This window comes from Centroberyx gerrardi, chromosome 8, assembly GCF_048128805.1.
Source record: "Centroberyx gerrardi isolate f3 chromosome 8, fCenGer3.hap1.cur.20231027, whole genome shotgun sequence".
Lineage (NCBI taxonomy): Eukaryota > Metazoa > Chordata > Actinopteri > Beryciformes > Berycidae > Centroberyx > Centroberyx gerrardi.
In genome coordinates this window covers 28,820,255-28,927,128 of record NC_136004.1, presented here as the reverse complement: position 1 = coordinate 28,927,128, position 106,874 = coordinate 28,820,255, and the positions used below count along the sequence as shown (strand labels likewise).

The window sequence follows — 106,874 nt, the reverse complement described above, 5'->3', positions numbered from 1 at the left end:
AATGGCTCCATGCAGCTTGTGCAGCATAACCCAAGTCTCCTGAAGCCAAACGATCCCAAAGTGACTTGAAAAGCCAGACATTTACACCATTATTTAGCTGAAATCGCCACTCTAGCTGTTATTTCAAAATACGTCACGTTTGCGCGCACCCCGGCCTCTATAGGTAAGACTAGTTCGAATTAGCAGAAACAAGACTTCAGGTTTGGCTGTTTATCCTTCAGAATAAAAGCGTGAGATTTGAAAATAGGTAGAAATACTGTTTTAAACCAATTACATTGTATTTAATCGTCTCTCTCTGTATTCTGCACAGTGTAATAGCCTACATGTAGTTAAATATGGCACATTTTATGGCATTTTTCATTATTACTTTGACATCAAACATTAATATGGGTGCTCACGTATTGGATTTGACAATTAAATACAACATAATTGGTTTAAAACAGTATTTCTACCTATTTTCAAATCTTGCACTTTTATTTTGAAGCTTAAACGGCCAAACCGGAAGTCTTGTTTCTGGTAATTTGAGGAAGAGTTACGCATGTAGTTTTTCAACAGCTAGAGTAGTGATTTCAGCTAAATAATGGTGTAAATGTCTGGCTTTTCAAGTCAGCTAACTTGCCTTGTGCTGGACGAGCTGCATGGAGCCATTTTATGGTTATTTTCCGTTATTTTTTTCACCGTGAAGTCAAGTCAAGTCGGGTCCCCAGCAACTTCAGTTGTTTTGGAGAAGCTTCTACGCCGTTCCGCTGTGGAGCTCAGGGCGCTGTATGGACTAACAAACTTCACCCAAGTTTCAGCTGGCATGGGGGCGAGTAGATAATGACTGAATTTTCATTTTTGGGTGAACTATTCCTTTAAGTCTAAGGTGTCTATCTTATGCCTGTTTTACACAAAAAAATTATGTTTATCCATTTCAAATTCAGTTGCATAAACTCAAAGACAGACTTCAGCACGAGCCAAATGAGCTAGAGACTGATGGAAGAGGAGAAAGACTGGAGGACTCCAGTCAGACAGCAGAAGACTGCATGGATGAATGCTGGATGGACAGGATTCAGCATCAGGAGGAGAGAGAAAGAGAGGAGAGGGAACGAGAGGAGAGAGAAAGGAAGGAGAGAGAACGAGAGGAGAGAGAAAGAGAGGAAAGAGAAAGGGAGGCAAGGGAGGAGAGAGAAAAAGAGAGGGAGGAGCAGAGAGAACAAGAGGAGAGACGCAACAGAGGACGGATGGAAAGCTGCAAGAGAGAGGAGGAGAAGAAGAAGAGGAAGATCAGCAGCCAGTCCGATCCAGAGGGCGGGGGAGGACGTCAGAAGGCCGGTCCTCAGCAGAAGACTGAGGAGGAGGAGAAGGCCCTGAGCCCCGGACCCGAGGAGAAGGTGGAGATGCTGCAAGTCCAGCAAAAAAGAATAAAAGAGAAGTTGGAGAGACAGAGGAAGGTGGGGATCGAGACTCCTCCTCATATCAAGAAGGCCCTGGAGGAGAGGATGAAGGAACAGCAGCAGAGGGAGGAACAGGAGAAGCTGCAGCTGGAGAGGAAACGGAAGGAAGATGAGATGCAAAGACAGCAGGAGGAGAGAGAAAGGGCAAGGGAGCAGCAAAACAGAGAGTTTGCTGAGGACGAAAGAAGAGCGAGAGAGGCCTTGCTGGCGGCGAGGGAGGTGGAACGGAAGGAAATGGAGGGGAGAGAAAGAGAGGAGAGAGAGAGGGAGGAGAAGGAAAGACGGCAGAGAGAAGAAGAGGAGAGGAAGAGGGAGGAGAAGGAAAGACAGCAGAGAGAAGAAGAGGAGAGGAAGAGGGAGGAGAGGGAGAAGGAACAACAATTGCGAAAGCTCGAAAAGAAAGGCTTCTTCACAAAGATCAAGAGGTGGAAATTTAACAAGCAGAAAGAATCAAACCTGCTTGACATCATACAGACTAAGACGGACATACTGCACAGCACCTGCGGTTGTAAAGGTAAGGAAACCGTTTACTTACTTTTATATTTCATAAAAGTACACTATGTCAGCACTGTCTGCTGTAGATACATGGTTTCTTTTTTTAATTTGTATTTAAAGCCTCATAGGTATGTTTTATTAGTTGCAAAAAGGGTAGTGGAGGTGTGCACATCCAACCTACATTAAGGCCAGATGCTGGATAAAATAGTCATGAAAAGTGGTTCAACAAAGAATTATCCGCACACTGGATTAGAGCTCCATTCTTAATGCCTTATTTAGTGCAGCAAAGCAACTTTTTCGACACTATGGTCTTCCTAATATCCAAATGAAGCATTAAGAATGGAGCTGAATGTGCTACTGAGACAGACAGACAACATGTATTATTTACAGCCTACAACATACATAACTTTGACTTTGGGACAAAGATGTGACTTAACCTCTTGTACCGTTTTTTGTTTTTTTTAGACGCACTTTGCGAACATAAGAAAAAGCTGTTCCTGAAGAGGCAGATAAAGATAAATGACATGGTGAAAAAAGAAGAGAGAAGGCAGAAGAAGGAGGATGAATGGAAAGCAAAGCTGAGGGAGAAGGCGGTGAAGAAACTTGAGGAGAAAAACAAAGGAAAGGGGATGAAATAATAAACCCCACCCCTTTCATTGAGAAACCAGCCCTGTGTTTGGAACCACATACACATGTAGTACATACTACATGGTACAGTGTGTACTGCATACTCAGTCAGTGAACTAGTACCAGCAGTCTGTTCTGTGACCTCCGCGTGCATTACGCTCTCCCAGAAAAACGCGGCTGTGTTTTGGGGGAGACACGTGGTCATTTCCTCCCTTCCCGGCTGGGGGGGGGGGAGTCGCACAACGATAGGGACTGTAGGCAGGAACTGGCAACACCAAAAGAGCCCTCGTTCAACTGCTGTGTTTGCAGTGGGACGCCCTCGACCCTTGTGGACTTGGCGGGAGTCTGAGGGTGGACACTGAGACTGGGCCATTCTCACCACTATAGCATACATCTGGGCACATACTATGCAGTGGAAACAATATATATACTCATTTAACATCACACTGAGTATATTAAATATGAGTATTATGCGGTTTCAAACACTGGGCAGGTTCTTGCCACGGCGCCATCCCTTTTGCAACCCTCAACCATTTTGCTCTGCCAACATCTTTCCTGCTATGGACAGACACGATCAACAGCGACCTCCTTCTTCAGCAACATCAGGACTGGATTTCCTCAGCCAAATATCCCATACAATTTACTCTCTTGCTGTGATTGATTGATAATCGATTAATAAAAACATTAATCGGAGAATGTGGGTCTAATATTTCCATATTTCTGTCCATTTGCCCTACTCTGTAGGCCAACAGTTTGCACAATTCTGATCTGTGTGCTTGCACATGAATATGCTACTTCATCTGTATATGATCTGGTGATGAGAACAGAGCTACAGTTGCACATCTGGAAACATTTCTGTATACAGGCTACCTCCATCTGTAAATGTGATAAGGTGAATATCTAACAATGCACATCGTAACATATCTTAGTTAACCTGTGTTTGAGGAATATTTCATTTTTCCTAGCCAAGATCAAAAAACGAATGTAGGTTACAGATAACAGCTATTAAAGAAAGCAGACAGTGCAGATAGAAAGAAATCATAAAATGTAACACACGCTAAAACAGGACATTTCTGCAAGTTTGAAAATGAAAAGATCCCAAAAACTTACCTTCTTTTCTTTATTGTGGCTTTGTTAAAGCGACACTAATCGATTTTTTCTGACCACTAGAGGGTGACAGAAACTGCAACACATTTTGTAAACACACACAGCAAAGCTACTGGACGGAAGCAACTTAGGACAAACCAGGCATGAAGGCTAAAGGCTAAAATAATGTGTACCTATATCGCAGGTTACCAGTCTCGCTTTGCCATATTTTTCTCCCACTGAATGCTACATCTCCCACAATGACAAGTGAAGAGGCAGGTAGCAAGTTTACTAGTTGAAAACGTTTACTCGCTCACTTTATCTATTTGCCATTACTCGGGCCGAATTTGACAAGTTTTAGGAAAGAGGTGAAAACAACAACACAGCTGGTCCATGTGTGTGGCTATTTGTTTATATCATTATTTCTCACGGAAATCTCCACGTAGCACACATTAGTTTCGGGATTGGTTACAGGGTTTGGAATGCTTATTGCAGGTTTAAAGGTTTATTGGAAAAGTAACTGCTCCCTTTCTGGCGCCAAAGTGGTTGTGATTGGCTGTCTTTTAGAACCATCACGACACAACGTGCCCTATAACTTAAAGTCACATGAGCCTGTGGAGGAGGGGAAGTGAAAACGGAATTTCCCTATGGGGTTCAAGTAATTCAAGTATCTATTATTATTACAATAATAATATATTAGTATTAATATTATCTTCTTCAGCTCACCAGCATTAAAAAGTTATTCAGAAGTAATCAGATTTCTATCTGGCTAGGAGATGCATGAAATGACAAGTGTAAATGGGGCCTCATACTCCCAATCCTTCATCTCCACCTATTGTCCATGCACGGCTATGAATCACATGTTTATGTTAAATGTAATTAATTGATTGCACTAGACTCTACTGATTAAGCATAGAGGAAGACTGGTAAAAAATTAATCAGAGAGCTTTAGAGGAAAGAGGTCCGAGCAAGGAGATTTTCATTTGCCGTACTGCCGTTAATCGCAATGAATCATGGGAGAGTTGCGTGGTTCAGCCTGGTCACGGCTAAAAATGAAGGTGTTTTAATGGGTCAGTTGTACGATAAGGTTAAAAAATGTTACTAATGTGCAGCAATTACGGAGAAAATGTGACATTTATAAGCTAACGTGGCGATTTTCGGACAGAACTGGATGGCGCCTTGTCATCATGCTAGCGTTAGCCTATGGCGTTACGCTGCCGTCAGTTCATTTCCCACTGGTTACACATCTCCCTCTATTTGAATCTCTGGTTGTGTGTAGAGGATTGCTGGAACCTCTGACACAACGCGCAAACTCTCGCGAAATTAGCCACAGAGTTGACAAAAGTGCTTATGCCTCCTGTTTCTTGTCGATTTCCGGGTCACATAGGGAAGGGGGAGGCTGTGGAGGAAAGGACGAAAGGAATACTGGCGTGATTTTGGAGTAAACCGGGGGGACGGGCGATCGATGTTTTGCTAACCACGTCTGTGTATGGCCGCAGTACCTATCTAGCTAAAAGCTGACAACCCACTCGCTGGTCACATGAAGTGAATTTGACCTGAGGATGGCGGAGGGGGATATACCAGCACCAGACCTGCATCTGCAATCCTCGGAGGTTTCAGAAAGTTTGGACGCCTCTGGAAGACAATATTCCCAAGATGAAAATGGACACGTTGACAGTCCAGATGAGACTTTCTCTCCAACTTCGGTGATATACTTTAAAGAGGCTTTAAACTCTTCAAACTTAAGATTCACCAAGACGGGGTCATTATCTTCCAGTCCTGTCCGACATTATGAATTCCAGATTGAAAGAACGAAGTCAAAGGGCAAAAGTAAGTGCTAGTAGTTAACGTTAACTGAGTTAACTTTTTACAGTGTAACTCTAGCTAGCAACCTGTCCAGTTAGTCGAAGTAACTTATTTAGTTAGAAGCACCTATTTATTGATAAACTATGGCTAGCTAGCTAGCTTTCTAACAACGCTCTAACTACCCTGTTAACTTAAACAAACTGTTTCCTACCTTGTGACCGAAGGAAGCTGCCATATAGCTAGTAGCTAACTAGCTAGCAAAGTAACAAATAACATTAGCAGGTTTGTCAATGCACTTGCTTCTCAGGTTCAAATTAATTTGCAAAATTGGCGAAGGAGCCGGTTACGTTATTAACTCAACTGACTTTCAGTTACTAATGTCAACAAGATATGTGGATTAACGTCAACAGTAGCTTTCAGAGCATATCTGTGTTGGACCTGCTGAGTGTGTCGTGTTGTTTTGACAGCTTGAGTCAGCTAGGCAACGCTATTGTGTGATTAACGTTACTATCTGCTGTCATAAATTCAGCCTAGTTTGCTCAACTTTTACTTTAGATCAAGACTGCCTATGAACTAATGAACTAACGATAACTGATAATGTTAACGTCAACTTGGCTGCCAGTGCCAACATTTAATGTTACCAAATATCAGTAGTTTTAAAACAAACGTAGAATTAGCCAGTGTCTTATTTAGACAGTCTTTAGATACAATAGTCAATAGCAGATTTATTTATACACAGTTTACTCTTGGATAAATTACTGGTGGTTAACATTACTTTCACATCTTCACTGCATTGCCCTTAACAAGGCCTATTGACTGTTTATCTGTAATGTCGGAGGTAACGGGCGTGCAATCACAGTCACTATGTTAAATGACTTAATGTGTATTAAGGTGTCAGTGATGTGTGTAACTCGACTGTTGGCGACAATGATTGTCAATGTAAAGTCAAAACATTGGAATCTTTCCACATATTAAACTATAGGGTTTTGACTTTATTCTCTGTTTTAATAGGAGGTAGTTTCCTGTAAACACAAACTATACTTGGCTAATTTTGTTTTCCTCAATGAAAAATCAGAATAATTGCTCCGTTTACATTCTGGACCCCGGCCATGTCACACTGCTCACTTCTATTTGTGTTTGCGATTTAAAAACCCTGAAATCACTGAAGTGTTGCAGCCAGGTCAATAATTGCATTGTTATAGTATAGTTAAAGAGTAATAGGCTTCTCTCTCAGGTCAGGGGCTGTTGTTGATGCCTGAGAGATGGATGAGTCCTCTGCTGCATCATTAGCATTAGATGGGTACTCTGGGGACCCCCTCCTTCCTTTTTACGCATGCACCATCTGCTCACGTGACATGTGTTCCTGTACCCAGCATATTTGTCAGCCATCTTGGTCAACACCCACCCAGTGCATTCACTGCGGTGCAGAAGCAGTCCAATCAGAGTGAACCGGCATTAAGCTGACCGGAGGAGGGTTGTGATTTTCAACACAGTGCTCTCTTGCATTTTAAATCCCCAGGCTGCACAAAAGGGATAACAGAAGGTTGGAGAGGAGGAGGAGGAGAGGGCAGGGCAGCCTTTCTCAAGACCGCAGCGTTTTCTCTTGACTCACTTGTAAAAGGGCAGAGAGGAGGATGCAGGCATAAAGAGAAGGAGAAACAGCACCCTTTCAAACACCTGCTGAAAGCCGCTGTTGGCCTTTCCCGTCTCGGCGTTTTCCCTTTGTTTTGATGCTCTTTTCATTCTCTCTGAATTATTTTTCTCTCTGACCTGCTATTTTGGGCCTTCTTTGCGTTTGGCTTTTGGAATAAAAGCTACGCATTTTCCCTCGGTGGTGTTAGTTTTGCCTCGCATCAGCTGAGTCATCATGTCTGATCTGACGCCTCAGAGCGATGCCCCGACCCCCACCACCGACAAGATCACCCAGGCAGCCCGGGAGACCATTTATCTCTGCAACTTTCGCGTGTCTGTTGATGGCGAATGGCTTTGCCTGCGCGAGCTCAACGATATCTCCCTTACCCCGGACCCAGAGCCAGCCCATGAAGGTAATGTGTGAGATTAGCCCGGTGTCCGAGGAGATTTGTGGCACAGTGTGATTTCTGTTAGGGCGTGGTGATAGAGCAGGTCCCCCTCTGGTAATGTATCTGGGGAATGTATCCTGTTTAGGCTGTGTCATGTTGGATTTCATGTTGGAAAGGGATGATGTCCCTTGGTTAGGGTTAGCACAGGAAGACTGTTTGGAGCTGTTGGTAGGATGACGCTGCTTGTAAATAAGGTAGGGCCGGGTGATAAAACAACCAGGAAGTGCTGGGTGCTAAAGCGGTCTCTATCATGAGAGAATTTACTCAGACAACAACAATAAACGTATGTTGTTTCGATAAATAATTTTTGGTGTCTGTTTTCGTCAACCTAGCCAAAAGCAACACAATCAGCCAAGCACACAGCAGAAACAAGCTTGCACATTCATGTACACATCACTCCCAATGGTACTAACTAAGACAGGATGTAACCAAATGTAGGTTATTATTATTTGGCAGTGATCAGGTCCATGTTCTACCCTCAGTTGGGCCACAGTATGTAGTTGTGTGGTTGGTAATTGTAAAAGAAAGAATGCATTAGATGCGGTTGTTGTGCACCAACAGACTTTTGTCTTCCTCATCTCTCGCCACTCCCTCTCCTAACCTGTACAGAGCACGCAGAATGGCAAATCCAGCGTTTTACAGAGAAAGTCAGCCAGTTCAGATTTTTCTCCGGCCAGTTGGCCAAGACCACGCTACAACACTTCAGCCTATGTCTCTTAAAAGGGATTAATGGTCTACTGTAATGACATTAGAGGCAGTGACAATAACAATGACAGAATTGTTTTATTGAGCTACTGTAATATAAAATACTTTACCATCATTCCTTAATTTTATTAATGAATCAACTTGTGTTTATTTTAGCAGTTGTTGTGTTTGTTTTTTAGGCCAAAGCATCTTTGAATTTGAACTGAGACTAGCAGTAGTGTAGAATTACAAAATTTTCACTTTCCTTTTGCATGTAGAACGAAGAGAAGCAGACTGAGGATGAGGCAAAGTAAACACAATGTGGATGTAACTCTTTGGACTATTTATTTTTAACAAATAGCATGGATAAAACAGTAGCATTTGTAGCTCAAACACTATTTGTACATAATGCCAAGTGACTGTGATTAAGGTAGAGATTTTTAATGCTCTGAAAGCCCACTCCACCAAGAAATCATGTTGGTTTTGTGTAAATTATTGGTTCTGATAGCAAATTATTGTGGTCCATAATTTAAAAAGAACATTCAGCAGTAGAAAGCACCTGCTGACCCCTCTGGGGCCGCGGGATTACATCCAAATATTATATCACATCCTAAGGAGAATACTCTTCAAACGTAAAAATATATGCACATACAATATATTGTAATCACTGAAACTGATCAGTCTACAAAAAAACCCACTTTGCTAACATTTTTGCTTATATTGCTCAACCCTAGTGCTGTGAATGAAAAACCTACACTGTCTGCAGTTGCTGTTTTGTTTATTTGTTTTTTTCAGCATCCTCGGCATGTTTTGTCATTTTTTTGGATCACTTCCTACTAGTTGCAGTTAGGCTAGACATTTAATTTACTGGAAACCACTCACACTTTCTCATCTATAGCTTGTTTGATTTGGTCTGAATCAGAAGTGAAGCCGTTATGTTGTTGCATTTTGGCATTAATGCTAATTAACAAAGCTACATTTGGATGTGTTAGTCAGCTGTGTAATCTTGAATCCTATCTGAGAGTTGAACAAAAAAAATTCACATCCCAACCATCCAATTTTATCCTCACTAATTAATTGTAGGTATGTAAGTTCTGCAGTGCTATTATGTAAGTAATGAGGTAAGTTATTGTATCAAAATGAGAGCAGAAAAGCAGATGTTCATGGTGCACATCTGGAGAACTGAAGATAAGAGAAAATGTAAATGGAACATTTGCCAGTCACATGTCAAAGGTGTGTGTTGATGATTACCTTATGATTGCAGAGATTTTGTTTTGGAAGTGGCGATTTTCATATTCTGTGTAGGGCTGGGCGATAATTCAATATTATTGTTGTATTATTATTTATCGTCTTTCAGTCGAATCATATTGTGATGAAATGGTGATTTTGTGATATTGTGACACACAATTCTGCTGTCTAAACTGATGATAAGCAAATGTTATTTAAAAACTCTGACAAAATTCAACATTTTAAAGAACATTATTTGAAAAATTCTGTTTTGTTTGACACCACACTTATCATTACCATTCGGTTCAGTGGGATAAACATTAATTTTATTTATTTATCATGTGATTTTTCATACGTGAGCGAGCCATATCACCATGTATATGGATATCGAAAAAAAATCCTTATGATTATCGTGATATTGAGTTCAACCGTATCGCCCAGCCCTAATTCCACAATCAGAGACCATGGAAATTCATAGAAACAAATTCATGCTTCCCTCAAAGTTGAATGATTGTTACAGTGTCCCTGACTGTCTGCATGTCTGCAAGTGACTGATGACAGATACTGAAAGCCTGACTAGACCTCATGAGGAGGAACTGTAACAGGCTGCACAGTGGAAACTGTAGACCTGTATGTGTTTCTGTGAACTAGGGATGGAACAATAACCGGTATTACTGTAATAATGACACCGCCACTAATTTGTATTATCATGACCACCGCCATAACCGTGGCTCTCGTCTGTCATCATTGATGTTTTAGCCCTCTAATAAATGTTTTATTCATGTTGCTGACTTAGTTAAAGTGGATGCAGGCCAGTAGCACTTTGTTTGAGACTCATTTGACTTTATTTATAGAAGCTGTTATTTGGACAACTAAGACACCATTGTGCTAATAACCTATCAGTGTCTATAATACCTAAATAAATCATGGTTTAGGCATATGCACATATGCATATTGGCAAGAATTAAATACTAACTGTATTAACTCTGTAACTGTTGATTTAAACAATTGTTTTTCCCCTAGGAACATTTCCACTGGAGTTGAACACTATATTTTCTAAGCTATCCCTTGCTGTATTGTGCTGTATTAATTAATTCCTAAGGCCAATGTCAAGTTGTGTATTTCCAGATAAAACATTTGTTTTTCCACTGTAAATTGGGGTCTACAGACAGTAAGACATGGAAAGTTTTACAAATCCTTTTGAAGTGGCTCACAGGACTCATTACCAGACTTTGATATTCTCCAATTTATTTATTAAGAATTTTAAGGATACAGAAAAATAAAAAAATATGTAAAAAGTTTTCATTTTGACATGTACAGCCCAATGATCTTGAGTTGTTTAGTGCCGCAAAATGCCACATCTGTAATGTTTTTAGAGAAAATGTTTTGGCTTTAGTGTGTGGTTTTGAATCAAGCGCTGAACTGTTTGGTTCAGTGAGGATTTACCGTTCAGACTTGGACGCACACCAAGCAGCCACTACATCTGAGGGGTGACCTTGGGCTTCCTCCAAGACCTCCAAAACTTTCAACCTCTTCTGACTGTGGCTAAGAAAATTGAACTATAGCCTGCTGTATATCTATTATGGTTTCAACCTGAATGTTGCTTGATGAAATAGAAGGCAACTACTATTTATTCATCCTGAGAGTGTTTCATTGAGACAGAGACTTGGGCAAAGAAATGTCCTGCTCTACTTTCCTACACTAAAACGACCCACACTGCAGGGCCACCGCAAACGTTTTTCTCTAATTGGGGCAAAGCCAAACCAAACACCAGCACAGAATTTTAGGATTGTATATTTCCTCCCGCAGCTCTCGATAAGTTGAGCTCTTGAGTCGATGCTGCTGCAAGACCATGGCCAGTGTCATTACTATTGTAGGACTATACTTGCCAGGTGACACACTTGTTGATTCCCTTTGCTGTTTTTCTTTCTCTAGATCCCAAGGACCCTATCGCAATCGAAAGGCTTAACTTGATGAACATGGCCAAATTGAGCATCAAGGGCCTGATTGAGTCTGCTCTCAACCTTGGACGCACACTAGACTCTGACTATGCACCGCTCCAGCAGTTCTTTGTCGTGATGGAGCACTGTCTGAAACATGGGTTGAAAAGTATGTATAACACACTTCAGGCCACCATCGTTCTTTCATAACTGCTTTATCTGTGCTTCTTACACAGGTCTGTAATATTAGAAAAGTTATGGGAAATGAGTTCAATAAATTACAGATCTTGGTCTAGTTTGGTAATTGCACAAAAAGGCCTGAAAATGTATGAAAAGTCAACTGTTGTTCAGCCCCAAATATAAATGCACATTTTATGCAGTTGCAGTGTTGAAGAATAAACTTAAGCTATAGTGACATGGCCAGTCATATTACCCAGCCACTAACGGCATACATCATATTCAGTACTGACCAAAATAATAAAAAAAAAAAAAAAGAAAAATCTGCTGGCACCATGCCGATTGAAGCCAGTGTATTTAATCAGATTTAGTCTGTTATGAACACTATATTGCAGGAAAGTAGCTGGTTTGTTCCCCAAGTCGCCCATTATTATATACAGTATGATGATTCACTGGCCCAAGTTCCTCAAAAGGAAATATTTTAACAAAACGCTTTCTGTCAATCATCAGCCAAGAAGACCTTCCTGGGGCAGAACAAGTCGTTTTGGGGAGCGTTGGAGCTGGTGGAGAAGCTGACCCCCGAGGCAGGAGAGATCACTGCGAGTGTAAAAGACCTGCCTGGCCTCAGGTAAGTCACAATGAAACTGCATTTTGAGAGCACCTTGCTTCCTCAATGTGACGTATTTCCTGTTGAAACTGCATATTGGGGCGAGACATAACGCAGGGAGGGATCATTCAAAAGTGTAAATTAGTAATATAAGATTTATTGGTTGGAATTTTTATGTATGCCTCCTGGTACACGATGAAGTCAGCAGTTTTTTAGTAACAGTAATGAGATTTTGATATAAAAACACAAGATAATATATATTTTTTTGTCCTTTTTTTGCATGTATGGTGATGATAGTTTGAATGAGCTAAAAAGGTGAAAAATTCTGATTTTCAGTGTGACTTTTAAGTCCCTAGAGAAGGCATGTTAGATTTCAACATTTTCGATATTGTTATCAATACTTTCTTCCATAATTTTGTACAAAATGTTATGAAAAGAATAAACCTACTTGGGTTACTCCCTTTGGCAACTATATTTTAGACAATATATAGTTAATGTATAAATACAATATATAAATAGTCAAATATATAGTAAAATCTAATGAATAACTTTAAATGACAAATTGACATTTTGTTCTTTTGGCTAAAAATAATTTTGTATCATAGTGAATATATCAACTTTGCATGTTAGTGTCTCCAAATGGCAGTGGTAGGTAACTATTTAAAAACTTCAATACCCAGAAATCCTGTAACGTGATATCAGTAAACTGCACGGAAAACACTTATGTTTACTAACCTGGACGGTTTAATTTTAATAAGTTAAACTTCCTGATGTAACATGGCAAAATTGAGGGAGCTAACGTTTTTCTAACTTCAACATGACTAATCAGAAAAATGCTGATTTGGGTTTTGCTATACTTGACATTAGAAAGCCAAACTTTTGGATAATTCTGACATTGTTTGTCAGCAGTGCAAACCCATTCAGCCACCAGCTGCATCTGAGTTTGAATTGCTGAAGGAGCTAAATGGCGAGGTCTGACTAAAGTGTTTGTCCTCTGCTCTTTCTGGCTCAGTGTGGATGTTAAGACCTGAATAGAGGTTTGTTACACAACGTTTGGAGAGTGGTTATCGATGGTTACGAGGCATAGGCCACCATATTGGAAGAGTGGCAACAAAATTAGATGTTGTAATGTTATCGCCTCTTCCTCCATAATCTTTTCCTCCCTTCTACAGTGTAATTTGAACATCGTACTATACATAAATTTGGCATTTTGTCTCTTTTGTTAGGAAGGAAGAGACGATAACGTTACAGTCTTGCATGCCCCTTGAAATTTTTTTAACCACTATTGCCTCTACTGCTTTGCATTGAACGTTTTGATGTCACCATTCATATACTGACTGTAAATAATCTGGTACTGTGAACTGTCTTTATATGAATATACTGTAGTTGTGTGCCCAAACTAAAAATAAACATGCTTCGTTGTGAGGAGTTTGTATGAAATTCAAGACCCTCGATTACCTTTTTTTTGACATCTGACGTGACCTATTGTCTAGAACGTAGCTGATTCCTCACAACTTAAATAGTTATGTTATTAAAATACACCTGTCTTATCAGTCTAATTCACAAAGTGGGGCTGCAACAGAGAAGAATGTCCCATACCCCCATAGACACTGTAGATTTGTCCTTTTTGCACAAACAAAATTCTGGTGTCAGGTTTGGTCACTTCTCCACCCACACAAAGTGACAAATCTAAACTTTAGAGTGAAATCCAAACGAGAGAAAGCTGGACTCACCAACATTAGATCTGTTCCTCTCTCGTCTCTTTGGTTTCCTTTGGTATAAAGCATTACAGACCGGCCGGGTTGGCGGACATGAGCGTACTGTGTGCAGTTTACTGACGTCATGTTCCAGGTTTTCTGGGTAGTTAGTCTGGATAGTTTTCAAACTGTTACCGCTTGTTGCCATCTGGAGCTGCCGTGCGAAGTTGCCTGTTGCAGCTGTAAAGTGATCAAAGTAAAGGCAGTAACAGTAAAGATTCTGTCTGATTAGCACACAAAGTATTAGATATATATTTGTACAAGTAGGCCTCTCTGGTGTTAAATTGGCAGGTGTATTCTTATCAAAGTTCCTGTATTTTGTCACAGAACACCTCTAGGTAGAGGACGTGCCTGGTTACGACTGGCCTTGATGCAGAAGAAGCTCTCTGATTACATGAAGACCATCATCAATCGAAAGGACCTGCTCAGGTGTGTTTGTATCACACTGCTAATGTCCAATAGCATCTAGAATTACACCTTTTAGCTTTAGTTTGGGATTGGTGTTTTAAGATTATATATTTTTTTGTCCCTAGAAGTGTTAAGTATGAGCACGCAATGCAAGAGAGAATAGATAAGACCAGAAATACTTAGTAAGCTAAAAAGACGATTTCCTGGACTCAGTGTTTTCACTCCCGTCTCCCTCTGTAGTGAATTCTACGAGCCAAATGCGTTGATGATGGAGGAGGAGGGAGCTGTGATTGCCGGGCTGCTCGTTGGACTGAACGTCATTGACGCCAACCTCTGTATGAAGGGAGAAGACTTGGATTCACAGGTTATTCTGCTTTCACTGTGCACTTTTGTTTCAGAAGACCACCTGCAGAGCTGCCATAGCACTAGAAAGGCCAAAGGCTTGAGCCACTGGGCATTGGGATTTCAAGATTACATTTCAAAAGGCCATCTAATTGTTCAGTAGTGGAGAAGAGGAAGAGACATTAACGCTTTTGGGTGCTAATGTCCTGTAGCCCACCGTTGTGGTGCTGCTAGACAAATTATAGATGTCTGGGGTTTTTTTCAAGAATTTTAAAGGTAGCATATTTACACATTACATTTACAGTGTTGGAGAAAATGTGGTTTTGACTCTCAATGTCCAGTGGCACAGACTCCAGGCATTTCTAGTGTTAATCCATGTTCCTATACATAAACATGCTTTAAATTGCAGTTCAAAAACTATATAGATGTTTTTTTTAAATTGAATGTGTTTTTGTGTTCTTGAGACCTCACATATTCTAATATCTCGTACTTAACTATACTGACAGCAATTAATCATTTTGCCCTCAAAAACACCCCTCTAGTAATTCTATGAACAGTTAATAGCCAGTCACAGGCTGCTCCATGCCATATTAACTGTCAGATTGGAAATTAGGCCAGGAGGGTTGGGAGGATTGGGAGGAATGGGCAGGGTGCCATTTTTTTTTCTTGCCATATGAAAAACCACATGATGGCGCTGTCACCAGCTAAGTGACCCTGCAGTGTAAGTACATTGCAGTAAAACTTCTCCAATTAAAACCCTTTGTTAATGGAGGCTGTGCAAACTATTGAAATATTTAGACGACCTAAATGCATTTAAATACAGACCAGAACATTGTCATATGAAAATTCAAGTGTATTAAAACCTCTCTGCACGTCCTAAATTGTGTCATTGCACACATATCAACTAGGATCTTCCTAGTTGATATTATTTTTATTTTTGCATCATGGCACCTTTTGTTCTACTGTATGTTAATTTTGACCATAATGCTGCAGTGTGGTTTCATTTGTCACTGATTTAATCTTTTCCCTTTTAAATTGCCTCTGCAGGTTGGGGTGATCGATTTTTCAATGTACCTCAAAGATGGCGGACACAGTAGCAAGAGTGCAGAGGGGTGAGTAGCACTTGGTTGTGGTCGTTTCAGTGCAGAGAGCCTCACAGCCACAAACTACTGTTGGTGATTGAATACTACTACTGTTTCCATAGAATCAGGAAATTATTTGAGAATTCACCTGACTGTCTTTGGACGACCATCCGATGCATCCCTGAATTTTCTTTTATTGAATCACTTTTAGCATAAATTTTACACCCAAGTTTTGCTGGCTAACTTTTCTTCAGAAGATGCAAACCTGACACAGCAGGACCTTTCAGTGATGTAAAGGTCCTGCTGCAGGACCCAGGCTGCTAGCACTTCATTCCCGATTGTCTGTGCCATTTTCTTTTTTTGTAATTCTCTTTTTATTAATTTTGAAATACAAAGTTATTTCATAAGACACTTGTAGTACAAAAGTATTGCATCAAGAAGACATTATAAAATAACTTAAAGTAAAATAAAAACCACTAAAGAGGGAGGTCCATAATTGCAATAGAAGGTACTTTCTTCATACAAATATTTGTTTATACAAAGTCTGGTCATAAAGGTGTAACATAAGTAACCCATTTTTCCCAATTTTCATCAAATTTGTGTGTCTGAGTTTGCAGGAGATGTTTTTGAATGGTGCAAGCAGACAACAAAAATAAGAATTTTTGGAAACTCGTTTGCTCTCACACTACAATTTAACACTATCCTTCTATTTTTTTGTCATTAAATGGGTGACCAAAAAATGTAGGAATACCTCCAAGCCAAGGTGTCTTAACTGCAACTAATGTTTTTTTTTTTTTAGAAATGAATCATAGTTGTGATGATCACCTCTTCCATCTCCCTGTGGTTTTATACCTCTCTCTCTTTTTCTCGTACTTCAGTGATGGCCAGATCACAGCAATTCTTGATCAGAAGAATTATGTGGAGGAGCTGAACAGACATTTAAGGTATGCCGAAACAACGGACTCTCCTCTCCTCGCTCTACTCTGTTGTTGAGCTTGATGACAAATGTGAGATTTTTTTGTCTATTCCTAGTGCGTCCGTAAATAACCTGCAGGCCAAGGTGGATGCTCTGGAAAAGTCCAATACAAAGCTAACAGAGGAGGTGAGTCTTGTTCCCCCCCGGGGATCGACGACAGCATTTCATTTCATCAGAAATACTTTCCTCTAAAAATGTCGGCCCCTCTTGAGTCTCTGCACAGCCACTGATATTCTCTGTTTAAACAAGTCTTGTTGAATTTTGTCTCCACAGCTTGCCGTGGCAAATAACCGGATCATCACCTTACAAGAAGACGTGGAGAGAGTAAAGGAGGAGAGCTCTTACCAGCTGGAGTCCAACAGGAAGGTTCATCAAGTTAATTTTACCTCTGCTTTTTTGTCTTCATAATATAGAACATAAATTATCACATGAGTGTCCCTTTTCCTCACAAATGGCATGCAGAATTCAGAAACTCCACAGTTATGTTATGTGACAGATGATGAGTAAACTGATGTTTTCAAATAATTGCGTGCCAAGCCAGGCCATAATCTTCTGTCAGATATTCTGAACATGGCCCAGGCTCATTTCCACAACAATTGAGTGTCCTAGATTATGGGGCATACCACTGAATACCAACATTCAAATGTTATTCCTGTGCCTTAGGACAGTTCAGTCTGTATTATTAAACATGAAGTACTGACTCTCATAGCCAGAAACTAGAACTAAATATGAGTTTGTCCCGCATCTTACAGCTCAGAGAAGGATTTGGAAATGTTGATCCCAACAGTAGTACATAGGGTAGTTTTGTGGGGATTTGGATACATACAGGTTGGCAACCTATGTAACCATTATAAAACAGCTCATTTAATTATTACGGTTCAGAAAAACAGTTTGCGTTACTCCAAATTTGTTAGTAGCTTCAGACTGTACGTTGGTATGACGTTGCTTTATTTGGTTTTGTGCATTTGTTCAGCAGTCTGACAAGTATTTTCAGGGCAGTGTGCTATTGAACATACATTTGAGGCAGCAAAATATATTTTCCACCACATATAAGCCATTTTTCGGTTTTCTCAAGTCCCCACATAGCAATTCAATTCAATTCAATAAATCTTTATTGTCCCCGGAGGGCAATTCTGGTGCAGCATAAAAAACATGGGAGAAACACACTGTACATACGACAACAACAAAAACACTATAAACAGCAAGTAATAGCAAACATGAAGTTAGCAAAGTGCAATGAGTATAAAATAAAAAATGTCATCAGCAATCTTTACTTTGAAGAGTAAAATGGTGGTAAAATGATTCCTACTAATTGAAAAAGGCTCTTGCTCCCCTGATCCTTCTGCTGCACACCTGAACCACCTCATTTTGGCTGGGATTGTGATTGGTGGCGATAATAATAATGCCACTTTTTCAGAATCACTATTTTCAGATGAGCTTATTATTCAGTGGTTTGTGGAGATGACTTGGGGTTGAGCTTTAAAGTGAGATGACTATACAATTTACATTCTTAAAGAAAGCAAAAATGTTGTTCTTTTGTTGTTGTTTTTTTTCAGTCGTATAATGTGGGCTCCTGTTCTCAGGCATTAAGAAGTGATTCAGCAGCAGACGGACAGGCGCTGGGTGAAACACGCAAGCAGCTCAAAGAGGAAACTCTGCTTCGATTGGTGAGTTTCAGGCTTTTGCAAATTGTTGCGTACCCTAATGTAACTCCTTTTACATCTCCATACTGTAGTGACTTTTTAGGGCTAGTTACATAGGTCATCAATTCAGTCTGTGGAAAGAGTATTTGGACAAATGTGTGAAATTCTTTGTGCTGTATTTACTATCACAAGTTGAATTTGATCCAAAAATAGACACTTGACACCCATGTCATTTGTGAACTTTACCTTACTTTGATCACATTTCTGTTGTGCCACTAAATAGTGGCTGTTTTGTGGCATTTACACACAATATTTTATCAAAGAGAAAAGTCTACAAAGTTTATGTGACAGTATTGAAATCAAAGAAATATCTAATGTGCAAAATTGTACACACGCTTGTTTAATTTGGGGTTAAATTATGTCACTGGAAAATATTTGTTTCATACATTTCACTTTTCCCAGACTTTGTGTTTAGGCTGTAGTTATGGGTCTTGAACAGTATTTTCCATTGAAATTGTATCTAATTCAGCCTTTCTTGTCAACAATGCCAGTAGTAGGTCAGCAAGGATATCTTGGACATTTATTATTTTATGTGAACAATTTAACCATGGATGGCCTGCAATTAAGACCAAGGCCTCTATTAGTGTGAGCATGAAACAAGTTTGTGAGCTTTCAGGATCCTCTGATGTGAAACGGCTGTTTTCAAGTCGGTGCTGTCTCTGTTCAGGATGTGGAGAAGGAGCTGGAGGTGCAGATCGGGATGAAGCAGGAGATGGAGCTGTCCATGAAGATGCTGGAGAAGGACGTCTGTGAGAAGCAGGACGCCCTGGTTGAGCTCAGACAGCAGCTGGATGACCTTCGCTCGCTCAACCAGCAGCTTACCCACAAGTCACAGGTGATGCTCCATATCTGCTCCTTTAACCTTATCACATACTGACCCACCTGGTTTGACATTATTATTATACGTGCATAGCATCCGCTTTTCACATTTAAAGTCTGTGAGATCATCTTTTTTTTTTTTTACATATAATTTTGGCAACATCTGCTAAGCGCTCATTGCTGTGGTGTTTTTGCACTGCACTTCCCAGACATCACTTGGTAATTTATTCCCAACAAACCGTTGATGCTAGTGCCAGAAACATAAAATGCATCACTTCCTGGGCGCCAGAGGTTTTTCCCAGGAAAAACTTACCAGACACCGGATGTTCAGAACAGCAAATGGAAATGTTTTTATGAACCTGGTATAGATTGAATCACTGTTGTGTTATATCAATCGGTGATAGAGAGTAGCAGAACAGACATTTATTTGCATGAATGTTGCAGATTATTGTTTTAAGAGGGAGAGGAACAGGTAGGGTGAACACTGGGATGATCAATCGGTTAAAATTACTATTAATACTTATCTTTGGATTGGGAAGGTTTGCGCTGTATTAAGGCAGAGGGTGCTGTGATAAACGTTATTTTACCTAATCTGATCTATGGGTTCCCTCAGTCAAAAACGTGTTTCACTTTAGAGCTCCTGGCATCAAAATAACCTCGAAACTTTTCTCTACAGCTGCTGTAGGTTGCTTGAATAAGCTGAGCTCCATCTGATGTAGAAATTCAGATTAAACAAGTCATACAGTTAATGAATGAAAGGAGACGGTGGTGCCGTTGCTCATTGACTCCGAGTGATTGAAGAAGTTTTGAGGCTCTCACTGTCCCAGTTATTGTTCCCAGTTTGTGCCTGGAAGAGTAAGGGAAATCCCTGAAACAGAACTCTTAAAAATTGAACACTGCAAATGTATACATTTCTAAAAAAGGAAAGAAATATCAATAATAATAATAATAATAATGATCCACAACTCCTCCAGTCAAGTCTCTGTCATGTGACCAACACATGGATCAAGACTGCAGTCCAGTTGAGGAAGGGGAAACCAGTTAATTAACGTTGGGGTTTCTTCCTCAGAGCTCGGAGTCCAGCTCCAAACAGAAGAGCGAAGTCATCGTTCGCCTGGAGGAGAAAATAAACCAGATGGCAGGGACGGTAAAACAGCTGGAGAGCAGGTGAGGACCGCACCGCTTTCCACACGCAGAGAAACCCCACAAGAGTTTACGCACAACTTTCTGCATTTTCATCAGGCTATTCCCAATTTTATCTTTATTCTGCATCAAAATGAAAGAAACTCCAAGGTAAATGGTCAACAGTAAAAATGGAAAAATGAAGCCAAAAAATTCCTTGTGACATACCACACAATAATTGGTGTAACAAGTCTTTCAGATAGTCTTAACTTCTAGTATTTAAAGAGAAAATTGCTCATATATTAAACAAGGTTATTAACGACAATAATGTCTCTTTGTGTCCTGTTTGTCTTTTTTTCCTCTCTCCATTGTCATTATTATTTTTTTTATCATCGTTTGATCATCTTTTTTTTTTTTTTTTAATTATTCAAACAGTGAGAAACATTTGGTGAAGCAGGCCAGAAACCTGAACTCAGCTGCAGGGAAGCTGCTTCAGATGCAGCCGTAGTGGCAGAGGGGCGTCCCCGCTCCCTTTATTATAGTTTCATAAATCGGGATGTCTGAGTAAAACCATACAACCCTGCCTAATATAGAAATAACCAAACTAGGACGTTTTCTGGTATGATGCTCCTTTGTTGTTGAAAATAAACCATCTTCCCACAACCTCCTGCAATGGCTCTCCAGCATCAGCTTTGAGTAGTGTGGACTGCATCGATCCTTTTAGCAGCCCTTATCCTTGTATTCTTTGACAGATGTGTTTGCCACATCCGATTCACACTTACTTTGTTAGGCATTTCTTAAAATGACCCCATTAAAGCTGTTTGACAGAGGTAAGAGAAGTAGATCGCATGGTGTCTGTCGGTTTGTCCGCAGTGGACAGTGTTTGGAGAGTAATAATTGTTTGCTGATGGACTGATTGATGTGAATGAACGCACATTTGCCAGAGAGTAGACGGGCATCCTGGATATTTGGAAGGTAGTGGAATTTAGTTACCGCCTGTCAAAATAAACCTGATTACTGTAACATTATTCCAAAGAATTTGAGTATTTCTTTTGTCAGACAAAGACTGAGAATGAAGAAGGCTTGATCTCAACTAATTAGAGGCCAATATCCAAGGATTTTGTTGTCATTCAGTAATTCACATCAAAGTGTAGAAGGCCAGGACAGGAACAAGACAAACTTAAGAACAAATAGGACAAAGTTAATTTATTAATTTCAAATTGTATGTGAACATAACATTGGTGTAAACTGTAGTAATCACTGGGCTAATAAAATAAATAAACCAAAACGGCTTGCATCATCTTCTTTGGTTTAAGTTTTGTTTTCCTGTTGCCGTCTTTGAGTTTCGATCCTCACATACTTGGAGATCTTTCATTTTATTTTATTTTTTTTTTTAGTTAACATGACATCTCTTTCCAGCCATGTTTGTTTTTCATTAAGTTTTCATTTTACCATAAGTTTATGTGACCCCAACCCAGATCCAAACAGGCTGAGCGAGAGAGGGATCTGGCTGTCGAGGCCAACCGGCTCTTCAAACAAGAGTTTGGGGACAAAATCGAGAGTCTGCAGACGGAGGTGGAGCAGCTGAGGAAACAGAGGTAAAGTTAGAGGAAACAGTACACAAAAGGAAACAGATAATGCTAGGTATACAGTATGTGAAGCATTTTTAAACATCAATATATCATTGTCAAATTAATTATAGTAAGATGTACAATGGCCGTTAACAAATGGTCCAGACGACTCGTACCCTCTGTCTCATGCCAGTGGTATTGTTAGTGCTAGTGTTTCCCAAAATGAAGACTACATTTCCCATAAACCCCATTCAAAGAGGATGTACTTCGGTGCAAGGTTTTCTCTGTGGCTTTACTGAAGAGGATAAGGATGTTGGAAGTAGTTTTTCTGTCGGCTTTTCACTCTTCCATCATCTGCAATTGCCAGAAACTTTGACAGCTTTACTTCCATTTGGGATGGAAGAACAGCAGCCGCCTCCTGCTTTGTGCTGTAAAGCAATGCATCAGATTTCCCGACAAACCTGATGGCACACAATGTAAAATGCAGTGTGGAGGCCGGTAGAGGCTGACACTCTTCTTACTGATGGTCTCATTTGTTTATGACAGTTATACTCATGTCTCAAAATGAATGTGGTAAGGATTTATTGATGTTAAAATGCTTCACCTAGCACCTGGTACTCGTCTTAGTTGTTTTTACAGTAATGCTGAGAAGAAATGATTATGACAAAACAAGGTATCAACACTATGAACACCTTAAATATAAATGAGAGGCTCTTAACACTCGTGCTCCCTGCTTTGTGTTTGTGTTTCAGGTATAATGTGGAGCTGGAGCTGAGGAAGGAGAGAGAGCGAAGGAGTGAGCCGCATGTGGACGCTGCGTCCAGACAGTCCAGCACGCCGCAGAGGGAGAGGAAACTCCTGGACGACATACGAAAAGTAGATGCTTGCCAGCAAATGTGTTAAATTAAAAATCAAGTCTAAAGTGGAGTTACTGGTGTGTACTTTGTCCTTGTACACCTTGTGTATACTTTTGCAACATTGTCCCTAGGAATCCCAGGCAGTCAGAAAGGAGAATGATCAGTTACACATGGGGTTGGACGACAAAACAAGTCTTAGCTCCAGCATGTAAGTAGATTAGAGCCTACAACTCTCTAAAAAATGATTGCATGTCAGTTATCTAAACTGTACAGTTGCAGTATATAATATATAATATATTTTGGGGAAATATTTATTTATTTTTCCCCCCTCCCCTTCTTAAGGTCCTTGTCGCAACATGAAGATGAACAGGTGAGGTCCGAGACGCATGAAATCAAATCACTTTTACCTTAATACAGATCTATTGTATGATTGATTGCATGCGATTATGATTGGTTTATATGTGAAACGCTATAAAAATAAAAACAGCTGTTTAATGGGAGTGTTAAAACTTTCATCAAATCTATATTTAGACATTCCTTCAGTTGACACAAATGAGCTAATAACAAATCACCTGAAGTCAAATTTAAACAAAACAATTGCTCCTATCATTTCCTGTTCTGATCAAATCAAATGCCATGTTTATACTTAAAACTATACTACAAGATGCGATCATAGACTTAAAGCAGTCACTAGCACAAAGTATTGACCTGTGCCTTCACATGCAAGCCAAGCCAGGACCAAATATATCCAGTGATTTGATACAGTTAATTCAGTGTTATTCTTTTATTTTATCCAGGACGAGTCATTCCTGGAAATCAGTCAGCCTTCCATCTGCACCATGTGTGAACAGGAGGACTCCGTTCAAAAGATCAAGGTACAAGAATGGAAGATGATTCAAGACTGTCCTCACTAACAGTTGACAAAGTTTAGTGCCGCTACAAACCGCCGGAGGATGTCTATTCCAGTCTTAAAGGAACCGTCACATGTTATGTGGCAAAGGAAAGAAAAATCAAGCCAGAAAACATCTAAGATTGAATCATGTTCTTATTTTTTCCAGTCAGAAAGTTTGGAAGCAAAGTGTTTGAAACCCACTTTGCCAAGGGGGGGAAACACAAAAGATGTTGGATTGTTTTACACTTAATCTGATACATATCCCAAAACTGAACTGTCTGCACAAATTCATTTAGTTTGAGAGTTATTGAGCGTTAATGAGCGTGAATCCGCCTCCTTAAGTGATATTATCCAGTCACATGCACAGTGATAAATGCAGCTGAAAAGATCACAAGGCCTGTAGCCTCCTGGAGAGATACTATTAGGAAGATATAGTTTTCAAATCAGTTGTTTTATGTATATAGCAGGATAGGAATTCAAGTCAAAACAAAAATGACATCCAAATATGTAATGAAGTTTCGCAAGGTTGGAACAAGATGCTGTATCACCTTGTTTGACATCCCAAAACACAAAAATGGAATAGCAAATCAGTTTATTTTTTTTTTTTTTTGAGATCTGCAAGATATTTGGTCAAAGAAATCCCATTTTGAATCACATTAAAGATAAACTGATTTCTGCACTTTGTAGTTGAAACCGTTTCCCCGACCCTGGGGTGTCTTCCAGTCTGATTAACAGAGAACACTTTCAAATATTCTAATTAATACTGATTCTCAGAAGCGTTGACTGAAATTGGTTTTGCTACGACATAGTAGAGTGACTTCTCAAGAAAAGAGTGACACTAAACACTAAAGAGACCCAAATGTCTTTCAAAATAATATTGCAAATTTTCCCCAAATTGATTTCATGGACAAATTTAATTTGGTTTTTCCACAAACATTATTCAGTGTACTTTGAGTTTCTGTTTCATCAGTATAGCTGCCAAATATCACAATAGATATTATTAGTAGTAGATAGATATTAGATATTAATAGTATTATAAAATGTCAGATGGTCCACTGAAGCTTCTGAGTTAGGAAAACAACACGAACAACCAAAGAATTAAACCCACAATTTTTTACTTAAATCCTTCCTGAATCTGTAGGACTTTGTAGATGACTTGGTTTACTTACGAGTCTTGTGGACACGAAATTAACGTCACAACATCCTCGGCTTAGTCAAGATAAAGCTAAACAACCCTGCTTTTCCTTTTACAGAGAATGTTACAACACTCCTTTTCCTTTTTATAGAAACAATGCAAGAACTGCAGCGGCGTTTTCTGCGAAAGCTGCCTGGCCAACGAGCTGCCGCTGCCCTCCTCCATCCTCCCAGAGAACGTGTGCGACGCCTGCTACTCTCAGCTGCTGCAGCAGTACGCCTCAACCCCAACTTGAAGAAAGAAAAAAGACTATTTACTGCACAGTATGATGAGCAGATATAGGGAAATTCTCAGTAATTACACCAAAGGCATTGATTTCAAAATTGTTTAATTTACTCGCACTGCAAAAATGCACTTTTTGACTTCATGACTCGAGATGTCAGAAAAGAAACGATCTTTGCCGCAAGTTTTTGATCTGATAGATCCCCGAGAGTCCGGGACTCGAAGGGATATTTTTATTTATTTTAAGTAAGTGGTCAACATGTGAGAGCCGTGTGTGTGTGTGTGCAGGTTTTCATTCCAACCAAATACTAACGCAGCTGTTTTCAACGATTCGTTCCTCCTTTCTGATTGAAAGTGTGTTTAATTAGTGAAATCAGCTGCTGTAGTGTTTGGTTGTCATGGAAAAAATGCTTACACATCACAAAGGCACATGACTGACTTGAATAGACAGCTTTCATCGCCTCGCATTCAAAACTGACTTTCCACAATGTCCACTGAGTGGATTATTGATTGGTGTATTAAAATGTCAACTGACAATATTTTTAACCACAATTTTAAAGCATACAAAAAAATTGAAAAACTGGAATAGTTGTGGTGACTTAGTACTTCGAGTCACAGTTTTACTCCCATCGTGACACGGCGACCAATGATGTACAGAGATCAATGAAATGATCAATGAAACGTTTCATCGTCGTTTCTTTTAGATAGGTGAAGCGTGAATTTTCATATCTGGTTCAAGATGTCGGCGCTGGCATTCAGACTGTAGAGGAGAGTCGATCCTACACACACACAGTTACTCTTAAATCTTGAATACAGAAGGTGTGCTGTTACGAAATGTTTACAAAGTTGATATTCTGGATAGATGATTTCTGTACTGCTAATTTAACCGAGTCATAGTTCTGCTTGCTATTGTGTTCTGTATTAATTATAACTGGCATAAGCAAAATGGTTTCAAAAAATCCTCTCCGATTGACAAAATGCAGAATGTTTTGTGTCTTCACATCACTGTCTGGTATGGCATAACCTTCAGTTGTGGTGAACAATATGTCCTGTGATTTATTCTGCTTACTGCAATTGAAACCAATATCCAAATTTAGTGGACCTGTTGTTCACCTATTTACTCTCTTCAGTCTAACTCAATCTAACACTGTTTCTGGGCATATAACAGGATATTGCACTTTTTTTAAATAACTGGGCATAACAATTAATGTATAAACACATCATTCTAACTTTGCTGTTTTAATAGGAGATTATGAGGAATGATTAGGAGTCTTTAATGAGGAAAATTAACACTTGTGAGATGTAAATGCTTCTTTGATCAACAATAAACTTTTATCAAATTTTATTGGGAGTCGATGCCGCAATATTTTCACCGGTACTTCACTGTTGACCCCCGTGTGTCCTGATGAACCAGGACTGCAACCAAAAACATTTTCTCAAAGTATCTCAAGCAGGACATGTAGCGGTGTGCGGGATCTGATGCATCTCTCCCTCGTGCTACTTTGGGTTAGCATCTATGGAGAAACTTGGCTTGGATGTTGGGGGGAAACGGGCTGTGAGAGAGGGAGCGTCTGTAGTATTCAGTGTCTGAAATCAACTTTTGGTTCACCTGCCAATGGCTGGTCAACAAAAAAATAAAAGTACCTGCCAAGAATGATTTTTACTAGCCAAAATACTCATTTTCAGTGCTAGTTAGTGTATAGAATCAGGTACTGTGAGTCGATTTAATACTCGCTCACTAATGTCCAGTGCTGTGAAAAAGTCTTAGGCACCCTAGATTTTTTTTATATAGCTTTTCTCTTACATGTTTATGTTTTCTGCATTAGTGTCAGTAGACTGCTCTTCATAGTACATTTTTTGATATTTAGAAACTTTTCATTATTTTTGAAAGCATCTTCGCTTTATTGATTTATTTCATTTTTTTACATGTGTGTAAGACTTTTGCACAGTACTGTATGCAGCGGATCAAGTTTGTAATTCATCATGAAGTGCAACAGAATTCAAAATTACAAGAGCATCTTGAAGATTTGATTGTCAGAGAGAGTGTACGGTGGCCAGCAGGGACAAAGTTTGGGAACAAGCAAAAACCAAACACTGTAACCGAGGAATTCAAATGTTATCGTGTCAAAATGTTACCGGCCAGCGCAGCGGTGAGCCTTACCGATTTATCCACCAGAGGCAGATTTCACCGGCACTTGGTGGGTTTTTAATTTTGGACCCTGGTGGTACACATTTGAGACTGCTTTGCCTCTTAGAGCTAAAATCCTTTTGGTGACAATTAGATGGCTCTCTAACCTGAGAGTACTTGAAGAACTAGGTGAAACTAAAGTGCAATCAATCAGTCATTACTATTGCTCAATGAATGGGAGTCATGGCACCCATGAATTGAAATCCCAGAAATGTGGTGTTTATTTAAAAGATAAACCCTCGCAGTGCGGTAGTGTCCATGTTGTACAGCCTGTTAGCTGCTTTCTGCTGGAATATTTCATCATTTTCCCTCTCAGCTGCTTTTTGTGCCTTGTTTGTCTCATTTTGGAAACTCCACCAAATGAAAGCATGAAACAGGTTTTTCTCCAGGCATCAGTGTGTGTCATCACAACTGATTTCAGAGCATGGTGACCCATCTGAATATCACATGGATAGACAGCAATATTGCCCTTTTAAGTCGCAATGCAGCACTTAAGGTAGTACTGCACTGTGTAGTTCAGTTTTTGACAAGGACATTCAATTTTAAAACAAAGCTCACACCTGTTTATTTACTGGGCAGATTTTCCTTAAAACAAGTTGGTTTGAAGGAGGAAGATGCTCATCAACCCTCTGGGAAAAAATCTCTAAATGTTGTCATGTTGCATCTTAACGTTATCTGCTGATTTTCAAAGAGTTTTCCTCTGTGGACGAACGCTCTGTGGATGTTGGATGGCTGATAAACAACACAGTAACCATAAGGAAGTCTATGAAGTGAACATTGCACATGGAGTGAGATTTACATCCCGACTTCTGAGGAGATGAACTGCTAACTAACCCCTCCACCTCCAGTATCACATCATTCATATATTCGATATTTCCATCCAAGTAACCGTTAGTGAAATCACTTTCAAACTCCGTCCTCACAGATGGAGACGACTCAGGCCGTTTCTTTTGACACCAGGAATGTTTATTGTTTGATATCCAATTCTTGTCGGTCCACGGGAAATAAATGTACTATACTCCTGCGCATGTGTTTGGGATCCGTCTTTTAGGTATTTCACCTGTAGGAGGAAATAAAAGAAATGATTAAATTCCACCTGGAGAGCAGTTCATCTACTGACGAGCATTACAAGCAGCCTGAGGAAAGGTCAACTTCTAACAGGCAGGTAAAAGCAGTAAATCCACAAAAAGCGCTAGAAAGAGCTACACTTTGATATCAAACACCGTCCTTACAAAGACAAAGCTGCACTGAAATTCACAAAAAAACCTGCCAACCTATTGTAGTATTATGCATTATGCTGCGTTCCATTTAAAGTCATTTAAATTCCCAGCTGGTAAATTACAACCTCTGTGTGTTCCAGTGATCCGGCAAAGAAAAAAAGCCAGGGGAGAAACACGGACGGACGCAAGATTTTCTTTGCCAAGTGTAAAAAATGTGTTCCCCATTGACAGCTGATGTCATGTCAGTGATATGTTTAGCAACCAGCAAATGTAAATGCAACTTTACATTTGAAATCTACAGTATATGTTTGACCATTTACCACACAGGTGTATCGATGGATTTAAGGTCATGCAGCGCTGAAAATCAAACTCAGGTGTAGTTTGAGGGTGGGGGACTCGAGTCACATGATTTGGACTCAAGTCAGACTCGAGTCACAATTTTAATTACTTGAGACTTGACTTGACTTGGGTTCTGGTGACTTGGGACTTGACTCTGACTTGTACTTTGATGACTTGAAAAGGTTTCTTAAGTCTTGACTTGAGATCTTGTGTTTGTGTAAATGACTCAGATTGAAAGTGATGAGATTTGTTCCAGCAGACGACTGAATTTAAATTCTGTTTTCTCAATTTGTATGGAATGATTGAATTTATTGAAGTTGAAACTGATTATAGAAATCAAACTCATGATGCTCTTACCAAGTTTTTATTCTATTAAAACCATATTGCATTGAAAAGTCCTAGATATTTAGTTTTCTTTAAGATATTAAATTGATACTGGACTCTTGCTTTGTTCTGACTTGACGGTCTTGAGACTTGACATTAATGACATGGACTTGACTTGGACCTGACTTGGTAATCTACACTGAGACTTGGGACATGACTTGAGATTGACTTGGGACTCAAGCAAAGTTGACTTGGTCACACCTCTGTTTGAAGGTTATAAATATTTTGAAAGTAATGCCGTTTAGCATTTATATTATATATATATATATATTATTTATGTGTCGTCTGATAACTATCTTGGGAACTTTTGGGGTTGAGAAATTCAATTCCATGGCATTTCTCCCGGTAGAAAGTTGGATTTTCCGACATTGTGACGTCCCTGGAACGCAGCATAAGGCTCAGGCCCACATTTTGCTGAACTTTATTTTTAATTCAATATTTCTCACCCTTCGTTAGTCTCTGGTACAGAGTTCAGGAACAACTCGATGTATCTCTCTCCTAAAAAGAAGAAAGGGTTAAAACGTTAAGTGGAAACATCACAGTGACTCAGTTCTTACAGCGAACAACATTTTAACATTTGTAACAGAAGAAAGACCAGGAAGCATCTTCAGCCTCTAACAGCAGACAGAGCGACTTGCACAGTGACACCGAGTCTCCTGACGACTGACAAGGAAAAGGAAAGAATCCATCCGGCACTGTAATCCATTAACAGTGTGTTAACGGGCATACTGGATTCTACTGCATTACTACATTAAATAATATATAATAGATTCATAAAAATTCATATTTTGTAAGATCCACAGATGAATCCAAGAAACATTGAAGTTTATTTCAAATTACTTATAAATGATCATAATGATGATGTCAGACTGAAAATTTGAGGACAAATTATGAGGAAAAAAACCAAAACGCAGCTACATACATACTTGAGTTGCTCAGACTTCATATAATGAAACTATTTTTTGACAAATAACTGGGAAGAATTTATTTCCTCACTTTTTGGTCTGTCCATATGTCATCTACAGCTTTAGATGAGAGTGCAATCCACAACATGTTCAGTACGATGAAAACTGAGAAGCACTTTTGAATGTTATTACTATAATTAATATTATAAACCCGGGGGATATCAAACACAGAGACGGGATGATAAGCGTCAGATGAATAACTGACATCGTTTCAAAATCTGTTGTGACGCCCAGATTCCTGGTAAATTCGACCAAGGACTTTTTAACAGGGTTCATACAGACAATATTAAATCAGATTCAAGGACCTTCCAGCACTATTTTTCTGTTCATAAGGACTCCACACAAAAGCAAGAAACATTTCCATAAACCTCACTGTGTTTTAACAACCATCAGTGCTTTAAATCATCGGTTCATACTGCATGTTCGCGTGCTTTTGAGTCATCTTTTTCCAGAATATGTCGGTCTGCATTTCTGTTTTGACACCGCAAACATTTTACTTCTTTATTTAATTATTTGTTTATTTATTTCAAGGTCTTTTTATAAGCACTTCCTCACATAAAAGGCTTATTTTCCAGGTTTTTCCAGTACTTCAATTTTGAAAAGTTAAATTCAAGGACTTTAAAGCACTTTAAGGACCTTGTGCGAACTCTTTTTTTAAAAAGCAGACTGACCCAGGTGAAGCTTGTCTCTGGACATGGCGTCGACTGCATCCTGGTGGCAGGTGAAGAACACGTCGGCCTCTCCGCTGGGCGTCCCATCAGGCCCGCATTCAATAAGGATCTTAGACAGAGCTAAAGGAGAGAAGAACTGAAAAATACAGATATTAAAATCACATCAAAGTGTCTTCCTGAGCCCAGTATTTGGGCGTAACGTCTCGCTATGTGGATGTTGTTTTACCTGGACGACGTCTTGTCCCGTCACTTGGAAGGGAAGGCCTCTCACGTGAACGTAATGCACAGGCGGGACGGAGCTCTGATGGGAAGCTGCTGGAACAGATATTGATTGGCGTTGTCTTTTTAGATCTGGCTGCACATTATTAAATACAGCTGAAACAACAAATGTGTTCGTTGAGAGCAAACGTTTCAGTTATCGGGAAAAGTCTCCCGCTATCCGCCTCTCTCACTGTTTTCCCGCTGTCTGAATAAAAAGTACTTAAAGTGAGAGGGCCGCCCTCTTCAAAGAGAAAAAAAAAAAGGAGTAGGAAACATTTTGACCAACGGCTTTTTATCTGAGGCCATTTTGATTGACAGCTGCCTATGAATCCAACTGTAGCGGACCACAACAGCATCAAATACACATAATAAAACTGACTTTGACTAAAACTCAACCCGTATGAATTAGAGCTGAACAATTAATCGAAAAAAAAATCGAAATTGCAATATGAACTTCTGCAATTTCCAAATCTCAGAGGCTAAAATGAATTGCTTAAGAGAGAGGAGCGTCCAAAATGGATTTCTGAACAAGGTGTTTTAGAGCTGCAGGTAATCTTTGGTCCATGAATCAAAACCTTTCATCATATTCAACTCAGTAAATCCGGCATACTGACATCTATTTTTGTTTTAACAAAATCACTTTTCTTTAAACAACTTAAAAGTTCTAAAAAAAAATGTATTACAAGAAAAACTTGTGATATGAATCGCAGTTTAAATCACAACTGCAATATTCTGTCAAATAATCGCAATTCGATTTTTTGTCATTGTCGTTCAGTCCTAATATGACTGGATCGACTATGAGACTTGTGAGATATTTTGATTATTACCGATTTGATCATGATTATTTACAGCTATGCAGTGGTTAAAAAAAAAAAAAAAAAAAAAAAAAAAAAGGTGGGTAAACTGGCCTCCAGGTGATCAACCTAAAGTATCACCTCAACCAATATAAACAAAATCAATACAATTTTCAAAAAAGCATTAAATTGTGTTTTTACTTCCTCAAAAACACCCTATCCTCATATACAGTAACTCACATTGGTTTGATACTACTTCCCATGATTTATAGCAGTGGTTCTCAACGTGGGGTCCGGGGACCACCAGGGGTCCTTGGGGGGGTTCCAGGGGGTCCCCAGCAAGTTGATGAATTGTTAAACTTCACCATTATTTAATTTACAAGAAGTTAACACAATTAGAGAATGTAGAAGACTGACTATTTAGCTTCACTTCTATCTCTCTACCTACAATACAGATAGTCATGAAATTCTGGACAAAATCATATCTGACAATAAAAATATTCTCAGATTTGGGTCCGAAAGACAAAATCTCATCAAATGGGGGTCCGTGGCCCTAATGTGGACTAAATTAGGGTCCTTGATATGAAAAAGGTTGAGAATCACTGATTTATAGCATGAATTTACATTATAAAACTTTTTTCAGTTTTTGTTCTTTTTTCTCTCCCTTTTGCACCTTATGCAATAAATTTAAGTTCTTTTTTAAATCTGTTGGCCTCTTTTGGATTTCCTCCTCTTCTTATCAGTGTGTGAGTTCTTGTAGGATTCTTTCTATGATTTTTTTAAACACACACGCCTGAGTAACAGATACAACAAAAGCCTCACCGGTTTTGGGGGCCGGCTGTGTGGCGGGGACGCTCTTCCTCGCTGCTGAGAGCGGAGCGGACTGAGGAGCCGACTCCGCCCTCCTCCAGCTGGAGTGGATCTCAGTGCTTCTGCTGGGAAACACCTCGATGTATCTGGAGATGTTGGAGACATCGTGGTGTGTGTTGCAAACAGACGGATAAAAAGAACAGAAGGGTTTCATAACAAAGTGCTGGATATTGGGGGAAAAAGTCTGCAACCTGGAATTCATCAGGCAATATTTGAAAAAACACAAATGATTCTGTGTTTGAAAAATGAAATATTTTATAAAGTCTTAAGATGACTCCTAACTTCAATACTAACCTATAATGTGCTTTAACTTTCATACCAGCAGGCAATATGGGAGAGTGGGAGTCATTTTTTTTTTTTTTTGGATATCTAATTTTGAAATGAATCTCTTCACAGCACATGTGTTTGTTCTGAATTTAAAACAAATCTGTTACTTTTGTTCCTCAAAAAAGTTTAGTTTGTATTTGAATGTCCACCAGGTACTTTCATGGGGTTTTTAAAGGAATAGTTCACCCAAAAATAAAAAATTCTGTCATCATCTACTCACCCTCATGCCAGTTGAAACACAGGTGAAGTTTGTCCATATAACACACAGGGAGGCTGCAGCACAACTCCATAGCAGCCTTCTCCAAAACAACTGAAGTCAGTGGGGACCAGTTCTTCAGAGTTCCAAAAAGACCTACAGTATATTTACACCATAATTTAGTGCAAATCTTAACTACAGCTGACTGATTTGCAACAAATAATGGTGTCTTTCTATTCACAGTGTGATTGTTTGGCTGTTTTTGTTTTGGAGCTCTAAAGAACCGGTCCCCATTGACTTCAGTTGTTTTGGAGAAGGCTGCTACCAAGTTGTCCTGGCAGCCTCCCTGTGTGTTATATGGACTAACAAATTTCAACTGTGTTTCATTTGGCATGAGGGTGAGTAGATGATGACAGAATTTTCATTTTTGGGTGAACTATTCCTTTAACTGATTCTGACTTGCTTATTTACAGTATAGATGAGTTACTAAGGCCCTTCTATCTGGCTCAGTCAAAATAATATTTGATTTGTTTTGTCCCCTCTAATCTGATTATGAATCTAATCATAAGCCACAAAGCCAAATCCCACTACAGCATGATGGACACAGCCTTAATTAACAGGTATAACAGACAAAACAGAGGGAACCGATATCTGGAATGATGTGTAATAGCTGTCATGTAATGTAGAATTTGTTGTCCAGTTCTTGGCTCACACAGTAGAGGTGAAACAGCTTCTTGCAGCTTCCTACCTGTTGCCTATGACCTCCCTGTCTTTCTGCAGCGCCTCGTCAGCCACTTCCTGGGAGGAGAACTGCACATAGGCCTCGCCCGAGTTCCTCCCCCTGTGGTCCAGGACGATGGTGACTCCGTCCTCCACGATCTCCAAACCTGGAAAACGCAGCAACACTTTGGTTTTTACCTTTCTTGGTGGGATATATTAAACGTTTTTTTTTTTTTTAAAGGGGGCATTAAAGGGGCGACGAGTAGGAATTGCAACAACATCGAACTTATCTCCTCCTACGGTGGCCTGTAACTGACACAAACAATAAAGTCACGTTTTCACAACAGAGAGGAGTAAACTAGCTGATTAGTGCAGAAATCCAACAGAATCATCTGGTGAAGAGGGGAAATCCCTCTGCTAAATACTGGAATAATAATACTGCTTTGGCATTCGCTTTGAGTAGCTGAAAATGTGAATCGGTGGGGGTGGGGGGTGGGGGGGGGTTGAGGGTCTGGGATTAATCGTTGAGTCACTGGTATTGATCAACAGCCCTATCGACCCCCCCACAGATGTGCTATGGGACGGTACAAATCCTACTTATTGCCCCTTTAACACACTTTCTCAAGCATTATTGTAATGTGGAAGACGATCATTTATTACTAGGGATGGGATTCACGATTGGATATAACCATGACACGATGTAATAAATAAAAGTTCAATGACAATAAAGTCTTACTGTGCAGAATTATGTTTATTTCTGAGCCACAAATCTTTCTAGAACTAGCTTGCTTAAATGTAAACAATTAAAAAAATGTTATTACAAAGTGCAAATAAATTGAAATGAAATCAAATTGTGATGTCATTTGTGATTACTACAGCAGAAGAAAATGGAGCTAATATCGCGATTCATTTTTCTGCCCCACGATACGTATTGTCACATTTTTGTATTGTGATATATTGAATTCCGATATATCGTCCCATCCCTATTTATTACCACGCAACGTGCAAGTCAGTGAGTTTCCCGTCACAGTCCAGCGGCGTGAGGGTGCGTGTCCAGTGTGTGTGCATCAGGTCTGGGGATGGGAGGGGCGAGGCGGTCCTACCTGAAAAGAAGAGCGTGATGTCGTCCTCGGTGCAGCTGAAGGGAAGCCCTCTGAGCCGCACCACGCCGTCACTGGCCGGGACCTGGACCGACTCCTGGACCGACTCCTTCAGCATGGCCTCCGCATCGCTGTTGGTCACCTCATAGACTGAGAAAACACCAAGAACACGGCATGAGCGGATGCTGCAGCGGGACAGAACTGCTACACGTCTAACAACATTAAAGCAATATTCCACTTAGTTTTAACATGGGGGTTATTCGACACCTGACCGCCATGAAAACCAGAATATAAACTACTCACCAAGATCGGATGCAGCTGGACGAGTTTGAATGAGGCCATGAAAATATCCTGAAAACTTGCATTACTATACTTAACAAGTTTGTGAACAAATTCAACAACAGATCCCGCTTTTAAGACAACAAAGCAGTAATTGGTCCATAGTCATTTTGCATTTCTATTATTGGTTTACACTGAAATTAGTATTTAAAAATAAAAGTAGATCCGGTCTCTCGCAATATTCTGTCAAATAATCGCACAAGCGCATTTTTGTCAATATCGTTCAGCCCTAATATGACTGGATCGACTATGAGACTTGTGAGAAATTGTGATTATTATTGATTTGATCATGATTATTTACAGCTATGCAGTGGTAAATAAAAAGGTGGGTAAACTGGCCTCCAGGTGATCAACCTATGGTATCACCTCAACCAATATAAACAAAATCAAATCAATCAATTAAGTTTTCAAAAAAGCATTAAATTGTGTTTTTACTTCCTTAAAGAGACCCTATCCTCATATAACTCACATTGGTTTGATACTACTTCCCATGATTTATAGCATGAATTTGCATTATAAAATTCCAGTTTTTGTACTTTTTTTCTCTCCCTTTTGCACCTTATGCAATAAATTTAAATTATTTTTTAAATCTGTTGGCCTCTTTTGGATTTCCTCCTCTTCTTATCAGTGTGTGACTTCTTGTAGGATTCTTTCTATGATTTTTTTAAACACACACACGCACGCCTGAGTAACAGATACAACAAAAGCCTCACCGGTATTGGGGGCCGGCTGTGTGGCGGGGACGCTCTTCCTCGCTGCTGAGAGCGGAGCGGACTGAGGAGCCGACTCCGCCCTCCTCCAGCTGGAGTGGATCTCAGTGCTTCTGCTGGGAAACACCTCGATGTATCTGGAGATGTTGGAGACATCGTGGTGTGTGTTGCAAACAGACGGATAAAAAGAACAGAAGGGTTTCATAACAAAGTGCTGGATATTGGGGAAAAAAAGTCTGCAACCTGGAATTCATCAGGCAATATTTGAAAAAACTAATTATTCTGTTTGAAAAATGAAATATTTTATAAAGTCTTAAGAGGACTCCTAACTTCAATACTAACCAATAATGTGCTTAATTTTCATACCAGCAGGCAATATGGGAGAGTGGGAGTCTTTTTTTTTGGATATCTAATTTTGAAATGAATCTCTTCACAGCACATGTGTTCGTTCTGAATTTGAAACAAATCTGTTGCTTTTGTTCCTCAAAACAGTTTAGTTTGCATTTGAATGTCCACCAGGTACTTTGTCTTTGCCAGAAACAAGAGAAACGTTTGTCTTGGTGAATAGGTGTGTACACGAAGTCCAGCAACATCGGCAAAAAGGTAAAAAAAATAAAAGAAGGTATTTTTCATTTCATGGAGTCTTTAACTGATTCTGACTTGCTTATTTACAGTATAGATGAGTTACTAAGGCCCTTCTATCTGGCTCAGTCAAAATAATATTTGATTTGTTTTGTCCCCTCAAATCTGATTATGAATCTAATCATAAGCCACAAAGCCAAATCCCACTACGGCATGATGGTCACAGCTTTAATTAACAGGTATAACAGAGAAAACAGAGGGAACCGATATCTGGAATGATGTGTAATAGCTGTCATGTAATGTAGAATTTGTTGTCCAGTTCTTGGCTCATACAGTAGAGATGAAACAGCTTCTTGCAGCTTCCTACCTGTTGCCTATGACCTCCCTGTTTCTCTGCAGCGCCTCGTCAGCCACTTCCTGGGAGGAGAACTGCACATAGGCCTCGCCCGAGTTCCTCCCCCTGTGGTCCAGGACGATGGTGACTCCGTCCTCCACGATCTCCAAACCTGAAAAACGCAGCAACACTTTGGTTTTTACCTTTCTTGGTGGGATATATTAAACATTTTTTTTTTTTTTTTAAAGGGGGCATTAAAGGGGCGACAAGTAGGAATTGCAACAACATCGAACTTATCTCCTCCTACGGTGGCCTGTAACTGACACAAACAAATAAAGTCACGTTTTTTTTTGGCTCCAGAACGCGGCTTTGTAGCCTTCGTAGCTCGTAGCGCCGTCCTCCATCTTTGAGTAGCTGACAATGCGAATGGGTGGGGGGGGGGGGGGGGGGGGGGGGGGGTTGAGGGTCTGGGATTAATTGTTGAGTCACTGGTATTGATCAACAACCCTATCAACCCCCCCACAGATGTGCTATGGGACAGTAAAAATCGTACTTATTGCCCCTTTAACACACTTGTCCTGTCTCAAGCATTATTGTAATGTGGAGGACAATCATTTATTACTAGGGATGGGATTCACGATTCGATGCAACCACGACACGATGTAATAAACAAAGTCTGACTGTGCAGAATTAGATTTAAAACATGTCATTACAAAGTGCAAATAAATTGAAATGAAATCAAATTGTGATGGTCAACCCGTCTCATGCGTGATTACTACAGTAGCATAAAATGGAGCTAATATCGCGATTCATTTTTCTGCCCCACGATACGTATTGTCACATTTTTGTATTGTGATATATTGAATTCCGATATATCGTCCCATCCCTATTTATTACCACGCAATGTGCAAGTCAGTGAGTTTCCCGTCACAGTCCAGCAGCGTGAGGGTGCGTGTCCAATGTGTGTGCATCAGGTCTGGGGATGGGAGGGGCGAGGCGGTCCTACCTGAAAAGAAGAGCGTGATGTCGTCCTCGGTGCAGCTGAAGGGAAGCCCTCTGAGCCGCACCACGCCGTCACTGGCCGGGACCTGGACCGTCTCCTTCAGCATGGCCTCCGCATCGCTGTTGGTCACCTCATAGACTGAGAAAACACCAAGAACACGGCATGAGCTGATGCTGCAGCGGGACAGAACTGCTACACGTCTAACAGCATGGGGGTTATTCGGCACTTGACCGCCATGAAAACCAGAACATAAACTACTCACCAAGATCGGATGCAGCTGGACGAGTTTGTAGCATTTGAATGAACCATGAAAATAGCCTGAAAACTGACATTTAACACGTTTTGTGAACAGATTCAGCAACAGATCCCGCTTTTAAGACAATAAAGCAGTAATTGGTCCATCGTCATTTTGCATTTCTATTCTTGGTTTACACTAAAATTAGTATTTAAAAATAAAAGTAGATCCAGTCTCCCAAACAGGAACTATCTCTCCTAAATGGTATCCCTCCGCTATGTTCTCTTCTATCAATAACAATGCTGTTCAGTGAAATTATGTTCTAAAACGTTGGACCCACAGTCAGTTGAAAATCACAGCAGCAGGATCTGTTGATGAATCTGTCAGTTTTCAGGATATTTTCGTGGCCTCATTCAAATGAATGGGAAGTAAAAATCTGAACGTTACAAACTCATCTAGATGCATCTGATCTTCTGGGCTTATTGCTCAGCCTGCCCACAAAATTTAACAATTACAACACAAATAGTCCATATATTATGCTGTAAATATCCAAATAACAGCCAGTGTTAGGTTGGACAGTTTATATTATTGCATTTTTGTATTTCGTTTGTTTAGGGCAGTTCTCAAAGCCCAATTTCAAGTAAACCAGGGTCTGTAAACAAGTCACATGACTCACAAGTAGCTTGTTTACTGGACAGAGTTTTGGTCACCTGTCATCCTGCCAGGTTAGAGATTTTGGCAGCGGGAGTCTAAACAAATCTGACTCCTGTAACTTTAGCTAAACATGATGGACTTGTCTGTCTCTTCTTCTCTGGTGTTCATACCGGTTAAGAACACATGAAGAAATAGCTGAATATGAGCATCAGTCCAGTCGCTTCATTTTGTTATGCTAGGCTTTCCAAGCATGAGTAACTGCTGGCTGCTGTCTCCTTCTACCCATAATCCCTGGTGTTTTGGGGTGGTTTCCTGTAGTTGGTTGGATACAGTTCTCGCACTGCCGTTCTCTTGTTGACTGAGACTCACATTTTCGGGCGTCTCGGTGCCATTCTTCAGAGTTCAACTGTCATCATTCTCACCCGCCCAAACGAACCAAACTACAGGAGTAAATGCTCCAGAATTCAAATAAACTGCTCCAAACTTGGTGTGAACGCACCCTTACACCGCCAACACATACTGCAACTAATTCTGGAGTGAACCCAGAAGCAAACCTGGGTCTCATAAACAAAACTACCCCCGACCCTCACATCTACAAAAAGAATCTACTGTCAGAACATCTGAACATCCAGAACTGAGTCAAGAGTGTGGTGCGCAGAGTACTTCAGGGTCTTTAAATCAGATTCGAGTTATGAGAACGGAGCAAAAACGGGCGCCTCCGATACTCATCGAGCAACCTGGGCTGCGTGGCGAACCTTCGACGTAGCGCGGGCCGAGGTACTGCCTGTGCTTCTCCAGCGCCTTGCTGACGTCCTCCTCGTGCTCCATCTCGATGAAGGCCCGTCCCGTCGGCTTCCCCTGCCGGTTCACAGTCATATGGATCCCCTTCACCCCGTCCCGGATCCTGCACTCTGAACACAGCACATCGCATCACAAGTAGATATTACACAGCTGTTTGAGCAGGGTTATTCAATGTAAATCTGCTGCAACACTCAGTGACCACGTTTACATGGACAGCGATAATCTACTTATTCTGAATAAGACAATATTCTAATTAAGCTGTTTTCATGGGTTGCTTATAGAACTATTCCATTCATATTCCTGTTTACGGCCATAGTTGGATTAAGGTGTTTACAGTCTAAAATGCCCTTCAATAATGCGACTAAAATCTGAATACTCCACATGTCTGACCTTATTCGGGTTAAGTAAGGTAATCAGAAAATGCAGTTTACACATCAATTTCTTATTCAGACTATTGTCTTAGTCGGGTTAATATCGGATTACTGCTGTCCATGTAAGCGTAGTTGGTCTCTGGCCGTGTCAGCGACCTTTCAGCTGGGATGAAAGCCAGGCGCTCACCAGAGAAGAAGTGCAGCAGGTCCTCGGCTGTGCAGGACCACGGCAGACCTTTCGCCTGGACGATGTACACCTCCTTCTTCTCTGGTTCAGGGTCCAAGTGATAGGCTGGCAGCGGCGGGTATTCATCTTCATAAGGGGCTCCTGCCTGGACGATAAAAACAATAAGAAACTTTATTTATATAGCAATATAGCATCTTTCTTTAACAGAGAGATTACAAGGTGAAGAGACAGAGAGAGAGAGAAGCAAAGGCAACAACGGATGAATTAAAAATATAGGCAATAGGGACGATATATCGAAATTCAATATATCACAATACAAAAATGTGACAATACTATCGTGGGGCATAAAAATTATATTATTTGCGCTTTGTAATGACATTTTTACATTGTTGTTTACATTCTAGTGAGCCATTGCCACAGTCAGACTTGTTGTCATTGACTTTTTATGTATTAAATCGTATCGGTTGAATCATGAACCCCATATCGCATATCGAGTCGTATGGTGAGATATGCATATCGCCCCATCCCTACATTAGGCAAAGCAAAATAAAATAAGAAGTAATACAATTGTACAATAGGCTAATCATAAAAAGGCTAGTCTAAAAATATACGTTTTTAAAAGAGACTTAAAAGATGACCGGACAGGATAGGATATAGGATAGGATATGAAATGTGACAATAGCAATTTTATATGGAAATTCCAAAACAGACATGGGGTGCTTGCAGGATGACACAAGGGATCTGCAGGGCCTGGACAGGTGATGATGGCAGTAGGGTGAACTTTTAACCTACAGCTGTGACACTAACCTTAGTACAGAGGCTGTGTTGGCTGATTTTCAGTGCAGACTGAAGTCGGGAGAGGCTCTGTAGGGACAGCGTCCTTGTTGATGTCCACTTCTGATGCTGATGGGACTGGAGAAACCCACACCTGCCTGCCAGCACGCGTCCCCGTGTTTTGATCCCTGTCGATAACGTGACATGCCTTGCTGCGACACACCGATGCAATAAAAACAACAGGGATTTACAGTTGCCAGACATTGTAGCGATCCGCGTTTGGCATCAAATCAGAACATAACACAGCGGTTAACGCCTCACTGTAAGATAATTAGATATCCAAGCAGGTTGAAATTAGTTAGCTAACCAGCCGGCTAAAGTAAGAGGCAAGGAAGCCGTAAGCTAAGAAAACCGGATCACGTGGGTCAGTCAAGGGCAGCAGCGTTCGAGATTTGTCTTGGCAGAATCAAGCCAGCAGCAGAATATTAGAACTTCCGGTCTGGGTTTTTCAAAATAAAAGTTTCAACATTAAACCATTTTCGACTGTATACGTGCAACACAAGTATGTCATGGTTTTAAACACTGGTGAATGTAGGAAATTGTGTTGAATTTATATTGTATCTATAAATAAAGAAAATTACCAACAATACTAAATTATGTTTTCAAGCTGCTTTTTCTTTTACCGTTTTCTGACTTTTTACACCGGGGATAGCTACCGTCAACTGTGTGATTTTCAAAGCTGTGTAAAATGTTAAAATACTCCAGTTTTAGCACAAAAATCACATCAACTTATCCAGGACAACTTGACTTTCCACTATTACCAGATCTATACCCGTGTCATAGCAACCGGAAGTAATTTTCTGCCAAATCTTGTGAACTTGACGAAGATGGTTGTCTTCCTCAAACACACTTCCTCCTCCTCGCTGCTCTTGCTCGACTGGAGAAGCCTTGCTGATGAAAATCTCCCGTACACCGCCATCTAGAGGTTTGGATGGATGATTACGTGCAAAGTTTGCCCTAGAAGATAACTTGTAGACGTCCTGATAGAGCAGCTATGCAATGATTTTCAATAATCCAATCCGTCCAATCACACTCTAAATCAGCTTTGGAGGCAGATGTCTGTCAGGCAAAACTAATTTGGATACCGCTAAGCCTTGTGACTCTGAATGTTGAATGTTGTCTCCCACCATGCATGCAAATCTGCACACAGCTCTTCCTTGGAGACAAAAACCCTCAAATTTAGAGTTAGTTTTGGATGCAGCTGCAGCACAAAGTTACCTGGGAGGCAGTTTAATTACTTCTGATTCTGGATTTAGCCTATAACACAAAATGAAACTTGAATAATGCCAGTGGTGATTACAGCAGCATAGAATGGGATATTCTGTAGATAAGAGTATAACATTTATTTGCATAATATTTGCAATGCTCCTACTGTGGAAATGAGGGTCTGTAGTCTGATTGTTTGGCTGTGAAACTGTTGCATGTTATTACATCGGGTGTGTTGGGCCAAACAGTCTACAGCTCACTGTTTAGAGCAAACTTTGTCTGCAGACACGTTATCTTCTCTGATATATTTGGCTGATTACAAAGACATGTGTCCTAGAGTTGGGCCCATTCATGAATTGAATTGAGAATGCATGGTAAATTTCAATTCACTTCCTGGAGTTGGACTGTGAATGTCACCCAGCTGTAAGGAAACAGAATGTGAACGGAATTGGAATGTCAGGAAACAGAACTGAATTCCATTAAATTGCATGAAATCTCACTTCTAAGAGAGTTTGTCTCGACTCGCTAAACATTATAAATCAGAACACTATGAATCAGATAAACGACAGTTCAACAAATCAAAAACATTCAATCATAATGTATGGATTACAATTACAGGTTATGCATCAAATACCACCTGAAAGGTCCCTTTAACATGTTATGATATTCAGTAGGATATTTGATATGATATTCAGATAATGTTTAACACTGTGTGTAATCACAGGTATGTGGTAAGAAAAAACAAAAAAACATGGAATTTCACTGAATTAAATTAAACTTCCTGAAATTCCAGTTCTAATTCCATTCCATTTCCACTTCTGTTTCCTGCAGGTTTTTTCAAATTCCTATTCCACAGTTGAATTGGAATTGATGTGTTCATTCATGAATTGACACCTGAACCCTGCTGCTTATTAGACAACAAAATGTATGTGCATGTTTACATGCATACATACATATATACATACATACACACATCCATCCACACACACACACACACACACACACACACACACACACACACACACACACATACATACATACAGTATACAGGCTTTACAACCTGTAGTTTCAGCAACTGAAACATTTTCCTTCCACACGCAACACTTTGTGCTGCCTTCAAGTTCTCCCCGTAAGCTCGTAGTTCCGATTTATGGGGCCGTTATTAGCCTTTTATTAAATAGGCTGCTGGATCTCTGCAGCCATGTGTCCACCTCCAAAATGATTAAGGTTCCTCCCTGATCACACACACAGCTACATGAAAACAGTCTCCAAAACCCCAAATGACATTTTTATTTTCATCTCACATTTTATTTATTCGTTTAATTGTTCAGTATTGTTTTCTGTAAATTCATTAAAAGGCAGTAATCTATCCTAGAGTCCTAGAGTCCTTCCCTGTTGGCTTGCACCCTAGAACTAATATGACCGTTATGTTTTGTTTTTTGTTTTTTTTAACTTTTGTTGCTTTTACTGTATGGCGATGTTCTGATTTATTTATTTTTTTTAATGATTTTTTTAACCATTGTGCCTGCCTGTAACAATAATTGTACAAAAAGTATTCCGACATTCCCAGTCATATTTCCCACTTTTTGGTGTTTTAAAGTCGAAAATCCCGATGTTTTCCCCACGGCACTTGAAGGCATCACTGTGTCACGTGACCATCTCCGTTATTTCCTGCAGCAGCAAACTCTCCGCTCGCGCTCGCTCCTGCCTGCGACAACACACAGTTATTTTCACTGCTGGTGTGGTCGCCCTGCTCTGAACGCACATTTACGGAAAACAAAAAGATATCACTCCATATACCTACTGAAGCCATACTGTAAACTCTGGTCCGGTCAGAACGACGACGGATACAAATACATATATATTTTTTCTAGTCTGTGTTTTTTGATAGAGTGGAAAGCCAGTTTTCATAATGGCGACAGCTGCGGTATCTGCCCCTGCTGGCTGCGGCCCCAACCCCGGGTCGGGAGCCGAGCTGGTCCGCGGGCAGGCCTTCGACGTCGGGCCTCGGTACAGCAACCTCTCCTACATCGGCGAGGGAGCCTACGGGATGGTGTGGTAAGCAAAACTCAATTTATCCAACTTTTTTATCCGCGGGTATGTGGATAGACTTCACCCAGATTCTTCTTTTTTGCCTGACATACAGTGAGTGTTTACGATGTAAATAGCTAGCTAGCTTACGTCTCAGCAACTAGTGTCAAACTGATGTCAGTTAGACGAAGACGGGGTCCGTTAAGGAGAATAAAAGGTTAAATGAATGCTTTTACGTTGTTTTTTGATTATATTTGGTGGAGTTTTTGCATTGTAATGACCACCGAGTGGAAATCATAGTTTACTCACCTCTTTTTTTTTTTTTTTTTTTAATTTACCACTAGCTAACTTGCATCATTGGTGATCAGATTTCTGCCTACAAACCATTTGCATCACTGTTATTGGGATTATTATTAGCAGCATTGCACCTTTTTACTCCCCAACAAAACTACTTCTGCTTTTGCAAATCTCATTTCCCCCCTTTTTTCTCCTTAATTTAGGTTTTAATGTTGCTGTTATTCATCCCAAAATATAAAATAACACTTTAGTATACCTACCATAGGGGCAGTGTGTCTGCAGTACTCAACGTTATATTCACAGTTGCCTTTAGGCTACATAATATTCCTATAGGGACTTAATAGCGTGTCTGTGGTACGCAATAGAGACCGTATCCTACTTAATCTTGTTGGGGTTTTTTTTTATCTCTTATTGTATCACTATATGATTTTCATGTTCTTTGACCCGTGGTAGTTGCACAATATTTAAAAGTTGTGTTGTGATATTTGTATATCTTTCTAAAATGTATTCTAGGATTACTGTCGTTCTTTTTCATAAGAGTTTTGACATTTGCATCAGTAGCCACTGGCTACTTATTGATGTGAAGGAATTTTTTACACTACCTCAAAATACAAATCATCATAGTAACCATCCCAAATGAACATAAACTCAATTTCATTTTCACTTTATCCTGATCACATTACAAATTCTGGCCTTTTTTATACCACTGAATCTTCTTGTTTCTTCAGCCAGTGGTAATGGAGATGACCTTAATTGTGCACATTGTATTATGTAATATATTTTATTTGTTTAAAACAACAGCAGTGTAGGTTTTTGTGGTGAGTACAGCATGTTTGCTGAGAATAGTGTTTTGGCACAGAGCCAGGCTACAGAGAAGTTGTTTAGCATCACAGATGTTTCTCCTATGATCTTTGACAGTTGCTCAAGATAATTCCTTGTATATTCATGAACAAGATTAAGTCTCTCCCAAAGACCAAAAACACAAAAATCAAAGACTAAAAATCAACAAGGGAACCAGAACACGAGGCCTGACAGTGATTTTAGGGGCAAATTACCGATTGATATTGTTGTTCAAAGCAGCCAGAAGAGATTAAATACAGTTTACTATTAAGGTTCCAGTGTGGTGAGGCCAAGAGTGAGGTTGCTGTAGCTTTAAGAGACAACTTGATGCTTCAGAGTCAATGCTGCAAGCTGCAAGCTGTAAACTGGTCAAAACTTGAAACTATGAAGCACAAGGTCAACAAAGAAATTGAACTACTTTAATGAACACCAGGCATGTAATTATCCTTATAACCACCACTTAATGTTGATATGTTACAAGTGGTAACCTGCAGGATACTCATATTTTTATTTTGTCTCCATCTTTGTTGCTCAGCGCTCATCGCTGTGGTATTTCTGCACTGCACTTCCCAGAGATCACCTGTCAATCAAACAGTGTGGGCGGAGCTTGGATTTTCTGTTGATGCAGTTTGAGTTTCTGTAGGTGGCGCTCTTTTCTTTGTCTGTTCAACCATGGTGGCTATCGCTGCTCATGCTAACTACCCAGTTCTTCTTCTGTTTATTCCAAACAAACCGCTGTTGCTGCTTCCGGTAATCTAAAACACATCACTTCCTGTGCGCCAGAAGATTTTTACCCAGGAGAGATCTACCTATTATGTTAGCTGTAAAGTTACTATTTTATGCTGGCCTGCTATAATTTGCTCTGAGTTCAGGCAACTTTTATTGATGATCCTCTCATCTCACTTTAGACCAAAGGATGGTGGTGAGGTGGTAGATATGGACAAGTGAGGTGTCTGGTGCAAAAACAGTCATCAATGGCACTTCAACAGGTTAAAGCAGAATACTAATTTTAATGGCGCATTCACACCAAGCATGTGTGAATGCGCTTGAAGCGCTGGTGCTGAGCGCTTTGGCCGCATCAGGTGAGCGCTGGAGTGGGGAGCGCTGAGAACACGTCTCCTGGTGTTGTTGCTATGCTAAACGTTAGCCTAGCTAACGTTAGCTATTAAACGGCAGGATGCCGGCTCTTGGTCCCGCCCCTGCTTCATCCTCATTGGTTGGTAGAACTCTGAAGTGACATTGACAAGCGGTGCGCTTACGAAAAGTTGAAATTGTTTCAACTCGAGAACAGGTTCAGCGCTTACAGCACTCAGCGCTAAAAAGAGGTGAGGCACCTGTTTTGGGTTGTAGGCGCTGAACGCGCAGCTTTTCCATTGGAATTAATGACAGAACAGCGCCAGCGTTTTTTTCACAGGTCTTTGGTGGACACGGGGCCATACTCCTTTAGTTTGGTTCATTTGGGCAGGTGAGAACAAGGCCATTCGAAACTCGGGTGGCACCAAATAACAGCACCGAAATGCCTGAAAATGTGAGTCTTTGTCGTCTTTCAAGCGAACTGCAGTGCATTTCGTTAGGAGTGCAAACATAATCCGAACCAATTACAGAACATTTATGGCTATAAGGAGATGCCCTTACTCAGCTATTTCTTCATGTGTTCTTAACCGGTATGGAACCAGGAAGGAAAATTACGGCAAAGAGTGCACACAAGTCCATCATGCTTAGCTAAAGTTACAGGGACTGGAATCAGATTTGCTTTGACTCTCCTTCGCTGCCAAAATCTCTAACCTGGCAGGATGACAGGTTACCAAAACTCTGTCCAATAAATAAGCTGCCAAACCAAATACACGAACCAAACGAATGAACCAAATAGAAAAATGCAATAAAGTAAACTTTTCCACTTGGGTTTGGACCCAAAGAAAATGAACTGTAGGTGTAATCACAGCACGAAATTTCATTTCCTAAGAGATGATTTTGAGAACAAATTCTCTTGCCTCTGTAATCAACAAATTACATTCATCTTTTTCGTTTGGTCCTTCTAAATCAGTGCAGTATTAACGCCTCGTAGCAGCAGCAAGAGCTAGATCAACATCCCTTACTGTGTTTTTTACTCTGCATGTTCACATAACAGCCCGGTACTTCACCTTGATGTTGCTGCTGTGATTTCACTGCACCTATGGGAGACTGATGGATTGGATGGCGAGCTGTACAATGTTCCCATTACAGGCATTTGGAGCGGGCGATGCAGCAGCCTTGGGCTCCTTGCACTCGTCGTACTTGAGTTTGTCTTGATTTTGAATCAGTTATTGTGCTACTTTGAGGTGCAGCAGCAGCTCCAGTGACAATACTGCACAGTTTGTACTTAATGGTTGTCATTTGGCTTGTAACTGAAATATGTTTTTAAATGACATCTGTTTTCCGCTACTACAACAGTGTTTGGCTAGGGATTTTCCTCTCTCATAATATTGTGAAAATGACTATGAAAATACATACTAGTTTAAAAGCGTTTGTGAACTCAAGTCAGCAGATCACAAGCTTTTTGACACTTTTTCCCCCATTTATCCTTTATTTAATCAGGTAGTCTTGCTGAGATTGAGTTGTCTTTTTTTTCGAGAGAGAGAAGAGATCAAAAATATTTATAAAATTGACAGAAAGAAAATGCTCAATGCAATTCAGCCACACACGTTCCAGCAGTCAAACAATCAGCAACATACAAGGGCATGCATTATATAAAGCATTTACAAATATGATGAGCCCCAACATTATATAACATAGACACACGTGCACACACAGCATTATCGAGAAATTATTCAGAAGCATCACACTAGGCAAAAGGGATCAATCATTAGACATGCAGAATATTAATGCAGCAGCAGTATGTCTCTGCGAGCTGTTTCTTAACGTGTTTTTGGAAACAGAGGGAGCATAAGAGGGAGGTAAGCCTGCAGTAGAGCAGACAGTGACATCAGTGTCTAAACCCAATCAGTGACATTGATTGGGTTTAGACTTTTCATGGGCAATAATGGCGATTGGGGGGGGGGGGGGGCTGAAATTACACCGACGTTATCCTTTACTTTCATGTTTCCCGGCAAGTTTGTAGTTTGGGGAACGTTCTTCTCTATGCAAGGCTTTGTGGCCTAAATACTGATTTGACACGTGAAAGTGGGTTGAAACAGGACTAGGGCTGCATGATATTGACAAATAATCATATTGCAATCATTTGGCCAAATATTACAATTGCGCTAGAAATTGCAGTACAGTATACAGACATACATTTTTCAGATTTTTTAGATTTTTCAACAAACGAGGAACATTTTTATGTATGTATGTTATTGTTGGTTAATATTTGCGGTGTTTGAATACAATGAAAGTTTTTTTTTTATGATGTGCAGTTTAATTTATAGGCTAGAAATTCAGCTCGGCACCACAATATCATCTTTAGGATCCATTTTGAGCACCCACCAGCCACCACCCTGGTAAAATAATTGCAGCCTCTTGCAATTTGGAAATTGAAGTAGTTCGTATTGCAATTTTAGATTTTTGTTTTCCATTAATTGTGCAGCCCTAAGGTGAACTAAGACCTCCATTGGAAAAAATCAAGTTTTGGTCTCTTTTCAGCTGCTGAAAGGTACAAGGTGGTCTGGTATCAAGTTAGCTGAGAGGCTCTAGAGTTTTATGTTATAATATACAAATTTAGTTTACTGTTTAACATTATAGAAAGAAGAACTGTCTCCTGTAAGGCATGTCCATGTCATTTTCAGGCCTATTTTTGTTTTCAACAGCCACTTTTTGACGGTGAGTTTGTTGCATGTCAAGGGCTTTCCAGCAGCTATGGGATGTGTAGAGCGTGGTGCACTGAGTCTTTTAACACAAGCCTCGGTTTGTGCACACTATCACTTACACAATCACAAGATACTGAATCACCCTCTCTGATGATATTCAGAAGCTGTCACGGCATTCTCCGCCTTTTTATCCCACCCACACTGAAAGGTAGATCAGTGGGAAATGCCAATACAGCTCCATGTGTTTAGAATGTTTTTATATACCGTATATAAAGGCATAAACGGGTAATAGTCATACAAATGTATGGCTTATTAGGGCTGGGCAATATGGTTGAAATCAATGTCACAATAATCATAACCATAATCATTTTTTGCGATATCGATATATATAATTATGTATGCAAAATTGCATATTAAATAATCAAATTAATGTTCATCCCATTGAACTGAATGGTAATGTTGGGTGTGATGTCAAACAAAACTTGTTATCATCAATTTTAACAGCAGAATTGTGCATCATGATATCCCAAAATTATCATATTATCATCATATGATTCCACTGAAAGACGATAAAAGATAATATTGAATTAGCCCTGTGTCTTATGCTGCGTTCACGCCAATTGGAAGAAGTGGAAGAACGAGATGACGTCTCGTTTCTACAGCTTGGAAACGTTAACTTGTTTAACGTGTTGGAACGCCCGTATAAAAGATGACAATCGGATGGTCAATTGTGGTCGTTAACAGGTTAATTTAAAATGAACCATAAACAGACTAAAGCAGGTATTGCTCCTAAGTATAATTGATAGTATTAGTGTGAATAAAACTGATCATTTTGACTTAAATTACTTTTATTACTTACTACACACTTCATAATGCCAAGTGGCAGATATTGGAGCCCTCAAAAAATTCCCGCTCGTCCTGCTTGTAATTACCTCTAGGACGCTAAGATTAACGGTTTTTCCCAGTCAGCAGCTTGTAGTTTTGGTAAATCCTTATCATTGAGGTTTTATATGGTTTTGGTTGTCTTACTGTTTTTGTTGTATGTTATTCTGTGAAGCACTTTATAACCCTATTTTTGAAAAGTACGATAAATAAAGTTATCATTAAAATTATTAAATCTGACATGACATGAACGTATCATTAGACTACCAACCAAACATCCTTTTAGTTTGAAACCTTTTTACCTAAGAGGTAAAAAGCAGATGGAGACCCAAGGTATGAGGACTATCAAAGCCCAAGATAAACCCAAGTGAAGCCTGGACTTGCCCCTGAGCAAATGATAAGAATTGGCTCCTCTCCATCACACCCGCCTTGAGCGTGACTGTGGACAACAGTCTGTTTAGTTTTCTTTAGCAAAAAAACATTATCCAGATCATGTTGTTACATAAGTCTATGCTTTAATATACTTACAAATGCTCTGGCAAGGCTAGAATCTTAATAAATCTAACCTGGATGTGTTATCTGGAAAAAAAATGATGTTGTGATTTGTTTTGAGAAATAACCAGTCACCTAGAAATATATTATTTTGCAAGGTACCTTTTACCAAATATTTGTATTTGCTACCAGTGATACCCACTGCTTATATGGAAAATGGGTGTGAAGCCAACAGTCTGCCTTATCGCTACACCCCCCAATATAATACCTGGTGAGCATTTAACCACTTCAGTCTGACTGTTTCTCCCACAAATCTTGGATCTCGCCTCCTTGACCCGTCTGGTTCTGAACTGCTGCTGATATGTCGCTTCATTCTGCCGTGAGCCATCCTCTTGAAATGCCACCGTGGCGCCCATCTCCACGGCAACCTCTCTGCCTCTGACATCAGTACCACCACTCCACAGCCAATAGGAGAGGCAGGGAGAGAATGAGAGCCTTGACACTCTGAAATCCTGTTGTGCAATTCAGGACTCTGTAATTTGTGTAATTTCTGTGATTACGCCTGCCAAGACGGGCGCGATGACTTGTAGTTCAACAGCACGTAAAACATTCACACACACTGTTGCTGCGGTTTGGAGTTAATATTGCTATTCATTAGGGCCTGACAGATGCATTTTACTTGCCTGGGTCCAGACCTTTGAATCCGCCCACTCCACCGAGTTGACTGCTTCCGGTCTGGCATCGTGACATGAAACAGCGGTTTCTCTCGGTTGAAAAATGATCGGTCCAATGAGCGCCGGGGGGGGACTAACGATTAGCCAATCAGCGCCACGGGCGGGATTAACGCCGTTGTCAAGCTGTTGTCAAGCGTTGTCAAGCTGTGCGCCGGGAACCGAGGAGTAATAACAACAATGGCGACCGCTGTAGACAAGGTAGACACTGCTATTGAGGCTGTTCTAAATCAATTAAAAGTACCAATTACTTTGAGATCCGAACAGCACTCTGCTTTGAAGGCATTTATTCAAAGGGGAGATGTTTTTTTCGCATCAGTGTCGACTTAAAATGACGTTAGATTCAGGCGGATACGTTGGTCTCTAGTGATTGGTTAGGGAAAATCGAATCCCCCTCCCCCACAGAAATCGGTTAGAGTGGAGGCAATAATGTCAGACTGAAGATGGAAATGGAGTGTAACGAGTTGACAATTCTGTCTGATATCAGGCAAGCATTTTACTGGTGCATAGATATTGTTGCGTGTTGGCCTTTCAAAGATTTGTTGTATCGGTGTATTTATTTCTCAGTAAATGCACCGATTTAAATTCATGCAAACCCTTTTGGTACTGTTACTCAGAATTACAGACGATAACTATTACTAGATAGGGATGGGACGATATGCTTATCTCACGATACAATTCGATACAACCATGATACGATGTAATAAATAAAAGTTTAGCGCCGACAACAAAGTCTGATTATGCAGAATTATGTTTATTTCCGAGACAGAAATCTTTTTAGCGATGGTAGAATGTAAACAACAATTTAAAAATGTCATTACAAAGTGTAAATAATGTAATTTGGATGGAGAGCTTGTGAAAACTGTGATGGTCAATCCATCTCATTTGTGATTACTACAGCAGAATAAAATGGAGCTAATATCAAGATTCATTTTTCTGCCCCACGATACGTATTGTCACATTCTTGTATTCCGATGTATTTAATTTCGATATATTGTCCCATCTCTATTACTAGACTATTAAATTGCTACCTTTGATTAAAAAAACAACTCTATGCCAAAATCCAGTACTAACAGTTTAAGTATGTTTTAGGATCCTTTTGTTGTCTTATGAGATCTGTGATGATGATGATTTTATGGCAGGCAACACTTTTAGTGGTCAGTCAGCTTTCATTGTATCTCTTGGTCACATTTTGAGATTAAAGTGAGTGGCAAGGAGTTGAATTTACTCTAAATATTGCAGTTTTTGACTCAACTGCTTTTAAATAGAAGTGGAGCAGTGCTAATCTAGGCACAAAGCAGGGATGACTGACAAATTTACAACACTAACCAGCTCGGGGAAGACCTTCCTCCCTCCTCCAGCTCAAACGCCCCCCTAGTTTGTGCACAGTTTTTTCTCCAGCAGCCTCGCCTGTTGTACCATGGTAAAACAGAGAAAGGAAAGTCAAAAGATAACACGTATTTGCATGTGAAATAAATCGTTTTACGCTGTTGTTGTTTGTCACCATTTCCTTATCTCAGAAAGCAGTACCATGCTGGCATTAGTTGATAATAATGATCCTTACTTAAAATAAATGGCAAGTGCATCAAGATGAACAGAGACAACACTCTTGTCCGAATCTGTAATGGTATAGTTGAAAAATGTGAAGTTTAGGCTGTGATATTGATTAGATACACTAACGACAAGAGGCAGACATCAGGAAAGCTGAATACAGGTGAAGGTGATGACGGTTTGGCTAATCTGGTGACAAACTCTCTCACTGGTCAGGTTGAATCCTTGGGTGATGATGTATAGAGAAACATTACAGATTATTATTATTATTTGCATTTTATTATCTTATACTTATTAGGTATGAAAGGTTATCTTAATTGATTATCCTCATACATCATCACCCCCACATTTAGCCAGGACAAATGGAAGAATAGGTGCTTTATTTAATTAGCAGTATTTTGCTTTATACAAAATGATAACAACTGCGACTGGTTGAATGTAGAGACTCCGCTGGTTGTGGAATCCATGACTTTGTTGATAACGATCTCAAAACGGAGATACTGTGGTTTAAGTGTTGGGTTGAAGTGGAAGTTATGCAGCGGTTACGTAAGGGAGTGGCAGTGTTCTTAAAGGTAGAGAAATAAACAAGATGATGATGAATGCTTTTTAAAGGAGGCTTACTGTATTGTACTGTAGTTTAGTGGTTGACGATTTGCAGAATGTTTCTCATCCCAGTTGTTGCTGTCTCTGTCTCTGTCTCAACTATATTGTGGAATATAATAGTTAAATCTGAAATTTTCAAAATGAAAAGAAATATGACTAAGAGATTTTTTTTTTAGGTCAGATATTAATGTGTGTTGTGTCCACACTTTAAGGTTGAAAGCACAGACTGTAAAAAAAGATGGACGTAGTGAGTGTGACGTCACCCATAGGTTTCTGAAGGGCCGTTTTGAAGCCAAAAGTTTGGGTTCACGAGCGCCGCCATGTTGACATTTTTTGGAGCCGGAGCAGCCAGAACAAAGGCTCCTAGCGGACGTTAGAGGAATTGCAGCTTTCAGCCACTTCCTTATTGGCTTCAAAATTCACCTGTGGTTTTGGCCGCTTGGTTGAAAGCCAAACTCTTACTTCTAAATTTCAGGTGAACAATGTATTGATCCTGACGTTATGGCAGTGGCTGTGCTGTGATAAAGGAGGAATAAACCTGCAAAAATGCTGAAACCAATGAAGATATTGACAACATATAAATGTACTGTATATGAAGTTCTGACAAATTTCCAGTAACATGGCTTGACGGTTGATTCTATAACAAATAGAAGCACATCTGTATTTGGCCTTCTTGTGATCTCTAGTAAGCCTGTTGTGTAATTCAGTCGCTGTAGGCCTACTCCCACAACAGACTTCGTAGCCAAGGCTATTTGAAGAAATGGGAATGGTTAAATGGCTTCAGCTTCAATCGAAAGTGATTGATACTGACTGAAATCAATAAGGCATACAATAAGTGTCCATTTGAAAAAGCCTGGCTTAAAGAATGGGGTTGATGAATTACAGATAGTATACCAGCCTGTAAGTTGAGTGTAAAAAATAAGGCAGGATAGGATTGGATAGAGAAAGGAAAGGCAATCACATAGAATCACATTGTCACAAAACATCATGCATAGCACTGTGATTTTATGTCATTTTCATATTAGAATTATAAATCTGGTTACCTTACATAGCAAAGACAAATGTGCCCTTGGATGGGATGCTGTTGCATTGTTTGGTATCAAAAAACGGTGATGTTCAATGCTTACCAGGAGTTATTTTATGATGACGTGTTGTAAGCTTTTTTGCTTTTATGGTGTACACACTTTCCTTCGGCCTGCCTCGTTTACTTCAGTTAGTGATTTCCTACGTTTCCCAGAATGACTTTCAACAACCCCCAGAAAATGGGCCTGAACTTGTTGCATTCAGTACGTGTAGGTGGAGAGAGCGATAATAATCTAGCAATAGTAATCTGGTTTTACCAGATGAGAAAAAGTGAGTCGCATCTCTGACTCAAAACACAACACGTCTTGTGGCTGCATTGCATTCTGGTCTATTGAGGCTGCTGTCAGTGGAGAAATTGGTCTCTCTCCTCTTCGACGATGGATTTCTCCCTGTATGAGTGTTGAATGTTGGTGGAAAATGGTGGCTCTAGAAAGAAGCCCTCGCTCTTTGATTCTGACTCCAAAACCTGACGTTTACCGTTGATGTTTTAGATTGAAATTCTTGATCTCTGCCGGGTTGTTGCAGCAGCAAAAGTAATAAGATTCAGTAGGAAACTAGAGAAAATAGAATATAAGCACAATAAAATAAGCACTAAAGCAATAAAAAAAAGAATGTAAACAGTTGTGGGGTTATATAAATGTTTGCTGGTGACAATTTAAACACGTTAAGTAGACTGTTGGTAGTGAAATATGGGGAAGCAATAAGGATTACTAAACGTATGGAATAAGTTAGTTAATGCAGTTACTCACAGTTTTAACATACAGATGTTGGCAGCAACGATTGCCTACTTAAATGTGGTTTACTAAATTAGAAATATGAGCTATATACATCTATAAACAATATAATATTAAAGTCTGTATAGAATATGATATAGTGGAACCACTATCAAAATATCATTCATATTTTGCAGAATATAACAATGAAGGAAAGATGTGACAACAGAAGCAATTATGTGACTTTACAGCAATAGATTCAGTACACAATATGTGAATATGCATCATATTCACATTGTCGGATTGGATGAGCAGCGCACTTGCTGTTAGGTTGACTAATAAATGGTGTAATGCAAAGACCCTCTCCTCCTACAGTATCTAAGGCAAATAAAGTCAACCTTCCTGCACACTAGCCTCAGCTTGCTTTATCAGCGTTCCCTTAAAGCCTTCACAAAGCATCGGACTCGGCGATGCCTGTCTTGTTGGTGCGTGAACGTACATATCTGGGCTTTCTTGTGTGCTCAGTACACAATGCCCATTGGCATAGTGAGCTTTTCCCCTTCTTCCCTCAACCCAACCCCTTGAACATCGTCATGGTAACAGCCTATTGCATAACACAGTGGCTGCAGTGTAAAGCCTTGTATTCCCATCTCCTTGGAAACAGAGCCCCCTGCCCCCCTCCTCGTCCTCCTTCCTGGGCACTGAGCATGCTCATAAAACAATAGCAAAGCAGAGGAAACAGGAAAGGCAGCTCAGAGCAGATTCTGTTCAAAATGCACTCTGCGGCATACAAGAGCCCCCAGTGCAGCTCTTACTGGCATCAGAGCATCTTTATTAAGCTGAGTGCAGGGGTGAATGGCAGACTCCTCACCAAGAGGCTCTCTGACACTTAATCCAGAGTGTGTGACGCAACCTTCAGTGTCATCAGTTTAGTACAGTTTAGTATATGTTCAGGAGACCTTGTTTTACTGAACATTGTCAACGATTACAATAAAAGGTCCAATAATTACATTTTTCCATATTCACCAAGTAAATGGTGTAAGTCAAAGCTCATGTTCATGATAGTTATTACCACAGCACCAATTCTATGAACATAGGCAAAGTCCTGTAATCGTTTTGCTTTCAACTATAGGGCTACAACTAGGGATACTGACAAAAAATCTAATTGCGATTTATTTGACAGAATATTGCAATTGCAATTTAAACTGCAATTCACATCATCATTTTTCTTGTCATAAATATTTGAGAACCTTAAAATTGTTTAAAGAAAAGTGATTTTGTTAAAAAAAAAAATAGATGTCATTGTGCAGGATTTAATGAGTATGATCATGGGTCTGAGAAAGATTACCTGGATCTCTAAAACACCTTATTCAGAAATCCATTTTCGACGCCTCTCTTAAGCAGATAATTGCAGCCTCTTTGATTTGGAAATTGCAGAAGTTCATATTGCGTTTTTTATTTTTTCGATTAATTGTTCAGCGCTAATTTCAACCTGCCTCAACGTTTTGATGTATGCCTGCAGCCAGTCAGCAAGGGGCTCCTTCCTTGCAGCTTCCCGTAGGATCCAATCCCTTTGCAAAGCCACAAAGGGTTAAAATGCTTTGCCTGTGTTCAAAGAATGGGAATTTCACAGAAGCTCCGCCTTCAGCTGCCGTGTTGAACCAGGTGTGGTCTACTCGCTGCTGGACTTAACAACACCACAACAGTAAAAATCAAACTTATGGTTAAAATCATAGCTTAAAGTGCTGAATGCCTTTAGAGCATCGGTCTCTCTTATTAGCTCAAATTACAATACACACTCTTAATGATAAGGCTGGGCCAGTTAGACTCATACAATACACCTTGGTTAGTACTACACACACAACCCAGTGTACTTTGTACTTCCTCAAGTCCCTACTGTAGCAGGCCTAAGGACAGACTGACAAGGAACTGATGGGTTTGCCTAAATAGAAATGATGAAATGTAGTGTGGACCAAGATTTTCCTCATTACTCATTTCACCAAAGTCTGTTTTATAGCATCCTGTGCATTGTAAGCTATACTGTTATGAGTTTGCAGCAAAGCAAAGTCACATCACAGATATCTATATAAGGGCAACATATTTAGCACTTTTTTTAAAATGCTTGTGTCAAAAGTAAAGAAACTGAAGAATGCCTGCAAAACTGACAAACAGAAGAGGGTGGGTTATGAAATTATAAAAAAAAAAGTAGTATAAAGGAGTGAAATGTTAAAGCTGGTGATGTTTAAATTGAGCTGAATGAATTTATGCATAATTTGAAAAGGTGTAAGTAAATGTGTTCATTTTAGTTTGGCTCATACGTATTGTGATTTCTTTTTTTCTAAGGTTAGTGTTGGCATAGTACTTCGAAGAATTTCTGCTTGTGTGTTTTTACTATTTTTGACAATATTTTGCGCTGTCAAAATTGGTGTAGCCTATACCATTGACTGTTTTAAAAAGATGTGAAAGATATTTGTGCCAAGCTGCCTCTGCCCTGGATCAGATTTTAGCTCGATGAATAAATCTTACAGCACCCTACTTCTTCTCTGTAAACGAGGGTATCCAAACTGGTCTGGAGCAGTTAACGTGGAGAGTTGTTTCCTCCCACACACACGCACACATTTTCTCTCACAGAAGTGGAAAGGAAGGTCACTCATATTCCCCTCGCAGAAGGCTGGCACACTTTTGTTTACATTTCAATCCCTACTAACCCATCACTATAGCAACTAATTCTCTCATTCTTATTCTGTCATACTATGTGGGTGTGTTTCACTCATTTCTGTTGTGGAGTGTGCTGAAATATAATCACTCATGGCTAGATGTAAGCTGGCGGGTGCGGTTCAGGAAGCATGATTTGGGAAACAACACATTGGATAAAACTTGAGTTAATTATTATTATTATTATTATTTTTTAATTCAGCATAGACTGGCTGAGAAACTAGAGCAGCATACCCTTCACAGCCAGCTGGCTTGGTAGGTTAGCGCACCTCGAATATGACATGAAAGTGACATTGATAAACTCCTGCGCTTGAGTTTAACCTGTTAAGTTAATCGATATATTTGGTTCCAATCAAAATATGACATTGCTGCCCCGACATATACAACTTTTAGAAGTGTGTGGGTAAATGTGGGGGGTTATTTGCACTGCCTATTGGCACCTGATAAGATATAAGATATACCTGTTGGCTGCTCATCTGTACTCAGGTTTAAATTAACTGAGCAAGTTGATACTAAAGCCATGCCTCTGCCTTCTGGTACAGAAAACATCTAGCTAGGGCTCATAGAAACCAAATTATTTTCAGTCTTTTCTATATAGATCCCTGAATTAAAGCTGCACTTGGCAACTTCAAACGCTGGTGGCCCCAAAGGGTAGTGAAGGGGCAACCGTTTGAATTTTGAGGACTTCAAAATCCAAAAATCCTATAAGGTGACGTCAGTAAAGCAAATTTCTCAGTGACTGGTGAGAGATGGTTCACCCCATAGAGACCTATTATTGGCAAGTCCAGCTTTCTCTCGCTTTCTCTCGCTCACTGCTGTTTAGGAGCAAATTTTGTATTTCACTCTCTAAGTTTTGATTTGTCACTCCCTGTGCACCGAGATACAAATATATATCATTCATTAAAACAAGTTAAAAATAGGTGGACTGAATTATTATGGACATTACATTAGAACCTTGGTTTAATGTCACCAAGAGCAGAATAGTCTCTCTCTCCATCTCTCTCTGTCTCTCTCTCCTTCCCTCTCAAACTTAAAACACACACACTTGAACCTGCCAGCTGCTACAAAAGTACCATGGTTCAATAATAACAGGTGCTCAGCTTGGTGGCATCTTTTTCCACAAATCTGTCAAAAGACACTAACAAAAGCAGCTGTATACACATACGAGAGTCCGCAACAAATATCAGCCTAACTTCAGCCTCAAAGCCATGATATTAAAGAAGATATTTGCTTCTTTTTTTTTATTAAATTGCCTACCGATATAGGCTTACATGACCAGACAAAGAACCACCCATCACCAAAGATAAGGTAGAAAATAATGGTGTGCATATAGGACAGCAGCTAGTACCGTCACCAGCAGCACATAAACATGCCAAATCAACGCCGTCACCAAAGCTCCTCTCAAAGGCAGCAGTTCTGACACAAAATAAGAAATTCAGCACCGTGGAAAGCAAAGGGTATCTAAAATATAATGCTGTTGAGGATCATAGAGATCATGTGGGCTGGCATCACGTTAATGCAAATTGGTAGATGGCAAGAATCTTCCCAGGGAAAAAAAGCCCCATAGACTAAGATGTAGCCTTGATTTGTGCCACTCTTTTTCCCTCTTTATCTCTTAATGTCAATGTTTCATTGCTCACATGCAAACATACACACCAAAATACATTTGTTTCGCCTGTGTTCAGGTGCTGTAGTGCTATTTTTCTTGATATTGTGTTACCTGCTAGCCAACATGTCTCCTCATGGAAGGAAGACTAGCTATTAATTTAGTAATAATAGCAACCATGTGTGCTCTCAGTCTGGATATGGTTCACAATTAACCCACCGTTTTACTTGTTTTTGTTTTTTTGTTTTTTGAATTTAACAAACTGTCTACATGTGCTATTTGACCAAAATCTTTCCTTTTCTACTTGAATGTAAATTTGACCGCTGTCTCGGCTTGGAAGGGGGAAATTGACAATAAATCACCAGGGGTGCATGCCATTGTGAAATATGAAAATATGCGAGATATGAAAGGCGCATACCATCTAAGACGAGTGCATTAACCTGTTGCCCTTTCGTGGGATCTGGCTTTAGTGCTAGATTCACTATGTAAGAGCCTGCCAGACTCAGGCATCTCATGCATGCAAACACGCCTTGCCAGCCCTGCTAGAGGCAAGCCCCTGTATAGGTAATGTTTTTCTCATTGAAGTGCAGAGACTATTGCTAAAGCCTGCATTGCAAACTGGGTTGAGCTGCCTGGTAACAGTCGTGCCCACTCTACATGATGAATTGCCACATTGTGCTCATTGTTGAAGGGAATATTGGTGAAGGATATCTGTTCTGTAGCTAATTGGGTTTCACCAAATACTTTTATGAGATTCTGCCGTCTGGATGTGATTGCCCCCTGTCTCATCGCACAGAGCGTAACACCCTTTCTCTTAGTGAAAGTGCTCGAGTCCCTCCTGAGCCCAGACAGGACTCGATGAAGTGCAGGATTCAACAAAGGGCAATTAGTGCATCTATGTGACATAAAAAAAGTGTTGGGATATGGTGCGCTGGATGAGGACGGTCAAGCGCTTATTGTAGAGACGACAGTACAGGCCTGGGAAAGCAAAATCCCATCCTTTTCTATTGCACCTTATTCTGTTCAAATTTTTTAAATTATAGGAATTCTATTAAGCTTACCATAAATACACAAAAAAAAAATCCTAGGTTGGATAGAACTAGAGATGTTTTGGTAATGCCGTATATAGGCTACTGCATGATTTGATGGCTTAAACGCATGTCAGATTCTCAGAAGAGGAAACTGCCACCTTTCGTTTCTTGAATATTGTCTCCTAATTTTTGTTTTTTGTTTTTACAATCCAGCTCTGCCTATGACCGGGACAACAAGATTCGTGTGGCCATTAAGAAGATCAGCCCTTTTGAGCACCAGACGTACTGCCAACGCACCCTGAGAGAGATCAAAATCCTTCTGCGCTTCAAACACGAGAATATTATTGGAATCAACGACATCATCCGCACACCAACCATTGACCAGATGAAGGATGTGTATCCTTTTCTATAAGCTTCTCATATCTCAGCGAGGGTTAGACCGATAATGTATTGTTTTTTCTTTGAAATTATTTTCAGGTGTCACTGGTGAAGTTAGAGTCTCGTACCCCAAGATTCATGTCAAATCAGAGTTGGATAAGAGTTTGAGTTGTGTTTTGTAGTGAGTGTTTTATTATATAATAGCCACTTGTCATCATATATTTGGCAGAGATGCTCTTCACTGAACATCAACAGTAACAAACTGGCCATGCTTGACTCAGGGGGGCCTAGTCACTCACTTTCATAATGTAGTATGTGTATTTTTACACTCTGCAGTAGATAGGATGATGGCTCAGACTGAAGCTAGCAGAAACTGAGCTCATTGTGCTTTCTACTTACCAGGAACCGTGAGCCTACTCCCAAACAGAAAGAAACCTCTAAAAACCTCTCTCCTAAACATAAATGAGCTGAACAAGATAATGAACAAGATATTTAGTGTCTGCAAGTTTTGACTGAATTGCGGCATCTCCTTGAATACAAATCAAGCTCGGCTATTTTGCTTTCTGTCCATTGTTGTGTCCCGTACTCCATGGCAACGCTGCTCAGACAAGCTGCGCCAAAATTATGACAATTGCCTTAGGTGAATGATGTAAAATTTACCTATTGTCATGACAACAGACAAATTACGCTTTGAGCATTCAAATACAAGTCACACGTAGGTTGTATGGCTTGCGATCCGATTTTGTACCACATCCATGTGGTCCAGATCAGAATTGGAAAAAATGTGACGTTTGCTGCTGACACTAATTACAAAACAAAGTATTGGAACACTTCCAGCTGCAGTGTGAACATAGCCATATAGTGTTATCAGTAGTAGATTGTAAAAAAAAAAAAAAAAAAAAAGAAGCCATGTAAAGATAATAAAAAATATAACAAGAATATAAAGAAGAAATTGGAAATGTATAACTTGAGAATTTCAGAAAGGTGGTGTCCCAGGTAGAACCGATTTTCTCATTCCTGACTCGTCCCTTACGCTAAAGTAACTTCCAGAAGGGCACAACTCTAGTAAAAGGTCCTTGAGTGCTGGACAGATAACAAGTGGAAAGTCATAAACCAAGACTGACTGTTCAATCTGTAAGTCTGTCGAATAGAAACCATTTCACGTGACAGTGCAAAAATCAATTGTTAACAACCCACTGAAAGGGATGAAACCAATGTTTAAAGTCTCTTTCATTTTCCAAGCATGGAAACAGAATGCCGGGACTCCCACGATATTAAACTAAGTTCTTTAACGTGGCGCTGTGCAGATATATTGTCCAGGATCTGATGGAGACAGACCTGTACAAGCTTCTGAAGACTCAGCACCTGAGCAACGACCACATCTGCTACTTTCTCTACCAGATCCTACGAGGGCTCAAGTACATCCACTCTGCCAACGTCCTGCACCGGGATCTGAAGCCTTCCAACCTTCTGCTCAACACCACCTGTGATCTCAAGGTACATCTGCCACTGGCATCCCAACCATTTATTATTACCGGGGTTCGACCAGTGTGGGCTTTGGAAGGCTGAAACTCACTGAAGTTGCCGACAGCCAATATTTTGTGCTTTAACCTTTTTCATGCCAAAAAACTACAAGTATTCACTGTTTCCCCCCCAGAATTTTCTTATTGTCAGGGTGAAAAAGCCTTTGAAACAGCAATTAGACCATTGTGGGACACTAAAACTCTCTACTGAAACAAAGACTAATACAATTATTTTAGAGTTAGCAGGTTTTAAGGCAGGGTTCAATGGAAGGGGAAACTGGGATACATTAGGCTTTTAAATAAAGAATTAATTTACCAAAAACATCAAGCTTTAGTACCAATATCGGCTCGATACGTTAGTCTGACCTTAGTAATTATACACTGGTGCAAATCAACCATACAAACTAAATGCTCTAAATGTTGTTTTTTACCATATAGGATTTTTTTGAGCAGAGTTTTTTTCTACCCTGTTGGTTGTTGATATTACTAAGTTGTTAGTATCTGCATGAAGACTAGTTGGATGGCCAGATTGTTTAATGTTAGATTAAGTTACAATTTATCTTTAAATCTTATATGATCTGGCATTACCGATGCTGTCCGGCTTACTTTGATCTCGTGTCTTTAACACTGCAACCGTACTTTCTGTATCAATCATCTTCCCTCAGATCTGTGATTTTGGTTTGGCTCGTGTGGCTGATCCCGATCACGATCACACTGGTTTTCTAACAGAGTATGTAGCCACCCGTTGGTACCGGGCACCTGAGATCATGCTCAACTCCAAGGTGAGTGACCTTACCTGCTGTACAACTTCAACATGACAACTAAGATTAGAGAGGAAGAGAGTTGAGTCAATATTTTTCTTTTTTGTTGCCATTTTAGCAGTTTATATGGCCAGGACAACAGCAACTTTGATTTTTGTTTGTATTGCTGGTTTAAACATCATTCTGCATTTCATATATTTTGCAGAATTAAACATGATGGGGAAATGCATAGACCTATTACTCTGTTGTTTCTAGTTACTCTCATTGCATTCTCTTGCTACTGTACTGCTGTAATTTGTCAGTGTCATTTTTCCCAGCAAATGCAACTTGTCCCACATCCACTGTCTCTCGTTGAAGATACATACAAATTAGACACAATTAGCCTAAATACCCATAAATTGAATAGTCTTAACATTGATTTTCAGTTCAGACTTTAAGTCAACCCCATGCAAAACCATGCATTTCAAAGTAATTTTGTTGCACAACATGATATCAAAGGTGCATATTTTGCAAAGTGTATTCTCAGCATATATTTGTATACTGTGTTCCTGTGTAAAGGGTATCCGCGGGTCCTTAAAATGTCTGAAAAATACTTAAATTATCTGAATTTAAGGTCTTAAATGTATTAAAATATATTTAATGCAGTTATTAGAACTTTTTAAAATGCAATGACAGGTTTCTTTTTCAGGTTAAAACAGAACAGGGTTAGTAGTACAATGTGCAAAACATTTTTTTCCATTGTGTCTGTTCTACTAAGCACAATTGGACTTCATGTCCCTTAACAATTAATTTCATGGTGTCCTTTTTCTTATTCTGCCCATTTATAGTTTCACAACTTTCATTAGCTGTGCTCAGTTGGAAATAGGCTGGTGTTGCCAACTTTGTTCCATTATTTTGGTTTTTAAATTGGTCTAACTTTGCCTTTACCAGCCTACGCTGGTATAGCTAAACAGTTGGAGCATGGCACTAACACTGGTCAGGGGTTTGACTCCCACTGGGGTCATCAGTGCTACACATGTATGCATTCATGCTACTTTAAGGTGCTTTGGATGATAGGATCCACCAAATGGCATATGTTATTATGCTTTAAGTATATTCACAGTTAAGTGTCTCTCTCTCACTCTCAGGGCTACACCAAGTCCATAGACATCTGGTCAGTGGGTTGCATCCTGGCTGAGATGTTGTCCAACAGGCCAATCTTCCCTGGGAAACACTACTTGGATCAGCTCAACCACATTTTGGGTAAAAGTTCCCTTTATATCGTACCCAGTTTTCTTGGGATTGGAGTGGCATTGTGGTATTGTCACTTGAGAAAGACACTCAAACCCCAGCTGACCCAGTGGAGCTGCTCAGTGGTCAGTAGTGCAAAACTGTAATTGTACTGGGAAGCTCCCATGTGTAAGAATCAGTCCCTGAAGGAATTGTCTGATTTCTTTTGTGTGTGATTATTATGATAAAAAGGTTTGATTTTTCTTTGATTTGGCTTTTCCAATAAAATAATTCAGTGTCATTTCGGCATCTTATTCACTAATTTGCACTAAAAGCGTCCCAGTTGGTGAAAATTAGAAATTCAAATAAAAGATAAATATTGCTGTGTTTAAAGGGATTTTACTCCTCTTTTACACTTTTTGCAAATATAGCAGCATGTTTTGAGGAATATAGTGGAAAAGTTTGTACTTTCTGTTCAGTAATCACACAGACTTTGATAGCACCATAGGAGAGAATTGAGAGCAGATGCGAAGTGAACTACTTGGCAGGATAACTGACAGTATAATATCATCTGTGTCCATGTGCAAATTAACAAAGGCTCTAATTCAAGTGGCCAGAATGCCAAGCCTGCCATCATGCTGGTAGAACAGAACAGCTAATTTACAAGACAGACAAGAAAGAGATGGATGCAGAAAGTTTTAGGTAAAAAGAGTTTAGAGCTAGTTTCCAGTCAAGTTTAAAGTTGCTCATTCCATGTAGTGTATTTGAAGATTGACTTTCTCTTTATAATCATTATATTGTGAATTGTTATTATTAGCTGAGGATAATGGCTGAAGAGTCATTTACCTCCCTATGAAATTACAGTCTTTATCCCAGTCTTGTAGTTATCTTAATGGTAAAAATCAACTAATAATGATATGGGAAAAATCCATATCAGTGCCTATCTCTAGCCTATTCGGTTGTTCACTCAAGTGTCACAAAATGGCAGATTGATTACAGATATTTACATATTTCTACATCATGATGATCATAGCTTACGATGATCACTTAATGTTTTCCTTGCAAACACATTTATCACAAATAGCTCTTCTACTGCAGATTTAACAACTTGATCTCATCTTTCAATTATCTTCTTGTTGAGCGTAGGATTTTTCAGGTGTTTAGACAAACAAAAATGTCAAACTCGCTGTCAATAGCAACAACATCTCTGTGCCAGTTTATAGATAGTTGTTTATATGCAAGTATCAAGTAGCACTTTCCTGTTCTAGTGCTAGACCACATATTGCTTCTCCCATCTGTCATTTTGAATACATTCAAACTGTTGTAGTCCTTTCTCAAGGAAATTAACCCACATAGTGCAAAAATGAATTTCAACAGAGCCTGTGTGAATCGGTAACAAATTTATTCCCTGTTTTTCCAAGAATTCTGCACTTGCCCACTGTCCTACATGGACACAGAAGCTAATTCTTCTATCCATCATTTTCTCTGTCTCTATCAGGAATCCTGGGTTCTCCCTCCCAGGAAGATCTCAACTGCATCATCAACATTAAGGCCAGGAACTACCTTTTGTCGCTGCCTTTGCGCTGTAAAGTGCCGTGGAACCGCCTCTTCCCCAACGCTGATCCCAAAGGTCAGAGCCAGAAACAGCCTCTGCCTTGTTTATTCACCCATCTGCCGATTCACTTTACAGACAGGACTCCCAACTAATCAAGGAATTTCTGGAATATCGTGGGATTTTGAGAGGTTGTATTCCAGACAGGGGCAATCAGAGAATTTGATGAATTCTTCAGGGAAGTCAGGGAATTTTACAAATGGGTCACTTTACAGGAACATACCAGAATGTGTTTTACAATTTGTTTCACACATTCGTTGTATCACATGATGGTTGTCAGACCAACTATTGTGGAAACCAGACTGTTTACCCCTTTACAAAAACATTAACAAACCAGGAAGGAATAAAATGTTTAGATCAAGGGTGTAACCGTAGCCTGGTTCCAGACTCCTGAATCTCGTCCCACTCTTCAGATTTGGTCGAGTGAGTCAAAGAGTCTGGTGTTGCTCTATTCAGCAGCGATTTCTCGATTGGAAAAACGATCAGGCCAATCAGCACCTTTGTGGGTGGGACTAAAGTTTGAACTGTTCGTGCAACGGTTTTTCATTGGCGTTGAGAGTTTGGAGTAATATTTGTTGAAATCATTCCTTAACCAACATGTTGTCTTTGGAAATACGATTATTTTTGTCAAAAACGGCCGACATTCTTGGTGAAGTTCATAAATACGCCCAGCATCAGTGTAACTGAAAATAACGTCAGAGCAGCTGGAAACGTCAGTCACTGGTGATTGGTTCGGGGAAAATCAACAACCCCCCCACACAGAAAACAGTTAACATGGAGGCAATGTCAGACTGAATAATGGAGTGGGAACGAAATTGGCATTCAGTCTGAATATCAGGCTAGTGTAAACGACTTAGTTTTGGAAAGTCTCACCCTGGTCAATCACCCTGGACGCATCTCACCCTTTTCTAGTCTGTACCATGGTCCCCGTGAGTTGTGGGCGAAAAAGTTCTGAATGTTGTATGATGGGTAGCTGTGAGTTAGTATTTGTGTGAAAATTAACTCCTGACATGCAGGGTTTGATTGGGGCAAGTTGGGTTCCAGTGTGACCGCTGCCATCTTCTGCAACCAATGTGATGAGAATACCATAACCTGGAATCTTGTTTTATTTCAAATGCAAAAAAAAAAATTATTGTCCCTATTGCGTGCATAATTCAGGTTAAGAATCGTAATGCTTTTCACTGAGACTATCGCAGATCAATAATCATACTCAAATCACATTTTCTTAAGCTCTTAGATTCACTTTTATGCTTTCTTATGCATTTGACAAACATGCAATAGTTTGAAATGTAATTTTATCTTTCAGCTTCATTAACATTTTAACTATTAACTGTCCCCTTCCTAAAGTATTTTTTGACTAATGGAATTGTTGAAATGGCCACTGTCAGATGCTATGAATGCTAGTGAGAGGGGAGAGGAGCTTGGAGAGGAAGCTGTAGCCACACAGGTACCATCCAAATTAGCTCTATAGCTTGCTGGGTTATTAAGATTGAAGTCCAATTTGCTGTCTTGCAGTCTTTCATCAATACTAGATCAGTGGCTGCTGAACGTGGGAAGAGGGGAGCTAATTCTCAGTCTGGAGGCCATACTGTATGTGGGCTGTCCAGTTTCATTGTCGTTTCAGGATACATAACTAGTTTATGTTTAGGTTTTGAACATGCACCAGTCTAAGACATAAAACAGCTTTCTGTTTCCTTAAATCAATAATCCCTTATAAAAAGTCCAAAATCACAAATATAATTCACATAATTACCCCCCCTAAAAATAACCCAAGAGGGATGTAGCGTGTCCTGGCGCCCTCTAGTGGGCAGGCGGATTTGTTGCTGCTGCTGTTGATCAGAAAGTATACAAATAGCACCTAAATTAATTCCTTCATTGTCTCCTTGTGCTGTTTAAATGTTCACATCCTTCCTGTCCCACTGTGTTTCTGCTGTAGCACTGGACCTGCTGGACAAGATGCTGACCTTCAACCCCCACAAGAGGATCGAGGTGGAGGAGGCCCTGGCACACCCCTACTTGGAGCAATATTACGACCCTACAGATGAGGTGAGATGGTCGGTTAGGACTGTAAGACGTCAGCTTGTGTCATCTAGGCACTCTTGGTATGTTTTGAATGAGGACACACCGTCTTTTGACAGTGAGATTATAATCCTGCGCTTGTGGAGGTCTTTTTTTTGCCCTTTCTTCTTTACATTTTTAAGAGTGTAGTATATATTTGTCTAGATGGCTCATGCATGCTATGAAAAATTTAATTCCTTCAATAAAATAAATGATGACAAAAAAATGTATCCGAAGAGAATTGGGTGATATAGTGATCAGCAACTGCAGCATCTCTACATAACACAATGATGGTGCACATTTCTTTCTTTTAACTGTTACTGCTCTAGATTTAGCTGCTCTGCCATAAATAATCAAATAGGATCAAAACCCTCCCTACTGTACATTAAATGAGCATGTCCTCTCTGCCGCCCTCTCTATGTAGCCTGTAGCCGAAGCCCCATTCAAGTTTGACATGGAGCTGGATGACCTACCCAAAGAGACACTGAAGGAGCTCATCTTTGAAGAAACTGCACGTTTCCAGCCAGGCTTTAGGTCCTAACATCTCACACAGGTAGGTAGGTCCACATGGCTGCAGACCCTGGTCACTCGTAACCATACTTAAAATAAGTAAGGGATCCAACGTGTACCGATGGCTGAGCCGGGAAAGAAAATATTTTTTTCTTGTGCAAATCGCAGCACAAACCACAATTGATGCAAGCCATATGGGCTCCATGTATGTTTTGGTATCAAAATATCGAGTGCAGGTGTACCGCGAAAAATCACATTCTCGCGAGAAAACTGTGTCCGCTTATTCTGTCTTTTTTATACAGTCTATGGTCTTTAGATTTGTGCTCCTCAAAGACAGCCGTTGTTAGGTGTGTGCGCCTCAAATACGACAGAAGAGACTGAAAATCTTTGAATGTGTCCCTGCCTTACGATGGAGGACAGGACTTGGGGTAAAAGAGTATGGCCCCAAAATGTATGGCTATTAAATGTACTGTGCTCATGATTATTCCTTTTTAGGAGAAAAGGATAAAAATGAGATAATTGTACCAGTCCTATTGAGGACCAGCCTCCACTGCTTGATATAATAAATATATTGAGGAGAGAGGCCATAATGAACACTACTTGCAATAACCCTACAAGTGAGTGGTGTTGGAGCTGTAACGACTACTCTGATTCGTTTGGGTTGAATTTAACAACTCACCATTCACGAGCCGAGGTAAGGACCACTAAAGAGTTTAAATAACCTCACACAGCACACACAGTTAATGAAAACTATCCATTTAGATATTGATCCAAATTTTGCTCCTGTAGAGTGGGAAGCAGCGGCGCTCCGTGAGGATGAAGCCATTTCAAAAACCACCTGTTTTAGTTTTTAAACTGGTACTTTAAAGGGACAGCACCAATATAATTTTGCTTTGGGGTCATTATTGACATCAGGTTGCAACCAAAGCGAAATGATGTCAGTGCTTTCCTTTAACGGTAAATGGCATCTATCCTAATTGCATTAAAACTATCCTATATTTAGTCTAACGCCTTTCTCAGTCACATAGCAAATGTGCTTCTAGTTGGGTTATTTATTTCTTTTGTAGCTTAGCCTGTAGAGGAAAGAAAGACACCTAACCTTGGGAATAACGGAGCATACAGACAGAGTGTTTATAAGACAGTAACACAGTGGTGAGACATTTCTAGAATATGAACCATGCGATTTCCAACCTTAGGTTTCCAGGCCTTGAGAATGTGGCGTTTCCCCTCATAATCCCTGCTAACCACACTCAGCTATTCCCCGACCGGCCTCTATTGTGATAATAACAGTCAGTGCTACATTTTATAGCCCATCATCTGCTTTCCATCAGCGTATATAATTATTGTATTTCTTCTCCCCAGCATTTCATTGCATAGCACCATGTGTCTGCTGGAAAGGAACCAAGTCAGAACTCCTAAATTAGACCAAGAGAAATCACAAAGCAGATTGCTGTTGTTGCTGGGTTTTTTGTTGGCATTAACAATGTATTGTCCCATATAATATTTAGTATTATGTTACAACTGTTAATCTAATATCTCCCCATTAACATCAGAAACCATTAGCAGTTTGAAACTACTAGTGTCATAATTGAGGTAATAACGTGTTGATGTGATAAATTTCCCATTAATGGGATAAGTTACATACTATTAAGGTAACAACTTTTTCCTGTTAACGTAATTATTATTGGGTGTTATTACATTAACTGAAGGTTGAAATCTTCAGTTTTCAAAAATGTAATAACTCTACTCTTCCAGTAATAGTCAAAATAGTCAAAATTCAATACACATGCTACATTTAAAAAGGGAGGAATATGTACAGAAGACGTCTTTGGTGATCATCGTCACAGTTGGTTATTGAATTTTGACTATTATTACATTCAGAAGTTCAGTTATTACATTTTTAAAAACTGAAAATTTCAACATTTCTATTGATGTAATAAGACCCAATAATGTAATATGAACTGGATATAGGTTGAATCACTCTTTGAGTTGTATCAATCGGTGATAGAGAGCAGCAAAACAAACATTTATTTATATGAAAAAGTAGCGGATTAAAACTTTATATTTGAAGCCTCATCTCACAGTCGCTGTTGTCTTTTCCCCCCCAGATGACTCTCTGGACTGGCTTCTGCGCTGCCACTGCTCCTCCCTGCCTCCACTCTGTTGCTGTGATTTGTGTTTTTTTGGGTTTTTTTATTTTCCTCTCTCCTGTCGTCCACATCACCTGGATTCCTTGGGTCTCACTCGTCAAGTCCACTTTGCTCAGGAATGGCGTCAGGAATCAATCAATCAATCTCTGTCTCTCTCTCTCTCTCTTTTTCTCTCTCTCTTTCTCTCTCTCTATTTAACTCTCTTTCTATCTCTCTCTCACTCGGAGGTGAGGGGGTTACATCATGGCTTATAGTGTGGAGGTGATTTTGTGTTTTAAGCCAAGATAAACAATTTTTTTTGTGTGTGTCTCAAAGGCTTTGGCTCTGGCTATTCCTATTCAAGACCTTTTGTCTAGTCAAATGACAGTGATAAACTAGCTGTTGTGATTTTTGGTGCAATTGTTGTGGTTATAATTCTGCCTATCTTGCACAAACAACGGTAGATTATTTTCGAGTGAGCAGGTTATCGGAATCATCCATCAAAAAGGTCTTTTGAATTTTCTAACCTTTGTCATGCGGTGACAAGGGACACCGTGATTTCTCTCTCTCTCTCTTTCTCTCTCTCTCTCAAAAAAAAGAAGAAAAACCCTAATTAAATCAACTGATTTATGCAATGAAATCACATAATCAGTCAGAGACTTTTCGGGCCAAAAAGCCGTCACACGGTGTTGCATTAGCTCTCTGAAAGCTATACGTTTTGTCAAAGACCTTTTTTTTTTGTTTTTTAAATCCTTAACACACAGAAGACCCAAATGCAAATATATTCTATAGCCTAAAGAGTCTTAAAAATATTGTAATGGCAAGAGTGACGATACAAGGTGAATCAGATGAATTTGTAATGTTTTTCCTTTTTACTGACGGTTGAGAAACAAAATGCCCATGTTCTTTTCTCATAGTCATGATGGGTACGGTTGTGTAAAACCGCATTGAGTTGTAAGTTACAGATACAGGTGCAGTACAAGGTTTTCCCATCAATTTCGCCTTAGTGATGAGAAACTAAAGGAAAAGTGAATTTATAACGTACAAGCACTAGTCTACATGTACAGGATGATATTTTTCATATGGGGGAAAAATAACCGCGTCAGGATATGAATTCACTTATCACAGAGAACTTGTTTGTGTCTGGAAGAAATATTGTTGTGCCTCCCTTTTTCTTCCTGTTCAGTGTTTTTAATTTTAATTTTTTTTTTCCTCTTTCTTCTGTCTCTCGTCTCTTGTTGATCTCTCTTTCGCCTTGTTAGAATAATACTGTGCCCTTTGCATGACTGTTATAAGCTCTGTATACAAAGACGATGTTAAGTGCCACACAGCCGGGCCGTTCCACCCGGAAAGCCCAGGCTCTTCTTGTTCTACCTTTTTGTGGTATTTCACTCTTCCCGATCACATGGTGCTTATGTTCTGTTTCTTTCTTTGCTTCGTCTGGTTTTTGTTTTCTTTCACTTTTGCTGTTCTTTATTTGTTCTGTACCATTTTGCGTTTTGATAGATTTACTCCAATTTCGATCTACGCGTTTTTGGCCAAATTCCATCTGCATGCTGAAGCAAATGTCTTGTAGTGGTTGCAATAGGAGAATAACCATAGCTCTGTATTTATGCCACAATAATCACAAACCGCGTTGTTCCCTCTACCAGAGAAATCCAGGCATGCGAAAGTTGAAATAATACTCCACATCAAAAACAGGACAGATCATGTTTTCCATTTAGTCCTTCGCTACATGAAGTCTTGCTTCAAATTGCACATTTTCACGCTGATAATGTCAAAACCAGCAGAAAACTGCAGTGGAACTAAAAGTACAAAACTGCAGCAGAAGTCAAGACCAATATTATCGTCAGTAACTGTCGATCGAAGACTGTTTTATTTCAGATGAAAGGAATTATGACTTTAAAGATAAAATGTGTATTTGGAAACTTTTGTGGACGAGACAAACACAAGACTAACTCAGAAGCATCACTTGGGCTAGATCTAAAAAATTTAGCATTTATCTACCGGCCGTGTTATTTCATTTTTGTAGCACTGCAGCATGTAATGGCTGCCGTTTTAATTTGTTTACAAGTGGGCCTCAAATGTTCAGTTTCATGGTACACCTAACCGTCTGTTAGGTTACAGCACTCCCACTTCAAAAAAAAAACGTTGTTAATTTGGTAATGTGAGTGACCTAATGAATGAATTAAAGTGTTATTTACTACACTAAAGCATCTCGAAGTAGATTGGTCAGAATCTACATGAGTGGATTCTCCAAGAATCTGGCTCCGCTGGCACTTAAAGTAAACCAAGGAATTAAAAATGTAATTAAATAGTAGGCCAATTTCATAGCTGTTCAGCTGCTGTTGCTTCGGCTGTCATTATTTGGGTGAAAGCAATTTTCCATGATGTGTACAGTCTGTGGCAGAAGTACTGGGGCTAGCTGTAAATTTATGAAATTTTCCAATCATAGATGAGTGAGGCAAAAGTACAGACTCTTAGCTTTTGATTCTTACTATATATTTGCATACATTTTAGAACATGTTGGAGAGCAAATTGGAGTTTTAGTTATACAGATGTTTCTCAGAGGCAGACATAATCTAATTGGTTGAGTTAAACCTCAGTGGGCGGAGCCAAAGAACCACAGTTTTTCTGGCTAAGTAACGTTAGACTGAAGCCCAATGATTTTTGAAACCTAGCACTCTGCTACTAACTGAAAAAATATGCCAATGATCATGAATGAATGGGAAAAAAAAAGCCATTGATATTTTTTATTTAAATTTTGATTCCTTTGCCAGTTTGCTAACTTTCACCCTGAAAATCTGCGGTTCTTTGGCTCCGCCCCTCGAGGTTTGACTCAACCAATGAGATTATTTCCGCCTCTGAGAAGTGATTAAGTAAAACTCCAATCTGCTGCTGGAGTCTGTTGTTTGCCTGGTGTCTGTTGTTGCGCTCAGCCCCCTGAATTTCAGTCGAGCAGACGCTTTGTGACAAATCACCCTGAAGTGAACGTCTGTCCCAATACTCTCAGCTCCTGCTGTGTAATAATCTCTCTGTCGAAACATTAAATGCACTTGCTTCTACAGTTCTTGGGATGGGACTCGTAGTCCAGACCGGGTGCCTGCAGGGACTTGACTCGCCTGTAGATGGTGACTTGGTGGTCTAGTGAGAACATTAAAGGGCGCTGGGAACCTTACTGGGACTCTGTTGTATGATAAGCTTCTGCCGAGTTCTTTGTGCAACTTGTCTGTTTATTTGTGCCTTTTTTGATAGTCTTGATATCCAAGATTTGATGTGCAGCTTTTGTTCAGTCGGGAATCCGTTGTAACTGCAGTATACGCTCTTAAAAATGAACACAATCAAGTGGGGGGAGGGGAAGGGATGGGATGGGACGGGACGGGGGGGGGGGGGGGGGGGGGTATCCTTCTCTTATCTTTCAGTTATGTAATTTTAAAGAGATTTGTTGCCACAGCTGTGTGATTTGTGACTGTACTGAAAAGATGAAAAGCGAACATTTATATATATTTTTTTTTTGCGTTACCCTTTCTCCTTGAGCCTCATTTTTTTGTTTCTTTTTTGATGTTTTTGTGCAGATATTTTTATTGTAAAATGAATGTTTTGTTTCTATCAGACACTAATCTTGTTTGAGTTGTCTCCAATTGAACTACTTCTCTCTGTATGTTTTGATCAGTATAAACCTTTAATTGTGTAGTTGACATTTCTGAAAGCAAAAGGTCCTCGGTTGTTGTTTTAAAGGTTTCTGTTCCACTCGCCATAGAAATGGTTTGAATTGATCGGTCAGTTTAATTTTGCTGTCGTGTGAAGGATTTGACTTGAACGAAGCATTTTTTTGCTTTTATTAAAGACTGACTGCCACTTTGAAAAATCTTTTTTTTTTGTTTTTTTTTGTTTTTTTGTTTTGTTTATTTGCAACTCTGCCATGACATTTAACTAGCGGTTAATTAAATACACTGTACCTTATTTAACATCTCTGTGAATTCTCTTTGTAAGCCACAATACTAGACAATACTCTCTCTGTAAAGACTTTAGCACATTCATTATGGGCTTTTGATATAAACATTAACTATCGACATTTCAGACAACTTGCCACATTTATCATTACATACAGAATTTCAAAATAAAAGTTTCTTGGAGCGAAACAATATTCAATTAAATGTGTTCAATGAGCAGATTGAAAATTCTTAATAAAAACGGTGTGTTACTCCAAAAACATTACGTATTGCTATTATTATTATTGTTATTATTATCATTGTCTGCCACATTTTGCAGTTGTGCTCTTCACTTTAAAGGTGAGAAAAAAGCTTCCAGACCCACTATGCGGGAAACCTTTTTATTTTAAAGCTAGTTGGTCTGCCATGCTTTCTTCTTCCACAGTTCACTCGCTTCTGAAAAGTACGGAAGAGGATTAGGGACAAGGAACTTTTTTTTCTCAGAATTCTGACTTTAATCTCAGAATTCTGACTTTAAACTCAGAACTCAAATAATTTTTTCACGTGGCCCTAATCCTCTTCCGTAGAAAAGGTTACCATCCTCCTTTAGTATTTAATGTTATGAATGTAAGCAAAATGATGCTCGAAAGACTATATTGACAATCCTGTAAGGGGGCGTTTAAGGGGGTTTCGATGGGGTCTCCTCCATTAATAACCCACTTAACTAATTGTAAGGGGATTTTGCATGAATCAAGGGGTGAATTAGTTTAAATGTAAGGTTATTTTAAGGGATTAGTGGTTCTTAAATCCACAATTCAGCAAGTCCAAGGAAGGACAGAGACAACAAGTAAATACATGAGTAAATGAATTTAAAAAAGGGAATAAAGGAGGATTAGTCACAGACAGACAGGTCAGATGCAGCTCAATGCGTCCAAGTCTCTGTCGTCAGTCATAAACGTCTGGACAGAAGCTCCTGAGGGCAGAGAGATGTTTGTTTCCTCTGCAGCTTCTGTTTCACACCCAGACAGAGAGAGAGAGAGACGCTGCACTGTGCTGCTGTCTGGCTCTGGAGGACAGAGAATAAACAAACCAAAACCCTTCATTTTATCCCTGAAATGTCCTTCGTTTCTCCATTACATGAACACTAATTATCCATTAAAAATAAAAAAAGTAATGGTTAGTATCATGGGTTTTTAAGGGGTTTATTCACGGGTTGGTTCGTGGAGACACTAGAAATTAAGGGACTTTTCATGCCTTTTGTGCAGGTTTACAGGTTATTAATGGAAAGTTCATGTCTCCCTGAATTTCACAGTAAATTATAATGAAAGGAGTCAAAAATTAAGGGGGTGTTTAAGGTGGTTTTGATGGGGTCTCCTCCATTATTAATAACTCCCTAAATTGATTTTAAGGGGATTTTACATGAGTTAAGGGGTGAATTAATGTAAATGTGAGGTTATTTTAAGGGATTACTGGTTCGTAGAGACAGGAAGGACAGGAATAACATTCAGAAAGTGTTAGATTGAGCGGTCGTCCCCTTTAATGACTGATGGTGTATCAGTTTAAGCAAATGTTGCAGTGCGGGGTCATATACTGTGCAATGCAAAAATGAAAACAATACAGATTAAGTGCATCACACCATGAAAACACAAATGACCAACAGAAAACAAGTTAATGCAATTTCTGTATTATGGATATTTGAGTTGTGTGGTTGCAGCTGTTTTGTGGATTTTATAATTCGAAAGCTGAATTCTAACTTTAAACAATTAGATAGAATTATCCCCCCAAAAAAAACGTTCAGCAAAAAAAAAAATCCTTATGATCATATAATCCTAATCCAGGATCAGACAGACACTGAACAGGCTCACCCATACTGCAGACACAATATGCCGCAGTGTCCAGTAGGGGGCGCTGTCGTATTGACTGTAGATTTCATGCAGTCTGCGGTCTAATTCACTATTATACGAAGCATTTCAGTGTGTCATTTCAGGGTTTGTTTTTGATTTATTCTCTTGAGGTAAATGTGAGCAGCATCCTGTCAGAATAATGGACACTGATCTGACTTGATGTTGGTCACTGTGATGTCAACGAGCCTAGATTATTTTGAGGGATGTGGTTTAACCACTATTTATAATAATAATAATTATAATAAAGTTTACTTACGCCTTACAAAACAAATAAAATGGATTAAAAAGGAACACAGACAAAATAAGAATAGAATTAAATTAGGCTTTCCTGCACAAGTGTGCCTTGAGAAGTGATTTAAAAGATTATATTAAATATTTTTAATTTTTAATAAATATTTATGATAGGCTAAATTTACAGCATAGTAAGTCGAACTGGTTTAATTAATGAGGATATGGTCTATTAAGAAAAAAGTGATGCTTTTCTGAAAATAGAATTGATTTTTGCTAATATTGGTGTTTATTTGTCTTATGATCACTGACTTGTTTATAATTGATCCACCTTTTTGTTTTCTTCTGTCTCGTTGATAATGCTGACTTCCACTCTGCCTTTGTTTACTTGCTGTGCTTTAACCACGTGCTTACAATGCGCACACGCATGCGCGCTATGAGGATATTGGCATTGGCACGTGTCTGTCTCGGGGGCGCGCATGGCCAAAAACAACCCTTGGCGACGCGAGCGCGCAGCCCAGTAGCTGGCCTCAGAGGAGCTGCGGTGATTGGCTGTCGATGTGTAGATCCGCCCCCTATCGCAGCGGATTGGTTAGAGCGAGATTCTTCCTCTAACTATTGGTTACTATTTGTAGTGAGGACGACTGTGTAGCTAAGGCACTGCTGCTGCCTTCAGGTGCTTCTCGTAAACTCAGGCTTCCGAGTTTCTAAGTAGAAAATACAACTTGAGCTTTCAATTGCTTTTGGTCGGAATTAAAAACGAAATGAATGTAGCAAAAGTAGATTTTTCGGTGTCTGTTTTTGTATTTGATAGTTTTGTTTTAGCAACCAAGCAGCACAAAGATTCTTTGTGAGGCAGCAGCAGTGTGAAGAGGAGAAAATGCCCATCAGGCATGTAGCGTAGCCTAATTGACGTTTTAAATAATTTAGCAGCCAGAAGTTGTTGTATGTGTGTGACAACTAAAAGCCAAACAAAGAGTGAACATAGAAACGTAGGCTATAACAATGATCATTTACACAGAATGGCAAACAATAACCTAACATACAAAACACATTACTTTTGACTATCAGTTGTTGACATGGCAACCATGCTCTCTGCCATCTGTCGCTCAGTACATTCCCCCTCAACGTCACATCGTGATGATCATAGAAAATTCCGACTTTCTCAGTGCTTTTATTATCCACTTTGTTGGGTCGTTCATGCGCGCTCAACTCGTAACTACCATATTTCCGACAGCATTTGAAGGCAGCACGGGCAGAAATAAAGAAAGGCTGCTTTATTTCACTTTGTAGAAGTTGGACTGTGAGCGGCTCGCGCGCAGCATCACACGGGGAACCTGAACAGCACAGAAAGAGCAGAGCAGAGCAGATACATTTGACAGATTTTTGGGTCGTTAAATGTTTGTTGCATTATTCAAAAGACAGCGCGCATCATCGCAGCTAATTAGGATTTCGGTATAAATGAGGCCGCGGGCGGGACGGGCAGGTTGAGTCGCTGCTGTCGGACAGAAGCATCACATGTTATCAAGTTGGTTAAACCCTTAAATGAAACCTGCTCTTCCTCCTCCGGGCTGCAGCGGCATGCACGCACTCTAACAACACTTCGCCGATGGGATTTGCTCCAGCCGTTTGGACGGTGTTGCGGGTGTGTTTCAGCTCTGGCCCGACTCGCGCATCAGATGCATATTTTACGCTTATAGAGAGCGAAGCCTAAATGCAGTCCAGCCTGTCTTCTTCTGGAGACTGGATGGGACGGGCAGGCTCGGCCGACTGAAGAGAGGAGAGAGAGGAGGCTCCGCGTGGGACAACTGACGGTGTTTTTATTCCCACAGACGGACCGTGTGCTGAGGAGCAGCCTCAGCCAATAAGAAACTGGGTTCTCCACCTTTTCCGCGGGGGAAAGGCTCGGTGTTTTGGGGTGAGTATAGAGCCAGTGACCCGCTGTAGGCAAAACATCACCATGATATCCCTATAATACTCCTGGAATATTCCTATAGGGAGTTAAAGTGTCTGTGGGGAGTTTACAGTGGCCTTATCGGACTTTCTGGTGGTTTTTTTAATCTCCTGTGGCATTAAGATAATATTCCTATAGGGGTTTGTAGTTATATGATATTTATGTATGTAGTGACACTTTTCATTGCATGTAATTTGATTTTTTCATCATCATGGGCTGGGTTCAAGAGCAAAACACCGACACCCAGTCCCCTTTTTTCACCTTAATTCCCGTGTCCCTGTTATTATCAGCATGCCGCCGCTGGCTGGCTCGCATATCTCGGTCAGTGTGGGGCTTAATGCCACGTGAACTGGTGACAAACAGCATGAAAGGCGCTGCATCTCTTTCATAATCCTCCCATGCAGACGGGCCGCAGCTCTCGGTGGAGGATCAGGCGGTGCGGACAGCATGCACGGCGGATTTACATCAGGTCCCGCTCCGTACTGAAGCAGCGTTTCGGCTTTCCCAGCACAGTTTGGGGGGGATTGCAACACACGCTGCGTTGTCAACAATGTGTGTTTTGGGTTTTTTTTTCCTCAAAGGCAAAAAGCGACCATGAATTGTAGTCTGTAGGCTGGGACGCGCGTCCTCGAGATTAGGACAACAAGGGTAGGACAAGGGTGGCCGGTTGTCTGGGTAGGTATGATGAAATCTGTCTCATTTCATTTGACACTTTCCATCCTTCATCGCATGATATTTCACACGCTGAGATCCGTCCAATGTCATGAAGCGATGATGCGGCGCTGAAACATAAACAGTGGAGGAGGGGAGGGGAGGGGAGGGGAGGGGAGAGGAGGGGGTGGGGGGGTCGTCGTGTGCACGTTTCTCATGTTTTTATACATTCAAATAATCAGGAACAGCCATTATTTGATGTGGCACAACTTAAGGAAACGCCACATGAAATGTATCGATCTGTTTCTGCGCTTATTGAATTAATGAGGCTCGTTGGCGCAAAGCCTTGGAGAGTTTGGTGGTTGTTTATGTTTACAGTGCGTCCCACTCTGTGTTGATCTTATCCTACTTAACTGTGCCTTTATTCCCTATGGTATCAGTAGGCTATACTATATAATAATATTCCTCTAGGGATATATTGTTTTGCCTATATTTGTCCTTCTAAGATGTATTATAGGATTATTACAGATCAGTTTGTTCAGGGAAGGGTTAAGAGTTCTACATGCCGTTCAACTCAGTTCCATATTTATTCCAAAGATTATTCGTGTCATGCAGTAGGCAATTTAAGTGGAAATGGGAAAACGTACAGAAAACACATGGGAATCTGCTGGATTAATAGCAGATTCCCATGTGTTTTCTGTACGTTTTCCCACAAAGCCAATACAGATGGGAAAGTCCCACTTGTTGGATCACTTGTGGAAATTGGTCTTAACGATGAAAATGTCCGTTTCTAACATCATACAAAGACATCATATTCCCTGGTCTTGTATTTATTTACACATCCGGGTGTCTGGCTGCTCCCTCCTCCCCTTTGTGGCGTATTATGCTGCGTTCATGTCGTGTGGGAAATAATCCGATTCACGATCTCGCTGCACAAAAACAACAACTGGAAGCTTTCAAACGCCACGAAGGAAGCTTTCTCTGAATTTGAACTATGACTTACTTTGTTAATTATTCTCAGCTGTTCACACTCACCACCCAGGCACTCAGCGTGTCAGAGATTTGATTTTACGTTTTACAGCAAACCAAACATTGCAATGTCAATTGCAAAAGAAAAATGCAGCAAGTAGTTTGTGTTATTTAAAATGAACATAGCATTACCTTCACTTGACAGCAATACTTCTTTGCCGGTGACGCTCAAAATTCAGAAAGTCAGAGAAATCGCAGTTCATTTCCATTAAAAAAGAAATCAATAACAACAATAATAGGCCTAATAAAGACCCTTATTTATAGAACACTTACAAGAACAGAGTTAGTGTTTTATAAGACAAATAAAAACTGTGAACGATAAATAAAAATGTGAATAATAAACAAAGAAGACATTGGGGTAAATGTGCGGTGTTATTAAAACAAGAATATAAACAAAACACAGACTATTCAAGTAGTATTTACCACCTGAAAGCTGAGGTGAACGGTTGTTTCAATAACAACAACAACAATAATAATAATAACAATAACAATAACAACCTTGATTTTTAGAGCACTTAACAAAAAAGTTACAAAGTGGAAGATGAATTTCAAAACTTAGAAACATAGCCTATAGAAACATGAACAATAAATGAATAGGAAAAAGATTAAAATACAAAAGGGCAAATGCACACTGTGATTAAAACTATAAACAAAAATTCTGACCATTCAAGTTGTATTTAATCACAACCTGACAGCAGCATTGTGAAGCGTTCCCGTCTTTCCCACGGGAACCTGAACGCAGCACCCGGAGCCATAGACACCAATTGGGAACCGCGGGTGTCAGTCACACTTTTAGTTTCCTCCCCTGGTGACGTTTCCATATCAAAGTAAGCAGGCCAGTCGGTCCATTACGCACACAAAAGAAACAACAAAGCCTGTGGAAAAATGAGAGCCGTCAACACATAGAGGACAGCCGCTCTCCCATGGACCGGAGCGCGTTCACGAAGCCAGTCAGACGAGGACAATCATTTCTTTAAACCCCCCCCCTCCAACAAAAAACACCCTCCAACTGCGTTTCGCTCAGATCTGATCCAGGTGGTGAGTACTCAGACCAGGCAGCGTCTACCTCAAAAACACACACACACACACACACACACACACACAAAAGACACAGCGAGGTGTTAGAAAAGCTGGTGATGGATCCACCTGCACGAGCCTGGGAGAGCAAACAGCAACACAAAAAGCTGACACTGTTGCACTTCAGCTGGCGTCGTGTCGGTGGCTCTTTGTTGGGGATAAACACATTTGGAAGTGAGGGGAGAGAGAGAGAGAGGGGGGGGGGGGCTGGGGGGGGGTCTGGTGTTGCAAATCCAAATGTTAAAGATTTAGATCTTTAACCAAACTTATCCCAGTTGATTTCACTGATTCCCAAACAAAGAAAGTGCCCGTGCGTAAAGTGTTGTGTTGTTTTTTTGGAGGCAGAGCTGAGAGTCTTTTGTCTGGCCACTCTCTTCCTGTTAGTGGTTACCAAGACGCACAATGTGCTGCCTCTTTGTTTTCACTTTGCTCTCTGCTATCAGCTGTTCCTGCCGCTTTACTTATCTAGAAAAGTCGCTTCTCTCTTTCTTTCTTTTTTTGTATTTGACAGCCACGCAGACGAATAGAACGATGTCATTTTATTCAGATTTTGACTTGTTGCCAAGCGATACAGGCTTCCTGCAGTGCACGACAAAAAAAAAAACAGAGTGATTCTAGAATATATTTTAGAAGGATACTAAATAGAACTTTAAAAATAAAGAAAATAAAGAATAATACCACAGAAAACCCTCCAGTCAAACAATAGAAGATGACAAAAATACCATGTGCCATCTGATGCCCTGAAGTCAGATAATGCAACTTGGCTTCATGAGGGACATAAACAAACAAATAAACAAACAAACAAAGCTCTGCAGGTTGTGTTTACTTCTTCTTACTTGGCATGTATGAAGAAAAAAATGAGGTGTGAGTCACGTCATCTTGTCACTTTCTGACTGTTTTTCTTACTTGGGGGGGGGGGGGAATAACAACATGCTATTGTGTGTGTGTGTGTGTGTGTGTGTGTGTGAGAGAGAGAGAGAGAGCCCCCCCCCCCCCCCCCCCCCCCAAAGGCGATGCATGGTACAAAAGCAAATTTCATCGTTGCACATGATTATCATGATGATGAAGTGTAACCAATGGAACAATTATGAGAGTGTGTGTGTGTGTGTGTGTGTTAGTGTGAGTGTGTATGTGTGTTTGTTTGTTTACCTTTCCTCCTGCACATGCCTGTGCTCACTACTAAAATTAGACTAAAACAAACAAGGCTTTCATTCTTTTCATATAGGGATTTACCTTTGTAGATATATGAACATGGTTTTTGTGCTTCCAGAGCGGTGGGTTGCCAGTTTGGTAGCTTTTGTTTTCACATTTGCACATTCCCAGACGTGTGTGTGTGTGTGTGTGTGTGTGTGTGTGTGTGTGTGTGTGTGCTTCGCGTCACGGCTGCTTCCTGTTGAGTTGCGGAAGCTCCTTTGTGTTCTGGTCTGGCTGCTGGCTGCCGTCTGCACGCTGCTCTTCCTGTTGCAGCACGTTGCTCTCAACTGGAAACTTCTCGCTCTACTGTGGCTTTATTTTTACGGTGCTTCACTCTCAGGGATGCAGCAGAGCCTGCTGTTGTTGTGTGGAAGGTGCAGGCTTTGCTATGGACTGTTCAGACAGTTGAGTTTGTGCACTGCAGTGGAGAAAAAAATACATTACCGTCTGTTGTTGTTGTTGTTGTTGTTTTAAGAAGAGCAGGCAGTTTAGCATCCGTTCAACACTTTGGATCATGGCTCAGAAAATAACAATCAAGCCCTGACGCATTTCAAATGTCTCCTGTTTATAAATTTACAAATGCTCATTCAACAGTTGGATCAAAGTAGATTACAAAATAATGATGGCAAGAAGTGTAATTCACTATATTGTCTTGGAAATATTTAACATTGGGTGTCTGTGGTTCCTGAATAAACAAAGTCCTACTTAAAGTAACAGTCTACAACATTTTCATGTAAAATAAATGTTTGTTTTGCTGCTCTCTATCGCTGATTTCTATAACACAACAGTGATTCAACCTATATCCAGTTCATGAAAGCTTTTACATTGTCTGGTCTAAACAGCCGGTGTCTGGCAGCTCTTTCCTGGGAAAAATCACAGGAAGTGATGCGTTTTATGTTTCCGGTTTGTTTGGAATAAACCGAAGAAGAAGAACTGGGTAGTTAGCATGAGCAGCGATAGCCACCATGGCTGAACAGACAAAGAAAAGAGAAACTCAAACTTCATCCCCAGAGAAAATCCAGTGAAACACACGTCACAGTCCCGCCCACACTGTTTGATTGACAGGTGATGTCTGGGAAGTGCAGAAACACTGCAGCAATGAGCGCTGAGCAACAAAGATGGAGGCAAAATCTGGTGGATTACCACTTTAAAAGGAACACTTCTCTGTGGTAGAATCTCATCTTTTTTTTAGCATGCACGTCTTCACATGAGTCCATGACCAGTCAACCGTCTCTACTGGCTCTGCTGGGGATTCACAGTCACTTTCACACTCTTCAAATTTTACTTGTAACAAATGAAGAGTTCTGTTTTGAAAAGGAGATATCCACAAAAAAAAAAAAACAGTGACACCTGCTCTAAAGGTGCACAAAATGAAAACAGTTATGCTTCTTATTAAAGGATAGTAGTTGATTTATGACCTTGGTTGACAAAGTGATGACGATCAAACCAGATACTCAACAATTTGAGGATATTGAATAATGAACTTTTGAAATGGATTCATAGCAAGTTGGAATAGAACTCTTCATATTCACATATTTTCATGGCAATTAAAAGAAAATCAAAGGGCAAGACTGAAATAGTGTGAGACGATCAGATAATTGACGGTTAGATGCGACTGGATGTTAATGATGCATTCATAACACGTCTATGTCACCGCCGCCTGTTGTCCCAACACCGCGGCGCTGGGATGAATTCATGCCGTATCTATGTGGCACATCATGACACAAGATATCCACACGCATATTAATAACACCACTAGCTGCATTTGATTTGACATAAAAACATATTTTGTTGGATGAATGCAGTCATAACAAATCCATATCACACGCTTGTGGATGCCACATGACACCTGGATGTGAAACCTTAGCAGTCATACAAGTCCAGACCACAGGTGAAGTCAGGTGTCAGGATCAGACGGACTTGGATCAAATCTATAAATTACCTGAACTGTATAAATTACAACAGAGTTTATTTACTCACAATTTTGCGCTTTTACCGACGTTAAATTTGCATTACTGTGTTGAGTCTGGCCACTTCTGCAACGTTCCCCAGCTTTGCCACTTCAAGTAGGTCAAGGCAAGTCTCAATTATACTGTTGAATTTAGTAAACCAGGTCTACTCTGCAAACAGCCAGGATTTGATTCCTCATCTTCATAAAGTACAAAACTGAAGAGATTCAGTAGATTTCAGCAGGTGTGTGTGCGGTCCGAATGAAACTGATTTCATCCAGTTTGTCGACTGAATGGTCAAACTGATCGTTCTGAACCACCTGCTTAAAGCAATAGTCCACTCAGTTTTAACATGGGGGTTATTCAGCACTTGACCACCATGAAAACCAAAATATAAACTAATCACCAAGATCAGATGCAGCTGGACGAGTTTGTAGCGTTCAGATTTTTACTTCCCATTCATTTGAATGAGCCACGAAAATAGACTGAAAACTGACATTGAACACGTTTGTGAATATATTCAACAACAGTGAAACACTGACTGTGGGTCCAACGTTTTAGGACATAATTTTGCCAAATAGCATTTTTATTAGTAGAGGAGAACATAGTGGAGGGATACCATTTAGGAGAGATAGTTCCAGTTTGGGAGACCGGATCTACTTTTATTTTTAAATACTAATTTTAGTGTAAACCAAGAATAGAAATGCAAAATGACAACGGACCCAAGGACTGCTTTATTGTCTTAAAAGCGGAATCTGTTGTTGAATCTGTTCACAAACAAAACATTTTCGGGATATTTTCGTGGCTTCATTCAAACGCTACAACCTCATCCAGCTGCATCCGATCTTGATGAGTAGTTTATATTCTGGTTTTCATGGCGGTCAGGAGCTAAATAAACCCCCAAAAAAGCTGTATTAGGTGATTTAGCACTTTGTCGCCCCCATGTGGCAGCAGGAAAACTGTTTGAATTTTTTTTAAAGTTTGAAGGACTTTGTTACCCAGAAGTCATGTAACAGGGACAGTCAGGAAACTGTAAACTCCTTGTAAGTTAAGTTTCTTCTTGTAGGTGTGTGTTGGGGTGGAGGTGGGGAAGAGGTTCCTCTGGACGGAGCGCTCTCTCAACATAATGATATAAACAAATAACCACACATGCGGACCAGCTGTGTTGTTGTTTTCACCTCTTTTCTAAGTCTTGTTGTCACTCGGACCGCCCAGTAGTTTTTCATTTTTTTAAAAACTAGCTCGTCTCCTCCCTCCACTGTTTAAAAGCAACGCTCTCCCCCTCCCATTCCTGAAAAAAATTCCCCTAATGGTGTAATCGATGAAGCGAGTGAGTAAACTTGTTCAACTAGTAAACTTGCTACCTGCCTCTTCACTTGTCATTGTGGGACATGTGACCTTCAGCAGGAGACAAATCTGGCAAAGTGAGTCCTGTAACCGGTGGCACTTCTCCGTAGGTAACCTATGTTTAGCTTAGATATTAGCCTAGATGCACGGACCTTCGCTAAGTTTGTCCTTTGGAGCCTCCGTAGTCCAGCAGCTTTGCTGTGGTTTATTTACAAATGTGTTGCGGTTTCTGTCGCCCCCCAGTGGTCGGAAATCGCATAATGCAGCTTTAAGTTTGAATTCATTCCCGCCAGTGACCAACCCAACACCAGACATTCATTTGGGCATTAAATGGGCAGAAGTAGGGACGGTTTTCTCTGTTGCAGCCCCAGTTCAGATTCAGACTGATAAGACGGGTGTACCTTACCTAGCCTCGGCAGCTTTAAGCTGTGTGTTCAGTGCAGGTGATTAATTTAGTGAAACAATATTTGATCAGATGCAGCAACTGACCTACCAACTCATTAAAGCAGTGACTAGTGATTAGACATGACTCAGGTGGATGTCACCAAGCAGGTCAGACGACTTCTTTGAATATTCAGATGGTAACAAGTCAGTTGGTGAGTATTTAGGACCGGTTGGTAGAGAGATTGAGATCAAGTCAATTCACTCTTCAAAGAGTCGTTAAAAAAACATACCTGACAGAATAAGGCACACAGACAGCTGTTACGAGCACCAAGTAGAGGCAAATTAAGTAATCTCCATTCTGCAAGTCTCCAATTTGAGAAAGATTTTTGAACCTCATATGATTCACTCAGCATTTATATTTTTGGTTTTCATGGGGAAAATAAACATCACACTTGGTCGACGGTAATCCAAATTCTTTCTAGCCCAGAAATGTAGCAGCTCTCCATTCTCTCTGGATGTTCAGCGGCGTTGTCGGTCTGTTGTGGGTCTGTTGTGGGTCTGTTGTGGGTCTGTTGTGGGTCTGTTGTCGGTCTGTTGTCGGTCTGTTGTCGGTCTGTTGTGATCAGTTGGTCTCAGTCCCTTCAAAGGTCACACATGCCTCAGCTGCATTGTCCAGTAGGCTATTCTAGTCCGCACTCTGCATCAAACTTGTATGCATGTGTTTTTGTGAAGCTGCCTCTCATATAAGCCTGTTGAATTCATCTGCTGAAAACAATATAATGTTTAGACAGGTTAAAAAATCTAAATCGGACAATTATCCAGTTTTCTAGGTTAAATATTTATTGATATTTAATATCACTATCAGAAATCTGTCACTAAGTGCTCTACAAATGATAACATTGTATATAAATGACAATGAGGAAAACGATAAGCATTACAGACAGACATCAATCAAAACAAGGTTACATAAGAATATAACAATGACTACGAAATTATAAACACAAGCTCTTCTTCCTATTGAAAAGTCTGTAAAAATGTATTTGTTTGATTTTCCTGGATTTTCTGTGACCGACCAAATAGAAGTGAAAACAAATTCACATAATCTTTATCTGAGGAACTTCAGTCTGATCCTGCCGCTGCAGGTTCAGTGGGACAAATACAAAACATAAAAAACACTTGATCATATCAGAAACAACGATGAAGAACTTACCATGAAGAAAATTTACTTTTGCTCAAGTGAAATATGATGTGTGGTTTCAAACAAGTGAGGGTTTGTTCAGTTACATCACCGCACGGCCATCTTGGAAGTCAACAACATGCGATTGTAATCATATAATAGATGATTGTAATCAAATGATTGCCCCCAGTAAATGAGCTGTGTTTATATTGGAAATGCAATCAAGATCATGAGTGTTATAAATAAGAAGTATGGAACGTGTCTCTCACCACCCCCCCCTCTTCCTCCCCGCAGGTTTGATTTTCTCCCGTGGTGTCTGTGTGGAGCGTGCCACACACCCACTCCACAACAACGACGGCTTTTGCTTGCATCTTCCAGTGTTTCTTCTGTCAGCAAGTCCAGCAGAGCTGCAACTCTTCCAGTGCCAGCCCTGACGCCAGCGAGGAGCCCTGCCCCATTGACATGGTGAAGATGACCAAGTCCAAGACCTTCCAGGCTTACCTGCCGACCTGCCACCGCACCTACAGCTGCATCCACTGCCGGGCGCACCTGGCCAATCACGACGAGCTCATCTCAAAGGTACGGCGGCGGTGCAAGGTTTTCCTCAGAAGCATCGGCTCACTTCTCCCTTTCCTTCCTGTTAGTCCGTCCTAAAGCTGTTCACATGACGTTCCTATAATCTTCAACTGGTCCATTTATATTTTATATACATGGAAACAAGCTGTAGAGGCTCTGCAGCTGCGTCACAGATCTCCTAGCAACCATGGCTGGCTCCATCATGGAGGTCCAGTGGAGAATTGGCTGTGCACAAATAAAAGATAAATATAACAACCAGGCAAGAAAAAGACAGATACCTAAAAAAAGATTGTTGTGGTGTGGGTGTAGGTCCATTCAGCAACGTTTTAAATAAAAGTGGATAGTCTGGCAGAGCAGATTTGTTTCTAAACTAACTTACTACTTACTGACTGCACTTTACTGTGACACAGAAACCTAATTAAGGCTTGTCTTTAGCTTTTGCCCCTTTGGTTGTTGCCTTTACTCCACTGCATTACAAGTTGTACTTTGAGAAGAGTTAGCTCATTTAACCTAAAAAAAAAAGTTGAGTTGGGTTTTGGCTTTGGTAGCAAGGTAACTAGCTTACAGGCTAATTTACCAAAGCAGCTGATGTGAATGTGAACACACAACTATTAGCCACTACTAATGCTGCGTTCACATCATATTAACGTGTGGTAATTCAGAATAGGAAATATGGGAACTTTCTGAAGGCTCCAATATCTCCAACCTGACTGTAAAAAACACAGAAGTGTGTCAATGCAGCGACAAACATGGCTTGTTGCAAGGCTACAATACAATTTACAATATCAGTTTAAACTTAAAATTATCATTTTTGTTCCTCCAAGTCATTCAGAAGAAGGTAGCAGTATCTACTGATCGTAAAGTACCCAACAGTAAAGAGAAGGAGCGCAACAGTGACTGAGCACACCATCGCCATCTTGAGCTTTCCAGTGAATGCAACGTGAACGCTTCCAAGCCGGAGCAATGGGAAGTCTTCCCATCATTCTGTTTCCTCACATGTGACGTGAACGTGGCATTATGCTAGCTTCTACTAAATACGTTAGCTAGTGTGCTAATCAGATGTTTACAACAACACACTAATGGTTATCTGACCAGATGGTAAGCTAGCTAACAATTATTATCTAAACACAAAATCGATGAGGCAAGGGGGAACATCAGGTGGAACCAACTTTATGAAAAAATAAAAATCTGTTTTATTTGGCTGCAGCCAGACAAAAACTACTAGCGGTCAAGTGTCAATATAAAGACAAATGGCAGCAGGCTAAACATGGACAAGTTGAAATAAATGGCTTAGTTTGAACTTTAGTTGCATCCTTTCTTTTGTTTTCTTATCTATGAACAGGGATGTAGTGGAAGGTAAACACACCTACATTTAGTTTACTGACCTTTTTATTTGCAGAATACAGTTTACCCACCTTTTTTTGGCCGCCATAAATTTCTATCAAGTAGTAAATTCATAGTATACATTATAGTAAGCAATCAAACTGAGTCAAACTGTCAAGCTGATACATTATGAGGATAGGCTCTTTATTTAGGAAAAAGGGTTTTTTGTGATTGTTTGTTGTTTATATTGGTTGCTGTTTCTCTTATGGCGATCACCGACTGGCGCTTATTGTTTACCCATCTTTTTAATTAACACCGCCTAGGAAATCCATTTATTTTAATTACAGTATAAAAGCTTAGTAACTGAGTTGTTCAATCAAGAATGCAAATTTGTTGATGTGACTGTCCAAGATCTGACATGAAGCACATAAGTTGTGTTTGAGGATTTTCACCTTTCACCTCGACTGAACTCATCCAGTCTGTGTTTAAAAGAAGAGATTGTTCCAGTTTAATTGGATCAGAGCGTAAAATGTTCGACTTTCCGTGAACCCTGGCTCTCTGGTCATGGTGGCAGGAGCAGTTATCCATAAAAATCAAAGACTCATCTGTTTCCTCTGACTGTTTCTTATCATTTGCACTATTGTATCTGTTAATTAAAGTTAAATTAAGTCTTGGGGTTTATTTATTATAATTTTAAATTCAGGATTATCTAAAAAATACTCTCAATTTAATCTCACTTTGTGGCCTTGCATTCGTTATTAAAACCAACCGACTATCTGACTTTGTAATTATTTTCAAGTCTTACCAATCATAGCTCACAGAAATTAAATGTAGATATTGGCCTAAGGTTTAAGGTTTAATTTTTCCAAGCAAATAATGTCGCTAGAATATTTGTCAGTTCAGTGTGTTTTGTTTATGAGAATACTGAATGGTAAACAAACTTCTAGTTACATCTGTAAAGGAAAGTGCAGTCCAGCATATAGCAGACACAGTGCAGCGTGTCTTGAAATTATTATGCAAATCAGCCTGTATGACTCAATTTTTAAGAGAAAACAACAGGTAATGCCCCCTCAGGTTTCTTAATAAAATTGTTTTGAGAGAGTACTGGTCATAATCAGCGGTGCACATCAGTCCACTCCCTGACAACGTTTCAAAACAGAAAGCAAACAAGTCTACAGTTTACCACATGATGGTTGAATAAACAAGTTACTCATGTTAAGGAAGTTGGAAGTTTAATTTTCAAGACTTCAGCCAGCTCCTCAAGGAAAAGCTCTTTGGAAAAAGAGTCGGCCATCTTGGTTTGGGTCATTGTCTTCAGGCTGAGATCAAATCATAAATTGAGGGCCATGATGACACACTCTCTCTCACTCTCTCTCACTCTCTCTCACTCTTTTAGCTTCATGCAGAGATGTGACCAAGTCAACTTTGCTCAAGTCCCAAGTCAGTGTCAAGTCTTGAGGCACAAGTCTCAAGTCAAGTCCCAAGGCTAAATGTAGAACACCAAGTCAAGTCCAAGTAATGTCAAGTCTCAAGTCTAAATGTAGAACACCAAGTCAAGTCCAAGTAATGTCAAGTCTCAAGTCTAAATGTAGAACAGCAAGTCAAGTCAGAACAAATCAAGAGTCCAGTATCAATTTAATATCTTAAAGAAAACTAAATATCTAGGACTTTTCAATGCAATATGGTTTTAATAGGATAAAAACTTGGTAAGAGCATCATGAGTTTGATTTCTAGAATCAGTTTCAACTTCAATAAATTCAATCATTCCATACAAATTCAGAAAACAGAATTTAAATTCAGTCGTCTGCTGGAACAAATCTCATCACTTTCAATCTGAGTCATTTACACAAACACAAGATCTCAAGTCAAGACTTTAGAAACCTTTTCAAGTCATCAAAGTACAAGTCAGAGTCAAGTCCCAAGTCACCAGAACCAAAGTCAAGTCTCAAATCCATGCCCGGCTTGAGCGCTCACTACTGCATGTATAAACTCTTTGGACTGTCACCTGAAGGGACTCACCAGTGATTTAATGTCTTCTGGTATTAGTGGAAGTATTGTTGTGGCAAACGACTTTTGTGTTTGACAGCGGTGCCGTTTTCTGCCTCACCTGCCTCATCCCGTCTCTCACGCCTGTGTACCTGTCTGCTGCTGCATCTTTTATTTTATTTCTGCTAGTAAATTCTCAGAGGCTTACATGACAGCTGCCGCTGCTGCTATTATTACTGAACCGTTTCTGCAGCGCACACCAGAGCTGGTCAGTCTTTTCTGCATTACTGGCATAGCTATTTTTTATTCTGTTGCTCCTTATAGTATAAAAAAAGTCAAAACCAAAAGCGTTGCCCTGGCTCACTGAGCGCACTCGCTTACCAAAGAGAGGGAGGGAGAGTTATTTTCAAAGTATCAGATAAAAATCAAGACAATCAGACCCCAGATCTGCTTCACTGGCTTGGCTTTTTCTATTAACTCCGGGAACTCTACTGTACTGAGCTGCATCCATTTTATATTTGATCCTAGAGTAGAGGGTATCTCACCTGACATCTCCTCCCCGTCATCTAGATACTGAATATACTGAATTCCTCAGAGAAATCATTGACACAATTAGTACCAACATTTTATCGACTGTCAGCACCTGTTTGGCCACTGGAGCATCACTGCTGAGTTTTAAACATGCTGTGGGACAAACCCTTCTTTCTTTGACATGCAGTAGCTCTAGGCCTATCTCTAAACTTTCTTTTCTCTCAGAATTGTAAGACAAATTGGTGTCAAATTAGCCGACATCTTTGAGTCAATGCAATTTTTTTTTTAGGAATTACGATCAGGTTTAAGAACACTCTGCGGAACAGAGACGGACCTCCTGCAAGTCACAAATTATCTTTGTACTCATCTTGTTACTGAGACTGCATTAGGAAAAGGATTGTCCTCATCTGCAGCAATTCCTAAACATCCACTCCTGTTGGAACGTAAACATTTTAAGCAATCTTGTCATTTAACTTTCATAGAAATCAGGCGTGTCCTTGTTTTTTTTTTTAATGCAATATTTCTGTCAAACAGCTGTCAAAGAAACCCGCCTCTCTGAAGTGAAGCCAAATGAACGTTAAGTACAAATGCTGTAAAGGCTTGGCAGTGTTGCTCTGAATCTAAAGCTCCTCTCAAAGTAATATTCAATTAAATTATGTTTTAAAAGCTGCACTAGGCAAGATTTTAATGTAAAAATCCACCCGTCTTATCAGTCTAAATCACAAAGTGGGGCTGCGACGGAGAAAAGCGTCCCATCCCCTACTAATTGAGACATGGCGGATTTGCCCTATTTGCCCAAATGAAATTCTGCTGTCAGCTGTGGTTGCTGGCGGGAAATCTTCTCCACCTACAGAAAGTGGCAAAATCGAAAATTGAATAGCAAAATATAAAACTGTCTCTTAAACTGTCTCTCTCGTCCTTTTGTTGTAAAGCATCACAGTCCTGATGAGCGTGCCGTGTGCAGTTTACTGTCGTCACACCACAGGATTTCTGGGTATTGAAGTTCCAATTTTTACCTCTCGCTGCCATTTGGTTCCGCCAACATGCAAAGTTGCCGGGTGCAGCTTTAAGATAAATTCCCCACATGAATTGAAATACAGTAGTTTTGTTGAGCATGTTTCGAGTGAGCGTGTTTACATGCATATTAATAAACCGATCATAATCCGACTTAAGCAATTCCCCGATTATTCAAGTGTTGATGAAAGGCCATTATGAGAAAACACAGCTAGGGTTTTGGCCAATCTTTCAAACTATTCAACGCATGTTTACCCTTTGTCGGGTTTCTTTTGGTTTTTACATCTGCACATGAGTGCAAACATACAGATAGTCGTAGTTGGTATTAGAGGTCGGGCTACGCTGCGTCCGATAGCGGAGGCTTGCTCTAAGAAAGCTTGTCGGCGTCTTCTGCTCTTCCAGAGAGCTAGAAGGAGGAGAGTGTTTGTTAAACTGGTTTGCAGCCGTAAGTACTGCGCAGTGATGAGACACGGAAACCATGACCATGTGAAAATAAGCGGCGCCATGTTCAAAATCCAAAACAACCGTCAGGAAGTTTGAGTTTTACTTCACTTTCTTAAGGAGAGAAATCCAACTAATGAATCTTGTAAACCAGGGTTTTCCCCGTTATCGCATTACTAGAGTGCATGTAATTGCGTCAATTGAATTATTGCCTTAACCTGATCATTCCCAGTTACCGGGTTATTAGTGTGCATGTAAACGCGCTCGGTGAGTAAATTTATATACCATCAAATGAACCAAAGTGCCATTGACTGAAGCATTGACCTTTCTAAGTGGTATGAGAAGGGAGTGACAGTGTGCTCCCTTAGTTTGGCACTCGCCACACACATGCTACCGCTCCACGCAGCTAAGCTGATTATTTAAATGGCAAAGATGATCAATCCATGCACTTGCCATCTCCGTGTCAAAATCCATTTGCCTCCTGCAGCTTGGAGAATTGGAAGCTCACAGCTTGTTAGTGCAAGCAGGAAGACGTTGGTCTGCAAATAGCTCCACCAGCAGACCGGCTGGTTCCTCTTAGCGGTGCTGAAGGCCTCAGGATAGAAATTTGGAGTTGAAAAGTCTGCGTAACAGGGATTTCACAGGGAGTTAATTGTTGAAGAACATCATAAATCAGTTATTAAGTGCCTTTGACTAAAGAGAGTGACTTATCTCATTTATCTTTATCATTCTACCTGTCAACTGCCCAATCAGATGTTGATTTATTATCACATATCAGAAACTGGAGGTGTTTATGAGCATTCTATAATAAAATTGTATTAAGATCCGGTTTCACGTATCTGTGTGAGATCAGGTTGGACCGGACAGCGTTCCAGGGTTCAGCAGGAGACTCGTCTCCAGCTCGCTGAATGAAGACAGACCCTGGTACCTCGGGTGTAGACTTCTGGTTTTCCAAATGTCTGGTACACAGGTGCATAAAGGCGAGAAGCAGAACTGCGTATAACTGCTCATAAAGGTCCAGCAAGAACGTTTAGTCATCCGAAGGGAGATATTAGCAGCGCTGTTGACTGTTTCACTGCTCTTCAGCTGCCTTCAACCTGATTTTCTAGTAGTTAAACCTCTCATAATGCATTTAAACCATTTAGCACAACCTGCTTCATTGACATACAAAATTAATCATTACCCCCACGTCATATGGAAAACTCCCAAACTCAGCTTTCCTGCTTTAATATATTATGCACCAGTCATTTTGACTAAGTGCAGCGACGCTCTTGTTTGACCTGCATCAGTGTGACTCGGTGACTTATGAGTACTGACTGTTGCTTCCTAAGTGACAAATGATTGGAAGAGAGAGATATTTCTGTGTGAGCCCGGCTCCTGAGGTCACAGCGGGAGAGGTTTAAAATGTTAAGGGCGTTTTTTTCTTCTTCTTCTTCTTCTTCTTCTGTTTTGTTTTGTTAGCGTCACTCCACATTGTTCACCCTGGTTCCTCTGAGCTGCCAGAGGAGCAGGAATGCTGGAGAACCAGTAGCACTAGAGAGCATCAAACGGGGAAATGCAAATAGATTGAATTAATTCTTGCACAGTAGGCATGTCTTCCTCTCGCAGTATATTGAGGCTAAACTGTTCTGTGTACTCTGCCATCTCTCTGTTCGAGGAAGTTTTGGCATGTGTCTCACTGCTGCCGCAATCTTAGCTTCCTCCTGTGGTTTGTTCGGTCTCGGATGTGCAAATGTTTGCCCTCGAAAATGCCTTTTTTTAATAACATTTTTAACCTGCATTTCTCTTGAGTTCACCAGAGATAAATCCCCAAGAGTGACACTTTCAAATGTCAGTGTTTTAGTCCTGGTGCTGCAGGTTCTTCGACCGGCACTTGTGTTACCGGAATACACTGACGCTTGACAAAAATGCTCTTCGATAATCTACCATTGCACAATAAGAAGACTTTTAACACACACCAAGCTACCGTACGTGCTAACGCTATGTGTGTTTAGGGGCCGGAACAAGCTAGCATCGCATTTTCTCAGAACTGTTAGCATATGCGCTAAAGCCGATTTATTACTGGAAAGTTGAAACTGGTTTCAGTCATCTTGTCAAGGAGTTTATTTGCCAAAGAAGGTGTGTATTCCTTTTACAAAAACTCTAATATCAATTTGAATGAACTTGCTGTCAAACTTCTTCCTCTTGTCACATGAAAGTCTGCAATTCTGGACTTACTTATCTGGCCCTCATGTACCTCTATGTCACCTCTTTATGACTCCCAAGGCACAACAAAATCATAGCTTTATCATTTCAGTATTATGTGAAATGTCCTAGAGTGCCCTAGAGCAAGACACTGAACCCCTGCCAGCTGCAGGGCTGCTGCTCTGCACCTGACCTCTGACCTCTGCCCTCCCTGCAGAAGGGGGCAAATGAACAGAGAATTTCGCTGCAGGGATCAGTAAAGTATTGTATGAAAGTGCCTCTGCAACACAGAGGCTGAGTCTACTGCCTTACAGGCCTACTGTAAGAGTGTTTACTGGGTCGTGTTGCCTTGTTTATTGGGCTAATGCCATGAGGTCACTCTTGACAAATGACCTCATTAGCCTAAGCAATCCACTTTGATAGTAATTGGATTTGCTCGGGATCTTCCACGCACAGTCTGTCTTTCTCCGCTAGATTTCACTAGCAAGTGGAAAACGCCCACATCCAAAAAAAAGTTTGTGCAGGTGGGTCAGAGAAAGGCAGAAGACTCAACGATGGAAAAAACTCCTGCACTCACTTGCAATCTTTTTTTTTTTTTTAGTAACGTTGCGGTCCAACTTGTCAGACTAATCAGTTAATATGATAAAGACTTGGCAGAGATGTGTGTCTTTATTTCGCTTTAATAGGGAATCTTATATATAATAGGGAAACACAATAATAATCTTCTGTATCTATCTGACAACTTTTGACAAGTTCTTCGTTTAATGGACTAATGGACAAATAACTTGACCTGACAGAACTTTGCAAAACTTTCCAAGCAGCACTGATGGGTCGTTTGTGTTTGAAAGCCAAATGCTCCCATGTGCTTATCTGGATTTTCAACATTGCTGTGAGACTACACTGAAACTTGTAGATTTTTTTTTTTGTTTTTTTAAAGTGAACCTGTACTTTTATCATCCACAACCCTAATTCAGAGCCCATACCTATTAAATCAGGGAATAGGGAATAAATGTCATCATCTGTATTGTGCAGTTCATGCTGTGTTTTAATTGAATGCACAAAACGTTGTTTGAGTTAATGAGGAAAATCCACAATCAAATCAGATCCTAATTTTGAAAATGGCTGTTGCCAAATGCAGCATGCTGTTGCTAGTGTTGTGGTATCAATATCTTCATCATTACAACAGCTCACAGGTCTATTTATAAGCCGTCTATTCCCTGCCACACCTCCTTGGCATTTGTGTGTCGTAGTCCAAGGCAGCATCACCGGTCCTCAGCATCAACCCTCCTAAGCCGATTATGTTACTTAGGAGAAGATGACACCGTAGTCTGGTGTTTTCCACTACATGCTGCCAAGGGCCTGTTGCCCCGTCCACATCTGATTTGGATCGCATATGAAATTTGTAAAGTGCCGCGTTTTGCTGCCTCACTCCAATATCATGCTTCACAGCTGTCACTAATATATGCAAGTTATCACATTGTGCTTCTAGGGAAAAGAAGCCACGATTCATTATTCAGCCGTGCTAACACCAAAGGGAAGATGCTTTGGGGGTTTTTTGTAGGTTTTGGCAGATTTCTCCCTACAGTTGCAGTTTGAGTGCTGGAAATCTCATGAGCCAGGTATAAAACTGTTTTCCCCCTGAGCTTATGCAGCGAGCCTTCGAGGCTCTCCAGCAGACGAGCAGAGACGGAGACGGAGCAGCCGAAAGAGAGGATTAACCTGAGCGCACTGGCCAGGAGGAAATATGGCACAGTTCTCCTCCCTCCCCTCCCCTCCCCTCCATCTCCTCCCCTCCCCTCCATCTCCTCCCCTCCCCTCCCCTATCCCCCAATCCCAAAATCCTCAACCATTAAACAAAACATGGGAATCTTCTGAAAAAGCCAATCTATCACTACTAACCAGAATGGGGAATGAAAAAGTTATTTTGCAATCAAACTCTCTGACAAACTTTTTTTTAATTTGGGCTTTCTTGGGGCCATGCAGTTATGGGACTCTTCTGTCAATAGACTTGGTCCAACTTGGGCTGCGGCTAAAAGTGTCCAAATGCAGATTTCTTTTTTTCTTCCTCACGTGTGACAAAGATCTGATTGTTTCTTAATTGCCGTGAACAGCAGAAAGCTGCATGGAGTCGCATTTTTTTAATTCTGATCTGGACTGCTTGGGCATGTGGTGTGAAATCAGTCCAAATCGACTTGTATTTAAACGCTCGAATCAGAATTTGATGATAAGTAAATCTTATGTCATTCACCTGAGATAAATATTGTAATTTTGGTGCCACGGCAGCTTCTGCGGTACTTCTGCATTGAAGTCCCGCCGTAGCTCCGCCGTAGTTTTTTGCGGTGTTGTCGTAGCGATGGTGACGTCGTCGCAGTGCGCAGAGGGACGACGAAACACCGCAAGAACTGTGATTGGTTCCGCTGCGTAATTCCTCCTACCTGTATCTGGTTGATGTCCACCGATAGCGAAGACAACATGGATTTGTACGACACCTCATCTCCAAATTATAAAGACTACCACATGTCACTGAATTCTTGGTGAGAAATATCCCAGAACATGCGTTTCAGAGAATGTAAACACGACTACTTCTTCTGTTATTACTTCCGTGTTTACAAAGCACCACACTGCTGTCTAGCGTTTCGGTGGTCTACACGCAGAGTCACCGACGCAGAACTATAAATGCTTGGACTGGCGTAGGCACCTACGGCGTAGCAACGGCGGTACTTCGACGCAGAAGTACAATTCGGCCATTAGCGTGGAGGACAGCGAAACACAGTGCAAAGAAAGCCAAACAGACTCTTGATTGGTGTCTGGGGAGACGCCTCGATTCAGTCAAAATCAGATGTGACGTCTTTTGCAGCGGTTACTCTGCTCCCACATGTCTTTTCAACATCGCCGTCAGTTCATATTACTGTCATCCAGAACCGTCAGATACTGTATGAGCAGCGATTCAGAGTTGAGCGTGAAGTCCTGCGGTGTGAACGCGGCCTCAGAACGGGCGTGTGCAGCGTGCATACTGAGGAGTTGGAGCACGCCTTTTCCCTCGCCTTCGCCCTCGCCTTCCCTTCAGGGTTTATTCAGCACCTTGGCTCCGTCGCTCCCATCAGCCTGATGGAAACCCTGCTAATGGATTGATCACATTTATCATTTCTTGCCATTATGTCCATTCCTTTTGGTCTTTTGTTCCTTTAGCTGGAACTTTGGCGCCGCTTCCACGGTTCAGGTGGAGCGAGGATGACGGTGACAGAACTGGCAATTTAAATATGAATTATTAAATAAATCTCATAATTAAACCCGATGTATTCCAGGTCGACATAGCTTATTAGACTGCATACAGTGCAGTGTTTGAGTATACATGATACCTATTTGTAGGCAATATTTAAATGCTATCTGAGGTGTCGCTTTAAATAGCTTAAATGTTAATGTTTTCTTGTTAATTGATTACATGCCACATTAATTGTATCAGAATAAGAAGTTGCACAATCATTTTTTCACGGTAATATTGCAGAATTTAATGCAAGATTGCAAACATCAGAGGTGTAATCCACAAAAATACTTACCGTAAAGTTGATCGTAGAAGTTTTGTTGAAAAGCTTGTTTAGTTTTGTTTCTACTTTTAGTTTTATTTATTGTATAATGTATTTTCAGCGCTGAGATGAAGTGTTTTTGTGAATGTGGGTGAAATCATGGGGATGCATCCTTCCTGTTGCTAATGCTGAACTAATGTTGAGACTACCAGAGAATCTCCTTCTCTCCAGAGTGGATTTGTATTTTGTGTTTTTGCCTAAAGAAGTGGATTGTTATCTGGAAGGCGTCGTTCCCTTCAGTCCCATGTGGTCAAGAGGATTCGTGGATTTTTTAAGATTCGCTTTTTTAGAAATCATTTCTTGGAAACGAGTGTTTAAAACCAGTCCCTTTCAACATGAATGAGCTCAATAACCACGCTCCATTTTCTTATGCTTTATTGAGTAGTGAAAAGCCGGTGGGAGTACTTCCAAACTGCATTTGATTCTAGTTGCACTTTCAGATTTTTAGAAACAATCCTTTAGGATCCTATTGGACTGTCTAATAGGATTGTTGGAGTCTGGGAGTCTTTTAGTGCAATCCAAAAGCTGTCGGGCTCCTATCTGAATTTGACTACATCATACGTTTTGTTTCTTTAACCAATTTTAGGATTTTCCCGTTGAATTCTTAAAGGACTTGTGACAAGCATCTTCTCGCTTCTAATGTTTTTGTGGCTGAGTGATCTACTGTGAAGCTCGCAGCTCAAGAGAGAATAACACTGCTAAAATAAAAATAGACTGTGGGAAACAGATAAGGGCAGAGAGAGAGAGAGAGAGGGAGGGAGGGAGGGAGAGAGGGAGCCGTCCTTTTGCCAGTGGTTAAGTTGATAGCTCGGCCGAGCCCCAGTCAACCATAGATATGACACCCACCGCTTGTCACATGGAGTAACCCCCCCCCCCCACCCATCCCTTTCCTAAACACTATGGCAGAGCTTGTCGTCAGCTCCATGAGGGCCGACCTAGTTCCCTCGCTCCCAGCTAAAGGTCGCGTGTCTCCTGGCCCCAGACTGAGTGTGTGTGTGTGTGTGCGTGTGTGTGTGTGTCTACCTTTTGCTCGTGTCAAATCCGAACTGTGAATTTGAAAGTATAACAGCGAGACGTTACACCTACTGTGGCCGCAGCAGAGAGAGAGAGCAGGAAAGGCTGTAATCCTTTTTTTTTTTTTTCCTGGCAATGGCAAGCACTTGTTGATAAAGCTGAACAATTAATAATAAAAAAAAAAAACATTGAAATTGCAATATGAACTTCTGCAATTTCCAAATCGCAGAGGCTGCAATTAATTGGTGAAGAGAGAGAAGCATCCAAAATGGATTTGTGAACACGGTGTTTCAGAGCTGCAGGTCTTGAATCAAAACCTTTCATCAGACTCAAACTCAGTAAATCCTATTTTTCTTTAACAAAATCACTTTTCTTTAAACAATTTTAAAGTTCTAAAACATGTATGACAAGAAAAACTTGCGACGATATGAATGTCAGTTTAAATTTTCGTCAGCATCTTTCAGCCCTGCTTGTTGAAACCCAAACTCTTTCTTTTATTGTCTGAAATGAAATTCCCTTTGTTCTGACCATGCTGACAACACTTGGGGGGTCTTTAACAGAAAGAAAAAAAAAAACCCAAGTCCCCTGAGCGGCGGTGGGTTCCCCCCCTGCGGAGACGCGGAGGCTGTGGTCGGAGGAGGCAGCTGGTGCTCCTATTAGACGGTATTAGCTCGGCGCCCTCAACCGCGGCCGCAGCCTTATCTGCCGCGCTCATTTGCAATGGAAAAAGCAAAGCCGATTGGGGCCCGTCTATCTGTCTGCGCCAGGCCAAGGGTGACAGGGCCAGAGGGGGAGAGGCTGGCAGGCCGAGTCTCCGCCCACTGGGAGAGCACTGCAGCGCTCAATATACATTAATGTCGGTTCATGTATGGACTTACTGGCCGGTTATTTATAATGGCATGATATATTAAAACCCCTTGCACCCCGACTTTCCCCTTAAATTTCCCCTTAAGTAGCGTCAAAGTTAGAAAAAAAAATTTCCAAACTATAACATATTCTGTATCTGCTGGTTCCAACGCTTCACTGAAGCTTTAGCTGCTTATACTGAGTGAAATATTCAAATCCAAGACGCCATTTTTTTTTTTTATGGCTGCACCATTACATCACATGGAAAAAATCTAGATGTCTTGTGCATCATTTTATACACATTTCCCTGTAATTCAGCCGGACATGTTTGGTATCTTTGGAAACCTTGAGATTTTGACTAGAATTTCAAATAAAGTTCTGTGGGTTTGAACAAAGCTTGGCTATGCAGCATGAGTTTGTAATGATGGTCCTGCTGGCGGAAGCGGCAGGGTGCAAGAGGTTTTAAAGTTCTATATACAGTATACGAATTCCCCATAAAGTTCAATTGGAAAAGCAGCAGGGATGAACAAAGGGGTCTGAATTTGAGAAAAGGGGTCTGAATTTGAGAAAAATTGTTACCAAAAGTTCATTACTTGTTATTTAATAAAACAAAATACAGATGTTTACTAAGCAAAGGTGTTAAAATAGCTGATAATCATAATGTTTTCCTTGGGAGAAACAACCATTTTGTAATAGCAGGTGCCAATGAAAGTCAACACAAGTCATTCCTGCCTGTCTTTATCAGCAGGTCAGTAGATCATATGAGGCTGGTTTGATAACACAGATCTTTGTCTATCTGTAGTCATTTAGACAACTGTGTGTTGTACACAGCATCAGAGAAATTAATAGATAAATTCAGGAATCTTAAGATTTTGAGATTTTAGGATTTTTCTCTAAATTCTCATTGTGAGCAGTCTGAGCGCTACTGTACAGTTCGACCAAATTGACCTTGCATGCATTTATGCCAACAGGTTTGCAGTGTGCAATTCCTCTGTTTTCTCTGTTGTGTGTGTGTGTGTGTGTGTGTGTATCTAAGTAGGCTGTATTTCAGCTGTGTTTTTATTGACATTTCATTTAGCGAGCTCAGTGTCTCATCTTTGTTCAGGCATTAAAGTCTCTTCCTCTATCAACTCTTACCTAATGAGGAACTTACTGCAACGTTAGCTTATGTTACTGAGGTAGAGAGTGGCTGTGCAGTGATTTGTTCTCAAGGAAAGGGATGAAATCGACACACGTGTAACTAGAAGGCACTCGGAGAGCAACGCTGAACAACTCTCCAACTTGCTGTTACACCCAAAGACATCATTCCTGTCACTTACATTTTAAGTTAAGTTGATTTCCTGCAAACATCCCCTTAGGATTTGGAATCAAGTCTGTATCTCTGTTAGTTTCATATTTATTGCTAAAAAACTATAATTGTCTAATGGTTGAAATCCCAGATCCGGATCACCGTCAAAATCGAATCAGTTGTTCCTCGGCCCGAGGCCCGTCTGTCCGCCAAATTTCCTGGAAGTCCATTCATAAGTTTTTGAGAGATTTCCTGCTGACAGACCAGTGAAAACACGACCTCCTCTGCAGAGGTGAAAATTACACGTGGACTGAAAGTGTTTTATTGTGTTTTATTTTCCATGTAACTCAACATTGTGAGTAAGCTGTGTGTTTACAACACCATGAGTCTATTGTATTGCTTATGTAAAACTATTAACTATTAGTTTCTTCCTTTAAAACACGTGTGAAAACATATTTTTATCGGAAGGTCTTTTTATAATCACTCTACTCTCTTGTATTTGTATTTTATTTATTTATTCATTTATTTATTTTTATGTAAACTTGTTTTATCTGACATTTTATCCGGTGAGCTTGGAGTCACTATGGTTTTCTGTTTTAGTTCATTTTCCTGTTCAGTAATATTTTAATAATAGTAATATTTGGAGATTGGATAAATATTCTGCTGTGAAAGCAGCGTTGTTGCTCTGTATATTTTGCAACACTAGATGTAAACAATGAAACTTGACTTTTGGACTTGCAGTGCAAACCTGGGAGACAAAATATGAACCTCACACACCTTCCTCCATCCATTTTCACACCCGCTATTTTGACTTTTTCCTCAATTCTAAATGGAGCAAACAAGGGCAGAAAGCTGGGCGGCCGTCAGGCTTTAACGAGAGTTCACCTGCCCAACAAATGCAAAGTGCTGAGAGCTATTTTTTTTACTTTATTTTCAAGTAACTATTTTGCCATAAGAAACTTGAGTATAAATCTACTGGAAATAACAGATTCCTGCAGGCTGAGGGGGTTTGAGGTCATGTTGTCTGTCTTCCTCTGATGTGAAGATAAGTAACAAGGAAGTACAGAGAATGAACTTCTACTCTCACGCTCTTCTGTCTTTGGTGTTCTCGGAAACAAACGCACCTCTCTCATCGTAAAATGTGATTTGATGATAGACTAGCTGTGTGAGGTTTACACGCTCTGTTGTTTTCCCTCAGACAGCAGCACTGCCTTTTTTTCTTTTTTTTTAGCCTAATTTTACTTCCTACCTGCGGCCAAACTTCTGTGTGGGAGAGCCTTGACAAGGTGGAAGAACAAGTATGTGCGCAGCAGTTAGCGGGTGAAAAGCACCCCGGGGTGTTTGTGCTGACATTCCTCCACGCTGGGTGCGCTCGCTGTTTTCACGTGGCTCTTTATTGTCAACTTACATGCAAATTTTTTTTCTCTCTCTCTTTTCAGTCATTTCAAGGCAGTCAAGGAAGAGCCTATCTCTTTAATTCAGTGTAAGTATGAGCCCCTGAATTAAAATGTTAAGTAAGGGTGCGATCACACCTACATTTTGGTCCGAACCCTAGTGGAAAAGTTTAGCATTTTTATATTAGATGGATATCGCCTAATTACAAGCAAACCAGGGCTTGTAAACAAAAGTCACATGACTCACAAGTAGCTTATGTATTGGACAAAGTTTTGGTCACCTGTCATCCTGCCAGGTTAGAGATTTTGGCAGCGAGGGAGAGTCAAAACAAATCCGACTCCAGTCCCTGTAACTTTAGCTAAGCATGATGGACTTCTTCTGCTCTCTTCTTCTCTGGTGTTCATACCAGTGAAGAACACATGAAGAAACAGCTGAATATGAGCATCAGTCCAGACTTCATTTTGTCATGCTCGGCTTCCCAAGCATGAGGAACTGCTGGCTATCAGATGTCAGCATCTGTCTCCTTGTACCCACAATCCCTTGCATTTTTGGGGGTCGTGTCCCGCAGTGCCGCCCGAGTTCGAGCGGCGTTGTTCTCACCTGGCCAAACGAACCGAACTGAAAAAGCGCTTAGACTTCGACTAAACCGCTCCAAACGTGCTTGGTGTGAACGCGCCCTTACACAGCGGTATGTTGTGTAGTAAGAGATGTGAAAATACAAAAAAAAATCCAAAATGACCCTGAGTGCATTCAGCCAGATTTTCCTGACCTTTGGCCTTTCTCCTCCCGCAGGGTGAATGTCGGCTGCGGGCCAGCTGAGGAGCGGGTTCTCCTTACAGGTTTACATGCTGTGGCTGATATCTACTGTGAAAACTGTAAAACCACCCTTGGCTGGAAATATGTAAGTCAATCACTCACTTGAGCTATCACTCCATCCCTGTGTTGTGTTTTCCTACTGAAGTTGCATGCGATGCTGTGGACTTTCCCTTTTTTTTTTCGCGATGCACCGCTTACGCCCGCCGCTGTGCCGTTGCGTAACCTGCGGTTCCTTGGCTTCCGACGGGACAAATTATGCCACTGTAGGTCAGAGGAACAAGGTTACACTCATTAAAACATTGCTTGTTAAAGCCGCGGCGACAGTTTTCGCTCAGGTTTGTGTTTGGGCTCGGGGTCTGAGCGCTCTGCGGCCTCCCAGCGCGTGAGATAATTACAGTGCCGAAAGGTTGGCTCCAGACTGCCAGACTGGTACCTCTGAGAGTCTACAGTGATTAAATGTCAGGCCATTTTGAAGAGGCTCGTCCTGGTAATTGTCTGAAAAGACTATAGAAGAGTGTAAAGTAACTGAACACAATATAAGACAGGGATTCACTTAAACCCCCCATCTCCCCTTCAGTGACCAAACAAACAATTTGAATTTTTTTGAACAGGAGTTGCAAGCAAATGATTTGTTTACAAGGCAAAGCAGGCTGAATAAATAATTCCAGCTGATAAAGGCACAGATGCACATCGCTACGCTGATTCACCTGAAATACTGAGCCTTGTTTTGCCTGGGATTGGGACTAGTAGAAACAATCAGACATAACATAAACTTGAATGGAGTAATCCTTCAATGTCCGGTATTTAATGACAAGATTAGTGCTTTGCTTCGTTTCTCTGTAAAATCTTTTCTCACATATGATGATGAAGATGAGGCCAGTTGGAAGAGTGCTTAACTTATTTTTCTTATACTTTGGTGTTTTGGAAGTAAAATGAACTGCTGAGTTACTGCATGCTGTTTTTATATGATGCTTGCCTCCATGATTTCCTCACAAAAACGTTTAAATACTGTCAGACTTTTTTTTTTGGAAGACCGCAGTTGCAGTTGGCAATGCAGGCCCAAGTTTGAATTACATCAGTAGTGTAGCTTCTTCACGAGGGGAAAAAGGATAGAAAAAATGGTCAAATGATTACATGCTCGGTTATTTGATTGAAGAGCAGAAGCATTAATGTTCATGCTCTGTTATTAGTAAACCACAAGTTAAGAGACTGCTCAAGCATTATTTTTACATTTGGAAAGACATTTTCACAGTTTATTGCCTTGTTTCGGTCTTGGAATAGGACGCAAATTTCCTCTGGTCTCGGTCTCGGCCGGGACCCGGTCTTGACTCGAACTCAGCTGTCTTTGACTCGACTAAGTAGTAGTAATGTCACTGAAGTTTCTCTCTTTCCTGTTTTGTGTTTTTTTTTCCCCAGGAGCACGCGTTCGAGAGCAGTCAAAAATACAAAGAGGGAAAGTTCATCATTGAGCTGGCGCACATGATCAAGGACAACGGATGGGAGTGACCGGCTGCGGCTGCACTTCCCTTTTCTGACCTTTGAATGCTCTATATTGAACTGCGTGGAGCGACAACCATCGACCACCGTGCCCCCCCCCGCCCCGCCCCCCTTCCCTCCCCCCCCCTACACACCCCACCACCCCCTCCTCCTTCACGTGCACACACACCCACCTGCTCATCGTGAAACTGAAAAGAACAATGACATAAAGAGGAGCAACTTGGAAAGATCGCTTCACAGGAATCCTCTCGATTGTGTGTTTCTCCTTCGCAGCTCCGGAGCTTCGGACCCCCCCCACCCCACCCCCCACCCGCCCCCCGTCACCCCCTCTCCCCCCTCCCAACACAGCTTACAAGTGATTGTGGTGATTTGGCGACCACTATGCGAAAGGAGATAGACTTCACTCAGAGGACATTTCTTTTCTTTCTTTCTTTTTCGCCCCCCCAGTGAGACGGAGGAGGAGGAGGAGGAGGATGACTTCGGGGGGTTTTGTTTTGTTTTTTTTTTAATGTTATTTTCTATAGTTTTAACTTCTGGGTTTGGTAAGGCTTTGGTTTGATGGCAGATGGATGTTACTGGTTAGCATTTCTTCCCCTGTCAGTCCGTCATGGTTTTT

General features: G+C 40.4%; 4 protein-coding genes across 8 annotated transcripts; 3 read left to right on the top strand and 1 right to left on the bottom strand.

Moving 5' to 3' along the window:
• Positions 1-5,013: 5,013 nt before the first annotated feature.
• Positions 5,014-26,431, top strand: rufy3 (RUN and FYVE domain containing 3). 2 transcript variants are annotated; one of them, XM_071917805.2, is made up of 18 exons: positions 5,014-5,474; positions 11,378-11,551; positions 12,070-12,187; positions 14,251-14,352; positions 14,572-14,695; positions 15,721-15,785; positions 16,634-16,699; positions 16,788-16,857; positions 17,005-17,097; positions 18,315-18,398; positions 19,102-19,269; positions 20,323-20,420; positions 21,854-21,973; positions 22,699-22,822; positions 22,935-23,011; positions 23,146-23,173; positions 23,601-23,678; positions 24,982-26,431. In XM_071917805.2, exons 1-18 carry the CDS (start codon positions 5,207-5,209, stop codon positions 25,123-25,125), a joined length of 2,001 nt encoding a protein of 666 aa, XP_071773906.2. In that variant the 5' UTR covers positions 5,014-5,206; the 3' UTR covers positions 25,126-26,431. The 2 variants fall into 2 exon arrangements, with proteins under 2 accessions (XP_071773906.2, XP_078141321.1); XM_078285195.1 differs by lacking the exons at positions 21,854-21,973; positions 22,699-22,822; positions 22,935-23,011; ... (1 more) ...; positions 23,601-23,678; positions 24,982-26,431 and adding an exon at positions 20,811-21,802.
• Positions 26,432-27,054: 623 nt separating this feature from the next.
• On the bottom strand, positions 27,055-41,500 carry grsf1 (G-rich RNA sequence binding factor 1). Of its 2 annotated transcripts, none has more exons than XM_078285281.1 (13): positions 41,171-41,500; positions 40,364-40,508; positions 39,760-39,915; positions 38,119-38,253; positions 37,146-37,284; positions 36,200-36,333; positions 35,151-35,297; positions 34,076-34,214; positions 32,757-32,890; positions 31,106-31,194; positions 30,880-31,015; positions 29,690-29,741; positions 27,055-28,360 (listed from the first exon to the last, which is right to left on the bottom strand). In XM_078285281.1, exons 1-13 carry the CDS (start codon positions 41,399-41,401, stop codon positions 28,357-28,359), a joined length of 1,641 nt encoding a protein of 546 aa, XP_078141407.1. In that variant the 5' UTR covers positions 41,402-41,500; the 3' UTR covers positions 27,055-28,356. The 2 variants fall into 2 exon arrangements, with proteins under 2 accessions (XP_078141407.1, XP_078141408.1); XM_078285282.1 differs by having other exon boundaries at positions 27,056-28,360; positions 31,106-31,191; positions 41,171-41,499.
• Positions 41,501-44,155: 2,655 nt separating this feature from the next.
• mapk1 (mitogen-activated protein kinase 1) lies at positions 44,156-74,287 on the top strand. 2 transcript variants are annotated; one of them, XM_071917793.2, is made up of 9 exons: positions 44,156-44,461; positions 60,971-61,153; positions 62,443-62,632; positions 63,324-63,440; positions 64,547-64,661; positions 66,127-66,258; positions 68,177-68,286; positions 68,723-68,851; positions 70,917-74,287. In XM_071917793.2, exons 1-8 carry the CDS (start codon positions 44,316-44,318, stop codon positions 68,837-68,839), a joined length of 1,110 nt encoding a protein of 369 aa, XP_071773894.1. In that variant the 5' UTR covers positions 44,156-44,315; the 3' UTR covers positions 68,840-68,851; positions 70,917-74,287. The 2 variants fall into 2 exon arrangements, with proteins under 2 accessions (XP_071773894.1, XP_071773895.1); XM_071917794.2 differs by having other exon boundaries at positions 68,723-68,855.
• A 4,516-nt stretch (positions 74,288-78,803) lies between these two features.
• ypel1 (yippee-like 1) lies at positions 78,804-106,437 on the top strand. Of its 2 annotated transcripts, none has more exons than XM_071917797.2 (5): positions 78,804-78,919; positions 88,058-88,342; positions 103,990-104,033; positions 104,738-104,846; positions 106,178-106,437. In XM_071917797.2, exons 2-5 carry the CDS (start codon positions 88,226-88,228, stop codon positions 106,265-106,267), a joined length of 360 nt encoding a protein of 119 aa, XP_071773898.1. In that variant the 5' UTR covers positions 78,804-78,919; positions 88,058-88,225; the 3' UTR covers positions 106,268-106,437. The 2 variants fall into 2 exon arrangements, with proteins under 2 accessions (XP_071773898.1, XP_071773897.1); XM_071917796.2 differs by lacking the exon at positions 78,804-78,919 and adding an exon at positions 81,508-81,673.
• Positions 106,438-106,874: the final 437 nt, after the last annotated feature.

Coding starts and splice junctions, on each gene's coding strand:
- rufy3 (XM_071917805.2), top strand. CDS start 5,207: ATGGCGGAGGGGGATATACCAGCACCAGACCTGCATCTGCAATCCTCG. Junction 17,098..18,314: donor AGCTGGAGTCCAACAGGAAG/GTTCATCAAGTT, acceptor TCCTGTTCTCAG/GCATTAAGAAGTGATTCAGC. Junction 23,012..23,145: donor ACAAGTCTTAGCTCCAGCAT/GTAAGTAGATTA, acceptor CCCCTTCTTAAG/GTCCTTGTCGCAACATGAAG.
- grsf1 (XM_078285281.1), bottom strand. CDS start 41,401: ATGTCTGGCAACTGTAAATCCCTGTTGTTTTTATTGCATCGGTGTGTC. Junction 31,195..32,756: donor ACAGCCGGCCCCCAAAACCG/GTGAGGCTTTTG, acceptor TATCTGTTCCAG/CAGCTTCCCATCAGAGCTCC. Junction 31,016..31,105: donor CGGGACAAGACGTCGTCCAG/GTAAAACAACAT, acceptor TGTATTTTTCAG/TTCTTCTCTCCTTTAGCTCT.
- mapk1 (XM_071917793.2), top strand. CDS start 44,316: ATGGCGACAGCTGCGGTATCTGCCCCTGCTGGCTGCGGCCCCAACCCC. Junction 63,441..64,546: donor AGATCATGCTCAACTCCAAG/GTGAGTGACCTT, acceptor TCTCACTCTCAG/GGCTACACCAAGTCCATAGA. Junction 64,662..66,126: donor TCAGCTCAACCACATTTTGG/GTAAAAGTTCCC, acceptor TGTCTCTATCAG/GAATCCTGGGTTCTCCCTCC.
- ypel1 (XM_071917797.2), top strand. CDS start 88,226: ATGGTGAAGATGACCAAGTCCAAGACCTTCCAGGCTTACCTGCCGACC. Junction 88,343..103,989: donor ACGACGAGCTCATCTCAAAG/GTACGGCGGCGG, acceptor CTCTCTTTTCAG/TCATTTCAAGGCAGTCAAGG. Junction 104,847..106,177: donor CCACCCTTGGCTGGAAATAT/GTAAGTCAATCA, acceptor TTTTTTCCCCAG/GAGCACGCGTTCGAGAGCAG.